Source organism: Syzygium oleosum, unplaced genomic scaffold (genome assembly GCF_021117445.2).
Source record: "Syzygium oleosum isolate NSW1041296 unplaced genomic scaffold, Sole_v2.1 Sole_v2.29, whole genome shotgun sequence".
Classification (NCBI taxonomy): Eukaryota; Viridiplantae; Streptophyta; class Magnoliopsida; order Myrtales; family Myrtaceae; genus Syzygium; species Syzygium oleosum.
The window spans coordinates 1,112,202-1,247,499 of NW_026607513.1; the positions used below are offsets into that span (position 1 = coordinate 1,112,202).

Genomic DNA, 135,298 nt, shown 5'->3' on the forward strand with positions numbered 1-135,298 from the left:
TTTTTTTACGATACTTGCTAATAATGTCAAAAACTTAGAAATCGCAGACAAGTTTCCTTCCTAATTAATGTGAAAGGCATTCATAAAATTAGTCCACCACGTGTTATGTTAGCTTGCTTGCGTGTACGACAACCTCTGCTTGATTTCCACTGATGGAACCTTCGGTTGGTCAACATAATATACTTTTCTTAACTTGACTTTGTCTTACTGATTGACTTGGACATTCCTTCTTTTTAGTCGGAGACTTGGACATTTCAATGTTAGATGAAGCCCAACTGATCTTTTCGATCGATATAATCCTTCCCTTTATTCAGCCTCCGCCACAATAACCAAGCTCAAACTTCTATTCTTTCGTCAAGTAGTGGGGAGATGATTAATTCTCTCGGATCCATGGTTTTGTACCGTGTATTTCTACTTGTATTGCAGGTTCTACTGCTAGGGGCGAGTTGCAATGCAAAGAACAATCACTCATGCGTTGCTTCATCTTGCGGCGAGGTCCGTAACATAAGCTTTCCCTTTCGATTGAAAGGCGATCCAAATAGCTGCGGCAACTCTAAGTATGAGTTAGCTTGTGAAGATAATCGCACTGTTCTATATCTACGTGCTGGCCGATATTATGTAAAGTCGATCAATTATAATTTCCATTGGGATGGAGAAAATAACTTCTATGGTACCATCACGGTGGCTAATGATGGACTGCAAAATGGTAATTGCTCGTCCCTCCCTCGTTACTCATTAGCACGTTCCAACTTCAGAGGCTCCTCCATTCCATATTATCCTTCTTATGAATCCTTACTAGCATCGGTGGTCTTCGTGAAGTGCTCACAACCCATTACTTCTGATTCATATATCAATACCAAACCATGTATTGATGGAGCATACTCTGCCGACATGCCCCCTAGTATTTCCCAAATGAAGGAGTACTCATATGCTGTACATAATGGCTCTGGTCTAAAGGTAGGTGATATCAAGGATTCTTGCACCATAACCATGATAGCATTGGCATCGGATATCTCGGGATGGAAAGGAGATCAATATAATGGGAGCTCAACATACAAGGACCTCCACAACATGATGTCCGAGGGATTCGATCTCACCTACAGTACATATTCAACTTCATCATTCACATGGTATTCGTTTTGCTTCATGGGTTTCAGATATGGAGGGACGGGGTGCCTATCCTGTAAGTGTCTTTCCATGAAACTTTTTTTTCTTACATATATAAAAGCTATTCTTGAATGATATTGCATATATTGATATATAGATCGTGTAGACCAAGTTCACTTGAACCATTAATTATATAGTTTCACAGTGAGAACCATATGATTATTGATTTGAACAATGTTCATTCACATAACTCGTAGACCATACAGTTCGGATTTTACATGATCCAACTTGGGTAAGAAGTCGATAGAGGTGTCAAAATGGGTCATGGACCCATTGTTTGACTTGTATTTTCAGGACCAGATTGTATATGGATTTTTTAAATATTAAAGGGTCATGTAAACGTATGTTTTTTTTTTTTGGTCGAATATGTAAACGTGTGTTAAAAAGTTGAAGTTTAATCAAATTGGGTCTTAATGAATTTCTGGAAAAGCCATTTTTGGGCCCATTTTTGTCCCTGACCAAGACGGCAAATGGGTCGGGCTTCAAAGAAGAAGGTCTTGATGTAACGCCCCTGTGTAGTCCACCGAAGTTTAATCTCGCTATTGTGATCGATTGCACGGTCCACTTTCTGCAACAATGACGAGTTGTGCCTACTAATAACGGTAAATTATGTGTAGCACCAATTATATGACTTCACATTCTGACGTGTGTCATACCTTAATGTCAATAAGTTTTCTACATTGAACACAACTTAAATAAAACAATATACTCATTTCCAATTAGAGTAATATGGAATTTTCATTTTGAAAAACATAATGATTTTCTAACATTTAAATACTTTTCTGTTAAAAGTCGTAAATTGGGAACAGAAGCCCCCAAACAACCTTTTAAGTCTATGCATATGAATCTATTATTGGTTCATTTCCTTTTCTTATATTATTGCTTGGCATTGTTTATTGGTGCCAATTTTTTGAATTTAATCCAATTTGTATTCCTTCCATTGTTAGTTTCTATTATTATCCATTGATTGGTCGTTCATTGTTCGGAAACTTTTAATGAATTTTCTTGTTTTTGTGCAGACAAATCTGTATGGGGCATCACCGTAAATGTTGCTTTAGAAACAATTGCAAATATCCTCTTTGTATTTGGTATGAATAATTATTTTCTGCTAGCAGTTTTCAATATCTCACTTGTACCACGCCAAACAAAAAAACCTTTTTAAATGTGCTTCACGTCAATAGAAAGACCTAAGAAAAGATTACTCTATGCTAATCTTTTGACAATTTTCTCTGCAGTTCACTTCATCGCCGCAAAATTTGTACTCGGAGCGCCATGTGTGTTGATATTTCTAATCTATAAGTGGAAGAGAAGGCACTATGCAATGGATGCAAACATTGAAGAATTTCTGCGAGCTCATAACAACTTTTTGCCTATAAGGTACTCTTACTCGGACATCAAGAAAATCACAAAAAATTTCAAACACAAACTAGGGGAAGGAGGATATGGTTCCGTGTACAGGGGAACACTTAGAAGTGGCAATGAAATTGCAGTTAAGATTTTGAACAAACCAAAATCTAATGGCCAAGACTTTATAAGCGAAGTGGCTACTATTGGAAGGATCCACCACGTCAATGTCGTGCAACTTGTTGGCTATTGTTTCGATGACTCCAAACAAGCTCTCGTGTACGATTTCATGCCGAACGGATCTTTGGATAAGCACATTTTTTCTAGAGATGACAATAGATTTCTTGATCATAAGAAATTATACGAGATCTCTCTTGGTGTGGCTAAAGGAATAGAATATCTACATCGGGGATGTGACATGCAAATTCTACATTTTGACATCAAACATCACAATATTCTTTTAGACCAAAATTTCACTCCAAAAGTTTCTGACTTCGGGCTTGCAAGACTTTATCCCGCAAACCACAACATAGTATCATTGACTACTGCAAGAGGAACCTTGGGATATATGGCTCCTAAGCTATTCTACAAGGACATTGGTGGCGTCTCTCATAAAGTTGATGTTTATAGTTTTGGGATGTTGCTAATGGAAATGGCCGGTAGGAGGAGAAACGTAAATGCAAATATTGAGCGTTCAAGCCAAATTTATTTCCCTTTGTGGGTTTATGATCAACTCGGCAAAGAAAAGGAGGTTGAAATGGAAGAAGTAGAAGAGGAAAGAGAGATATCTAGAAAGATGGTAATAGTTGCTCTTTGGTGTATACAGTTAATGCCCGATGATCGGCCATCAATGAGCAGGGTCCTAGACATGCTTGAAGGAGATATTAATAAATTGCGACTGCCCCCAAAACCGCTTTTATATCCGTCCGAGAAGCCAGTTGATGACGTCGACATTGAAATAGAACTTGAGTCATTCTCAACCTCATCAAGTGCCCCAACAACTTCTGACGGGTACCAATTTCGGAATAACAATGAAATTACGGATTCATGCATTGTTTAATTTTCTTTTCTCCATGTGGGAATGAAATGCAAAATGGACATAGTTGCATCAGAAGCATAATTGACATGTAATTGGTGAACCTAGATGATTTCAGGGTTTGTTAATTCCTGTGTTTTGTAGAAGAATTGCCTCATGGCTATCTATTTACGCTTCTTGTTTCCTAAGTGCTTTTGATCTAATAGACCAAGCTCGTCTTGTATGAAGTAATGAGTCTTTCTCTCTTCTCTCCACCGTCCAATATCAAGCAGATTCAAGTCTCTCCCCTTCTCGCCAAAACCTCTCACCCTCGATCCTCGACTGCCACCCGATCACCCACCTCGATGGCGGCCACCTCCACAGAGCAATCTCCTGCCTCGACCTCATGTCCCGTGATGGGTCCCATCCGAACTCCTCCCCTTCTCTCTCCTCCTCAACTCCTGCATTCGCTCCCATACGTTTGCACTCGGGAGGCGTGTCCACCGCGCTTGCTTAGTCCCAACTCAAGCCCGACTCGACGATTCTCAACTGAGCTCATCAATCTCTACTCAAAATCCAATGACTGGGCTGAGGCGGAGAGGATTTTCATGGACATGGGTTGTAAGAGGGATTTGGTTTCAACTCGCATGGTATTCGAGAAAATGCTGGAGAGGAATGTGGTTGCTTGGACTTTGAAATCATAGAAAAATAATTATTTTTATTTCTTTTAGTTTTTTTTTTGGAATTATCTTTTTGCTGGAAGATGAGTCTTGTGACCTGAACTCGTAATTTTTAAGTATAAATATAACTTTTGCCAAAATAAAACTCGTAACTTTTGCCAAGCGTTTATATTTAGTCGTGTTTTGAAAAGTTATTTTTTAATTTTCAAAAGAGGAAATCATTTTCATGAATCTAATAATAGCATTTCCATTGATTATGAAATTTTTTTCCGTTAACTCATTTTCCTAACAGATCCTAAAGTCGGAAAATGTTTTCCGACAGAAAATTTTCCGCGAATCAATTAAAAAGCTAGCCATCTTCTTTGAAAATGACTTTCACAGAAAATATTTCCTTCTACGAAGAAATTTTTCGCGAAACAACCGAAATATTAATGCCGTTGGTTCTGATATTGGAAGTCTAATCTTGGAAGGACAATGAATTGACCCAAGTGAATGCAAACAAGAAAATGCGGACGTGTTGAATAAGCAATAAGAAGAGTATACATAATCATATTAGAAATGTGTAGTAAATTTAATGAACCAAGAAATTTCAGGGCATAGATATTGGACTTTTACGCTCCGTTCATTTCGCAAAATATGTGACGTTTTTGGAAAATATTTTCCATAAAGTTATTTTCAAGGAAGATAACAATATTTTTCGATATTTTGCTAAAACTTGAAAAATAAACTGGAACATATTGTCCGTCTTTCGGTATGGAAAATCTAATTTCATTTTCCTCCTTGCATTCCTTTTAAAAAAATTCGAATTTTTAATTATTTTTATTTTTGAATAATTTTCTATATTTCTTTTCTTTTCTCCTTTTTTTTTCTTATCTTTCTTCCTTTGCAAGCCATGGCGATGGTCGGCGACCAGCTATAGGCAAGGGACGAGCTCACCCAAGGCCGACGACGCCGGCCTCGCCTCCCCTGTCCTCACCTTTGAAGGAATGTGAAGGAGTGTAGAGAGAAAAAGAGTACAAAAAATATTTTCTTCACTTTTAAAGGTGTTCCTTCGCTCGAGCTTGACTAGTTTATTTTCCGTGAACCCAGCCCGTGGCGGAATATCCCGAAAACATTTTCCTTGCATTTGCGTGTTCTATTACCGGTCAAAGTCAACAGTCAAGCCAGTGGGACAGAAGTCAAAGTCGTCGCTGATTGGTTCAAATCGCTGCGCGTTCCCGCACCGAATCCCCTCCCCCTCTCTTTCTCTCTCCGACAGAACTGAAACTCAAGAAAGCTTTCCGATGAGGAGCGCTCCCCCGCACGTCGTCTTCCTTCTCCTCCCACTCTTCGCTCTCGCCACCTCCGTCCATGGCGCCGACCCTCTGAACCAATTCTGCGGGCGCACCGGCAACTTCACCGCCAACGGCACCTACGAGGCCAGCCTCAGCACCCTCCTCGCCTCTGTTGCAGCCGCCGCCAATTCCGCTGCCGACGACTATGGCTTCTACAACCTCTCCGCCGGCCGGAGCCCCGACGCCGCCAACGTCGTCTCCCTCTGCTGGGGCGACGTCGGGGCCACAGACTGCCGGAGCTGCCTGAACGACTCCGCCGCCGAGATCGCCCGCCGGTGCCCGGCGCAGAAGCAGGCGATCCTCTGGTACGACAACTGCATGCTCCGGTACTCGAACCGATCCATTTTTGGGGCCAAGGAGGATATGCCTGACTTCTCCATCTCAAACCCCAACAATGTCACCAACAATGTCGATCAGTTCAATCAGGTTCGTAAACGGAAAGTTATTTTTTACGTGCTTATGATCAGCTGTTCCTGATTTTATACATTGCATTGCATTTCGTTTGTTTCCATGAAAGCAGAGTGCATGCTTCTTGACGTGTTGACTTCGTTGACTTTCATCGAAACTTTCCAAAGTTCTCGACGTAGTAACCATGAGAATCCTCATCTCCGTTTGACAATGTGCCCGACAATGTGGATCAGTTGGATCAGGTTGCTTCACGAGTCTAATTCCATCCTGGTTAGATGCACTTTGTAATGCTTTACCCTCTCTTTTAATATCACCCATTACTTGTACGGTTAAGGGGATAATCCGACCATAGCACTCGTCATTAGGATTGCTTTTCTTGTTTTCTTGACTGGTTGAGTGTGGACCAACCAATAGCCCATTTTGAAGTGCTAGACAGTTTCCTACAGAGCACATGGTTAATCATGGTGCTAACTATGTTTTTGGTTTCTTGTTGCTTTTTTTCATTGTCTCTGCAACTTGTTCTCAAAGAATGTGTCTTTTCCCTTTCGTCTTGAATTCTTATACATTATGTTTCCGTAAGCCATTGGGATTGGCACATAGCTTTTCAGGGTAGTATGAGCTCACAGGCGCATTTGATTTTAGGTATCGTTCTTGGATAGCAGCTAACAATTCATATTGCATTAAGATTGAGTAGGATTTTATGGTTTGGGTCGTGACAAAGTACTAGTTCTTGTTTTCTTCTCCTGACAGTAGCTTCTAGTTTTGTTCTATTTTCTAGGTTTTGAGAAATCTGATGGATGGTTTGAGAGACCGAGCTGCAAGTGGCAATTCGACGAGGAAATTTGCCGTCGGAAACATGACAGCTCCAAACTCCCAAACTCTGTTTGGACTTGTGCAGTGCACTCCAGACTTGTTGCGGCAACAATGCAACAATTGTTTGGTGACAGCTATTGGACGTATTCCTCAGTGTTGTAATCAGAAAGAAGGAGGGAGGCTTTTTAGTCCCAGTTGCAATATCAGGTTTGAGTTATACCGCTTTTTTGATACTCCGGCTGATGAGTCGCCACCATCACCACCACTGGCACCACAGTCGCCAGTTTCTCCTGCACCTACTCCAACGAATAACACATCCACTAAAGGTACTTCCTTTTAATGTACAGTTACCTGTGCCAGAGGATTCTATTTGTGTTTTCAATTGTCTGTAGGATAAACATGATAATAAATGTGAGCAAGCATGCTTTTAATTTCAATGAGCTCCTCCTACAAACAAGGGACTAGGGGTTGTATGTCTCCTTCCCCTGCTCCTCCTCCTTTGAGTATGGTCGCATTAAGTGGATTTTAAAGCATGATGTAATTCAACTTTTGATTCCGAGTGTAATAAGTTCCTGAGACACTTATGTTTCCTGTTGAATGAGGTATAACTAGCAGATGAGAAATTCATGAGATTTCTGATGCATCATGAGTCTTTCTTTCTTTCTTTCAATTTAAGTATCACTGTCTGAATAACACCAAGGACTGCTTTAAATGTGCAACCCCCCCTAAAAACTATTTTGGGTAATTGGGTCTGAACACTGATGTCTATGAGTTTATCGTCTAACATAAGAGCTCTTCCTTTTTCAGGAAAGGATACTAACTCAGGTCATATTGCCCTCATTATCACAATCCCAGCTGTTGGATTATCTCTTTTAATTGCTAGAATGTTATGCATTTGTTTGAGGTCAAGAATATTGAAAGAAAATTACGAAGGTAAGTTCTGATTACTTCTGCATGACTGATTTTCATAGAGTACTGGGTGAATACGATATATGTGAAATATATCAGCAGCCAATAGGTTCAGCCATGATGTGCAAAAGCTAGTAACTTTTCAAAAACTCAGAGGCTGGAGATTTCTGACTAAACGAGGACAGATTCACTATGGGCGATAGTTATCAAAGTTTCCTCATTGCTCTGGAAAACCTTTTATTTGCTACCATCATCCAGAGGAGCAATTTTTCTTCGATTGGATTAACTGTTAAATAAGAATGAAGTATTGTTAACTGTTAAACCAGCAGACAGGCTTACCGATTATGTGGAATTAGACAATAAGCAACTTTACATTTTCTACTTTGTAGCTGTACCCGTAGATGAAATTAGAAATGCAGAATCCCTGCAGTATGATTTGAATACCATCAGGGCAGCAACAAATGACTTCTCTGATGCAAATAATTTGGGAGAAGGTGGATTTGGCATAGTTTACAAGGTAATCATTGCAAATTGTTTGTTCATAAAATAACGAGAGAATTTGAAACATTCATATGTATATGGCTGCCTTTTGCATTCTTTTTCAGGGAACATTGGCCAATGGACAAGTTATAGCAGTAAAAAGGCTGTCTGTAGATTTGGGACAAGGTGATCGAGAATTTAAGAATGAGGTCCTCTTGGTTGCGAGGCTTCAACACCGGAATTTGGTTAGGCTCTTAGGTTTTTGCCTGGAGGGGAGAGAAAGGCTTCTTTTATATGAATTCGTACCAAACTCAAGCTTGGATCACTTTATCTTTGGTATGTTCATGCCATTCTGTTCCAGCATCGTCCGATTCAAGAGTTACTGAAGTGCATGTCGCCAATCTGCATTTAGAAAGTCACCTTGCATTAGTTACATAAGCTATAACCTATCGTCAATTTTCTATGCAGATCCTGTTAGGCGTAGGCAGCTAGATTGGGAAAGGCGTCAAAAGATAATAGGAGGCATTGCTCGTGGGCTTCTTTATCTTCATGAGGATTCTCGACTCCGAATCATTCATCGGGATCTTAAAGCGAGCAATATTTTGCTAGACGCGGAGATGACCCCTAAACTTTCAGATTTGGTACAACAAGGCTATTTGTGGTGGATCAAACTCAAGACGCCACAAGCAGGGTTGTTGGCACTTAGTAAGTAACAGCTAGTAGAATATCTTGAAATAAATCCGGTTAATTCCTATACCATTCTCCATATAATCTGAATAGCTAGCAAATACAGAGGCACAGAATAACAATTGGAACTGTGTTGAAAGTGCTCATTATTTTGGTGATGCAGTGGGTACATGGCTCCAGAGTATGTGATGCATGGATTGTTCTCAGTCAAGTCAGATGTCTTTAGTTTTGGGGTGTTGCTACTAGAGATTATTAGTGGTAAAAAAAGTAGCCGCTTCTGCAATGGGGATACCACGGAGGATCTTCTTAGCTATGTAAGAAAATATCTTTCAATCACTCTCCTTCCCCTAAAGAATCGCCGGAAAAGAGTGGTGGACCCTAACTTGAATGAGTCGAGCAACTGTCCTTACCATACTGAGTTTGTGTTTGTGATTCAGGCATGGAGGAATTGGAGGGAAGGGACCCCCTCAAATCTCATAGATCCTAATTTGGCCAATGGTTCGAGGACTGAAATGTTGAGGTGCATTCATGTTGGATTGCTGTGTGTTCAAGAAATTGAGGCCAACAGACCAACCATGGGTGCGGTGGTTTTGATGCTCAATAGTTACTCCACCACCTTGCCACTACCATCACGACCTGCATTCGTTATGCACAGTATCCCTGAATCTAACACGACGTTGCGAACCGAAAACAGACTAATCCAAGAATCAGTGAACGAGGCTTCCATCACCGAGTTGTATCCTCGATGATCACAGATTGGAGTCTAAATTTGTGTTAAATCACTACATCATTTGATATTGCATATTTTCATGTGTTGAATGGGTCGATTCAATGTGCAGTACGGATTTTGGAATTTGGGATGATTATGTGCCACAGTGGTAAAAAAAATGGGTGAAGTATGTTGCTTATATCACTGACTATAGACTGTATATACTCTGAAAATATTACTTCAATTGCATATTAATGTTACTTTGCATTATAGAAATGTTATTAATCACGTATGTTTGTTGAATTTAGATATATCAAGAGTTAGTTTCTTATGAGAAAACTTACTGATTCACATGAATAATTACTATCCATATTAAAACCCTTGTCTACCAATCTGGCTCTAAACTTCTTAATCTTTCCTTTGGAGTCCCTTTTAGTTTTGCACTTCCATTTGCAGTCGATAAGCTTGTGACCTTCAAGCAATTCAACAAGCTCTCAAATACCATTCTATTTCATAGATTACATCTCGTTTTTCATTGCGTCCAACCACATATCTAATTGAGGACAAGAAACAACATTTGTATAAGTCACTGGATCAATTACACAGCAGATATCGTAGTCATGCTCTTCTAAATAGACTATATAGTGTGGTGGTATAGCTGATCATCTGCACCTGATTACAACATCATGCTGCACCTAAGAGGTTTGAACAACTTTATTAGGAACTGTCTTGGTAACATGATCCTGGGCGTCAACATGCTCAATTTGTGGTGTAAGAGACTCCACAATTGTCTATATAGGTAGAGAAATAGATACAGCAGTTCCTACCGTACTATTATCCTTAATAGTCTATGAGTAGCTACACTCTTTGGCCATGTCAAATTTCAAAAACTTCGTTGTTTGTGATTCCACAATTCTTGTGCTTCCTTTGGGATTATAAAATTGATATCCTTTCGATTGATCTAGGTAAGATACGAAGTAACACTGAGTGGTTTTAGAATCCAACTTGCTTAATGTTGGATTATATTACCTTACTACCGTAGGACATCCCCAAACTTTAAGATGATTCAAGCTAGATTTACATTTAGTCCATAACTCAAAATGAGTCAATGGAACAGCCTTGGTGGGAACACGATTTAAAACGTAGAGAGTTGTTTTCAAAACTTCGCTCCACATAAAACCAGGTAAGTTGATCGTACTAGTCATACTCCTCATCATATCTATAAAGGTGCGATTGTGCCTTTCGACCACACCATTTTGTTCAGGACTCCCAAGCATAGTAAATTGAGTTCCTATCCTAGAATCATCTAAGTATTTGGCAAATGACCCATTAAGCTGTTCAGCATCACCATGCCTGCCTAAATGCTCTCCACCACGGTCAGATTTAATAACCTTTATAAATTTTCCCAACTGTATCTTGAGTTCAGTTCGAAAAATGTTAAATTTATCAAGAGACTTAGACTTTTCTTTATTCAAGTACAGATAAGCACATCGGAATAGTCGTCAATAAATGTGACGAAATAAAAATTTCTACACAAGGTTGTTATACAGGGTCCATTAATATAAGTATGAATGACCTCCAACAAGTAAGAATTACGGACTATATTTTTCTTCTTTATCTTAGCCATCTTACTTCTATAATAGTCTACACAAGTCTGTAGGTCACTTTTGAGAGCAAGTAAGATGTCGGCCTTTATCAGTCAATCCACTCTTTCCCTAGAGATGTGACCAAAATGTTTATGCCACAATAAGACTATTCCTTAGGCAGAGGTCTTTTGGAAACAACTATTTCAACTGTATAAGCGACATACATATCATTGGGAGTTAAACACAATCCATATAATCCATTGGACATATTGCAGCACCCAACCTTATTTAAATAAAAAAATATTATTTTTTTATTTCAAAAGAGTAGCCACATATGTCTAGACATGATATGGAAACTAAGTTCCTTTAAAGGAAGGTACATAAAAATTGTTTCTTAATATCAAATTAAAACCAGTATTTGGAATTGAAATGACATATTCCCGAACTTGATGTCGACTTTATTGTTGTTTCCTATGGTAAGCTTTGATTCATCTTCATTTGGCTTCCTCCTATTTATGAATCCCGTATGGTAAACGCAACATTATTTGTTACACCATTATCTAGCCACCATGAACTGGATGAGGCTTTTGATAAGTTGGGTTCATAAACAAATACCAAAAAATCATTACCTGCACGCTCATCCTTGGACAACCAAATTTTATATTTATCGTAATTTCTCTTTATGTGACCTTTCATTGTACAAAAGAAGGGCGGTTACTATCCTTCTTTAAGGATGCTTTCTTATGACCCAGATAGTTAGAATAATCGGTGGCTTCATAAGTTCCTTTATGAGTATGATTTATGGACCTCTTACTCTTATTGTCCCTAACCTCAGCAGAACCATCATACTTCGTGTTGAAGAGTCCCTGCATATGTGTTCCAATCTCAGCATTAGACGAGACACAGTTCCAAGTTACCAAGGCTTTCATCATTTGTTTAGCAGTGCAATTAGCTGGTAAACTACTCTTCAAGTGTTCTTAAATGGATTGCTTCATTGATAACAAACAAATCCAATTGCTCTTTTCTCACGCAGAAAAGTGTGCTTTCTCCGATCCGTACCGATGGCAGTAAGATCTGCTGTCTTTTCCTTAGTAAGAGCAATAGAAACATCCGCCAGCTCTATTCCAAACAGAAAATCCTTTTCCAATTTCTTAAAGTCTGAACTAGAAAGAACCTCAATCCTAATAGAGTTGCCATTTTCAGATAAGGTGACTAATTTGTAAGCAATGTATACAATTAGTATTATATGTGAGTACTATGTAACTTAAAACCGTATAAGTACACATCCCGAGAGTTACATATATCATCATACAAACATCTTTGGATAGAATATATGACATGTAGTTGTATACTCTCCACATGATAGCGGCCATAAGAATATATTCCAACTTTCATGAATTCACCACCTTTGGGTGTATGAACCACCACTAGAATCAGTCACTCCTCAAGCATATGCTGTACATGTATCCCTCCATAAACTAATACATAATTACCACCTTTGGAAGTATGACCATGCATTAGAATATAAGACATCCCACCATAATATGAGATCGATATTTCTCAAACCCAATCAAGTGTGCCACTTTGACGGTCACAAACAAAAGAATCCTTGAAACTCCCTCTTATCGGGGATACAAACTTTATGTCTCACATTGACCATATACATGTGATTTTAGATTTGAAGACATGGGTAATTTGTCACTAAAATCACATGCCATGCCAATTACATTACTCTGTTCATTGATAGACAATGAATTAGACTCTACACATTTTTTATGTGAACTTCCATTTGTTTTTATAAATCATAGAGAAATACAAGAAAATAAGCAAAAATACCATAAAAATACATTTATATAGGGTTTTATATGTATTTTCACAACCTTAAAAGCCTAAAAAATGTAAAATAAATACACCATCATGTAGAGCATCTCAATACAAGCGTGGTGGTACCAAGAATGTTCCAAACAGACGTCGTACACGTCCTCACGCGCTGCCAGAGTGCACGGCGCGTGTGGGGCGCGTTCAACCAGTCAAATCGGTCTAAATCGCCAGTCCAACCGATTGACTGGTCCAGTCAACTAGGTCGGGTCAAAATTGACTCGAATCCGAATCCGGTCAACCAATCAATGGGTTGGATCCTGAATCGGGTCAGGCATCCGGGTCGACCCACATCGCGGGTGGCTAACGTCAGCCCTAGCGCAAGGGCGCTTGACGGCGCGTGCTCAATGCACACCGCCGCCCAGCAGAGCATGGCCCCGTGTGGGGGCACGTGCGGCCTCCCCTGGTGGTGCACCGCCACTCAAAATGATCTTCTCATCGATAACATTCCGTTTATGTAATAACAAATAATTTTTGACAAACAAAAACTCACGAAAAAATGGGCCAAATCCTTATTTTCGAGTTCTAGGCTATGGCTGCTCTAATACCACATGTTGATTGCGAAAAACGACATCAAATATTTCCATAGCTAGAATCTAGAACACATTAATCGAGTAAAAGGGATTTGCACACCTGATTTGAAATCCATCATTCTTGATGCAGAATAGTGACGATCCTCAGCGCAAGTCTTCTCCCCTATTAACCTCTATATCACTGACTCAATGAGATTGCCTCTCACAATTAGCGTTTGCTCCTTATGTGAGATAATTTGTGCATTAGGGTTAGAGAAGGGACTTAAGCACTATTTATAGAGTTTTAAGCCTGGTCCTCTCATCACGAGTTGGACCTTACTCGGTTCTACTAGCTAATTCCATATTAGACTAATTAAGAAACTTTATATCTTACTTTATTAGATCAAATCTGTAAAACGGTTAAACATGCAGAAAGGAAAGCTATAATAGAAATGTATATTAAATTTAATGAACCAAGAAATATTAGGGCTTAGATATTGGACTTTACGTATAATAAAAGACCAAAGTTGACTGTTTGTCGATTTGCGCTCTCTCTCTCTCTCTCTCTCTCTCTCTCTCTCTCTCTCTCTCTCTCTCTCTCTCGTTCTGACTCCTTATCGAGTCCCGTCACCACCAAAGTTGACCCTTTGCCTTCGCGCACCAGGCAAGCTCTAACAGCCCTTAAACAAATATATATTGTATAGCACTAGACATGGCCACGGGCCGGTTTTGGCCCGGAACCGGCCCGGTCCGAACCGGCCCGTGGCCTATGGGCCCGGTTCCGGTTCCAAATTATTTTTAAAAAAAATAATAATAATGAAATTTTTAAAAAAAAATCATTATTTAATTTTTTTTATAAAACAATTTGAACTCTAATTGCCATGCATTGTAAGTGCATTGATCTCTAATTACAATGCTTGGCTTGGGTGTATTGAACTTTAATTACAAGGCTTGGCTTGAGTTTTATACATAATGATTCTAATGCCTCTTCGTTCCTATTCGATGTGGGACTCTCGGCTTGCCTTGAACACTTTCAATGTGAGACTCTTGGCTTGTCTTTATGCAAATGCCAAGAGTCCCACATCGAATGGGAATGAAGAGACCATCAAAGGGGTTGTATATAAAATCCAAGCAAAGCCATGAGCATGTGAAGTTGTATGCCTTTTGTGGCTACGATCCTTTGCTAGTTAAGAGCAAAAGGTTCCATTGGACCGCCTAGAACCGGACCGGATCAATGGTCCGGTTCCCGGTTCTATGATTTGCCGGTCCGGTTCCTAATTCTAAAATTAAGGGACCGGTCTTACCGGTTTGGTTCCCGGTTCCGAGCGGAACCGGACCAAACCCGGAACCAATCACCCCTACAATTTACATTTTGATTACAATTTATATTGAATAATTCATTATTTCATAATTTTATAATTCATTATTTTTTATTTCATAATTTATTTTTTTAATTTTTAAATTACGAACCGGAACCGCCCCTAGCGGTTCCGGTTCTGGTTCACACATGGCCGCGAACCGGAACCGGCCGGTTCCAAACCGTGGCCATGCCAGCACTGCCAGAGGAGTCTGACTGAAATTTGTAAAATAGTAAATTGCTGTGCCCAAGACGAAGTCAAAGTTGGACTTTCAATTCTTTAGTGCAACTCCAACGCACATTAAGAAAGTTAATTTCCGTATATTTCCTTCTTCCAGTTTTGCTTGAAATCCTTGTCCAACTTGGACTCTAACACCAGAAAAAGAAATCCGAATTTCCATGGCACATATTTGGGCATACACAAATAATAATGATTTATCTTGAGTCAAGTTTTATCCATGGACTCACATTCGATACATATTTTAACACTTTGAGATGATAAACACATCTAAATTAGGGTAAAGGGGCCTTGCGCGGTAAAATAATGCAGGGTGCGGTAAATGCTTCATGAAAAAGTCCATCATTCGCATTGATTTGCCTAATAATACATTAAATGTGGATGAAACAAAGATATCCATGGAATAATAAATACATGAAAAGAATCGCATGACATTTTTAGTTTGACTTCCACTTAGAAGGATTAACGCAAAGGACAAGGGCTTATTAATTGGTTGTATGCATAATGTTAAGCACGCAAATCGATACAACTTAGGTTACTATGAATTAACGCAAAAGAAAAGAGCTTATCATATAATTTACTGATTATGCAACAAGCATACTCGACGAGAAACACATTTGGGATGTATTACCAATTTGCCACCTTTTATTCCGACGAAGGGTCTTCGAAATAGCAACAGATGGTTAGGCAAAAATACATTCTTTAAATAACAATAATTCTGAAAGAAAAAAACGTGATATCGGTGCAAATTACGTACAATATCTCCGGATTTATTGATCCATAGGTAATAAAACAGACAAAGGATGATAAAGTGTCTCACTCAAGTTTTTGGATTGGACTTTTTAATGGTGAAAATACTAAATTTTTTTTTGTGGTCAAAAGGTGAAAATACTAATTTAGAATGTGCTTTTATTCAATTTTATGATGACATTTCTTTTTTTTTCCTTTTTTTAATCATTGGCATTTTCTATATTTTGGCCATCTTCTTTTTTGGGTTGCTTTAATTAGGCAATAAGAAAAAGTTTAAGATCTATTCATATATTGGTAATATCTTAAATAAGGAGTTAGAGGACATCTCAGTATTTTATATCGGGAATTAAATCTTATTATAACCGAGAGAACAATTTGTTGATATAAATACCGAAATGTTTTTTCGGTCTCGCTCGTAAGTACACCCTCCAAGCAATTAAAAAGCCAGCCATTTTTAATAATCAAAGATTCCTTCGTCAAGAAGTTTTCTCGCAAAATAAACGCAACCCTAATTTCGTTCGTCTAATATTTGGGAGGGCAAAAAATTGACCCCATGAATGCAAAAAAGAAGAATGCGGACGTGCTGAACAAGCAAAATAGAAAAACTACAATAGAAATGTATATTAAATTAAGGATTAATACCACAAAAAAATCATAAATTAGTATATTTATGATAAATTTATCCAAAACTAATTTTTTTACTACCCAAAATCTCAAATTGGTATACCTATGATAAATTTACCCTTCGTTAGTTTATGTTAAATTTTACAGTCAAATTACTGTGTTGGATAACACATGGCAGTTGACAGGTGAACCGATTTGAGGTTTTACCCTTCGTTTGTCACATGTATACCAGTTTGTGATTTTTCGTTGTATTAATCTAATATAACGAAAACTAACAGATGGTAAATTATCACATGTATACCAGTGTTGGGTTTTTAATGGTAAAAAAATTAGTTTAGGGTAAATTTATCACATATGTACCAATTTACGATTTTCGATGATCAAAAAATTAATTTGGAGTAAATTTGTCACAAATATATCAGTTTAGGGTTTTTTTATGGTATTAACTCTAAATTTAATGCATAGACCAAAGTTGATTGTTTGTCGATTTGCCATTTCTCTTGAGTATCATCATAATCGTTGTAGCGTTTCCTCTTACTAAGGTTTTCTTATTGGGTTAATATCACAAAAAACCTTAAATTAGTATATTTGTGATAAATTTACCCCAAACTAATTTTTTGATTACAAAAAATACACTTGTGACAAATTTACCCTCCGTTAAATTATATTAATATCACGAAAAACTACAAACCGATATACTTGTAACACAAATTGGTACACCCGTCAACTGCCACATGTCATCAAACTCGGCAATTTGATGGTAAAATTTAAAGAAAATTAACGAAAGATAAATTTATCATAGGTGTACCAGTTTGGGATTTTTTATGATAAAAAAATTAGTTTGAGATAAATTTGTCATAAATGTACCAATTTGGAGTTTTTTTAATATTAATCTTTTTTTACCGGTCAAAGTCAACAGTGAAGTCCACGTGCTCCCACTTGAGAGGCCCAGACCACTTAATATTTTCTCGAGATCGGTGTGCCTTCGCGCATCAAATCCCCTCTCTCTCTCTCTCTCTCTCTCTCTCTCTCTCTCTCTCGCGCTCTCTCTCTCTCTGTGAGTAACGGAACTGAAAGGAAGGCTTCTCGATGATCGCTCCGCCGCATTTCGTCTTCCTTCTCCTCCCACTCTTCGTTCTCGCCACCTCCGTCCATGGCGCCGACCCTCTGTACCACTTCTGCGGGAGCACCGGCAACTTCACCGCCGACAGCACCTACGACGCCAACCTCAACGCCGTCCTCACCTCCTTCGTCGCCACCGCAAACGCCACCGTCGGTAACGGCTTCTACAACCTCTCCGCCGGCCAGAGCCCCGACGCCATCAACGCCATCACTCTCTGCCGAGGCGACGTCGGGGCTGCCGATTGCCTGAGCTGCCTGAACGACTCCACTGCCGAGATCGCTCGCCGGTGTCCGGTGCAGAAGGAGGCGATCCTCTGGGACGACTATTGCATGCTTCGGTACTCGAACCGGTCCATTATTGGGGTGATGGAGGCTTCGCCTGTCTTCCACCAGGCGAACTCCAAGACTGTCTCCAACAATGTCGATCAGTTCAATCAGGTTCGAGCAAGATGTTTTCAGTAAATTTAGGAGTTCTTGTCGCTTTTATCTATATATCTACATGTAACGGCTCTTGTTCCTGATTAATACATTGCGTTGCATTGCATTTGATTTCATTCCATGAAAGCACAGTGCATGCTTCTTCACGTCTTGACTCCGTTTACTTTATCGAAACTTTCCAAAGCGTCGTCATAATAACCATGAAAATCCTCATCTCCACTTTACAGTGTGTCCAACGTTGTGGATCAGTTCGATCATGTTTATATTTTTAGTCTAATTAATCCTGATTTAAGTGCACTTTGTAATGCTTTACCTCTACCCAATACTTTTTGTTTGGTTAATGAGATAATCTAACCGTAGCTGGTGTTGTGATTATGTTTGTTTTTCTTGTTTTCTTGACTTGTTGAGTGTGTACCAACCAATAGCCCATTTTCATATGCAAGACAGTTTCCTACATAGCTCACGTTATATCATGGTGCAAATTATGTTCTTTTTTAGTTTTTCCCTTATTTTTTGTTGTCTCTGCGACTTGTTCTCGAGTTTCCTGTAAGCCATTAGAGATTAGCACATACCTTTTGTAGGAATTGTGAGCTCACAGGAGCATTTGATATTCGGTACCAATATTGGAGAGCAGCTAAATTGCATAACGCTTAAGATCGTTGTTTCTGGATTTTATGGTTTGGGTTGTGAAAAGTACTAATTCTTGTTTTCTTCTCCTGACAATTTATAGTTTTGGTTCTGTTTTACAGGTTTTGAGAGATCTGATGGATAATTTGAGAGACCGAGCTACAAATGGCAATTCGACAACGAATTTTGCCTTAAAAAATGCAACGGCTCCAAACTTCAAAACTCTGTATGGACTTGTGCAATGCACTCCAGACTTATCGCAGCTACAATGCAACGATTGTTTGGTGGGAGCTATTGGAGAGATTCCTCGGTGTTGTAATCAGGCAGAAGGAGGGAGGGTTGTTAGGCCCAATTGCAATATCAGGTTTGAAATATACCGTTTTTTTTATGCTTCGGCGTATGACCCGCCGCTGTCAGCACCACTGGCACCACAATCACCAGTTTCTCCTCCGCCTCCTCCAACAAATAACCCATCCACCAAAGGTACTTCCTTTTGATGTACAGTTACCTATGCCAGAGCATTCTATCTGTGTTTCACACACATGATAAAACATGTGAGCGAGCATGCTTTTAAGTTCAATGGACTCCGACGATAGGGGTTGTTGTTCTCGTTCCCCTCCTCCCCCTGCTCCTCCTCCTCTGAGTATGGTCGCGTTAAGTGGATTTTGGAGCATGGTGAAATTCAACTTGTGATTTTGAGTGTAATGAGTTCCCGAGACTGAAAGATTTTTGCATACTACATATAGGTTTCCTCTTGAATGAGGTCTAAGTATGAAATAACTAGCAGATGAAAAATTAATGACACTTCCAATGGCATGTTTAGTCTTTCTTTGTTTTGATTGAAATACCACCGTCTGAAATAATTTCATCTGGAGTCTGATGGAATAATGTGCAACCCCTCCTAAAATTATTTTTGGTAATTGGGTCTGAACACTGATGTCTATGAGTTTATAGTCTAACGTAAAAACTCTTCCTTTTCCAGGAAAGATTACTAACTCAGGTCGTGTTGCCCTCATTATCACAATCCCAGCTGTTGGATTATCTCTTTTAATTGCTGGAATGTTAAGCATCTGTTTGAGGTCAAGAAGATTGAAGAAAAATTTCGAAGGTAAGTTCTGATTACTTCCGCATGACTGATTTTCATAGAATGCTGGGTGAATACGATCTATGTGAAACATGTCAGCAGGCAATAGGTTCAGTCATGATGTGAAAAAGCTAGCAACATCTCAGAAATTCAGAGGTCAAAGATTTCTGACTAAACGAGGACAGATTTTGGGCGATAGATATCAAAGTTCCTTGATTGCTCTGGAAAACCTTTTATTTGCTACCATCACCCAGAGGAGAAATTTCTTCCATTGGATTAACTGTTAAAAAAGAATGAAGTACTATTAACTGTTAAACCAGCAGACGGGCTTACCGATTATGTGGAATTAGACAATAAGCAACTTCTGATTTTCCACTTTGTAGCTGTACCTGTAGATGAAATAAAAAATGCAGAACCCCTGCAGTACGACTTGAATACCATCAGAGCAGCAACAAATGACTTCACTGACGCAAATAAGTTGGGACAAGGTGGATTTGGCGCAGTTTACAAGGTAATCTTTGCAAATTGTTCATTCATAAAATAACGAGTGAATTTGAAACATTTTACATGTAGATGGCTGCTTTTTGCATTCTTTTGCAGGGAACACTAGCCAATGGACAAGTTGTACAGTGAAAAGGCTGTCTGTAGATTTGGGACAAGGCCATCAAGAATTTAAGAACGAGGTCCTCTTGGTTGCAAGGCTTCATCATCGGAATTTGGTTAGGCTTTTAGGTTTTTCCTAGAGGGGAGAGAGAAAGGCTTCTTATATATGAATTCATACCAAACTCAAGCCTGGACCACTTTATATATGGTATGGTCATGCAATTCTATTCCAGCATCATCCGATTCAAGAGTTATTGAAGTGCATTTTGCTAATTTGCATTTAGAAAGTCACCTTGCGTTAGTTCCATTAGCTATAACCTATCGCAAATATGCTATGCAGATCCCGTTAGGCATAGGTAGCTGGATTGCGAAAGGCATCAAAAGATAATAGGAGGCATTGCTCGTGGGCTTCTTTATCTTCATGAGGATTCTCGGCTCCGAATCATTCATCGGGATCATAAAGCGAGCAATATTTTGCTAGAGGCAGAGATGACCCCCAAAATTTCAGATTTTGGTACAAGAAGGCTATTTATGGTGGATCAAACTCAAGACGCCACAAGCAGGATTGTCGGCACTTAGGAAGTAACAGATAGCATAATATCTTAAATAAATCTGGTTAATTCCTATACTACTCTCCATATAATCTGAACAGATTGCAGATAAGGCACGGCATAATTATTGGAATTGTGTTGAAAGTGCTCATTATTCCTGTGATGCAGTGGGTACATGGCTCTAGAGTATGTGATGCATGGATCGTTCTCAGTCAAGTCAGATGTCTTTAGTTTTGGGGTGTTGCTACTAGAGATTATTAGTGGTAAAAAAAGTAGCCGCTTTTGCAATGGGGATACCACGGAGGACCTTCTTAGCTATGTAAGAAAATATCTTTCAATCACTCTCCTTCCCCCAAAGAATCACTGGAAAAGAGTGGTGGACCCTAACTTGAATAAGTCGAGCAACTGTTTTTACCATACCGAGTTTGCGTTTGTGATTCATTGCAGGCATGGAGGAGTTGGAGGGAAGGGACCCCCTCAAATCTCATACATCCTAATTTGGCCAATGGTTCGAGGACCGAAATGTTGAGGTGCATTCATGTTGGATTGCTGTGTGTGCAAGAAATCGAGGCCGACAGACCAACCATGGGTGCGGTGGTTTTGATACTCAATAGTTACTCCACCACCATGCCACTACCATCATGACCTGCATTCATTATGCACAGTATCCCTGAATCTGACACAGCGTCGCGAGTGACGGCGGCAACTCATTTGAGTCAATCCGAAAACGGATAAATCCAAGAATTAGGGAACGAGGCTTCCATCACCGAGTTATATCCTCGATGATCACGGGTTGGAGTCTAAATTTGTGTGAGTCTTCTGTTCCATTTGTGTGAGTCTTTTGCTAGGAGATGAGATGTATATGAAACTTCCCACGAGTCAACTACATTGTGATATCATGTATCTTAAGTTATTCTCTACCTTTAAACTATCTGAACCTGGAAGGAGACTGTATGGAATGACAAGCAATGTGTCATATCACTACATAATTTGATATTGCATATTTTTCATGTGTTGAATGGGTCGATTCATCCTGTTGCATGGATGTTGGAATTTGGGATGATTATATGCCCCAATGTTCTTAAAAATGGGTGAAGTCCGTCGCTTATATTACTGGCTATAGATGGTATTTACTCTGAAAAAGTTACTTCAATTGCTTATTATACTAATCAAAAAGATATTTGAAAGTTACTATGCATTATAGAAATGTATTAGTCACTTATGGATGTTGAATTTAGAGATATCAATAGTTAGTTTCTTATGAGAAAACTACTGATTCTCTTGAATAATTACTGTACTTTCCCACTTTAAATTTTTTGACTAATTAGAGAAATTACTAGCTACTGAAATGTTTAAACTTACTTTTATATGTGTTGATGCAACTTACAGATTAATTTTTTGACTGATGTACATATCCGGAGCTCAGCGGACAACTGCATTGGTCAGCACGTTACAAGGTCATGGTAGGGGTATCGTGCGGATTGCTATACCTTCATGAAGATTCTCGGCTTCAAATTATTCATCATTATCTCAAAGCCGGCAACATTCTGCTAGATGCTGACATGAACCCAAAAATCTCAGATTTTGGTGCAGCCCGGATCTTCAGTACTGATCAGACTCAAGCAAGCACTAATAGAATTGTTGGAACATAGTAAGTTCAACATCGGCTAATTTGACTTGTTATTGGCGATGAACAATGTGCCATTGGCATTGAACTTGGAGCATTGTCTTGATAAGCAAAAAAAGCAGACTCGTCCTAATTTGTTTCAGGCAATTTATATCCATAATTAAACATTCTCTCATTTCTGTGTTAACATATTGTGCTCAATGTAGTGGCTACATGTCTACTGAGTATCTGATGTTTGGACACTTCTCCGTAAAATCTGACGTCTTCAGCTACGGTGTGTTAATGCTGGAGATTATAACTGGCAAAAAGAGCAGCCAATTCTTCGCATTGGACTGCGATGAGGACCTGCTAGGCTATGTGAGTATCTTAATAAAGCCCTTTTTTCGGCTAACATCACTTTTAATAGAAGTACAATAGTAATTTGAACAAAAATTACTAATGTAACTATTCATTTAGGTTTGGAAGCAGTGGAACGACAGAATGCCGTTGGAAGTAGTGGACCCAGCTTTAAGTAGTGCTTATTCCGCGAATGAAGTGATCAGATGCATGCACATTGGCTTGCTCTGTGTCCAAGACGACATGGAAGACCGACCTACCATGGATTCAGTTATTCTGATGTTAAACAGCGATTCTATTAGCATCCCGGTGCCTCAAAGACCTTCGTTCTTCTTTCCTGGTAAGAAGGACAAACAGGCACCTTGTGTTCTGAACTCAGATCAAACTAACAGCAAGGTGGACCAATCTATTAGCAAGACAATGTCGCCGCGGTCTCTGACTGATAGTGATCTTGCTGATCCAGGTCCATGGTAACCGAGATTTTGAGGCTATCATTTAGATCGATTCATTGTTTAGATTACCAGATAAATCGTCTGTGTACACTTCACAGTACATCTTCATTTCAAGGATTGTTTTAGAGGATTGGAGTAGTGGATACCTTTGATGTAAAGTGGATATCACTTTTGCAAATACCGTTAATGGTGGTAGCCTATAAAAGGTTTCAAGACCAATCAGTGAACTTTGATATCTATTGCCCATACTGAATCTGTCTTCATTTAGTCAGAGATCACCAACCTCTGAGTTTCTGAAAATTTTAGTAGCTTTTGCACATCATGGCATTATCATATTGAGCTTTCTCAGTAATTTCTCAAGAAGTCTGCCTGAACCTATTGGCTGCTAATATGTTTCACATAGGATTTTATTCACCCTCAGAATGAAGTATTCTATGACAATCAATCACGCAGAAGTAATCAGAACTTGCTTTCAACATCTTCCTTCAATCTTCTCCGCCTCAAAACAGAGGCATAATATTCCAGCAATCAAAAGAGATAATCCCAATACGACTGGTGTTAGTATTCTTTCCTGAAAAAGGAAGAGCTCTTATGTTAGACTATAAACTCGTCGACATCAGTGTTGAGACCCAATTACCGAAACTAGTTTTTAGGAGGGGTTGCACATTTAAAGCAGTCCTTGGTGTAATTTAATCGGTTTCTGGATGAAATTACTTCAGATGATGGTATTTCAATCAAAAGAGAGAAAGACTCATCATGCCATTTGAAATGTCATTAATTTGTCATATGCCAGTTATTTCATACTTGTAACTCATTCAAGAGGAATCATAAGTGTAGTACTCGAAGATCCTTCGTCTCGGGGACTAAATACACTCAAAATCAAAAGTTGAACTACATCATGCTTTAAAATCCATTTAATGCGACCATACTCAAAGGAGGAGGAGCAGGGGAGGAGGGGAAGGAGAACCACAACCCTCAGTCTCTATACTCTGCTTTTGGCTTATTCAACACGGCCTCATTCTCCTTGTTTGCATTCACTGGGGTCAATTCCTTCAAGATTAAACTTCAAATTTCAAAACCCATGATATTAAGGTTAATTGTTGTGTTTGTTTAGCGAAAAACTCCAAATGTTTTCCATGAGAATTATTTTCAAGAAAAATTGCCTGCATTCAGTAATTCTCTCTCGTTAAGACTCAAAAGCTCCAAACGTTAAAATTAAGATGGAAAAAACTTTTCGATATTAGATCTTACTTTCAAAAGTTATTCTCTCTCATCGCTCATAATAGTAAGGTGAGAATGGTCCTTCATTCTAAAAAAGTAATCAAAAAGTGGTACCACACTTAGCATCCAAATCGGACGAAAAAGGAGAGAAGAAAGAAATGTCATCATAGAATTTAAGAAAAAAAAATCCTAAATAGGCATTTCCACAATATGAGTCACCTAGCATTCGGATAAGCAGAAATGTAATAGTCTATCGAGACAAGATCTAAATGGTAGTACTCTCTATGAACAAATATAAGATTAACACATTCACATATTTTCAACATCTCACTCAAAAGAAGGAATCAACCTTCAAAGCATGTTCTTCTTTATCCGAATAGAAAGAACTTATTAAGTATTCACTATCTAAAAATTAGGGAACATGACACAAATGGTCCATGAAATGTGGTCCAATGTGCAATGTGTTTCTTAAACTTTTAATTTATAATAGTCTATCGAGACAAGATCTGAGTGATAGTACTCTCTATGAATGAATATAAGATTAACACATTCACATAATTTCAACATCTTATTTAAAAGAAGGAATGAACCTTCAAAGCATGTTCTTCATTATCCAGATAGAAAGAAGTTACTAAGTATTCACTGTCTAAAAATTAGGGAAAATGATTCATGAACTTTGGTCCAATATGCGATGTCATCCCTAAATTTTAAATTTGTTTAATGTAGTCGCTGAACTTTTGGTACATGTTCATTTTAGTCTCTAGACTATATAAAAATTGTCATTCCATCAATTCAAGTTCAAGGACAATATTAAACATTTCCATATGGTTCAAGGACTAGATTGAACATAAACTAAAAGTTTAGGGATCATATTGAACAAATTAAAAGTCGAGGAACGACATTGCACGTTGAAATAAAATTCATGGACAACATTGCACATTGAGTTAAAGTTCAAGAATCATTTGTGTCATTCTCTAAAAACTCTTTAATTTAGATGATAAAAAATAGGATAAATTACAAAAAAAATCCCATGGTCTATTGACAATTGTTAATGTGCTGAGGCCCCTATGCAATTTTGGTTAGTGCGGATTACTTTGACAGATTTGATTTTTGAACTCATGTTTAGTCCCAATTGTATGACTGTCTCTTGTGAGTACATATCCACTTTTCAATTCACTTTTTCGTGCATGTCTTAACCCAGACTATCTAATATTTCCTCTTGAAGCATGATCGAGGTAGCTTACTAAACCCACGAGGGGGAAACAAAATTAACAATACATCGCTACTTAAAGTTTGTCATTCAGATGTGTAGTACCCAAGACACCATTTTCCGAGGTGGTAAGCACATCTAAAATAGGGTAAAAATTGGTCTTTGCATTGGTAAAACAACATAAAATATGGTAAATGTTACATTAAAAAGACCATCATTCACATTGATTTGCCGAATAATACGTCAAATATGGATAAGATGCAGATGTCAATACATATGTAAAATATATCCTTGCAATAATAAATATATGAATAGAATTTCATGACATGTTTAGTTCAAATTCTATTTAGTTTGATGCAAAAGAAAAGAGCTTATTAATTGGTTGTATCAACATACTTATTGATCTTGATGTCAAAAGACTAAGCAAAACCACCACCTATCAAACTAAAATATAAATTTTGCGCAGGTGGATATGCAAATCTCACGTGACAAGGATTACTATGAGCCAATAGTTGAACATCTCTAGTCCTTTCACTCTCTTCTCTCCTTTAGTTTCTATAGAGATTTTGTTCAGTCAAAGTCTTTGCTCAGGAAATCTTCCAGTGCTGTTGCTTTCTTTAATCAATTTTCCTGACATAACAGTTGAACATCTCTCGGCCTTTCATTCTCTTCTCTCCTTTTGTTTTTATAGAGATTTTGTTCAGTCAAAGTCTTTGCTCGTGAAATCGTGTCCAGTGCTGTTGCCTTCTTTGCTCTATTTTCGGGTCATATCAGTTGAACATTCTTCTAACTCCTAACTTGATATGACCGGCAATCACATTCGTCAAACAATAGCGGCGATGATTGAAGAGAGAGGGAGAGAGAGGATAACAGACATGATGAAATTGTTGTTGGGTGAGTGGAAGAGGCAAGGGGGGATTTATGATAATTTAGGTTCGTTTACCATAATATCTTTCATTTACAAAATGGATATTTTATGGAATTTCGTGCGCAAATTTCAGTAACCAAAACTGCCCCCTTTTTTTCTCTATATAAAGGAAAGACGATGGAAGATGGTGAGATGAATCCTTAGAAAAATCGTCGGTATAAACTTTTCTTCGCGATTGAGATCTAGACATATCTTTACTTTTATATTAAGAGTCACGTTAACAAGTGCCTTCGGAACATTTCATTAAGCATATATTATATGGAATAACTTCTATTTTCAAAACTTTACATAACACGAGAAAGCATTTCGAAACTGCAAAATTTTTCTAATTATTAGTTGTTTAATAAGTGTTCTGGAAATTCAGTGAAGAAGTTCAGATGTTAGACTTCATAGCCTTTTCCAGATTGGGCTTGAGATTGTTACTTTTATAGTCAAAGTCTGATTTCAAATACTTAAACCTAATGTTCAAATAAAAGACGAATAGCAACCGACATAGTAAAATGTACATGTTACTCATTCGAATTATTGTTAAGTCCACTATTCATGTAGAAAAATTCTTACACAATCACCATTGGATGAGTTGCACTTGTGTTTGGAGTTTCTTTGTAATCGAATTATTCTACACATGGCCAGTCACCGGCCATTGCAAAAATCTTAAAAAATTGGTCAAAATGAGAAGTTTAGGACCGAATTGCTAGTCGTGCAATGGGTTTAGGATTTTTTGGACAATTATATCAATAAAACCCAGTGTAAGCAGACTAATTTGCCAGATGAACGGAAATTGAGCATGTGAAGACTTTTAGGTCGGACTGAGATGAAAAACCAAAGTATACGGTGTTGACTGAGCAAAGAAATAACAAGGCAATGACTGAGAAAACCATGAAAGTACAGACGGCAAGTTGGAATAAGCCCAAAAGCAGAGATCATGATAGTGGATCTGAATGGGGAATATATGTTACAATCAGTAATATTAGTTATTTTAAAACTAGTTTACAATATTAGTGTATTAAGTTAGTAAGATGCTTATTGATATAGAAAAATGATGAGTGAAAGACAGGTTAGACAAAATTAATATTGAATAGTTGATGCCGAGATATATAACTTTTAACATCCGAAAATGAGCAGGGAGCATAGTATCGAGAACAGATAGAATGGAGACTAGTTCTCGTGAATAATGAACTATTGTGCTTTCCATTCAATTTAAAGCACAATAGTTCATTTTTTTACGATACTTGCTAAAAATGTTGAACTTAGAAATCGCAGACAAGTTTCCTTCCTACTTAACGTGTAAGGTATTCATGAATTAATCCACCACACGTTATGTTAACTTTATTGCGTGTACGACAACCGCTGCATAATTTCCACTGATGGAACCTTGGGTTGGTCAACACAATATACTTTTCTTAACTTGACTTCGTCTTGCCGATTGACTTGAACATTTCAATGACAGATTAAACCCAACTGATCTTTTCGATCGATATAAATCCATCCCTTTATTCAGCCTCCACCACAATAACCAAGCTAAAACTTCTATTCTTTCATCAAGAAGTGGAGAGATGATTAATTCTCTCATATCCATGGTTTTGTACCATGTATTTCTGCTTACATCGCAGGTTCTACTGCTAGGGACGAGTTGTGATGCGAAGAACGATCACTTATGCGTTGCTTCATCTTGCGGCGAGGTCCGTAACATAAGCTTTCCCTTTCGATTGAAGGACGATCCAAAAAGCTGCGGCAATTCTAAGTATGAGCTAGCTTGTGAAAATAATCGCACTGTCATATATCTATATGCCGGCCGATATTATGTAAAGTCGATTAGTTATAATCTCGATCATGATGGTTACGTCTTTGGTGCCATCAAGGTGGTTGATGATGGACTGCAAAAGGGTAATTGCTCGTCCCTCCCTCATTACTCAATAGCGAACTCCAACTTTAGTCTGTCCTCCAATCAATACCATCTTCCTTATGCATCCTTACCGATGATCTTCATGAAGTGCTCACAACCCGTTACTTCAGCTTTGTATATCAATACCAAACCATGTATTGATGGAGCATACTCTGCCGACACGCCCCCTAGTATTTCCCAAATGAAGGAGTACTCGTATGCTGTACAGAGTGGCTCTGATCTAAAGGTAGGTGATATCAAGGATTCTTGCACCATAACCATGATAGCGTTGGCATCGGATATCTCAGGATGGAAAGGAGATCAATATAATGGGAGCTCACGATACAAGGACGTCCACAACATGATGTCCCAGGGATTCGATCTCACCTACTATACAGATCCATCTTCATTCTTGGATTATTCGTTTTGCCTCGTGGGTTTCAGCTTTGGAGGGATGTTCTGCCAACTCCGTAAGTGTCTTTCCATGAAACTTTTCTTTCTTACATTTATAAAAGCTATCCTTGAATGATATTGCATATATTCATATATATATATATATATAGACCGTGTAGACCAAGTTTACTTGAACAATTTATTGTATAGTTTCACAATGAGACCCATATGATTATTGATTTGGATGATGTTCATTCAAATAACTCGTAGACCATACAGTTCGGATTTTACATGATCCAACTCAAGTAAGAAATCGATTGAGGTGTCAAAATGGGTCATGGACCCGTTGTTTGACTTGTATATGGATTTTTTAAACATTAAAGGGTCACGTAAACGTGTGTTAAAAAAGTTGAAGTTTAATCAAATTGGGTCTTCATGAATTTCTGGAAAAGCCATTTTTGGGCCCATTTTTATCCCTGACCAAGAAGGCAAATGGCTCGGGCTTCAAAGAAGCAGGCCTTCATGTAACGCCCCTGTGTAGTCCACCGAAGTTTAATCTCGCTGTTGCGATCGATTGCACGGTCCACCTTCTGCAACTATTGTCATACCTTAGGCTCCGTTCGTTTGGCGGAAAATATTCTCCCGGAAAATATTTTCCGGGTTTTCCAGTGTTCGGGAGGCGGAAAACGTTTTCCGTGGGAAAATATTTTTCTTCCCCCCTTCACAAAATAGCCTAAGTCTATGGAAAATGACTTCCGCTTCTTAAAAAACGGAAATCATTTTCCGGAGCTTCTTCTTCTTCTTCTTCACTAAGGTCGCCGGCCGCCGCCATGTTGCCGCCCGCCGCCGGTCGCCGGCCGCCGCCCAGTCGCCGGTTGGCGGCCCGCCGGTCGCCGGCCCCGCCCGGTCGCCCGGTCGGCGGCCGCCGCGGTCGCCCGGTCGGCGGCCGCCGCCGGTCGCCGGCCGCCGCCGATCGTCGGCCGCCGCCGCCAGTCGCCGTCCGCCGGTCATGGCCGCCGCCGCCGCCGCCGGCGAAAAATATTTTCCGAAACTTTTTCATATTGATCACCGAACACCGAAAAATTATGTTCCGGGAAAATATTTTCCAGGAAAATGACTTCCGGGAAAATATTTTCCAAAAGGAGAATATTTTCCGCCAAACGAACGGAGCCTTAATGTCAATAAGTTTTCTACATTGAACACAACTTAAATAAAACAATATAATCATTTCCAATTAGAGTAATATTGAATTTTTCATTTTGAAAAACATAATGATTTTCTAACATTTAAATACTTTTATCAAAAGTCGTAAATTGGGAACAGAAGCCCCCAGACAACCCTTCAAGTCTATGCATATGAATCTATTATTGGTTCATTTCCTGTTCTTATATTATTGCTTGGCGTTGTTTATTGGTGCCAATTTTTTGAATTTAATCCAATTTGTATTCCTTCCATTGTTAGTTTATATTATTATTCATTGATTGGTCGTTCATTGTTTGGAAACTTTTAATGAATTTTCTTGTTTTTCTGCAGTCAAACCTGTACGGGTCACCACCGTAACTGTTGCTGTACAAACAATTGTAAATATCCCCTTTGTCTTTGGTATGAATGATTCTTTTCTGCTCGCAGTTTTTCAATATCTTACTTGTACCACGCCAAACAGAAAAACCTCTTTAAATGTGCTTCACATCATTAGAAAGACCTAAGAAAAGATTACTCTATGCTAATCTTTTGACAATTTTCTCTGCAGTTCAGTTCATCGCGGCAAAATTTGTACTCGGAGCTCCATGTGTGTTGATATTTCTAATCTACAAGTGGAAGAGAAGACACCGTGCAATGGATGCAAACATCGAAGAATTTCTTCAAGCTCATAAGAACTTTTGGCCTATAAGGTACTCTTACTCAGACATCAAGAAAATCACAAAAAATTTCAAACACAAACTAGGGGAAGGAGGATATGGTTCCGTGTACAGAGGAACACTTAGAAGTGGCAATGAAATTGCAATTAAGATTTTGAACAAACCAAAATCTAATGGTCAAGACTTTATAAGCGAAGTGGCTACTATTGGAAGGATCCACCACGTCAATGTTGTGCAACTTGTTGGCTATTGTTTCGATGACTCCAAACAAGCTCTCATGTACGATTTCATGCCGAACGGATCTTTGGATAAGCACGTTTTTTCTAGAGATGACAATAGATTTCTTGATCATAAGAAATTATACGAGATCTCTCTTGGTGTGGCTAAAGGAATAGAGTATTTACATCGGGGATGTGACATGCAAATTCTACATTTTGACATCAAGCCTCATAATATTCTTTTAGACCAAAATTTCACTCCGAAAATTTCTGACTTCGGGCTTGCAAGACTTTATCCTGCGAACCACAGCATAGTATCGTTGACTGCTGCAAGAGGAACCTTGGGATATATGGCTCCCGAGCTATTCTACAAGGACATCGGTGGCGTCTCTCATAAAGCTGATGTTTATAGTTTTGGGATGTTGCTGATGGAAATGGCCGGTAGGAGGAGAAATGTAAATGCAAATATTGAGCGTTCAAGCCAAATTTATTTCCCTTTGTGGATTTATGATCAACTCAGCAAAGAAAAGGAGGTTGAAATGGAAGAAGTAGAAGAGGAAAGAGAGATAACTAGAAAGATGGTAATAGTTGCTCTTTGGTGTATACAATTAATGCCCAATGATCGGCCATCAATAAGCATGGTCCTAGACATGCTTGAAGGAGATATTGATAGACTGCGACTGCCCCCGAAACCGCTTTTGTATCCGTCCGAGAAGCCAATTGACGATGTCGACATTGAAATAGAACTTGAATCATTCTCAACCTCATCAAGTGCCCCACCAACTTCTTACGGGTACCAATTTCGGAATAACAATGAAATTACGGAATCATGCATTGTTTAATTTTCTTTTCTCCATGTGGGAATGAAATGCAAAATGGACATAGTTGCATCAGAAGCATAATTGACATGTAATTGGTGAACCTAGATGATTTCAGCGTTTGTTAATTCCTGTGTTTTGTAGAAGAATTGCCTCATGGCTATCTATTTACACTTCTTGTTTCCTGAATGCTCTTGATATGATTGACCAAGCCCGTCTTGTATGAAGTAATGAGTCTTTCTCTCTTCTCTCCACCGTCCAATATCAAGCAGATTCAAGCTCTCCCCTTCCCGCCAAAACCTCTCACCCTCGACCCTCGACTGCCACCCGATCACCCACCTCGATGGCGGCCACCTCCACAGAGCAATCTCCCGCCTCGACCTCATGTCCCGTGATGGGTCCCATCCCGACCTCCTCCCCTTCTCTCTCCTCCTCAACTCTTGCATTTGCTCCCATGTGTTTGCGCTCGGGAGGCGTGTCCACTGCGCTTGCTTAGTCCCAGCTCGAGCCCGACTCGGCAATTCTCAACTTGGCTCATCAATCTCTACTCAAAATCCAATGACTGGGCTGAGGCGGAGAGGATTTTCAGGGACATGGGTTATAAGAGGAGTTTCTTGGAGTTCCATGGTCTCTTGTTTTGCCAATAGTCTCATGGAGCTTGAAGCGGTTGAAACTTTCGTTCATATGCTTGAAGATGGTTTTTTCCCTAGTGATTATTGTTTCGCAGCAGATATCCAGGCGTGTTCGGCTCCGAAGAATGAATCAACTGTCTTGATTCCGATGTGTGTATTGGGTGTGCATTGCTTGACATGTTTGCAAAGGGTAGTACTGATTTGGTTTCAGCTAGCAAGGTATTTGAGAATATGCTGGAGAGGAATGTGGTTGCTTGGACTTTGAAATCATAGAAAAATAATTATTTTTATTTCTTTTAGTTTAATTTTTTTGTGGAATTGTCTTTTTGCTGGAAGATGAGTCTTGAGACCCGAACTCACAATTTTTTAAGCATGAAAATGACTTTTGCGAAAATAAAACTCAAGTTATCGAAGGGTAAAATTAAATAGCTAATGAAATACCTAATCCTAGAAGCACCGTTTGTGTCTTCACTCCTTTCCTCTTTTGTGCCCATGTCCCAACGGCCATGCACCGGTACCCGGCTCTCATGCCCAAGTCAATGTTGCCTAGCCCAAGCGCCGAGGCCTTTGATTTTTTTTTTTTTTGGTCATAAAGCTCTTGTAATTTCATTTACTTAGAAGATAGTTCGTTACAAGAGATCATGATATCCGAACAAAGTATTGATAAAAGGAAAGAAGGGGGGTGCAAGAGCCAGTTCGGTTTGAGAAGGCCTTTTTGATGGGCTCGGGCTAGGCAATCGGCAGCTTGATTCTTTTCTCGGCCGCAAAAAGAGATTGATCCGTGCGGTAATTGGACTAATAAGCTTTGGCAGTCTTGGACGACCGATTGGATTGACCATGGGCTAATTTCAAGGCCCATTATCCACTTAATACATGTGGAACACCTAGGCCTTTGATTCAAGTGCCGATATTTAGTCGTATTTCGGAAAATTATCTTTTATTTTTCAAAAGAGAAATTATTTTCCTGTATCTAATAATAGTTTTTCTATTGACTATGAATTTTTTCTATTGACTCGTTTTCCTAACCGATCCAAAAGTCAGAAAATGTTTTCCGACATAAAATTTTCTGCGAATCAATATTAAAAAGCTAGCCATCTTTTTTTGAAAATGACTTTCACGTAAAATATTTCCCTCCACGAAGAAATTTTTCGCGAAACAAACAAGAAATTAATATCGTTGGTTCTGATATTGGAAGTCTAATCTTGGAAGGACAATCAATTGACCCCAGTGAACGCAAACAAGAAAATGCGGACGTGTTCAATAAGCAATAACAAGAGTATGGATAATTATATTAGAAATGTATAGTAAATTTAATGAACCAGGAAATTTCAGGGCGTAGATATTGGACTTTTAGGCTTTGTTCATTCCACGAAAAATGTGACGTTTTTTAAAAATGTTTTTGGGAAAGTGATTTTTCAGGAAAATGATAATCATTTTCGGTATTTAGCTGGAACTTGAAAATGCATTGGAAAATATTTTTCGTTTTTCACTATGAAAATCTAATTTCATTTTCCTCATTAAACTCCTTTTAATAATTTTTTATTTTTATTTTTTAAAAAATTCGAATATTTAATTTTTTAATTTTTGAATAATTTTTTATATTTCTTTTCTTGTTCTTCTATTTTTTTTATTTTCTTTCTTCCTTTGCCGGCCACGGCGATGCCCAACGACTTGCCACAGGCAAGGGAAGAGCTCACCCAAGGCCGACCTCCCTGGCCTGCGCCTCCCCGGTCTCGAGCAAGGCCTTACCTCACCACCGAAGAAATGTGAAGGAGCATAGAGAGGAAAAGAGTAGGAAAAAAAATATTTTCCCCACTTTTGAAGGTGTTTCTTCCTTTGAGCTTGACTAGTTTATTTTCTTTGAACCGAACGCGCCGAGATATCCGGAAAACATTTTCCTGAATTTGCGTGTTCTTTTACCGGTCAAAGTCAATAGTCAACCCGTGGAACAGAAGTCAAAGTCGTCGCTGGTTGGTTCAAATCGCTGTGCGTTCCCGCACCGAATCCCCTCCCCCTCTCTTTCTCTCTCCGACAGAACTGAAACTCAAGAAAGCTTTCCGATGGTCGCTCCGCCGCGTTTCCTCCTCGTCCTCCTCCCGCTCCTCGCTCTCGCCACCTCCGTCCATAGCGCCGACCCTCTGTACCAATTCTGCGGGGGCACCGGCAACTTCACCGCCAACGGCACCTACGCGGCCAGCCTCAGCACCCTCCTCGCCTCCGTCGCAGCTGCCACCGCCAATGCCGCCGCCGACTACGGCTTCTACAACCTCTCTGCCGGCCGGAACCCCAATGCCGCCAACGCTGTCACCCTCTGCCGGGGCAATGTAGGGGCCGCCGACTGCGGGAGCTGCCTGAACGACTCCGCCGCCGAGATCGCCCGCCGGTGCCCGGCGCAGAAGCAGGCGATCCTCTGGTACTACAACTGCATGCTCCGGTACTCGAACCGATACATTTTTGGGGCCATGGAGGATATGCCTGCCTTCTTCATGTCGAACCCCAACAATGTCACCAACAATGTCGATCAGTTCAATCAGGTTCGAAAACGGGAAGTTATTTTTTTACGTGCTTATGATTTCCTGATCGTATACATTGCATTGCATTTCGTTTGTTTCCATGAAAGCGGAGTGCATACTTCTTGACGTGTTGACTTCGTTGACTTTCATCGAAACTTTCCAAAGTTTTCGACATAGTAACCATGAGAATCCTCATCTCCGTTTGACAATGTGCCCGACGATGTGGATCAGTTGGATCAGGTTACTTTGTAATGCTTTACCCTCTCTTTTATTATCACCCATTACTTGTACCGTTGTACGGTTAAAGGGATAATCCGACCACAGCACTTGTCATCAGGATTGCTTTTCTTGTTTTCTTGACTGGTTGGGTGTGGACCAACCAATAACCCATTTCGAAGTGCTAGACAGTTTCCTACAGAGCACATGGTTAATCATGGTGCTAACAATGTTTTTGTTTTCTTGTTGCGTTTTTTATTGTCTCTGCGACTTGTTCTCAAAGAATGTGTTTTTTCCCTTTCGTCTTGAATTCTTGAACTTTATGTTTCCTGTAAGCCATTGGGATTGGCACATAGCTTTTCAGGGTAGTATGAGCTCACAGGCGCATTTGATGTTAGGTATCGTTCTTGGATAGCAGCTAACAATTCATATTGCATTCAGATTGAGTAGGAGTTTATGGTTTGGGTAATGACAAAGTACTAATTCTTGTGTTCTTCTCCTGACGGTAGCTTATAGTTTTGGTTCTATATTCTAGGTTTTGAGAGATCTGATGGATGGTTTGAGAGACCGAGCTGCAAGTGGCAATTCGACGAGGAAATTTGCCGTTGGAAATGCGACAGCTCCAAACTTCCAAACTCTGTTTGGACTTGTGCAGTGCACTCCAGACTTGTCGCAGCAACAATGCGACGATTGTTTGGTGAAATCCATTGGACAAATTCCAGCGTTGTAATCAGAAACAAGGAGGGAGGTTTGTTGGTCCCAGTTGCAATATCAGGTTTGAAGTATACCGCTTTTTTTATCCTTGGGCTTATGAGCCGCCACCATCACCACCACTGGCACCACAATCACCAGTTTGTCCTCCGCCTCCTCCAATGAATAACCCATCCACTAAAGGTACTTCCTTTTAACGTACAATTACCTGGTCCAGAGCATGCTTTTAACTTCAATGAGCTCCTCCTACAAACAAGGGACTAGGGGTTGTAAGTCTCCTTCCCCTGCTCCTCCTCCTTTGAGTATGGTTGCATTAAGTGGATTTTAAAGCATGATGTAATTCGATCAACTTTTGATTCTGAGTGTAATAAGTTCCCTAGACACTTATGTTTCCTCTTGAATGAGGTATAAGCATGAAATAACTAGCAGATGAGAAATTAATAGATCTCTGATGCATCACGAGTCTTTCATTCTTTCAATTTAAGTATCACTGTCTCAAGTAATTTCATATGAAAACTGATAGACTAACACCAAGGACTGCTTTAAATGTGCAACCCCCCCTAAAAACCATTTTTGGTAATTGGGTCTGAACACTGATGTCTATGAGTTTATTGTCTAACATAAGAGCTCTTCCTTTTTTTAGGAAAGGGTGCTAACTCAGGTCATATTGCCCTCATTATCACAATCCTAGCTGTTGGATTATTTCTTTTAATTGCTGGAATGTTATGCATCTGTTTGAGGTCAAGAAGATTGAAAGAAAATTTTGACGGTAAGTTCTGATTACTTCTGCATAACTGATTTTCATAGAGTACTAGGTGAACACGATCTATTTGAAATATATCGGCAGCCAATATGTTCAGCCACGATGTACAAAAGCTAGTAACTTTTCGGAAACTCAGAGGCCGGTGATTTCTGACTAAACAAGAACAGATTCAGTATGGGCAATAGATATCAAAGTTCCCTAATTGCTCTGGAAAACCTTCTATTTGCTACCATCATCCAGAGGAGAAATTTTTCTTCGATTGGCTTAACTGTTAAATAAGAATGAAGTACTATTAACTGTTAAACCAGCAGAGAGGCTTACCGATTATATGGAATTAGACAATAAGCAACTTTGCATTTTCCACTTTGTAGCTGTACCTGTAGATGAAATCAGAAATGCAGAATCCCTGCAATACAATTTGAATACCATCAGGGCAGCAACAAATGACTTCTCTGATGCAAATAAGTTGGGACAAGGTGGATTTGGCACAGTTTACAAGGTAATCGTTGCACATTGTTCATTCATAAAATAACGAGAGAATTTGAAACATTCAAATGTATATGGCTGCTTTTTGCATTCTTTTTCAGGGAACATTGGCCAATGGACAAGTTATAGCAGTAGAAAGGCTGTGTGTAGATTTGGGACAAGGTGATCAAGAATTTAAGAATGAGGTCCTCTTGGTTGCAAGGCTTCAACACCGGAATTTGGTTAGGCTCTTAGGTTTTTGCCTAGAAGGGAGAGAAAGGCTTCTTTTATATGAATTCGTACCAAACTCAAGCCTGGACTACTTTATATTTGGTATGGTCATGCCATTCTGTTCCAGCATCATCCAATTCAAGAGTTATTGAAGTGCATGTTGCCAATCTGCATTTAGAAAGTCACCTTGCATTAGTTACATCAGCTATAACCTATCATCAATATGCTATGCCGATCCTGTCAGGCGTAGGCAGCTGGATTGGGAAAAGCGTCAAAAGATAATAGGAGGCATTGCTCGTGGGCTTCTTTAGCTTCATGAGGATTCTCGACTCCGAATCATTCATCGGGATCTTAAAGCGAGCAATATTTTGTTAGACGCAGAGATGACCCCTAAAATTTCAGATTTTGGTACCGCAAGGCTATTTGTGGTGGATCAAACTCAAGACGCCACAAGCAGGGTTGTTGGCACTTAGTAAGTAACAGAGACTAGAATATCTTGAAATAAATCCGGTTAATTCCTGTATTGTTCTCGATATAATCTGAATAGCTAGCAGATACAAAGGCTTAGCATAATAATTGGAATTGTGTTGAAAGTGTTCATTATTTTTGTGATGCAGTGGATACATGGCTCCAGAGTATGCGATGCATGGATTGTTCTTAGTCAAGTTTGATGTCTTTAGTTTTGGGGTGTTGCTACTAGAGATTATAAGTGGTCAAAAAAGTAACCGCTTCTGCAATGAGGATACCACGGAAGACCTTCTTAGCTATGTAAGAAAAAATCCCTCAATCATTGTTCTTCCCTTAGAGAATGGCCGGAAAAGAGTGGTGCACCTGAACTTGAATGAGTCAAGCAACTGTCCTGACCATATTGAGTTTGCATATGTGATTCATTGCAGGCCTAGAGGAGTTGGAGGGAAGGGACCCCATCAAATCTCATAGATCCTAGTTTGGCCGATGGTTCGAGGACCGAAATGTTGAGATGCATTCATGTTGGATAGCTGTGTGTTCAGGAAACTGAGGTCGATAGACCGACCATGGGTTCGGTGGTTTTGATGCTCAACAGTTACTCCACCACCTTGCCACTACCATCACGTCTTGCATTCGTTTTGCACTGTATACTTGACCCGTGACTGATAATAAATCGAGTCATGTGCAAGTTCATTCAGTTCGTGACGACTTCAGTTGTTATGTAATCGCGAGGTTCGATCACTAGTTCCGTCGGGCACGATCGTTCGGCATAGGTTCTGGCTCATTTGTCAATTCATTTCGTGGTCCAGCGGAATTACCAGCGATCCACTACTATGACAGTGGCGAACTGACCCCTGGCTATCCTTGGATCGGCCTACAATAGCTCAAAATGTCACCTCGACGATTTTATGGTCGAAAATCAATTCACGATCGAATTTTCTTTAGTCGCACGAATTTAAATCCCTAACTAGCCTTTACCTAATGGTTAATATCCCAGGAATGTTCAGTTCCGGGCGAGAACTAACTTCGAGTACATTAATAAAACCAAGCATTTCATAAATCCCAAACGGGCAAATTTCAGGATGTCACATTTTTACTACAAAAAAATCCTAAACTGGTACACCTGTGACAAATTTACCCCTAACTAATTTTTTGACCATAAAAAATCCTAAACCGGTATAGTTGTGATAAATTTATCCTCCGTTAAATTGGATTAATACCACAAAAAATCACAAACTGGTAAAATTGTGACAAAATGAGGGGTAAAACCCTAAATCGGTACATCCATCAACTGTCACGCATCATTCAACTTAGCAATTTGACAATAAAATTTAACGAAAATTAATTGATGATAAATTTATCATATATGTAAAGGTTTAAGGTTTTTCGTTATATTAATCCTTATTTTTATAGAGATTTTGGTCGGTCGAAGACTTTGCTCGTGATATCTTCCAGTGCTGTTGCTTTCTTTGCTCTATTTTCCTGACGTGACACTTGAACATCTCTCGTCCTCTCCCTCTCTTCTCTCCTTTTGTTTTTGTAGAGATTTTGTTCAGTCAAAGTCTTTGCTCATAAAAACATCCAGTGCTGTTGCTTTCTTTGCTCTATTTTCCTGACGTGACACTTGAACATCTCTCGTCCTCTCCCTCTCTTCTCTCCTTTTGTTTTTGTAGAGATTTTGTTCAGTTAAAGTCTTTGCTCATAAAAACATCCAGTGCTGTTGCTTTCTTACTCCCAACTTGTGTAAGGGGCATTCACACTCGTCAAACAATAGTGGGGATGATTGAAAAGAGAGAGAGAGAGAGAGAGAGAGAGAGAGAGAGAGAGAGAGAGAGAGAGAGAGAGGATAACAGACATGATGAAATTGTTGTTGGGTGAGTGGAAGAGGCAAGGTGGGATTTATGATAATTTAGGTTCGTTTACCATAATATCTTTCATTTACAAAATAAATCATTTACGGAATTTCGTGTGCAAATTTCAGGAATCAAAACCGCTGCTTTTTTTCTCAATATAAAGGAAAGATAACAGAAGGCTGTGAGACGAATCCTTAGAAACATCGCCAGTATAAACTTTTTTTGACAGTTGAGATCTAGATATATCTTTATTTTTATATTAAGAGTCATGTTAACGAGTTTATTAAGCATATTTTATATGGAATAACTTCTATTTTCAAAACTTTACATAACACGAGAAAGCATTTCGAAACTGCAAAATTTCTCTAATTAGTAGTTGTTCAATAAGTGTCCTGGAAATTCTGTGAAGAAGTTCAAATGTCAGACTTCATAGCCTTTTGCAGATTGGGCTTGAGATTGTTACTTTTATAGTCAAAGTCTGATTTCAAATACTTAAACCTAATCTTCAAATAAAAGATGGATAGCAACCGACATATTCATATACTTAAATGTGAACGGAAATTTGTGAAGTGCATGATTTAGAAAAGCTAGTGGATTCACAATTTGTTCCTTCTTAAACTACCACTTAGTAAAATGTACGTACATGTTACTCATTCGAACTATTGTTGCGTCCACTATTCCTGTAGAAAAATTCTTACACAATCATTGTTGGATGAGCAGCGCTTGTGTTTGGAGTTACTTTGTAATTGAATTATTTTACCCATGGCCGATCGCGGGCCATTAATTGTTGAGCTGGCTACAAGCGAAAAGGAAAAGGAAAAAAAAAAGAAAAAGAAAAAAAAACATAAGAAAGAAAATAGAAAAGGAAAAAATAAAAAATGATAATAAAAGAAATTCAGAAAATTTAAATAAAAAATATACAAAATCTTCTACGACAGTGCCAGCTGTGTCATGTAAGATAGCCGGCGCCTACATGAGCGATTTCTGATCAAAATTGGCCAGAAGAATTAAATTGGTAAATCGTCAAAAAGTTTAAGACTAAATTGGCCAAAATAAAAAGTTTAGGATTGAATTGTCCGTTGCACAATAGGTTTAGGATTTTTTGAATAATTATCTCGATGAAAAACAATGTAAGCCGACTATTTTGCCAAATGAACGGAAATTGAGCATGTGAAGAATTTTGGGTCGGACTGAGACAAAAAAACCAAAGTATACGGTGTTGACTGAACAGAGAAATAACGAGGCATTGACTGAGACAACCATGAAAATACAGAGCGCAAGTTGGAATTAGCCCAAGAGCAGAGATGATGATAATGGATTTGAATGGGGAATATATGTTACAATTAGTAATGTTAGTTATATTAAAACTAGTTTACAATATTATTGCATTAAGTTAGTAAGATGCCTATTGATAGAGAAAAATAATGAGTGAAAGACAAGATTAGACAAGATTAATATCGAACAGTTGGTACTAAGATAAATAACTTTTAAAATCCGAAAATAAGTAGGGAGCATTGTATCGAGAGCAGATAGAAATGCTTAGGATGGAGACTAGTTCTCGTGAATAATGAACTGTTATGCTTTCAATTCAATCTAAAGCACAATGGTTCATTTTTTTTTACGATACTCGCTAAAAATGTCAAAAACTTAGAAATTGCAGACAAGTTTCGTTCCTAATTAATGTGAAAGGTATTCATAAAGGACCTTTCTAGCGTAACGGAGCCGTCATTTTCTTCTAGTAACGGTGCGAGGATAGTCGCACGTTTCATCTTGCAAGGGGTGGGCAACCGGAGAAAACAGCCATGGAAGAGCATAGTTCCAACGGATGTTATATTGAGAAAACAAATTTAGTGATGTCCTCCTAGGAAATAATCTATGAGAATCTGAACAGCAAATTTTAACTTGAAAATATTAAAAAAAATTATATATCATTATCAACGCAAGGAGGAAAGTAAATATTCACGACACAAATAATATATTCTATGGATTTATAATTTTCTTTTTTTGGTGCATTAACATATACAACAACAACAAAATTCTATTATTTACGCTACGAAATAAAATTTAATATCTCTCTATAGGGGAAAAAAAAAGACTTACCAATTCTCTTAATTTTATCGAGCTCTTCTGCCTTTGACTGCAAACTGACAAGCATTACTTGATAAATCCAATAGTCATCAATCTATATATTTATGAACTATTACGTGCAATTTTCCATTGCATTCGTTAAAGGCGCAAGATTAAAAAAGCTTCAGTTAAATCATTTCTGTTGTCCAAAAATGGTGAGAATTGTTCTACCTGAGTCTTAGAAATCCAAAATAACAAAATGTTTAGAGTATTGGTGCCATTAGTTAATCAATTTTCTATAAGAATTAAATCAACTAAATATCGTTTCGATATTGTGATTATTTAAATTTTGGTCGTTGATAATTTTCGTTTTTTTTCCTTTTAAACTTACTTTTTGTTACTTATGGGAACCAAATCCCACGGAGTGGGATTTTGATTTCCCTAGGAAACCGGACAAAAAAGTCATCCGGTTTCTTTGGGAAATTGTGAGGTGCAGAGAGTCAGCTAAGCATTTTCTTTGCTCAATTTTCCCGACATGACAGTTGAACATCTCTCGTCCTTTCATTCTCTTCTCTCCTTTTGTTTTTATAGAGATTTTGTTCAGTCAAAGTCTTTGCTCGTGGAATCTTCCAGTGCTGATGCTTTCTTTGCTCAATTTTCCTGACATAACACTTGAACATCTCTCGTCCATTCGCTCTCTTCTCTCCTTTTGTTTTTATAGAGCTTTTGTTCAGTCAAAGTCTTTGCTCATGAAATCTTCCAATGCTGTTGCTTTCTTTGCTCTATTTTCCGGTCATATCAGTTGAAGATTCTTCTTACTCCTAACTTGTATGACGGGCATTCACATACGTCAAACAATAGCCGCGATGATTGAAGAGAGAGAGAGGATAACAGACATGACGAAATTGTTATCGGGTGATTGGAAGAGGCAAAGTGGGATTTATGATAATTTAGGTTCGTTTACCATAATATCTTTCATTTACAAAATGGATAATTTACGGAATTTCGGTTGCAAATTTCAGGAATCAAAACCGCAGCCTTTTTTTTTAATATAAAGGAAAGACAACAGAAGATTGTGAGATGAATCCTTAGAAACATCGCTAGTATAAACTTTTCTTGACTATTAAGATCTAGATATATCTTTATTTTTATATTAAGAGCCATGTTAACGAGTGCCTTCGAAACATTCTATTAAGCATATTTTATATGGAATAACTTCTATTTTTCAAAACTTTATATAACATGAGAAAGCATTTCGAAACTACAAAATTTCTCTAATTATTAGTGTCCTGGAAATTCTGTGAAGAAGTTCAAATGTTAGACTTCATAGCCTTCTGCAGATTTGGCTTGAGATTGTTACTTTTATAGTCAAAGTCTGATTTCAAATACTTAAACCTAATTTTCAAATAAAAGATGAATAGCAACCGACATATTCATGTACTTAAATGTGAACGGAAATTTGTGAAGTGCATGATTTAGAAAAAGCTACAGGATTGACAATTTGTTCCTTCTTAAACTACCACTTAGGAAAATATACATGTTACTCATTCGAATTATTGTTACGTCCACTATTCTTGTAGAAAAATTCTTACACAATCACCATTGGATGAGTGGCACTTGTGTTTGTAGTTACTATGTAATCGAATTATTCTACCCGTGGCCAATCACCAGCCATTGTAAAAATCTTTAAAAATTTTAATAAAAAATTGCAAAAATCTTCTACGACAATGCTGACCGTGCCACGTAAGATAGACAATGCCTACGGGATCGATTTTCGATCAAAATTGGCCAGAAGAATTAAATTAGTAAATCATCAAAAGATTTAGGACTAAATTGTCGTGCAATCGATTTAGGATTTTTTGGACAATTATATCGATAAAAAACAGTGTAAGCCGACTAATTTGCCGAATGAACGAAAATTGAGCATGTGAAGAATTTTGGGTCGGACTGTGACAGAAAACCAAAGTATATGGTGTTGACTGATCAAAGAAATAACAAGGCATTGATTGAGAAAACCATGAAAGTACAGACGGCAAATTGGAATTAGCCCAAAAGCAGAGATCATGATAGTGGATCTGAACGGGGAATATATGTTACAATCAGTAATATTTGTTATATTAAAAGTAGTTTACAATATTAGTGTATTAAGTTAGTAAGATGCTTATTGATAAAGAAAAATGATGAGTGAAAGACAGGTTAGACAAGATTAATATTGAACAGTTGATACCGAGATAAATAACTTTTAAAATCCGAAAATAAGTAGGGAGCACGGTATTGAGAACAGATAGAAATGCTTGGGATGGAGACTAGTTCTCGTGAATAATGAACTATCATGCTCTCAATTCAATTTAAAGCACAACAGTTCATTTTTTTACTATACTTGCTAAAACTGTCAAAAACTTAGAAATCACTGACAAGTTTCCTTCCTAATTAAAATTAAAGGTATTCATGAATTAATCCACCAAGTGCCATGTTAACTTTAGGGATATGTGCACTAGAAGTCCTAAAACTTGTTTCTAAAGTGCAATTGAGTTTTAAAATTTGTAAAAAATGCAATCAAGCGTAAAACTTGTCAACTTGATTCAATTGAGTTCTAAAGTTAATACTGTCAATTTTTCTAACAGAAAATGCTGACGTGGCATACTTAAAACAAATTCTCTCTCATGCATGGCATTTATTATTATTTTTTCATTCAAATATCATTTAAATTAAATAAAAACACCAAAAAAAGCTAATTTTTTATTTAAAAAACAATAAAGAAAAAAAAACAAGAAAGAGGAGGCCTTGCTGGTAGTGCACTACCACTGTCGCCCATTGCCGAAGTGGTCGACGACCTTCGCTGGCCCTAGGCGAGGGCGGTTGGCACTTGTCGGCCCCAGGTAAGGCCTCATTGACCCCGGGCGAAGGTCGACGACCCTCGCTAGGGCCGAGCGAGGCTTGCCCAAATCTGGGCGAATCTGACCGTCACTCGGGCCAATGAGGCCTAGCGAGCTTCGCCAGTCCTCACCTGGGCTTGCGAGGCCTAGTGAGCTTCACCAGCCCTCGCCTAGGGCGACGAGGCCTCGCCCCAAGCTAGCGAGGCCTCGCCCCGGGCTAGCGAGGCTCGCCAGGCCCTCACTTGGGGTCGGCGAGACCTCGCTTGAGGCAGGCGTTGGTTGCCAACCATGAGGGCCAGCGTTGCCCAGCTCTAGGCACCTTAACTCAGATCTGGGCGAGCCTCGCCGGCCACCCTCACTCAAGGCCGACGATGGGCGGTGCTGGCAACCTCAAATGATGGGCGGCAGTGGCAACACCCTACTAGCGAGGCATCCTTTCTTTTTTTCCATTATTTTTTTTTTAAATAAAATTTTAGATTTCTTTACTTTTTTTAATCTAGTTTAAATAATATTATAATAATAATAATAATAATAATAATAATAATAATAATAATAATAATAATAAATGCAATGTAAGATAGAGAAATTGATTTAAATATGCCACGTCAGCATTTTCTGCTAAAAAAATTGACGATGTTAACTTTAAGACTCAATTGAACAAAATTGACAAGTTTGAGGATTTGATTACACTTTTTGCAAGTTTTAAAACTTAATTGTACTTTGGCGACAATTTTTCGGACTTCTAGTGCACATGTCCTTTAACTTTACTGCGTGTACGACAACGTCTGCATAATTTCCACCTATGTAGCACCGACACCGACACGCAACACGACACAATACAACACGCCGACACGTTATTTCTCAAAAAGTAGAGAATTTGAACACGTTGCGACACGTTGTATATTAAATATATATTTTTATATATACATGGTAAATTATTATTTTTACAATTATTTCAATCAAATTAATTTGATAAATTATTCATGACATATTTTATTATGTCGTGTGATATTTTAAAAGTTCCTTTGTTTGGTCATGTATATTTTTCTCATGGAGTACCCATTTTGGTTTTTTCCCTCCAAGTCGTGCTATAACTGTAAGGGGGGCTCCTTTCTGCCCACATGCCACAAAAGATTACCTTTTCTTTCCTCTCTCTCTCACCCTCCCGCAATTAGACGAAATCGCAAATTCCCTCTTCTCCGATCAGATCTCCGGCAGCGGCAGCTCTCGCCGTGGAAACTCTGATTCGCTCAGCTCCTTCATCCATGACACTTGGCTCGGGAGGATAGGGGGTCGTCGGTGAGTTCTCAAAACCCTTCCCGACCTAGATTTCCAGATCCACAGTTGGATCCTACGGTTGGTCAACACAATATACTTTTCTTAACTTGACTTTGTCTTACCAATTGACTTGGACATTTCAATGACAGATGAAACCCAACTGATCTTTTCGATCGATATAATCCATCCCTTTATTGAGCCTCCACCACAATAGCCAAGCTAAAGCTTCCATTCTTTCATCAGACAGTGGAGAGATGATTAATTCTCTCGGATCCATGGTTTTGTACCGTGTGTTTATGCTCATATCGCATGTTCTACTGCTAGGGACGGGTTGCGAGGCGAAGAAGAATCACTTGTGCGCTGCTTCATCTTGTGGCGAGATCCGTAACATAAGCTATCCATTTCGATTGAAGAGCGACCCCAAAAGCTGTGGCAAGTCTGAGTTTGAGCTAGTTTGTGAAGATAACCGTACTGTCCTATATCTGTATGCCGGCCGATATTATGTGAAGTCGATCAATTATAATTACTATTGGGACAAAGGTCACTTCCGTGGTAATATCACGGTGGTTGATGATGGACTGCAAAAGGGTAATTGCTCGTCCCTCCCTCGTTACTCATTAGCAAGTTCCAACATCAATATAGACTCCTCCATTCCATACTACATGGATCTTGATTCCTTATCAGCAGTGGTCTTCGTAAAGAGCTCACAACCCGTTACTTTTGATTCGTATGTCAATACCAAACCTTGTATCGATGGAGCATACTCTGCCAACACGGGCCCTGGTATTTCCCAAATGAAGGAGTACTCATATGCTGTACAGAATGGCTCTGGTCTAAAGGTAGGTGATATCAAGGATTCTTGCACAATAACCATGATAGCATTTGCATCGGATATCTCGCCATGGAAAGGAGATCAATATAATGGGAGCTCACGATACAAGGACCTCCACAACATGATGTCCGAGGGATTCGATCTCTCCTACGCGGAATATTCATCTTCAGTTCATCAGGTCACACCGTTTTGCTTCATGGGTGTCAGCTCTGGAGGGAAGTGGTGCCATTACTGTAAGTGTCTTTCCATGAAACTTTTCTTTCTTACATTTATAAAAGCTATCCTTGAATGATATTGCGTGTATTCATATATATATATATATATATATATATATATATATATATATGGACCATGTAGACCAAGTTCACTTGAACCATTGATTATATAGTTTCACAGTGAGACCCATATGATTATTGATTTGGATGATGCTCATTCACATAACTCGTAGACCATACAGTTCGGATTTTGCATGATCCAACTCAAGTAAGAAGTCGATAGAGGTGTCAAAATGGGTCATGTACCTGTTGTTTGACTTGTATTTCAGGACCAGATTGTTTATGGATTTTATAAACATAAAAGGGTCATGTAAACGCGTGTTAAAAAGTTGAAGTTTAATCAAATTGGGTCTTAATGAATTTCTGGAAAAGCCATTTTTGGGCCCATTTTTGTCCCTGACCAAGAAGGCAAATGGCTCGGGCTTCAAAGAACCAGGTCTTGATGTAACACCCTCCACCGAAGTTTAATCTCGCTATTGCGATCAATTCCACGGTCCACCTTCTGCAACTATGACGAGTTGCGCCTACTAATAACGGTAAATTATGTGTAGAACCAATTATATGACTTCACATTCTGACGTGTGTCATACCTTAATGTCAATAAGTTTTCTACATTGAACACAACTTAAATAAAACAATATAATCATTCCAATTAGAGTAACATGAAATTTTTCTTTTTGAAAAACATAATGATTTTCTAACATTTAAATACTTTTCTGTCAAAAGTCGTAAATTGGGAACAGAAGCCCCCAAACAACCTTCTAAGTCTATGCATATGAATCTATTATTGGTTCATTTCCTTTTCTTATATTATTGCTTGGCGTTGTTTATTGGTGCGAATTTTTGAATTTAATCCAATTTGTATTCCTTCCTTTGTTAGTTTCTATTATTGTTCATTGATTGGTCGTTCATTGGTCGGAAACTTTTAATGAATTTTCTTGTTTTTCTGCAGACCGATCTGTATGGGGCATCACCGCAGATGTTGCTTTAAATGGAATTTTAGATAGCCTCGTTGTATTTGGTATGAACGATTCTTTTCTGCTGGCAGTTTTCAATATCTCACTTGTACCACGGCAAACAGAAAAACATCTTTAAAATGTGCTTCACATCAATAGAAAGACCTAAGAAAAGATTACTCTATGCTAATCATTTGACAATTTTCTCTGCAGCTCTGTTCAGCGCCGCAAAATTTGTACTCGGAGCTCCATGTGTGTTGATATTTCTAATCTATAAGTGGATGAGAAGGCACCGTGCAATGGATGCAAACATCGAAGACTTTCTTCAAGCTCATAACAACTTTCTGCCTATAAGGTACTCTTACTCGGACATCAAGAAAATCACAAAAAATTTCAAACACAAATTAGGGGAAGGAGGATATGGTTCCGTGTACAGAGGAACACTTAGAAGTGGCAATGAAATTGCAGTTAAGATTTTGAACAAAGCAGAATCTAATGGCCAAGACTTTATAAACGAAGTGGCTACTATTGGAAGGATCCACCACGTCAATGTCGTGCAACTTGTTGGCTATTGTTTCGATGACTCCAAACAAGCTCTCGTATACGATTTCATGCCGAATGGATCTTTGGATAAGCACATTTTTTCTAGAGATGACAATAGATTTCTTGATCAGAAGAAATTATACGAGATCTCTCTTGGTGTGGCTAAAGGAATAGAATATCTACATCGAGGATGTGACATGCAAATTCTACATTTTGACATCAAGCCTCACAATATTCTTTTAGACCAAAGTTTCACTCCGAAAGTTTCTGACTTTGGGCTTGCAAGACTTTATCCCGCAAACCACAACATAGTATCATTGACTGCTGCAAGAGGAACCTTGGGATATATGGCTCCTGAGCTATTCTACAAGGACATTGGTAGTGTCTCTCATAAATCTGATGTTTATAGTTTTGGGATGTTGCTAATGGAAATGGCCGGTAGGAGGAGAAACGTAAATGCAAATCTTGAGCGTTCAAGCCAAATTTATTTCCCTTTGTGGGTTTATGATCAGCTCGGCAAAGAAAAGGAGGTTGAAATGGAAGAAGTAGAAAAGGAAAGAGAGATATCTAGAAAGATGGTAATAGTTGCTCTTTGGTGTATACAGTTAATGCCCAATGATCGGCCATCAATGAGCAAGGTCCTAGACATGCTTGAAGGAGATATTAATAAATTGCGAGTGCCCCCAAAACCGCTTTTATATCCGTCCGAGAAGCCACTTGATGACGTCGACATTGAAATAGAACTTGAGTCATTCTCAACCTCATCAAGTGCCCCAACAACTTCTGACGGGTATCAATTTCGGAATAACAATGAAATTACGGATTCCTGCATTGTTTAATTTTCTTTTCTTCATGTGGGAATGAAATGCAAAATGGACATAGTTGCATCAGAAGCATAATTGACATGTAATTGGTGAATCTAGATGATTTCAGGGTTTGTTAATTCCTGTGTTTTGTAGAAGAATTGCCTCATGGCTGTCTATTTTCACTTCTTGTTTCTTGAGTGTTTTTGATATGATAGACCAAGCTCGTCTTGTATGAAGTAACGAGTCTTTCTCTCTTCTCTCCACCGTCCAATATCAAGCAGATTCAAGCTCTCCCCTTCTCGCCAAAACCTCTCACCCTCGACCCTCGACCGCCACACGATCACCCACCTCGATGGCGGCCACCTCCACAGAGCAATCTCCCGCCTCGACCTCATGTCCCGTGATGGGTCCCATCCGACCTCCTCCCCTTCTCTCTCCTCCTCAACTCCTGCATTCGCTCCCATGCGTTTGCGCTCGGGAGGCGCGTCCACCGCGCTTGCTTAGTCCCAACTCGAGCCCGACTCGGCGATTCTCAACTCAGCTCATCAATCTCTACTCAAAATCCAATGACTGGGCTGAGGCGGAGAGGATTTTCATGGACATGGGTTGTAAGAGGGACTTGGTTTCTTGGAGTTCCATGATCACTTGTTTTGCCAATAGACTCATGGAGTTTGAAGTGGTTGATACTTTCGTTCATATGCTTGAAGATCATTTTTTCCCTAGTGATTATTGTTTCGAAGCAGATATCCGGGCGTGGTCGGCTCCGGAGAATGCATCGACTGTCTTGATTCCGATGCGTGTGTTGGGTGTGCATTGATTGACATGTTTGCAAAGGGTAGTACTGATTTGGTTTCAACTCGCAAGGTATTCGAGAAAATGCTGGAGAGGAATGTGGTTGCTTGGACTTTGAAATCATAGAAAAATAATTATTTTTATTTCTTTTAGTTTTTTTTTGGTGGAATTATCTTTTTGCTGGAGGATGAGTCTTGTGACCCGAACTCGCAATTTTTTAAGTATAAATATAACTTTTGCCAAAATAAAACTCAAGTTATCGAGGGGTAAAATTAAATAGCTCATGAAATACCTAATCCTAGAAACACCGTTTGCGTCTTCACTCCTTTCCTCTTTTGTGCCCATGTCCCAACGGCCATGCCAGGGTACCTGACTCTCGCGCCCAATTCAATGTTGCCTAACCCAAGCGCCGAGGCCTTTGATTCAAGCATCGATATTTAGTCATATTTTGAAAAATTATTTTTTATTTTTCAAAAGAGAAATTATTTTCCTGAATCTAATAATAGCTTTTCCATTGACTGAATTTTTTTTCTATTGACTCGTTTTCCTAACCGATCCAAAAGTCGGAAAATGTTTTCCGACATAAAATTTTCTGCGAATCAATATTAAAAAGCTAGCCATCTTTTTTTAAAATGACTTTCACAAAAAATATTTCCCTCCACAAAGAAACTTTTCGTGAAACAAACGAGAAATTAATATCGTTGGTTCTGATGTTGGAAGTCTAATCTTGGAAGGACAATCAATTGACCCCAGTGAATGCAAACAAGAAAATGCGGACGTGTTCAATAAGCAATAAGAAGAGTATGCATAATTATATTAGAAATGTATAGTAAATTTAATGAACCAGGAAATTTCAGGGCGTAGATATTGGACTTTTAGGCTTTGTTCGTTCCACGAAAAATGTGACGTTTTTTAAAAAAAATTTTGGAAAAGTGATTTTTCAAGAAAATGTCAATATTTTTCGATATTTGGCTGAAACTTGAAAATGAATTGGAAAATATTTTCCGTCTTTCGCTATGAAAAATCTAATTTCATTTTCCTCCTTGCACTCCTTTTAACAATTTTCTATTTTTATTTTTTAAAAAATTCGAATTTTAATTTTTTTTTATTTTTGAATAATTTTTTATATTTCTTTTCTTTTTCTTTTTCTTTTTTTTTTTGCTTTTCTTTTTCTCCTTTTTTCCCTTTTCTTTCTTCCTTTGCTGGCCGCATTGATGGCCAGCGATCGACCACAGGTAAGGGAAGAGCTTGCCCAAGGCTGGCCTCGCTCGACAGCGCCTTCCCTGGTCTCGAGCAAGGCCTTACCTCACCATTGAAGGAATGTTGAGGAGTGTAGAGAGGAAAAGAGTATGGGAAATCTTTACAAAAAAAAAAGAGTATGGAAAAAATGTTTTCCCCACTTTTGAAGTCTTGAAGGTGTTTCTTCCTTTGAGCTTGACTAGTTTATTTCCGAGAACCGAGCGCCCACCGGAATATCCGGAAAACATTTTCCTGAATTTGCGTGCTCCTTTACCGGTCAAAGTCAACAGTCAACCCGTCGGACAGAAGTCAAAGTCGTCGCTGATTGGTTCAAATCGCTGTGCGTTCCCGCACCGAATCCCCTCTCTCTCTCTCTCCGACAGAACTGAAACTCAAAGAAAGCTTTCCGATGGTCGCTCCGCCGCGTTTCGTCTTCCTCCTTCTCCCGCTCCTCGCTCTCGCCGCCTCCGTTCATGGCGTCGACCCTCTGTACCAATTCTGCGGGGGCACCGGCAACTTCACCGCCAACGGCACCTACGCGGCCAGCCTCAGCACCCTCCTCGGCTCCGTCGCCGCCAACGCCGCCGCCAACGACTACAGCTTCTACAACCTCTCCGTCGGCCGGAGCCCCGACGCCGTCAACGCCATCGCCCTCTGCCGGGGCGACGTTGGGGCCGCCGACTGCCGGAGCTGCCTGAATGACTCCGCCGCCAAGATCACCCGCCGGTGCCCGGCGCAGAAGCAGGCAGTCCTCTGGTACGACAACTGCATGCTCCGGTACTCGAACCGATCCATTTTTGGGGCCATGGAGGATATGCCTGCCTTCTTCATCTCGAACCCCAACAATGTCACCAACAATGTGGATAAGTTCAATCAGGTTCGAAAACGGGAAGTTATTTTTTTACGTGCTTATGATCAGTTGTTCCTGATTTTGTACGTTGCATTGCATTTCGTTTGTTTCCATGAAAGCAGGGTGCATGCTTCTTGACGTGTTGACCTCGTCGACTTTCATCGAAACTTTCCAAAGTTCTCGACGTAGTAACCCTGAGAATCCTCATCTCCGTTTGACGATGTGCCCGACATGTGGATCAGTTGGATCCGGTTGCTTCACGAGTCTAATTCCATCCTGGTTTAGATGCACTCTGTAATGCTTTACCTCTCTTTTATTATCACCCATTACTTGTACGGTTAAGGGGATAATCCGACCATTGCACTTGTCATCAGGATTGTTTTCTTGTTTTCTTAACTGGTTAAGTGTGGACCAACCACTAGCCCATTTTGAAGTGCAAGACAGTTTCCTATAGAGCACATGGTTAATCATAGTGCTAACTATGTTTTTGTTTTCTTGTTGCTTTTTTTCGTTGTCTCTGCGACTTGTTCTCAAAGAATGTGTTTTCCCCTTTCGTCTTGAATTCTTGAACTTTACGTTTCCTGTAAGCCATTGGGATTGGCACATTGCTTTTCAGGGTAGTATGAGCTCACATGCGCATTTGATTTTAGGTATCGTTCTTGGATAGCAGCTAACAATTCATATTGCATTCAGATTGAGTAGGATTTTATGGTTTGGGTCGTGACACAGTACTAGTTCTTGTTTTCTTCTCCTGACAGTAGCTTATAGTTTTGGTTCTATTTCTAGGTTTTGAGAAATCTGATGGATGGTTTAAGAGACCGAGCTGCAAGTGGCAATTCGACGAGGAAATTTGCCGTCGGAAACATGACAGCTCGAGGCTTCCAAACTCTGTTTGGACTTGTGCAGTGCCCTCCAGACTTGTTGCGGCAACAATGCGATGATTGTTTGGTGAAAGCTATTGGACGTATTCCTCAGTGTTGTAATCAGAAAGGAGGAGGGAGGCTTTTTAGTCCCAGTTGCATATCAGGTTTGAGTTATACCGCTTTTTTTATCCTTCAGCTTATGAGCAGCCACCATCACCACCACTGGCACCACAATCGCCAGTTTCTCGTCCGCCTCCTCCAATGAATAACCCATCCACTAAAGGTACTTCCTTTTAATGTACAGTTACCTATGCCAGAGCAAGCATGCTTTTAACTTCAATGAGCTCCTCCTACAAAGAAGGGACTAGGGGTTGTATGTCTCCTTCCCCTGCTCCTCCTCCTTTGAGTATGGTCACATTAAGTGGATTTTAAAGCATGATGTAATTCAACTTTTGATTCCGAGTGTCATAAGTTCCTGAGACACTTATGTTTCCTCATGAATGAGGTATAAGCATGAAATAACTAGCAGATGAGAAATTAATGAGATTTCTGATGCATCATGAGTCTTTCTTCTTTCTTTCAATTTAAGTATCACTGTCTGAAGTAATTTCATCTGGAAACTAATAGAATAACACCAAGGACTGCTTTAAATGTGCAACCCCCCTAAAAACTATTTTTGGTAATTGGGTTTGAACACTGATGTCTATGAGTTTATAGTCTAACATAAGAGCTCTTCCTTTTTTCAGGAAAGGATACTAACTCAGGTCATATTGCCCTCGTTATCACAATCCCAGCTGTTGGATTATCTCTTTTACTTGCTGGAATGTTATGCATCTGTTTGAGGTCAACAAGATTGAAAGAAAATTTCGAAGGTCAGTTCTGATTACTTCTGCATGACTGATTTTCATAGAGTACTGGGTGAATACGATCTATGTGAAATATATCAGCAGCCAATAGGTTCAGCCATGATGTGCAAAAGCTAGTAACTTTTCCGAAACTCAGACGCCGGAGATTTCTAACTAAACGAGGACAGATTCAGTATGGGCGATAGTTATCAAAGTTCCCTCATTGCTCTGGAAAACCTTTTATTTGCTACCATCATCCAGAGGAGAAATTTTTTCTTCGAATGGATTAACTATAAAATAAGAATGAAGTACTATTAACTGTTAAACCAGCAGACAGGCTTACCGATTATGTGGAATTAGACAATAAGCAACTTTGCATTTTCCACTTTGTAGCTGTACCGGGAAAATTACCAAAAAAGTCCTAAACCTTTTGCAGTTGTACCAATTCAGTCATAAACCTTTTTTTTTTTGCCAATTCAGTCCTAAACCTTTTGCAAACCAGGCAATTCAGTCCTTTTAGCAGGCCGGCGCTGACGTGGCCGCCGGGCGGCGTCCGCGTGGCAATATTTTAATATTTTTTTATTATTTTCGAATTTTTTTTTTCCTTTTCCTTCTCCCCCCTGGCATGTCCGGCCAGGGGGGAGGCTCGCCGGAGCTGGGCGAGCACCGCCCTCGCCGCCGCTGGGCGAGCCTCGCCCAGCTCCGGTGAGGCGAAGCTCGCCATGGCTGGGCGAGCTCCGCCTCGCCAGATCTGGGCGAGGGCGGAGCTCGCCCAACCAAGGCGAGCTCCGCCTCGCCCGGATCCGGCGAGGCGGAGCTCGCCATGGCGTGGCGAGCTTCGCCCTCGCCCGGATCCGGCGAGGCGGGCTCGCCATGGCAGGCGAGCTCCGCCTCGCCGGAGCCGGGCGAGGTTCGCCTAGTGGCGGCGAGGGCCCACTCACCATGGCTGGGCGAGCTGGGCCCTCGCCGCCGCCGGGCAAGCTTGCCTGACTCCGGCGAGGCGGAGCTCGCCTTGGCCGGGCGAGCTACGCCTCGCCCGGCGGCGGCGAGGGCCCGGCTCGCCTCGCACGGAGCTGGGCCCTCTCCGGTGAGCCTCCCCCCTGGCCTGTTCGGCCAGGGGGGAGAAGGAAAAGGAAAAAAAAATTCGAAAATAATAATAAAAAATATTAAAATATTACCACGTGGACGCCGGCCGGCGCCACGTCAGCCGGCCGGTGGCCACGTCAGCCCCGGCCGGCCAAAAGGACTGAATTGGCTGGTTTACAAAAGGTTTAGGACTAAATTGGCAAAAAAAAAAGGTTTAGGACCGAATTGGCACAACTGCAAAAGATTTGGGACTTTTTTGGTAATTTTCCCTAGCTGTACCTGTAGATGAAATTAGAAACGCAGAATCCCTGCAGTACGATTTGAATACCATCAGGGCAGCAACAAATGACTTCTCTGATGCAAATAAGTTGGGACAAGGTGGATTTGGCATAGTTTACAAGGTAATCATTGTAAATTGTTCATTCATAAAATAACGAGAGAATTTGAAACATTCATATGTGTATGGCTGCTTTTTGCATTCTTCTTCGGGGAACATTGGCCAATGGACAAGTTATAGCAGTAAAAAGGCTGTTGTAGATTTGGGACAAGGTGATCGAGAATTTAAGAACGAGGTCCTCTTGGTTGCAAGGCTTCAACATCGGAATTTGGTTAGGCTCTTAGGTTTTTGCCTGGAGGGGAGAGAAAGGCTTCTTTTATATGAATTCGTACCAAACTCAAGCCTAGATCACTTTATATTTGGTATGGTCATGCCATTCTGTTCCAGCATCATCCAATTCAAGAGTTACTGAAGTGCATGTCCCCAATCTGCATTTAGAAAGTCACCTTGCATTAGTTACATCAGCTATAACCTATCGTCAATTTGTTATGCAGATCCTGTTAGGCGTAGGCAGCTGGATTGGGAAAGGCGTCAAAAGATAATAGGAGGCATTGCTCGTGGGCTTCTTTATCTTCATGAGGATTCTCGACTCCGAATCATTCATCGGGATCTTAAAGCGAGCAATGTTTTGCTAGACGTAGAGATGACCCCTAAAATTTTAGATTTTGGTACAGCAAGGCTATTTGTGGTGGATCAAACTCAAGACGCCACAAGCAGGGTTGTTGGCACTTAGTAAGTAACAGATAGCAGAATATCTTGAAATAAATGCGATTAATTCCTGTACCATTCCCCATATAATCTGAATAGCTAGCAAATACAAAGGCACAACATAATAGTTGGAACTGTGTTGAAAGTGCTCATTTTTTTTGTGATGCAGTGGGTACATGGCTCCAGAGTATGCGATGCATGGATTATTCTCAGTCAAGTCAGATGTCTTTAGCTTTGGGGTGTTGCTACTAGAGATTATAAGTGGTCAAAAAAGTAGCCGCTTCCACAATGGGGATACCACGGAGGACCTTCTTAGCTATGTAAGAAATAATCCCTCAATCATTCTTCTTCCCTTAGAGAATGGCCGGAAAAGAGTGGTGGACCTGAATTTGAATGAGTCGAGCAACTGTCCTTACCATACTAAGTTTGCATTTGTGATTCATTGCAGGCCTGGAGGAGTTGGAGGGAAGGGATCCCCTCAAATCTCATAGATCCTAGTTTGGCGGATGGTTCGAGGACCGAAATGTCGAGATGCATTCATGTTGGATTGCTATGTGTTCAGGAAACTGAGACTAACAGACCGACCATGGGTTCGGTGGTTTTGATGCTCAACAGTTACTCCACCACCTTGCCACTACCATCACATCCTGCATTCGTTTTGCATAGTATACCTGAATCTGATACGGCATCGCAGGTGACAGTAACTCATTCCAATCGATCTGAGAGCAAAAAAATTCAAGTATCAGTGAACGAGGCTTCAATCACCGAGTTATATCCTCGATGATCACAGATTGGAGCCTAAACCCGTGTGCTTCTTCTGTTTGTTTGTGTTAAATTCATTTTTCCTTTTGCTAGGAGATGAGATGCATAGGAAACGTTCCACGAGTCAACTACATTGTGATATCATGTATCTTAAGTTACGTTCTACATCTAAACTTTTTAGCTTGTTTTTCAAATTTAATTTAAATAAATTTTTTAATAAAAATCAGATTTAGATCAAAATGAGGTTATTTTAGCCACGTCATCACTACATAGGATAGAGAAGATTTTTAAGATAATCTTAAGGAAACTTTTCATGTAGAAAAAAGAGAATACTTTGCTTGTTCGAGTTCACACTAATTTTTCTCATTACTTTGCATTTGAAAATCCTGTAAACTTAATGACACTAATAATTTCTAGCAGCAAACTAGCTTATCAAGAGAGATGAAATAAATCATCAATGATCAAAAAGAAAAATGAATTGAGCTAATAATTTGATGAGAAAAAAAGTAGGGATATGTGCACCGGAAGTCCTACAACTTGTCATGAAAGTGTAATTGAATCATAAAACTTGCAAAAAGTGCAATCAAGTCTTAAAACTTGTCAAATTGGTTCAATTGAATCCTTTCTTTAACTCCGTCCAATTTGGCTAAAGAAAAATGCTGACGTGGCTTTTTTATTATTATTTTTTCTATTCTACATGGCGATAACATGGCCAAAATGACGTAATTTTAGTCCAAATCTGATTTTTAATTAAAAAAATATTTAAATTAAATTAAATTTGAAAAATAAGCTAAATATTCAAAAAAAATAATAGAGTAGCAACAAACCAGTGGTGAGGGTTACAAGCCCTCGACTGGCCGGGGCCTAGCGACCCCCACCGGCCCTTCCCGGCGATGGTGGGGCAGCGGCGGCAAGGGCTTGCAGCCCTCCCCGCTTGGTTTGTCCCCCTTTTTTTTTATAATATTTAGTTTGATTTTCAAATTTAATTTAAATAATTTTTTTAATAAAAATCATATTTAGATCAAAATGACGTTATTTTAGCCACGTCATCACTACATATGATAGAAAACATAATAAAAAAAAATCACATCAGCATTTTTCGTTAGCCAAATTGGACGGAGTTAACGAATGGACTCGCTTGAATCAATTTGACAAATTTTAGGACTTGATTGCGCTTTTTGCAAGTTTTAGGACTCAATTGCACTTTATTAACAAGTTTTAGAACTTCAAATGCACTTGACCCAAAACAGTATTTGCTAGAAGCTCAACCGGTGAATGATCACAAAGAAGACACCAAATTGTGGGGACGACGCCTGCATGACATGCCTCGAAGGATGATGATGACAACCAAGAGAAAACAAAATCTCACAATGGGACGAGAGAAAGTAGAAGCCGAAGAGGACGAAGGAGGAGAAGAAACAAAAGATTGTGGGTCAAAGTCGTGATTGGTAGAGCTTAATTTAACGAGTCTTTGTTCAAGAAATTCCAGTGCTGTCACTTTCTGGGCAAAGTTCCATGCATTTCTCATTTGAATTCAATTATTTGCATCGACATCTTTGACCTCCCCATTCGATATCTCAATTATATGAACTATCCATCTTTATAAGATAGAATAAATCTACATCCTAATTATATGTTACACTAGCGATGGACCCAAATGAACCGAATAAACATAAATCAATTTTAACTACTAGAAATAGTTGCCTAGCAATATCCGACACATAATATAATGTCCCACCTTCAAATATATATATATTCAAAATTAGGATAAAATTGCAAAAACATACCGTGTTCTATTGTTAATGTGCTCTGGTCCTTGTGCAAATTTGGTTCGTGCAGCTTGTTTTGACAGATTTGATTTTTCGAACTAATATTCAGTACCAATTTTAGGACTTTCTCCCCTAAAATCATGTCCACTTTCCAATACACTTTTTTTCGGGCATATTTCAACCTGTGCTATCAAATATGTCCTTTTAAAGCATGATCAACAATACATCGCTGCTTACAGCTTGTCATGCACATCCATAGTACCCAAAATACAATTCTTCATGTTGCGAAAACAAATAATAAAATAGACAAAATACGGAAACATATCGAACACCGGATTTACATGGTTCGATCGAGATGACCCACATCCACGGTGGGAGTACTAAAGAATATCACTATAGATCAAATAATACAACGGATATTATAATCATACTAGAGTAATTCAAACATTCATATTATTTTCAAAGCTCCAATTACATGCATTAACCTCATACAGTGTTTAGCCTCATAATGTCTCACTAAATAATCTTCAAATCTCACAGAAAAACTAACAAATCTTATCACAAGATTTAATCGGCTCGACACTTGAATAATTAATGTAAAGCTCTATGTGCCCGAACTTCATGGTGTCACTTGCAAAACACAAAGCTCCCCACTCCGAAACAAGCCCTTAAACAAGTACATATGGTATAGCACCGCCGGAGGAGTCTGACTCCAATTTGTAAAATAGTAAATTGCCGTACCCAAGACAAAGTCAAAGTTGAACTTTCAATTCTTGAGTGCAACAGCAATGCACACTAGGAAAGGTAATTTCCGGGTATTTTCTTTATCCTGTTTTGCTTGATATCCTCGTCCAACTTGGACTTTAACACCAAAAAAAAGATATCTGAATTTCCATGGCACATATTTGGGCATCCACAAATAATAATAATTTATCTTGAGTCGGGTTTTGTTCACAAGCTCAAATTCGAGACATTATTTAACACATTGAGGTGGTAAAAGGGCCTTGCACCTGTGGTAAAATAATGTAGGGTACCGTAAATACTTCATGAAAAAGTCCATTATTCGCATTGAATAGCCTAATGATACATTGAATGTGGATGAATGTGGAGGTGAAACTGTACCAAAAATATATATCCCTGGAATAATAAATACATGAAAAGAATCACATGATATTTTTAGTTCAAGTTCTACTTAGACAGATTAACGCAAAGGAATAGCGCTTATTAATTGGGTTGTATGAATAATGTTAAGTACGTGAATCGATACAACTTAGGTTACTATGAATTAACGTAAAAGAAAAGAGCTTATCACATAATTTATAGATTATGCAATAACCATACTCGACGATGATTACTAATGAGAGACTTCAACCTGTGTTATGTTCCTATGCTATTGTAGTACTGATTTGCAGTACAATTTGCAACATGATTCGTATATTGAAGGGTATAGTATTGACTTGTCCTTGTTTAATACAACTCCACATTCCCTTAAATAGGTAAAGACTAACGAAAAGAGCCTGAATTTGTATGTTCTAATATTTTGGAGTAACATATTTTGGACGTTTTACCAATTTACCACCTTTTATTCCGACGAAGGGCCTCCAACAATAGCAACAGATACATTCTTTAAATAACAATAATTTTGAAAAAACACGTGATATCAGTGCAAATTACGTACAAATTCTCCGGATTTATTGATCCTTTGTTTAGGTAATAAATCTACATCAAAGGCATCCAGGGCTCCGAATCGGGTTGCCTGAATATGCTCCCCCCTAGAAGATCGAAAGAAAGGAAAAGTGCGAACAGGTTAATAATTCTCCTAATCTTTAGTTGAAAATTTACTTACGTCTGCTAAATTTCATGTGACAAAAGTTTATTTGTTTATTTTTTTTTTCATGCGACAAAAGTTTATTAGAAGTCCATTAATGTGAGGGTGAGACCCAAATCAGAAGTATAGTTGACCCTAATCAAATTTCACGTATTTTTCCTATTCTGGATTGCACATGAGAAGGGTGTTAAAGTATTTCACTTGTCTAGCTCTTTATATAACGTGGTCTCTCAAGTTTTTGGATTGGACTTAATACCGGTGAAAAATACTGATTTAAAATGTGCTTTTATTCAATTCTATGATGATAGTTTTTTTTTTCAAAAGTCCATTATTCGCATTGATTTGCCTAATAATACATTGAATATGGATGAAATGTAGATGTGAATCCGTACATAAAAGATATTCTTGGAATAATAAATACATGAAAATAATCGCATGACACTTTTAGTTCAAGTTCTACTTAGATGGATTAACGCAAAGGAAAAGGGCTTATTAATACTAATGCTCAGATGATTGTTGATGAACTATTTTTCAATATGTAACTAGTTGTTTATCAATTATGTACTTTACGTAAAAGTCAATAGCAGTAAATATGTACCCTAAAACATAATTTTATTCACATGAAAGCGCTGATATCATTTCAAAATAACATACCATACTTACAATAAAAAAAATGAACATTGGTTGAAAATATGACGGCTGGAAAATTTCTCTTTTGTACGCGCTAAGTTGATGTAAAGGATTGTAGCTTTAAGATTGCTCGGGATAGGTGAACTACTTGAGATGCACAGAAACTGTCCGAAACACTGTCTAATCACTAAATCAAATAGAAAAATTAAATAGACGCGAATAAAAGAATTAAACTAAGAGTTACTTCAAGAATAAGGCTTGTTTGTTGAATTAGATAAATGCAATTGCTTTCTACCAATGGATGAGATTATCGACATTTGTACATAAAAATGTCTAGTGGCCAAGACTGGCCTTTCTCACTCACGTGCGAAAGCCAAGGAATCAAAGGTTATTTTAATCTCTTCCCTCTTCACCACTCCTATGCATCCACCTTATATTATTTTTACTTACATCGACTGTCGTGCATTTAGTTGCAGGCCCCATGTGTAAAGGGTCGAAAGGTCTTTCTTAATTCATACACTTGCATCTTTCCATTTATATTTACTTCTTTATTTTCATTGCTCTTCTGCACACATAATTTATTTATTACTCTCTCTCTCTCTCTCTCTCTCTCTCTCTCTCTCTGTGGCCGATGAGCTGTTCTTGGGTCGTTCCTTTTGTTTTATAAAGAAGTGTTTCATGAGTCAAGGTCGTGCCCGGTGAGAAACTCGAAGTCTTTGGTCATGAAATTTGGAGACTACTGCTATTTTCTAAGCAAACAGTTACAGTTCTCTTGCAATCGTGGTATTCAATTCCTCGCAACTTGCCAAGGAAGAAGAGAAACGAGGGAGTGGGTGGTTGAAGATTGATTCTTTCTTTTGAATAAGCTATTGAAAATATGTGTTGTCAAGCATACATAGTAACTTCGTAGGGTACTATCACTCGCAACTTATCTCAATAGACTATTGGATTTCTATTTATCCGACTGCCACGTGACTCATATTTTTGAAGGATCGTTTGGAAGGTATTTGTTTTAAAGTATCTCGCATCATTTGTCTATAAGGTTTATATACTATTTATATACAAATGTTCTCCCTTCACCTGTTATTAGGTTGGATCTTCTAACATAATATTAGAGCCACATTTTATTCCATTTATTTTGTGTGTGCGGCCCTATTTGTCAAATTTCACTTGTTGCTCCTAGCTTCTTATATATACGTAGTCTCTCAAGTTTTTGGATAGAGTGTTTTGATGGTGAAAATACTAATTTGGAATGTAATTTTAATCAATTCTATGATGATATTTCTTTTTCTTTTTTTTGCTTATTTTCAAATGCTAACTATGGTATTACTCTTTGATTTTTTTTTTTCGAATGAATAACCATTCTCGCGTGAAGTGCTATAAGCACTGAGAGACTAAGTTTGTTAATCATTGGCATTTTCTACATTTCGGCCTTGTACTTTTTTGGGTTGCTTTAATTTGGTAATAAAAAAAACTTAAGAATTATTCATATATTGGTAATATCTTAGAGAAGGAGTTCGATTACCTTATACCGGGAATTAAATATTATCATAACTAAGGAGTTCGATAACATCTCACAAGAATGGTAACGTGCTGAACAAGCGGAAAAAAAAACTATAATAGAAATGTATATTAAATTTTAATGAACCAAGAAATATTGGGACTTAGATATTGGACTCTTTACCTATAGTAAAAGAACAAAGTTGACTGTTTGTCGATTTGCGCTCTCGCTCTCTAGCTCTCTCGTTCTAACTCCTTGCCGAGTCCCGTCTCAACCAATAGATATTGTGTAACACTGCCCGAGGAGATGACTCCAATTCGTAAAATAAGAAACCGCCGTACCGACGACGAAGTCAAAGTAGGACTTTCAATTCTTGAGTGCAACTCCAGAGCACGTTAACACTCCGTTCGTTTCATTGAAACAACTTTCAAGAAAATATTTTTCAGATTTTTTGAAATTTCGTTTCACAGAAAATAAACTATCAATGAAAAAAATACTTTCAAAAGTGAGAAAAACGTTTTTCACTTTTCAGAAAGCAGAAAACATTTTTTAATTTTTTCTTTCACCTTATTTTCTTTCAAATAACACATTTTCCTTTTATATTTGTTTTTATTTTTTATTTTTAAAAAATCGAGTTTTTAATTATTTTTTGTTTTTATTTTTTTTCCTTTTCTTTCTTTCTGTTTTTTTGCTTCTTCCTCGGCCGGTCATAGGCGAGCTCGAGCCTCGCCATAGGCCGGCGAGCTCGAGTTCACCCAAGGCCGGTGAGCTCGAGTCTTGCCCGAGGTCGCCAAAGCTTTGCCGATTTCTAGCAAACTTTGCCTGTGGCCGATTGCCGGCGGTTGCCATGGCCAGTGACTGGCCAAGGAAGAAGAAAAAAAAAGAAAAAGAAACGAAGAAAAATAATTAAAAAAATAATTTAAAGTTTTGAATTCTTTAATAATTTTCCCTAGAAAATCAAATTGGATACAAAACGGAAGAAAATATTTTTCAGTTCATTTTCAGACCTCAACTGAATACTAGAAAATATTTTCATTCTCCTGAAAAATGACTTTTTAAAAAATATTTTCCTGAAATGTCACATTTTCCATGCATTGAACGGAGCTCAAGAAAGTTAATTTCCGTAAATTTCCTTCTTCCTGTTTTGCTTGAAATCCTTGTCGAACTTGGACTCTAACACCAGAAAACGAAATCTGAATTTCCATGGCACATATTTGGGTGTACACAAAAAATAATGATTTATCTTGAGTCGGGTCTTGTTCACGATCACAAACCCAAGACATAATTAACATTTGCCACTTTTCTCGGGTTTGATGGGTAAAAAATTAATTTGGGATAAATATTTCATAAATGTACCATGATCAAAAAATTAATTCAAAATAAATTTAATTCAAAATATATCCGTTTAAGATTTTTCGTCGTATTAATTATGTAATAAAAGGCCAAAGTTGACTGGTTGTCGATTTGCGCTCTCTCTCTCTCGATCGTTATCGAGTGAAGTCCACGTGCTCCCACTTGCAGAGGTCCGAGTACCTAGTATTTTCTCGTAATTGGTGTGCCTTCGCGCGCCCCAAATCCTTTGTCTCTGTGTGACGGAACTGAAACTCAGAAAGCTTTCGATGATCTCTCCCCCGCATTTCGTCTTCCTTCTCCTCCAACTCCTCGCTCTCGCCACCTCCGTTCATGGCCCCGACCCTCTGTTCAACTTCTGCGGGATTACCGGCAACTTCACCGCCAACAGCACCTACGAGGCCAACCGCAACACCCTCCTCGCCTCTGTCGTCTCCGCTGCAAAAGCCTCTGTCGGTAACGGCTTCTACAACCTCTCTGCCGGCCAGAGCCCCGATGCCGTCAACGCCATCGCTCTCTGCCGAGGCGACATCGGGGCCGCCGATTGCCTGAGCTGCCTGACCGACTCCGCCGCCCAGATCGCCCTCCAGTGCCCGGTGCAGAAGGAGGCGTACCTCGTGTACGAATATTGCATGCTTCGGTACTCGAATCAATCCATTTTTGGGGTCATGGAGGAGCGGCCTCGCTTCTGGAATCGGTACGCCAACAATGTCACCAGCAATGTCGTTCAGTTCAGTCAGGTTCGAAAACGGAAAGTTCTTTTTTACATGCTTATGATTGGCATCTTTCATTTAAATATTTACATGAATCAGTTGTTGTTCCTGATTCAAACATTACTTTGCATTTCATTTGTTTCCATGAAAGCAGAGGGTATGCTTCATGACGTGTTGACTTTGTTTACTTCATCGAAACTTTCCGAAGTTTTCGACATAGTAACCATGAAAATCCTCATCTCCGCTTGACAATGTGCCCAACAATGTGGATCAGTTCGATCAGGTCGCTATACGAGTCTAATTCATCCGGGTCTAGATGCACTTTGTAATGCTTTTCTTGTCGTCTTGACTCGTCGAGAGTGGACCAACCACTAGCCCATTTTGAAGTGCTAGACAGTTTCCTATAGAGCACATGGTTATATCATGGTGCTAATTATTTTATGGTTTTCTTGTTCCTTTTTTAATTGTCTCTGCGACTTGTTCTCAAAGAATGTGTTTTCTTTCCTTCCGTCTTGAATTCTTGAACTTTAAGATTCCTGTAAGCCATTGGGATTGGCACATAGCTTTTCAGGGTAGTATGAGCTCACAGGCGCATTTGATTTTGGGTATGGTTTTATGGTTTGGGTCGTGCCAATGTACCAATTCTTGTTTTCTCTCCTGACAGTAGCTTATAGTTTTGGTTCTATTTTCTAGGTTTTGACAAATCTGATGGATGGTTTGAGAGACCAAGCTGCTAGTGGCAATTCGACGAGGAAATTTGCTGTCAAAAACGCGACGGCTCCAAACTCGACAACTCTGTTTGGCCTTGCGCAGTGCACTCCAGACTTGTCACTGCTACAATGCAGAGATTGTTTGCAGAATGATATTACAGAAGTTCTTTCGTGTTGTAATCAGAAAATAGGAGGGAGGGTTTATCGTCCCAGTTGCAATGTCAGGTTTGACGTAAACCTCTTTTTTGATCCATCGGCTTATGATCCGCCACCGTCACCACCATTGGCACCACCAGTTTCTCCTCCGCCTCCTCCAACTCATAACCCATCCACTAAAGGTATTTCTTTTTAATGTACAGTTACCTATGCCAGAGCATTCTATCTGTGTTTTCAATTGTCTGTAGGACAAACATGATAATAAATGTGAGCAAGCATGCTTTTAACTTCAACGAGCTCCTACCACAAACAAGAGCCTAGGGGTTGCAATTCTCCTTCCCCTCCTTGCCCTGCTCCTCCTTTTTTGAGTATGGTTGCATTAAGTTGATTTTAAAGCATGATGTAATTCAACTTTTGATTCTGAGTGTAATAACTTCCTGAGACACTTATGTTTCCTCTTGGATGAGGTATAAGCATGAAATAACCAGAAGATGAGAAATTAATGAGATTTTTTATGGCATCATGAGTCTTTCTTTTTTTCGATTTAAATATCACCGTCTCAAGTAATTTCATCAAGAAACTGATAGAATAACACCAAGGATTGCTTTAAATGTGCAACCCCTTCTAAAAACTATTTTTGTTAATTGGGTCTAAACACTGTCTTCTGTGAGTTTCTTGTCTGACATAAGAGCTCTTCTTTTTCAGAAAAGGATACTAACTCAAGTCGTACTACTCTCATTATCGCAATCCCAGCTGTTGGATTATCTCTTTTAAGTGCTGGAATATTATGCATCTGTTTGAGGTCAAGAAGATTGAAGAAAAATTTTGAAAGTAAGTTCTGATTACTTTCGCGTGACTGATTTTCATAAAATACTGGGTGAATACAACCTATCTGAAACAGATTAGCAGCCAATAAGTTCAGCCTTGATGTGCAAAAGCTAGTAACTTTTCAGAAATTCAGAGATCGGTGATTTCTGACTAAGCGAGGACAGATTTAGTGTGGGCTATAGACATCAAAGTTCCCTGATTGCTCTGAAAAACCTTTTATTTGCTACCATCACCCAGAGGACAAATTTTTCTTTGAATGGATTACCTGTGAAATAAAAATGATTTACTATTAACTGTTAATCAGCGTACTGATAATGTGGAATCAGAAGATAAGCAACTTCGGATATTCCACTTTGTAGCTTTACCTGTAGATGAAATCAGAACTGCAGAATCCCTGCAGTACGACTTGAGTACCATCAGAGCGGCAACAAATGACTTCTCTGACGCAAATAAGTTGGGACAAGGTGGATTTGGCACAGTTTACAAGGTAATCTCTGCAAATTGTTCATTCATAAAATAACGAGAGAATTTGAAACATTCACATGTCTATGGCTGCTTTTCGCATTCTTTTTCAGGGAACTTTGACCGATGGAAAAGTTATAGCAGTAAAAAGGCCGTCTACAGCCATTGGACAAGGTGATCAAGAATTTAAGAATGAGGTCCTCTTGGTTGCAAGGCTTCAACACCGGAATTTGGTTAGGCTCTTAGGTTTTTGCCTGGAGGGGAAAGAAAGGCTTCTTATATATGAATTCGTACCAAACTCAAGCCTGGATCGCTCTTTATATGGTATGATCATGCCATTTTTGTTCCAGCATCATCCGATTGAAGAATAATTGAAGTGCATGTACTTGCCAATCTGCATATAGAAAGTCACCTTGCGTTAGTCACATCCACCATAACCTTTTGTCAATATGCTATGCAGATCCTGTTAGGCGTAGGCAGCTGGATTGGGAAACGCGTCAAAAGATAATAGGAGGCATTGCTCGTGGGCTTCTTTATCTTCATGAGGATTCTCGACTTCGAATCGTTCATCGGGATCTTAAAGCGGGAAATATTTTGCTTGACGTAGATATGACCCCTAAAATTTCAGATTTTGGTACGGCAAGGCTATTTATGATGGATCAAACTCGAGATGCCACAAACAGGGTTGTTGGCACTTTGTAAGTAATAGACAATAGAGTATCTTATGATAAATCCGGTTATATTTCCCATGCTCTTCTTCATATAATCTGAATAGCTAGCAGATATAAAGGCACGGCATAATAAATGGAATTGTGTTGAAAGTGCTCATTCTTCCTGTGATGCAGTGGGTACATGGCTCCAGAGTACGCAATGCATGGATTGTTCTCAGTCAAGTCAGATGTCTTTAGTTTTGGGGTGTTGCTACTGGAGATTATTAGTGGTCAAAGATGTAGCCACTTTTGCAATGGGGATACCATGGAACACTTTCTTAGCTATGTAAGAAAATATCCCTAATACACTCTCCTTCCTCTAGAGAATCGTCAGAAAAGAGTGCTGTGGACCCGAACGTGAATGAGTCGAACAACTGTCCTTACCATACTGAGTTTGCGTTTATGATCCATTGCAGGCATGGAGGAGTTGGGCGGAAGGGACACCCTCAAATCTCATAGATCCAAGTTTGACCAGTGGTTCGAGGACCAAATTGTTGACGTGCATTCATGTTGGATTGTTGTGTGTTCAAGAAATTGAGGCTGATAGGCCAACCATGGGTGCGGTGGTTTTGATGCTCAATAGTTACTCCACCACCTTGCCAGTACCATCACGACCAGCATTCACGTTGCACAATATTCCTGAATCTGATGCAGTGTTGCGATCCGGAAACAGACTAATCCAAGAATCAGTGAATGAAGCTTCCATCACCGAGTTGTATCCTCGATGATCACAAATTCGACTCTAAATTTGCGTTAAATCACTACATCATTTGATATTGCATATTTTCATATGTTGAATGGGTCGATTCAACGTACAGTACGGATTTTGGAATTTGGGATGATTATGTGGCGCAGTGGTCTTAAAAATGGGTGAAGTATGTTGCTTATATCACTGACTATAGACTGTATTTACTCTGAAAAAGTTACTTCAATTGCATATTAAAGTTACTTTGCATTATAGAATTGTTATTAATCACGTATGTTTGTTGAATTTAGATATATCAATAGTTAGTTTCTTATGAGAAAACTTACTGATTCACATGAATAATTACTATCCATATTAAAACTTGTACTTTTCCACATTAAACTTTTTTGACTAATTAGAAAAAATTACTAGCTACTGAAATGTTTAAACTTACTTTTGCATGTATGAAGTTACTATAAACAATGAGAAGTAGCTATTATCAACATGTCAAGAAAAAGGTCGTAAATGAGTCAAATAAAGTTGGTAATTACATATAATTCAATAAAAGTTGGTAAGTTAATTAAGAATATTTCGTTATTTAAGCGATCTAACCATTGTCGTTAAGTAGTTCAAATAAGAGTAGGTCATCTAAAATTAGTTTGTAATTTCAAAGTTTGTACGAAATTGGTAAATTATTAGAAAATTTTGGTAATTTAGTGTTTGACCAAATAAACATAGGTGAGTATTTCACATAAGAGTTGGTAACATAAAATTAGTTGGAAATCTTATCGAAGATAAATTGGTGTTCCACTTAAATTCGGATAGGTAAATTTGTGTTCGTAACTTTAACGCTTTGGTAAGTTATTCTAGTACTAGTTGATAATTTATTAGTGTTGCACATTCCCTCCACTGAACTACCCAAGGGTTGGCTCATGGATTGCTTAGTTTAAACCTAGCTCGGGCTATTCCAAGCATATACTAATTTGCAACTTAGTTTAAATTCTTAACATACAAATCATTTTCATTCAGGAGTCTCTTCTAATATATTTTTGGTTGGTCAATTCGAAGTAAAGTATTAGAAGATTTATTTTACTTCTACAAACTAGAGATTAAATGGATTCGAGAACTTGATTACATTAGATTACTCTAACGCTCTTTCGGAACATTGTTTCTTTTATTAAAAAAATGTTTGGAAGGCAGCTTTGATTGATTTTAAACTATTTTTATTTTCATTCCCGAGGAAGTGCATATGTTACCTGAATCTTCTTCGATAATGGTATGGAACAATAGTCTGATTGAAGTAGATACACGAATCGCTTTATATACAAGAAGCTGAGTGGGCGGATTAGTCCAAGTAGAGAGAAAAAAAAAAGGATTGAACTGAAAATCTTTTCTAGAGATATCCAGTTTCCTGGAGAGACAAATAAGATATCCCGACACAGTGGCATCTTGATACCCCTAAGGAACTAGAAAAACAAATTCAAGAATCCAAAAAATTGAAAAACTGGATCTATGTCCAATGGATCACACCTACTAGGAAAAAGTATTTTGTTTTAGGTCGACCAGTAATGACATATGAAATGTTGGACAGTATAAATTTAGCAACACTCTTCCCCTAAGATATGTTCAACAAAGGGATAATATGCAACTTTGAGTGGTCAATTATATTGTTTACAGAAATGACAAACGAATTTGGGGAATTTCTGATACAGGTATTCAATTAGTTCAGACTTGTTTAATTTTGAATTGGGACCAAGATAAAAAAAAGTTCTTCTATCAAAGAGGCTCATACTTCCTTTGTTGAAGTAAGTACAAATGGTTTGATTTGAGATTTCTTTAGACAAAGACTCCGAAAAGAGGAAAAAACAAAGTCTTTGTCTAAAGAAATGGGTTGAGAAAGGATAGATGTATAGAACCTTTCAACGAGATAGTGCTTTGTCAACTCTCTCAAAATGGAATATATTCCAAACATATATGTCATGGTTCTTTACCTCGACAGGGTAAAAATATCTAAATTGGATATTCTTATATGCTTTTTCGGACCTATTGCTGATACTAAGTAGCAGTAAAAAATTTGTATCCATTTTTTGTGATATTATGCATGGCCTAGATATATCGTGGTAAATTCTTCAGAAAAATCATGTCTTCCACAATGAAATCTTATAAGTGAGATTTTGAGTAAGTGTTTACATAATCTTCTTCTGTCCAAAGAAATGATTCATCGAAATAACGAGTCACCATTAATATCGACCCATTTGAGATCGCCAAATGTTTGGGAGTTCCTCTATTCAATCCTTTTCCTTCTTGTTGTTGCTACATATATCGTTCGTACACTTCTCTTTGTTTCCCGAGCCTATAGTGAGCTACAAATAGAGTTTGAAAAGGTCAAATCTTGGATGATTCCATCATATATGTTGGAGTTGTGAAAACTTCCGAATATGTACCCTACATCTGAACTGAATTCTTTCTGGTTAAAGAAGATTAGGAGATTCTCGAGAAGAAATACGGGGTTCTGCCAACATGCTATGGGGTGGTGGTCCTGCTTATGGGGTCAAATCAATACATTCTAAGAAGAAATATTTAAATATTAATCTCATCGATATCCTATCAAATCCCATCCATCGAATCACTTTTTCGAAAAAGACGGGACATCTAAGTAATACATGTGAGGTGATCATATCGGTGTGCAACTATTAATAAAACACCCAATAGTCAAAGTAATGATAAATTGCTAGGATAAGGGAGGAATTTACTTACTTCGAAGCAAGACAAGCAACCTACTACAAATGTTAATAAAAAAAAACACATATTCGACCTAAATATGGTTTCTAATTATCACACAATTCCAATCAACTCCTTTTTTTTGTTTTCTTTTATTTAAATGAAAACTAAGTTATATACAATGCATGTAATGTAAGCTTAGTCTAAATGCAATGAAGTAGAAAATAACATAGTAACAATTATCGAAATGGCCTAATTCTTATGATTGGTAATAATTGATATGCAACTACTCTAAAATGACATGCGATTTGCAATTAAATGAACCTTGGCATGCAACCACTAAATGACATGGAATTGATGACATGGCATGGCACGATGACATGGCGATGATGTGGCGCACACAATGACATAGCGTAAATGACGTGGCACGATGACATGACATTTAATGATGACGTAGCAACATGGCATGGCATGTGACGTGGCATGGCATGGAATATATGCACCCAATTCTATATGACAAGCACATGATATTTTTGGTATTTTCATTAAAATTCGAAATTAAAAATTAATGAAAATTATTTCCTAGATTAAGATATTATCCAACTCATTTTAGGAGCCAAATCCTAATTTAAATGGAATCTTATCTAAACTAGATAAACCAAATCCTAGCATGCAATCTTTCTAGAAAGCTATCCATACTATATCCTATTTGATTTTTTTTAGATTCATTTAAACATGCAATCCAGTTTAAAAATGCAACATTATCTACAAAAATCTACCCAAATCCTATCCACTATCTATTCTAATTCTATCTAATCTTTTTTTGTTGTTGATATTTTCTAGATAGGAATCAATCAAATCAAATCATGCAAATCAAATAAAGATAACACCGAATCATCAGAGTACATCAGATCAATTTAAATTTGGTGACAAATAAACCGACGATCATATCCAAATAATTATACAGGATTGGCCGATTTTCCATGCAATTGTGAATTGTTTCTTGGGCATGATTTCGAACGGTTGATTATACGCACATTGCAGATTAGGAAATTTTCCTAATTTAAAGGTTACCTGCAAAATCTTATAGATGTGCATTAGATAACAATTTCATTCGAATTAGGAAATAAATTTGAAAATTCGATTCAAATAATATCTCACCTAATTCAAAGATAATGTTTCCGAATTTGAGCGATGGACGGCTCATGGATCGTGTTGGTGGTGCGGTGGTTCACGGTGAGTCCGGTGTGGCTCGCCGACGGACTCATGGCTGGAGGTGACTGGCGCCACTGGCTTGCGGATCACGGCCAGGGACAATATGGTGCTTGGCTGTGTGAAGTGCTGCTCGTCGATGTGGTGGTTCACAACCAACGATTGCTCGTCAGTATGGTCTAAATCTGCAAAATATTAAAGTTCGGGATTTTAGAAGGAACGCCCGCGGTGGTGGATTAGATTGTGAAGGGAGCTAGTCTCGATCGCAATGCAAACTAGCTCACGGTAACCGGATGGGGCAGGAGGTTGGTGGATCGGAGAGCTTTACACGGTGGTCAACAGGAACCTACAAAACAGAAACCAGATTCATTGTCATGGATCCTCGATGCAGAGCAAAAGTGGCTCGTCGTCGGGGGTGCAAGGCTCGTCGTCAACGGTCATGCCTTGGCTCGCAGCTTGTCGGCAAGGAACAAGGATCAATAGCTTTGTTGTCTCATGGCTCGGCGTAGGAGCATGTCACACCGGTGCAGGGCTAGGCCCAAGAACACAACGCAGCTGTTGTAGGGCTCCGTCATGCTAGTGCAGGGCTCGGCACGGTGCTCGGTGCAAGGGCAATTCATGACCAGTGTCGGGCTCGGCCATGGAGGCTCTCATTGAGACCTCTTCCTTTCCCTCTATTCTTTCTTGTGTTTTCTCTCTAGTGCTCTCAATTCTAAGGAAAAATTCCAAATAAATATGTGAAGTGGAATCCGTTTCTCAAAAAAGGATCAAGAGTGCACAATGTGTCAAATAAGGGTATGAAGTGGTCAAATTAGTCTCAAATAAGAATCCGGCGAGCACATGCATCTCACATGCCACTTTCTAAGGGGGCATTTTCGTCCTGGGGAAATTTTTTTATTTTTCTTGTTTTCTTTCTTTTCTCTGTTCATCTGGGTCTTGTTCTTCTTCATCCTTATGCACCAATGCCGAGCAGCTTCTGGTGCCTGATCTCGCTCGTGCTTTTGGTTTTTTTTTTTTGTGTAATCAAAAAAGCTTTTTTGGTTTAGGCCATGTCGTGTTTCTTTTTCTACGAGTTATTGATTCATTTTTTTATTGGTCACAAACAGTTACAAGCTGGACTTTTCTGCCACGGAAGATGCTTTGCAAGCAAGATTGGAAGACTTCACGATAATGAATCAAATGATTAAGTGTCATGGTTTTCTAAAGGTTTGACAAAAGAATATGTCTGATGTGCTTTTCATCTGTTTGTTTGTTGATGCAGAGTATTCGAATGTATCTAGATTTGAAAATTTTAAGAAAGTCCAAGAAATTCAATCCTCTTCTGAAAAGGTTCGGCGAATCCTAATAAATGAAAACGCCATCAATGCCATTTAACCCTTTACGCTATCGCTTATCTGCATTTGTTACTATGTCATCATTGATGACCACTCCCGCAGATGTGAACACCTAATACCTCCTCTCAATTCCTTCGTCACAGAGAAACCACGCCCCACGATCCTGCACACACGACACTGCTCAAACACGGACAGATCGATGAGCCCAGTGGGCATGCCACAATGGTTCTGTCAAAGTGGAGCAGCTCGTTTCCGTCGGCAAGGTACTACGAGTGCTTCCTTGGAACCATAGCCACTCTCCCATCACTGTCGCCTGGTTTTGAATCATCGCCGAAATCAAGCCCTAGGGCTCAGTTTTGAACGAGTGTGGAAGGAAGGAAGAACAAGAAGGAAGAAGATGAACACTAAATTAAGAAAAAAAAAGAATTAGAAAAAGAATGAAAACAAAAAAATTGCCTCCGGACGAAAATGCCCTCAACATGGCTTAGAAAGTGGCAAGTGCGATGCATGTGCTCCCCAGGCCTTATTTGAGACAAATTTGACGACTTCAGGCTTTTATTTAACACATTCTGCACTCTAGACCCTTTTTTGAGAAAAAAAATCCCACTTTGGATCCTTATTTAGAATTTTTCCCAATTCTAATTGCCGGCCTCTGATTTTTTTAGGCATAATAATCTTTATATAGTGTTAATCTAGGTCCAATTGCAGGCTTAAATTAGGCCTTTTACCAAGTGATGGACTTTAAAATCTGAGGCCTAATTCTTGATTAATTTCAATGGGCTAAATTATATTCAATTAAGCTCAATAAGGCACCCCTCACCCTATGAATTTCGGCCACTATGCTCTCTTTGGGCAGGCCGAATTTTGCTCCTCACTTCATGGGCTAAGTCTGTTCAATTTAAGCTTAGAACCATCCATAGTCAGTCTAATTAAATGCAATTAATTGAAATATGCTCCTAGAACTAAATGTTATTCAGTTAATTATTTTTGTTTAGGGGCTAAAGATTAGTCCCTAATTTCCATGCAACTAATTCTAAACAGTTAGCCAAAATTTAGATGTCGAAAGTTGCCCATTTTCAAAGATGAGGTTGAAGAGGTTGCATTCAAAGACAAATTGATACATATGTTTTTCCCATGCGAATGCAATAAAATTTATTTTTGTCTGAACCACGAATCCCATTTCAAAATGAAATAAAATGTGATGCTAGTGCAAATGGTAAAGAACATACCTTAAGCTACCTACCTTGAGGGAGCAGTAGAGGGAGCTCAAGGTATGGATCACCTATTTAGTATCTGGATTTCACTTCTTATTCGTAACAATGCATAATGACTTCTGGAAAGGTTGCCTGTTTAGTATATGAATCTTACTTCGGACGTATGACTGTGCGATATGAGAGTGGCTTATTTAGTATCCGAGCTTCACCTTGGACGCGCGACTAGGCAATGCAAAAGTTAACTTGTTTAGTACTCGGATTTTACTCCGGACGCATGACAGTATAGTATGAAAATGTGGCCTGTTTAGTATCCGAATCTTACCGCAGACGCATGACAGGGCGATACAAAAGTTAACGAATCTTACCTTGGATGCATGACTGGACAGTATGAAAGCCAACCTATTTGGTACCCAGATTTTATCCCGGACGCACGACAGGGCAATGGAAAGGGGTCTGTTTTGTACCCGGATCTTGTCCCGAACGCATGACAGGATAGAATGAAAAGGTAGCCTGTTTAGTACCTAGCTTTTACTCCGGACGCATGACAGGGCAACAAAACTTCTTGGGGGAATACTTCGATATACACTCAGACTATTCCGGGGTTAGAAAACTGTTGGAGACAACTCAAACGAGTCGACTGTTAGTGTAAGAGTAGAGAATGCCTGGATGATCACAGGTACTCAATGGGACTAAAATACTTAGAAGATCGCAGGTACTCAGAATATTAGAATACCTGGATGATTACAGGTACTCAAAGTGTTAGAATTCTTGTTTGACCACAAGTACTCAAAAGGGTAAAATACTTGGATTATTACAAGTACACAAGGAGATATAATACTTGGACGATCACAAGTACTCACAATATTAGAATACGTGAATGATCACAGGTACTCAAAGTGTTAGAATACTTGGAAGATCACAAGTACTCAAAGAGGTAAAACACTTGAATAATCACAGGTACTCACTTTTGAACTAAGTCCAGGTAAAGACATACTTACCGATCATTAGGGATTTAATGCAGAGTAGCCAACTACGACCATGGAGCCGGACTCGATATTGGTTTCTCTTGATGATTGATGAACTTGGAGCTTGGTACTTCCTAAACCAATGTTTTTATTCTTATTGTGAATTTACTTTTCTATATTTTTCATTAGGGATTTAGTGATTGTTGTCTTCTTCATTTCTCACTTGCAGGTTCACTTTAGTTGAGCAAAGGTTGACCTTACTGGCAGCTGCTGATATGGGACACTTCGAGGTTGTAATTTTGCTCGACTTTGTGCCACGGATTGATACTTATGTTAATATTTTGACAAGAATGCAGCTTGAAATTCTGTCAATGGGACTTTTTGGGGTCTTACACTTTCTCTGTTCATCTCAATTATGTGGGAGGCCTCGTTTGTGTGGTCTGGAATCTGGCATTACATTATTGCTATTATTATCATTTGCCTTAAAAGATATGCTTGCTAATTCTCATATGAATATGGGTTTCGCCAGAAATTACATAGGAAACTGCGGTTGGTTTCGTTTTTGGGACGGATTTGTGAGAGCGAGAGAGCAGAAAGAACTGTGATCTCCTCAGCTGCTTAATTTGGTTTAGCCACAGTGATAGCCATGGCATGGTATTGATAATCTTATCCAGCTTTGGTTAGCTTAGCCCATTAAGATAACTGTAGCTGGTGGGAGCCAAAACTAGTATCGAAGTAATAACGAAACGTCAGATGATGGCGGCGGCGTTGATGGGGACGGACTTTCATTGTATCAGATCGTCTGTGCTCTGACTTCGGTGGGCTGGTGTCGCAGGTATCGAATACGTTGAAAGCATGTATGGCATCATCTTCTGTTCCGTTGGCTTCACATTGTATGATGTCTGATGCTTAGAACCATAAACGACTCGGCAAAAATGTTCACCTTAACCTAAAAAAAAATGAACGAAAACCAAAAACCTGACCCAGATTTTCAGTTCGGGTCTTATGCGATTTGGGTCGGAGAAGCACACAAATCTCACCCATTGACACCCCTATTTGACAGCAACCTCTCTCTTTGTACTCTATAGTGCTTTTCGATATAGAAAATCGATATCTGATATCAAGCGAAACCATGCGCTCATTCATGGTTTAGAGCAAATTTCCACGTTCTTGAACTAGGGGAGAAACTGAAAGAGAAGGCATGTGGGGCTAGGGTTGTCGAAATATATAAGACGATCTGTTCATACAATAAAAATGCGGCGAGAGACAATAAGAAATATATGGATAAAATCCGAATACAACACGAAATAAAACGATAAGCTTACCCAGTAATTTATTTGACTTGTCATGTAAAAGTTATGATATATTTCTGTTAACGGGAATCGATACGATCATGCATACGAGTATAACAGATAATTGACAATTTGGCAGCCCTGATAAGGTAGGGCTTAGGCGGTCCTAACGTAGTGGAGAAATGGTTATGGTGGCACGACACCCTCCGTTCGAAGTTCGAACAAAGGATCTCCTACGACGGCAATCGACAACCATTTTGGTCGCCTGATTTAGGTAGTAAACTTACATCATTAGCATCCTGGGCTCCCATGGGGGTCGCGTCCACCAGCTGGACCTGCAAGCTCAGAAAGGCAAAAAATAAAAAAAATAAAAATTGAAAAAATTGGAAAGAAGTCAACAGTCCTGCCACATACATCTCTTGTAGAATGTAACAATTAATTACCTGATGTAAATCTCATGTTGGTGACCATTGATTGAAAGCCAATAAGCGTGAGCTCAACCTCAAAAAAGTCTTTGGTCATGAAAATTTGGTAGTGCTAGCAATATCGGGCAACCAAAATAATGTCCAAACTTTTTTATTTAGATAATAAAAATTAGGATAAATTACAAAAAAAAAAAAATCCATGGTCTATTGTTAATGTGCTAAGGCCCTATGCAATTTTGGTTCGTGCTGGTTATTTTGACAGATTTGATTTTTGAAGCCCCCTGTTCCAGCCATATGTTTGTCTTCCTTGAGAGAAAGGAATACACATCTATACTTTACATCCCGAGGGTTCGGATGAAGCATTTTAAGGACATTCTTAGATCCAAAAAGCATTTTCATTTTTCAATACACTTTTTCTTGCATGTCTTAACCCATACTATCTAATATTTCCTCTTGAAGCATGATGAAGGTAGGGGGAAACAAGATTAATTATACGTCGCTACTTATAGTTTGTCATGCAGATCTATAGTACCCATGATACAATTCTCCGAGGTGGTAAGCACATCCAAAATAGGGTACAAACTGGTCTTTGTATTGGTAAAACAACATAAAAAATGGTAAATGTTTTATAAAAAAGTCCATCATTCACATTGATTTGCCAAATAATACGTCGAATATGGATAAGATGTAGATGTCAACACGCACGTAAAAGATATATTTGTAATAATCAGTATATGAATAGAATCGCATGATATCTTTAGTTCAAATTCTATTTAGATTGATGCAAAAGAAAAGAGCTTATTAATTGGTTGTATCGACGTACTTATTGATTTCGATGTCAAAAGACTGAGCAATACCACCACCTATCAAACTAAAATATAAATTTTGCACAGGTGGATATGCAAATCTCACGTGACAAGGATTAATTGTTTTTTTCTTTTTTGGTCGAAGACAAGGATTAATTGAACAAGCCAATAAGTGAGAGGGACCCAAATCTATGTTACTCAGCTTTGAAATCCATCTAGTTTTCTAAACGGATGAAGATGCAAAGAGCACGCACCTCTTGCTGGAGTAAGTCCAACACCAAATTTGCATGATGTGACTTGCAGGATTATCACAACCAAGAGAAGACTACAAAGTCTCGCTACGGAATAACATGAACTGAAAGATGAAGAGGAAGAGGAAGAAGAAGAGGAAGAAGAAGAGGAAGAAGAAGCCCTCTGTGCCATCTTTGCTCTCGTCCTTGCACTCTCTTCTCTGCTTTTCTTTTATAGAGATTTTGTTCAGTCAAAGTCTTTGCTCATTCAATTTCATTGTGCTCTTGGGTACTATGGATGCGCATGACAAGCTACAATATTTTAATGCTTTTTTCGATTTATTTATTTATTCTTTCCTTTTTCCTTTTATTTCCTTTTCTTTTCTTTTTCTTCTTTTCTTCCTCTAGTCGGTTGCCGAGCCTAGGCGATGGCTGATGACCGGCTAGAGGCAAGGACCGGCAAGCTGGCCACTGGCGAGGTTAACCTCGCCAGCCCGGCAATGGCAAACCTTACTAGTGGCTAGGAGAGGCTAGCCCTCACCGGATTTGGCAAGGGTCGAGCTTCCCAAGGGCAGGCGAGCTTTGCCAGAGGTCGGCAAGGTCGACCTCACCGGAATTCGCCTCTGGCTAGTCGTCAGCCATCACCGAGACCCCGTGACCGGTTAGAGGAAGAAAGGAAAAAAATAAATAAATAAATCGAAAAAAGTATTAAAATATTATAGCTTGTCATGCACATCCATAGTACCCAATATACCATTCTTCAAGGTGCTAAACACATCTAAACTAGGGTAAAAGGGCCTTGCATTGTTAACGTAATGCGGTAAATACTTCATGAGAAAGTCCATTATTCGCATCGGTTTGCCTAATAATACATTGAATGGGGATGAAATGTAGATGTGAAACTGCACCTAAAATATATCCTTGGAATAATAAATACATGAAAAGAATCCCATGATATTTTTAGTTCAAGTTCTACTTAGACAGATTAACGCAAAGTAAAAGGGCTTTTAATAAGTTGTGTGCATAATATTAGGGAGAAGAACACCAGAAGTGCCAAAAGTTATGTACGGTACTCATTTTATTGATTATGCATCAACCATACTCGACGAGGATTAAGGAAAATTATCAAAAAAGCCATAAACACATTGCAATTGTGCTTCGACCAAAACAAAATATTGCAATTGTTCCAATTCAGTCGTAAACATTTTTTTGTGCCAATTAAGTTCTGAACATTTTGCATTTGTGCCAATTCAGTCAATCCTTCTAATTTTGACCGATTGGCACTGACATGGACAATGGTCAGTGCCAGTCATCTCGCCGGTGCAACAATTCTTTAATATTTTTTTCGAATTTTTATTAATATTTTATTTTCTTTCTTATTTTTATTTTTCCTTTTCTTCCTCATTGTGGGGCAAGGCCATGGCGACACGGGCGAAGGTGACCATGGCCTCGGCCAGATCTAGGTGAGACCACCTCACACGCGGCCCCCAGGCCTCGCGCCTAGATCGCGTTGCAAGGGTCTCGCTACACCCGCAGGCGAAGGCGGCATGGCCTTGCTAGTAGAGGTGAGCATGGTCCGGGTGGGTAGTTCCCACCCTAAAATCGGGAATCGCTCACTAAGGACCGGTTTCGAAAAATTTGAATCGGGAACCGCCCATTGGTTCTATGGACTCATCCGGGAGCCGGACCAGACCAGCGGTTCGGTTCCTGGGTGGGTCCATAGAATCGATCCCATCAAGTTTTCCGGAAAAATCAGAAAATGCGTCAGTCTAATCCTTGCCTGTTGGTGGGTATGCTACTTCCACTTCGATCTTAATGCACGTGTATGATGTATCTTCAGTGTACAGAATTGTCCATTGGCATTTGATTGCACCATTTCTTTCTCTTGTCTAAGTGACAAGTGAGCCTTCCATCTAAAATGGTATGATGCAGAAGTCATGGTAAAAATGCCCCTTCAAGATTTTCTCTGCCATCACCCCTTTATTCCTAGTAACCTGCCAGTACGTACAACCCTCTGAATAAGATGCCTAACTACATATCCTCTTCCAATGTTCGACGGGATCACTCCGTCCGAGATGAGATATACAATTGCCCGCATATGGTCCCCTATGATTTGCGAAATAACCACATGTATGAGGATCATCAACACTCCTAAAGATGATCACCATCCTGATAATTAATTCAAAAGATTGAATGGCACTTAAAAATTGCTACCGATACAAACTTTGAGCTTCAAGTATTGAGCGTCTCGTGCGTTTAGGGTATTAGGATTTCTCTCTTTTTTTATAAATAAAAATTAAATAAATATAATATATAATTATATTACCGGTCCAGTCTGGATAGGCGGGTAGGCGGTTCCACACCTGAAACTGGAAACCGAACCGGTACCCATTAGTTCAATTAAATTGGAACCAGGAACCGGACCAATTCCCTTAGGAACCACTGGTCTGGTTCAGTTCCGAGCAGTTCCCGATTTTTTTGCACACCCCTACTCGCTAGCCGTGGGCGAGGCCGACTTCACCCATGGCCGGCAAGGGCTTTGTGGCCCTCGTTGGCCATTATGGGGAAGAAAAGAAAAAAGAAAAATAAAAATTAATAACTAATAAAAAAATATTCGAAAAAATATTAAAAAATTGCCACATTTACGTCGGCTAGACGGCCGGTGCTGGCCGACGTCCATGTTAGCGCCCGTCAGCCAAAATTGGCCAGATAGATTAAATTGACACAAATGAAAAATATTTAGGATTAAATTGGCGCAAAACAAAGGCTTATAACTGAATTGGCACAATTGCAATATATTTAGAACTTTTTTGGTAGATTCTCACAAGGATTATTAATTAGATACGTCAGCCTATGTTATGTTCCTATGCTATAACAGTACTGATTTGTAGTACAATTTGCGACATGATTCGTATATTGAAGGGTATGGTATTGAATTGTCCATGTTTAAGACAACACGTTCCCTTAACTAGGGAAAGACTAACGAAACGAGCCTGATTTTTTATGTTCTAATGTTTTGGAGTAACATATTTAGGATGTCTTACCGATTTACGACCTTTTATTACGACAAGGTGTCACGCCCCGAACCCCATCGAGCCAGTGACTTCCCTCTACCTCAGTCGAATCAGTGCGACGTCCCAGGAACACGTCGCCGACCCAAAGTTCCCATCAGAGTTGATTCGCGGCGGAAACAATTATAAAATCCCAGACAATAAAATTGGACACTACCAGGAATAACTAGATCGCAGACCCGCCAACATATATATATATATACATTACACTTCCAAAGATTTACAATATTCATCATAATTTACAAGCACACCGAACCAGTAACTATTAACTTCCAAAATACAAAAAGGATCAGCATCCTAGATCAGCATTATCGAAAAAAAATGGGGCACTCTCAAACTATTGCCTCGCTCTCAGAACTAGTCCCTACGCCCTCTCGGAGGCGTCCACTCTGACTCACTGTCCTCGGCATCACCACCCGAATCCTCATCAGCTGTCTGTTCACCCAATGGCTCCAAGTCGGCCTCAATATGTTCATGGCTCAAGCGGGGGCTCTGAAATGGTTTGGTTGAAACAACCACGAGACACTTCTCAATAAGTCACAAACTAAACCCTACCTAGGCTACCACGTATTCCAGACATATCCAGACACAACCAAGCAATAAACACAAACATCGTCATCCACACGATCACACTAACCTGGACTCTTGGCATAAACAGCCTGCACATTAATCCGCAATCATAACAAACAATTCTCACACGCATCTCAACCACACGCACTACAAATCACTCACATTCTCATGCCCACATACACATCGAACACACCACATTTCCAATTCCACATTCCACGTTCGGTCACGCACCAATCACATCATTTTCGTTAATTGCCATCGCGACCCGCATAAACACGCCTCAGGCCGGATCTCACTTTCCTCGGCCCGCATAAACATGCCTCAGGCCCACACGATCGCGCCCCGAGCATCACATGCCTCGGTCCGATCCCATTTCCTCGGCCCGCGTAAACACGCCTCAGGCCCAAACGATCGCGCCCCGAGCATCACACGCCTCGGCCCGATCCTGCTTTCCTCAGCCCGCGCCAAATGCGACAGGCCTACGTGACCGAAACCCGAGCTTACCATGCCTCGATCCGATCCCGGTCTCACCCGAGCTGATCATGCCTCGAACCGATTTCCACTTTCTTCAGCCCGCGCCAAATGCGACAGGCCTACGTGATCGCGACCCGAGCTTATAATACTCGACCTGATCCCACAGTCGTATCACGACCCGCGTAAACAAGCCTCAGGCCGGTTCAGTTCCCCGCGTAAACATGCCTCAGGGATTTAGTGATCACACGCACGTCGCACATCACAAGTCTCACACGTGCACACACTCGAGCATCAAATACGCGCTCTCAAACGCGCCCAAATCAATCAATCCTATTCAGTCACATTACAACATACAACCAACACACAAATTGGCATTTTTCGCACTCAAAACGACCATATCTCAATCCCGGCCCTTCACGACACTTTCATGAAATTCCGAGCCGGATCTAATGGCGTAAACCACACGCCAAACAGCCCATCACAGCACTTCAAACCACACATCACAGCCATCAATTTGCCATTTTCACACCCAAAATCACAATATTTCATTCTCGTCTCTTCACGACACTTCCATCAAATTACGAGCCGGTCCTAATGGTACTAACCGCATACCAAACAGCCCATCACAGCACTTCAAACCACACATCACAGTCATCAATCGACTTCTAAAGTTCCACAAAAAATTCCCGATTTCACACCTAAGGTCCGCTAATCCAATTAATTCCTAATTTCCACCAAATCGCATCTAAACGGGCCCGAAATAACCCGATATACTAGGCGAGGTTTAGATCGTGACTTACCAAGCTCTAAACTAACACGGTTAGAGCGAAAGCGGCGGCAAAACCAAGCTCTAACGGCGGCTTGCGGCGGCGGTGACGATCGGCGGTGATCGGGAGGAACGGCGGGCGACGGTGGCTTGGGCGGCGGCCGGTGGGACTTACGGCCAAGAGAGGGAGACCGAGAGGGAGAGAGACAGTCACGGTGGCGACGACTCGGCGTGAGGGCGGCGAACGGGCGGTGCGGCGGCGGACGGTGGCCGGACGGCCAAGGGGCGGCGAACGGCGGGAGGGGGAGGCTCACGGGGAGAGAGAGAGAGAGTTCGGGAGGGAGAGAGAGATGGAGCCGTGAGGGTGAGAGAGAGAATGGGTCAAGGCTTTTTGTCCAAGTTTTGACCAAAATTGGCAATTTACCAAAATGCCCTTCTCTAATCTTTTCATCCGACCGCCCAGATTCGATCTTATCTTGAAACCGACGACCGAGATTGAATCTTTCCAAAAATATCCGAGGGCAATCTTGTAATTTCTCAAAAAGTTCAAGGGTAAAATTGTCTTTTCCAAATTTGAGGGCAAAATTACCAAAATGCCCTTGCCCTTTATAACTAGCCCTTTAGAAATCCTTAAGGGTAAAATGGTCACTTTCTCATTTTCTTGCCCAAATTGAATTTTTCTGAAGGATTCGGGCACACCCAAAAATCACACGTTACACCCACAACGTCATCCTAACGTTCTGCCGTGACTTCCTAATTTTTCGATGCCCAATTTGGTCTAAATTTAATAATTAAATTCTATATAATGTAACTCGTGTATATCTCTGACTAACGGGCAGCTTTCCGGGAAATTCGCAGAATCGACCCGTGACTGATACTAAATCGAGTCACGTGCAATTTATTCAGACCGTAACGACTTCGGTTGTCAATAAAATCGCGAGGATCGATCACTAGTTCCGATGAATACAATCGTTTGGAATAGGTTCTGCATCGTTCGTCAATTCATTTCGGGGTCAAACGGAATCACCCGTGATCCACGTGTATGACAATAACGAATCGGCCTATCACTATCCTAAGATCGGCCTACACTGGCTCAAAATGTCACCTCGACGATTTTATGGTCGAAAGTCAGTTCGCGATCGAATTCCTCTAGTCGTACGAATTTAAATTCCCCATTAGCCTTTCCCTAATGGTTAGTATCCCAGGAATGATCAGTTCCGGGCGAGACGGCCTTCAAGTACATTAATAAAATCGGCTATTTCATAATTCTCAATTGGGCGAAATTTCGGAATGTCACAATCTTCCCCCCTTACAAAAATTTCGTCATTGAAATTTATAATCCAACTAACTAACAAACAATTGGGGGTAATGACGTTGCATCAACTCTTCGCTTTCCCAAGTTGTGCTCTCAGTCCCATGACGTTCCAATACCACTTTGACAATCGGGATCGTCTTGTTCCTCAAAACTCGTTCTTTCCGATCCTTGATCCTGATTGGTCTTTCAACGCACGACATTCTGTCATCAACTTCTATCTCTTCGTAGTTCAGCACATGTGTTGGGTCCGGTTCGTACTTCCTCAGCATCGATACGTGGAACATATTATGCACTTGCGACATATTTGGCGGTAACGCAAGGTGATACGCTAAATCTCCAATCCTTTCCAACACCTCAAACGGTCCTACGTATCTCGGACTTAACTTGCCTTTCTTACCGAACCAAGATAATCCCCTCATGGGTGACACCTTCAGAAATACGTGATCTCCTACTTGAAACTTCAAAGGTCTCCGCCTTCTGTCTGCATAACTCTTTTGACGGCTCTGCTGTTTTCAGCCTTTCGCGTATAATATTAACTGCCTCAACCGACTGTTGGACTAACTCTGGCCCGGTGATAGTCCTTTCTCCCACTTCGTTCCAACACACGGGCGTCCTACATGTCCTGCCATACAACGCTTTAAACGGCGCCATTCCGATACTCTGCTGAAAACTATTATTATATGCGAATTCCACTAAAGGCAATTGTTCTTCCCACTTGCCTTGAAAATCCAGCACGCATGCCCGAAGCATGTCCTCTAAAGTCTGAATCGTCCTTTCAGACTGACCGTTCGTTTGAGGATGATAAGCAGTACTAAACTGCAGCTTCGACCCCAATGCCGTCTGTAGACTTTTTCCAAAAATTGGCAGTAAACCTGGGATCACGGTCCGACGTAATTGTCACAGACACCCCATGCAATCTAACAATCTGTTGCACATACAAATCAGCATATCGATCTAGTGCGAAATCCTTTCGCACAGCCAAGAAATGTGCCGATTTAGTCACTCTATCGACAATCACCCAAATGGAATCGTGACCTTTTTAGCTCCTTGGCAATCCCATCACAAAATCCATTGTGATATGTTCCCACTTCCATTCTGGAATTTCCAAAGGTCGTAACAGTCCTCCTGGCTTACAGTGTTACGCTTTCACTTGCTGGCAAGTCAGACATCTAGCCACATGTCTGGCTATGTCTACCTTCATGCCATTCCACCAGTAATACTGCCTTAAGTTTTGATACATTTTCGTGCTACCAGGGTGGATACTATAGCTACTACGATGCGCTTCCGACAAAATTTCCTCCTTCAGTTTCGCATCGTCTGGCACACATACTCATCCTCGGAACTTCAATATCCCATCCTCGGATACTTGGAAGTCTGGTTTCCTCTCAGTAGAGTTCATCGCAAGAATTTTCTGGGTCTCTTGATCTGTAGTCTGTGAAGCCCTAACCTTAGCCTGGATTTCTGGCTCAATCCTGAGCGTGGCTAACAGGCTTGCGACTTGACTCACCTCGAACTTAAACTCCGAGTCTCGTACTTTCTCTAATAAGGTCCATTCCTTGACCATCAAGTGCGCGATACTTGATTTCCGGCTCAACGCATCCTCTACCCGGTTAGCCCCTCCGGGGTGATATAGAATATCACAGTCATAGTCCTTCAGCAACTTCATCCAAAGTCGCTGCCTCATTCGCTGCCTCATATTCAGCTTTTTCTGGGAAAATAAATACTTGAGGCTTTGATGGTCAGTATAAATCTGAAATCTCTCTTCGCATAGATAATGTCGCCAAATCTTCAGGGCGAACACTATTGCGGCTAACTCCAGGTCATACGTCAGATAATTTAACTCATGCGGCCTCAACTACCTTGATGCATAGGTTACTACTCGCACATGTTGCATCAGAACACATCCCACCCCTTTCAACGACGCATCACTATATATCTCGTATCCTCTAAGTCCCGACGAAATAGTCAACACCAGTGCCGTCGTCAGTCGATGCTTCAACTCTTGGAAACTCCTTTCACACTTGTCTGTCCATTCAAACCTCGCTTCCTTTTTCAACAAATGTGTCAGCGGTGTTGCTATCGCCGAAAACCCTTCCACGAAGCGTCTATAATATCCGGCTAAACCCGAAAAGCTTCGAACTTCCGTTACTGCTGTTGGTCTCGGTCATTCCATTACGGCCTCAATCTTTGTCGGATCTACCGAAATTCCATCTCCTGAGATCACATGTCCGAGAAAAGCAACTCGATTAAGCCAGAACTCGCACTTGCTAAACTTAGCCTACAGTGCATTCTCTCTTTAAGGTCTGCAAAACCTTGCTCATATGGAATTTATGCTCCTCAGGACTCTTCGAATACACCAATATATCGTCTATAAAGACTATCACAAACTGGTCTAAGAATTCCTTGAACACTCTATTCATTAAATCCATAAACGCAGCAGGGGCATTCGTCAACCCAAATGGCATTACTGTAAACTCGTAATGACCACACCTCGTCTTAAATGCCGTTTTCAGTATATCCTCTTTTCTAATCTTCAACTGGTGGTATCCTGTTCTTAGATCAATCTTAGAGAACGCCGAAGCCCCTTACCGCTGATCAAACAGATCATCGATCCTTGGCAGAGGGTATTTATTTTTAATCGTCACCTGATTCAACTGTCAATAATTTATGCACAGCCTCAGTGACCCATCCTTCTTTCTCACAAACAAAATTGGCGCTCCCCATGGAGACGCACTTGGACGGATAAATCCTCTGTCCAATAACTCCTGCATCTGCACCTTTAATTCCTTCAATTCCGATAACGACATCTTATAAGGTGCTTTCGAGATTGGCTCCGTACCAAATGCCAACTCGATCACAAACTCCACTTCCCGTTCTAGTGGTAATCCCGGCAATTCTTGAGGAAAGACATCGGGACAATCGCGCACCATGGCTATATCCTCTAGCCTCGGCTCCTCAGCCATCGAATCAACTACAGCCGCTAGAAAGCCTTCACATCCTTTGTCCAACAATTTCGTCATTTCTAGCGACGAAATCCCAGGAATCGAGGTCCCTTCTCGACTTCCTACAAATTTAAATTCCGGATGTCCAACAGGATTAAATTAGATCACCCTATTACCACAATCCGTCACTGCCCTCTGCTTAACTAGCCAGTCCATACCTACTATCACATCGAAGTCATACATCGCTAGGACTGCTAAATCAATTCTTTCTTCTCTATCACCAATCACGATTTTACAATCCGGGCACCCCAACGAAACTAGAATCTTATCATTCAAGGGGTTAGTTACACACAATATCACATCAAGCAGTTGCGGTTCCATACCAGTCAACTCAACAAATTGCGCAGATACAAATGATTGTGACGTCACAGGGTCAAATAAAGCGTACGCAGCATGATCACAGAGAGAGACCGTACTTGTGACCACGCCTGGCGTATTCGCCGCTTCCCTTCTGGCCATTGCATACACTCGTCCTTGAGCCGACAGCCTATTTTGGTTCGGAGGTACAGGTGGTCCAGCCTGGTTTCCAACTCTAGGCGGCGGCGGTAAAGCTGGTGGTCTCGCCTTTCTGTTGTTGGAACAATTCTTCACCCGGTGGCCCTCTCCGCCACATCTATAACATACCATATTCCTACTGGGACACGGTCCAGTCCCATGCCTTCCTCCACATACCCGACATGGATCATTTTGAAAACGGACTGGTTTCCTTATATTTCTTCTAGCAGGAGGGACAAAGCGTCGGTTATCCATCATCGGCCTCTTTACCAAACGACGATTGTCCCTACCTGGGACAAACCTCGACCCCAAAGTGTTAGCCTTATCCGCCATATCCTGGTCAATCGCTTGGGCTCGTTCATAAATTTCATTATAGTCCCTCAAATTCAGAGAAATCATCTGACTACGAAGGTCTGATCTCAAACCATCTCCGAACTTCCGAGCCCTATCCAACGGATTCTCCACCATTCTCGGGGCAAACTTAGCCAGCCGAGTGAAATCAGCCTCATACTATTCCACTGTTCTCTGCCCCTGACGAAGTCTCATAAACTCCGCCAACTTCTGCTCCTGGGCACTCTCAGAAGAACATTTACTATTGAAGGTCTCCACAAACATTGCCCAGTTCGGTGCAATACTAGCCAGGGATATTCGTTCTCTGGTGGCCTTCCACCAATCACTTGAATTTTCTTGTAGCTGGTATACTGCTAAAATCCCATTTTTCCTCATCCACGCATCTCAATACCTCCAAAGTCTTTTCCGATTCCTCTACCGAAGGTGACGCAACCTCATGGTTACCCTTTTTCCATTAGACTTAAGAGCTTCAATCTCAGAAACTGTTCAATCAACTAATACATCTGTCTATTCGCATTTCCTTAACCTTAATCAGGACTTTCATTATTACCAATAGTAGCATCTGCAGCGGCCTCAACAGCCTGAGCTTTAGTGGCAGCTCGCTCTTGAGCCTGCCTACCTATAAGATTACCACACTTTCCCAAGTGTTCTCACGACACCATCCATTCGCGGGTCCATTGCTGCTTGGCCCTCAGAACTTGGTTGGCCCCTTATACCCTTACCTCTCAAGCTCATCCTTACAAGTTTCTATCACCACACACCCACCTGCTATAATTTCACTCGAGAATTAGAGACTTAAACCAAGCTAAACCGGTCTAAGGTTCTAGGCAGGTAACTAGCACAACTGCAATCAACCAGTCAGAATGCGGCTCATCACAAACAACACAAGACCTCAATCAAGGAGGTATGCATACTTACCTCAGGTCCTTCCGCACCTGCACTTCATTCATCACAACCATCAATTCACTCAATCAATAAATCACCACAAACAATCTGGAAATACGTGTAGCACTAGGCACATCTATGGCTCACTAAGGTTTTCCTAGCCAGCTACAACTATCCTGGGTCTCCTCTCCTTATCACTCCAGGCTTCGACCGAATTAAATCGAGCCGTCCTTGCTTTGATACCAATTAAACCGGGTTGTCACGCCCCGAACTCCATCGAGCCCGTGACTTCCCTCTACCTCGGTCGAATCAGTGCGACGTCCCAGGAACACGTCGCCGACCCAAAGTTCCCATCAGAGTTGATTCGCGGCGAAAACAATTATAAAATCCCAGACAATAAAATTGGAGACTACCAGGAATAACTAGATCGCAGACCCGCCAACATATATATATACATTACACTTCCAAAGATTTACAATATTCATCATAATTTACAAGCACACCGAACCGGTAACTATTAACTTCCAAAATACAAAAAGGATCAGCATCCTAGATCAGCATTATCCAAAAAAAAATGGGGCACTCTCAAACTATTGCCTCGCTCCCAGAACTAGTCCCTACGCCTTCTCGGAGGCGTCCACTCTGACTCACTGTCCTCGGCATCACCACCTGAATCCTCATCAGCTGTCTGTTCACCCAACGGCTCCAAGTCGGCCTCAATATGTTCATGGCTCAAGCGGGGGCTCTGAAATGGTTTGGTTGAAACAACCATGAGACACTTCTCAATAAGTCACAAACTAAACCCTACGTAGGCTACCACGTATTCCAGACATATCCAGACACAACCAAGCAATAAACACAAACATCGTCATCCACACGATCACACTAACCTGGACTCTTGGCATAAACAGCCTGCACATTAGTCCGCAATCATAACAAACAATTCTCACACGCATCTCAACCACATTTACTACAAATCACTCACATTCTCATGCCCACATACACATCGAACACACCACATTTCCAATTCCACATTCCACGCTCGGTCACGCACCAATCACATCATTTTCGTTAATTGCCATCGCGACCCGCGTAAACACGCCTCAGGCCCACACGATCGCGCCCCGAGCATCACACGCCTCGGTCCGATCCCATTTCCTCGGCCCGCGTAAACACGCCTCAGGCCCAAACGATCGCGCCCCGAGCATCACACGCCTCGGTCCGATCCTGCTTTCCTCAGCCCGCGCCAAATGTGACAGGCCTATGTGACCGAAACCCGAGCTTACCATGCCTCGGTCCGATCCCGGTCTCACCCAAGCTGATCATGCCTCGGACCGATTTCCACTTTCTTCAGCCCACGCCAAATGCGACAGGCCTACGTGATCGCGACCCGAGCTTAAAATACTCGGCCCGATCCCACAGTCGTATCACGACCCGCGTAAACACGCCTCAGGCAGGTTCAGTTCCCCGCGTAAACACGCCTCAGGGATTTAGTGATCACACGCACGTCGCACATCACAAGTCTCACACGTGCACACACTCGAGCATCAAATACGCGCTCTCAGACGCGCCTAAATCAATCAATTCTATTCAGTCACATCACAACATACAACCAACACACAAATTGGCATTTTTCGCACTCAAAACGACCATATCTCAATCCCGGCCCTTCACGACACTTTCATGAAATTCCGAGCCGGATCTAATGGCGCAAACCACACGCCAAACAGCCCATCACAGCACTTCAAACCACACATCACAGCCATCAATTTGCCATTTTCACACCCAAAATCACAATATTTCATTCTCGGCTCTTCACGACACTTCCATCAAATTACGAGCCGGTCCTAATGGTACTAACCGCATACCAAACAGCCCATCACAGCACTTCAAACCACATATCACAGTCATCAATCGACTTCTAAAGTTCCACAAAAAATTCCCGATTTCACACCTAAGGTCCGCTAATCCAATTAATTCCTAATTTCCACTAAATCGCATCTAAACGGGCCCGAAATAACCCGATATACTAGGCGAGGTTTAGATCGCGACTTACCAAGCTCTAAACTAACACGGTTAGAGCGAAAGCGGCGGCAAAACCAAGCTCTAACGGCGGCTTGTGGCGGCGGTGACGATCAGCGGTGATCGGGAGGAACGGCGGGCGACGGTGGCTTGGGCGGCGGCCAGTGGGACTCACAGCCAAGAGATGGAGACCGAGAGGGAGAGAGAGAGAGTCACGGTGGCGACGGCTCGGCGTGAGGGCGGCGAACGGGCGGTGCGGCGGCGGACGGTGGCCGGACGGCCAAGGGGCGGCGAACGGCGAGAGGGGGAGGCTCACGGGGAGAGAGAGAGAGAGTTCGGGAGGGAGAGAGAGATGGAACCGTGAGGGTGAGAGAGAGAATGGGTCAAGGCTTTTTGTCCAAGTTTTGACCCATAATCGGCAATTTACCAAAATGCCCTTCTCTAATCTTTTCATCCGACGGCCGAGATTCGATCTTATCTTGAAACCGACGGCCGAGATCGAATCTTTCCAAAAATATCCAAGGGCAATCTTGTAATTTCTCAAAAAGTTCAAGGGCAAAATTGTCTTTTCCAAATTTTAGGGCGAAATTACCAAAATGTCCTTGCCCTTTATAACTAGCCCTTTAGAAATCCTTAGGGGTAAAATGGTCACTTTCTCATTTTCTTACCCAAATTGAATTTTTTTGAAGGATTCGGGCACACCCAAAAATCGCACGTTACACCCGCAACGTCGTCCTAACGTTCTGCCGTGACTTCCTAATTTTTCGATGCCCAATTTGGTCTAAATTTAATAATTAAATTCTATATAATGTAACTCGTGCATATCTCTGACTAACGAGCGGCTTTCCGGGAAATCCGCAGAATTGACCCGTGACTGATACTAAATCGAATCATGTGCAATTTATTCAGACCGTAACGACTTCGGTTGTCAATAAAATCGCGAGGATCGATCACTAGTTCCGATGAGTACAATCGTTTGGAATAGGTTTTGGATCATTCGTCAATTCATTTCGGGGTCAAACGGAATCACCCGTGATCCACGTGTATGACAATAACGAATAGGCCCATCACTATCCTAAGATCGGCCTACACTGGCTCAAAATGTCACCTCGACGATTTTATGGTCGAAAGTCAGTTCGCGATCGAATTCCTCTATTCGTACGAATTTAAATCCCCCATTAACCTTTCCCTAATGATTAGTATCCCAGGAATGATCAGTTCCGGGCGAGACTACCTTCAAGTACATTAATAAAATCGGCTATTTCATAATTCTCAATTGGGCGAAATTTCGGAATGTCACACAAGGGGCCTCCGACAATAGCAACAGATACATTCTATAAATAACAATGATTCTGAAAAAAATAAAAATAAACATGATATCGGCGCAAATATAAATATCGATCCTTTGTTTAGGTAATAAAACTTACATCAACGGCATCTAAGGCTCGAAACCGGATCGCCTGGACTTGCTCCCCCTGAAAACTCGCATATGCTAAATCTAATATGGAAAAAAAGCTAATTAGAAGTCCATAAATGTGAGGATGAGACCCAAATTGAGATGTGTAGTTGACCCTAATCAAGACACACACACATATACATAACTTGTCGTAGTAGACCCTCTTGTTTTGCATGGCATGGCTCGAAGGATCAAAACCAAGAGAAGCAAACCAAGTTTCAAAACCAACTCATAGAAACTGAGAGCGGAAGAAGAAACACAAGTTTTCCTCGCCCTTCTTGTGCAATTAGCTTTGACACTACTTTCTCTCTCGCTTGCTCACTCTGATGAGCTGTTTCTAGAAAGAAGGGGTTCATTGGTCGAGGTCGTGCCGGGCGAAAAATTCAAAGTGTTTGGTCATGAAATTTGGACACTCCAGCCATTTTTCCAAGCAAACAATTTAAATCGTCTGGCAATCATGGTATTCAATTCCTCGCAACTTGCCAAGGAAGAAGAGAAACGAGGGAGTGGGTGTTGAAGATTGATTCCTAGTTTTGAATAACATATTGAAAATATGAGTTGTCGAGCATACATAACAAAATTAATTATACGTCGCTACTTATAGGTTGTCATGTAGATCTATAGTACCCACGATACAATTCTCCGAGGTAGTAAACACATCCAAAATAGGGTAAAAACTGGTCTTTGCATTGGTAAAACAACATAAAATATGGTAAATGTTTTATAAAAAAGTCCATCATTCCCATTGATTTGCCAAATAATACGTTGAATATGGATAAGATGTAGATGTCAACACGTACGTAAAATATATCCTTGTAATAATCAATAGATGAATATAATTGCATGATATCTTTAGTTCAAATTCTATTTAGATTGACGCAAAAGAAAAGAGCTTATTAATTGGTTATATCGACATACTTATTGATTTCGATGTCAAAAGACTGAGCAATACCACCACCTATCAAACTAAAATATAAATTTTGCACAGGTGGATATGCAAATCTCACGTGACAAGGATTAATTGAACAAGCCAATAAGTGAGAGAGAGACCCAAATCTAAGTTACTCAGTTAAAGCTTTGAAATCCACCTAGTTTTCTAAACGGATGAAGATGCAAAGAGCACACGCCTCTTGCTGGAGTAAGTCCAACACCAAATTTGCATGATGCGACTTGCATGATTAACACGACCAAGAGAAGACTACAAAATCTCGCAACGGAATAACATGAACTGAAAGAGGAAGAGGAAGAGGAAGAAGGAAGAAGAAGCCCCCTGTGCCATCTTTGCTCTCGTCTTTGCACTCTCTTCTCTGCTTTTCTTTTATAGAGATTTTGTTCGGTCAAAGACTTTGCTCATTCAATTTCATTGTGCTCTTGGGTACAATGGATGCGCATGACAAGCTACAATATTTTAATATTTTTTTTCGATTTATTGATTTATTATTTCCTTTTCTTTTCTTTTTCTTCCCTTCTTCCTCTAGTCGGTTGCCAAGCCTAGGTGATGGCCGGCGAGCTGGCCACTAGCGAGGTCGACCTCGCCAGCTTGGCAATGGCAAGCCTTGCTAGTGGCTAGGCGAGGCTAGCCCTCATTGGATTTAGCAAGGGCCGAGCCTCGCCAGGGGTAGGCAAGCTTTGCCAGAGATCGGCAAGGTCGACCTTGCCGGCATTCGCCTCTGGCTAGTCATCGGCCATCGCCGAGGCTCCGCAACCAGTTAGAGGAAGAAAGGAAAATAAATAATTAAATAAATCGAAAAAAGTATTAAAATATTATAGCTTGTCATGCACATCCATAGTACCCAGGATACCATTCTTCAAGGTGGTAAACACATCTAAACTAGGGTAAAAGGGCCTTGCATTGTTAACATAATACGGTGAATACTTCAAGAGAAAGTCCATTATTCGCGTTGGTTTGCCATATAATACATTGAATGGGGATGAATTGTAGATGTGAAACTGTATCTAAAATATGTCCTTGGAATAATAAATACATGAAAAGAATCCCATAAGATTTTTAGTTCAAGTTCTACTTAGATGGATTAACGCAAAGGAAAAGGGCTTTTAATAAGTTGTATGCGTAATGTTAAGTAAGTGAATAGATACAACTTAGGTTACTATGAATTAATGCTAAAGAAAAGAGATTATCTATAATTTACTGATTATGCAACAACCATACTCGATGAGGATTAGGGAAAATTACAAAAAAAGTCCTAAACATATTGCCATTGTGCTTCGACAAAAAAAAAATTACAATTGTGTCAATTCACTCGTAAACCTTTTTTTGTGCCAATTTAGTTCTAAATATTTTGCTATCGTGCTAATGTAGCCAATCCTTCTACTTTTGGCCGGTTGGTGCTGACATGGACGCCGATTCAGTCGACGCGGCAATTTTTTAACTTTTTTTTGAATTTTTTTATTTTTCTTTTTATTTTTCTATTTCCTTTTCTTCCTCATAGTGGCCAACGAGGCTCAGGCAACGCTCGTCGGCCACTAGGTGAGGCCATGGTGATGCAGGCGAAGGTGACCATGGCCTCACGCATCTAGGCGAGGCCACCTTGCATGCAGCCCCCAAGCCTTGCGCCCAGATCACATCGCTAGGGTCTCGCCACAGGCGTGAGCGAGGCTGACTTCGCCCACGGCCGGCAAGGGCTTCACGGCCCTTGCCAGCCACTATGGGGAAGAAAATGAAAAGGAAAATATAAAAAATTGATAAAAATATCGAAAAAAATATTAAAAAATTGTCGGCCGACCAAAATTGGCCGGATGCACTGAATTGGTACAAATGCAAAATGTTGAGGATTAAATTGGCACAAAAAAATGGCTTAGAATTGAATTTGCTTAGTTGCAAAATATTTAGGACTGTTTTGGTAAATTCTCGCAAGGATTATCAATTAGATACTTAGATCAGCCTGTGTTATGTTCCTATGCTATAATAAAACTGATTTGTAGTACAATTTGCGACATGATTCGTATATTGAACGGTATAGTATTGACTTGTCCATGTTTAAGACAACTCCACGTTCCCTTAACTAGGGAAAGACTGACTAAAAGAGCCTGAATTTTTAAGTTCTAATGTTTTGGAGTAACATATTTAGGATGTCTTACCGATTTACCACCTTTTATTCCGACGAAGGGCCTCCACCAATAGCGATAGATACATTCTCTAAATAAAAATAATGCTGAAAAAAAAAGTGATATCGACGCAAATATGAATATTGATCCTTTGTTTAGGTAATAAAACTTACATCAAAGGCATCTAAGGCTCGAAACCGGATCGCCTGGACCTGCTCCCCCTAAAACCTCGCATATGCTAAATCTAATTTGAAAAGAAAGCTAATTAGAAGTCGATAAATGTGAGGATGAGACCCAAATGAGATGTGTGGTTGACCCTAATCAAGACACACACACACACATATACATAACTTGTCGTAGTAGACCCTCTTGTTTTGCATGGCATGGCATGGCTCGAAGGATCAAAACCAAGAGAAGAAAATCAAGTTTCAAAACGAACTCATGGAAACTGAGAGCGGAAGAAGAAACACAAGCTCTCCTTGCCCTTCTTGTGCGATTAGCTTTGACACTACTTTCTCTCTCGCTTTCGCTCTCGCTCTCGCTTTAATGAGCTATTTCTAGAAAGAAGTGGTTCATCGGTCGAGGTCGTGCTGGGCGAAAAATTCAAAGTGTTTGGTCGTGAAATTGGGACACTCCTGCCATTTTTCCAAGCAAACAATTTCAATTGTCTGGCAATCATGGTATTAAATTCCTCGCAACTTGCCAAGGAAGAAGAGAAACGAGGGAGTTTGATTAACACATTGAAAATATAAGTTTTCACAGATACATAACAGTACCTTCATAAAGTACCATCACTCGGGATCTTATCTCAATAGACTATTGGATTTCTACTTATCCGAGCTATGTGCGACTTGTACTTTTGGAGGATAGTATGGAAGGTACTTGTGTTAAAGTCTCTCACCCCACTTGTCAATGAGATTTACATGCTCTTTATATACGTATGTTCCTTATTCACATATTTTCAAGTTGAACCTTCTGACATAACTCCGGAGCCACATTCTATTCCTTTTATTTCATCTATGTGGCCCCTATTTGTCAAATTTTTCTCGCGAAACAAACCCAGCCCTAATTCCATCGGGTTTCGAAATTTTCGAAGTCTAATCTTCTAGGAAGAGCAAATAATTGACCCCAGTAGGATGCAAACAAGAAGAACGCGTACGATTCTGTCTCTTTGATTTCTATTATCGAGTCCCGTCGCAATCGTCGTGGTGTCAGAATCGTAATTTCCCATGTTATTTCGGGCTTTCTCTTTGCCGGTTGGAGTCAATGGTCAGATATCAACGGTCAGCGCTAGTCGGTTTCAAAGCCGTGTGCCTTTCCGCACCGAATCACAACCCCCCCTCTCTCTCTCTCTTCAAATTATAAAAATTCATAGAAAAAAACAGTGATATCCATGCAAAATACGTACAAATTTCACAGATACTTACATCAACGACATCCAGGGCTCTCCACCGGGTCATTTGGAACTGCTGGCCCCCTCCCTAAAAACTTGAAGAGAAAGAAAAAGCCCGAAAAGTTAATAATTCTCCTGATCTTTGTTAGAAATGTTTAGGACAAAATTGGCAAATCGTAAAAGGTTAAGACTTAATTTGCACAATTGAAAAGTTTATGACTAAATTGTAAATCATCGAAAGGTTTAGGACTAAATCAACACAATTAAAAGGTTTAGGATTAAATTGGCACAATTAAAAATTTTAGAACTAAATTGGCTTATGTACAATAGGTTTAAGATTTTTTGGACAATTTTCCCAGTAACATTTGTTAAGTTGCTATGAATTGGAATTTGCTATTCAGGGAAAAAGAAAACTACAAGTATTATAATTTTAGTATGGCGTTTATTTTGTTCCATAACTTTTCAATTCATCATTTGAGTATCATAGCTTTTAAAAAGTATTTACTTGAGTGACTCCGGTAACATATTTCTAACTCTTCACCCGACTTGGAACATGTCCGATGTGTTTCTTTTCCGTCAGATTTAAGCCCAAATGGCCTTCGTCACCATCTATGTGCCATAATTCAACATGATTAGAACACCACATGTGCCATACATCGGTGGTGTCCTTGATTTCACGGAGCCAGCATCATCAGCAACCTCTCTCCTTGCACTCTATAGTGCTTTTCGATATAGACAATTGATATTTGATATCAAGCGAAACGATGCGATTATTCATGGTTTAGAGCAAATTCCTCGTTCCTGAACTTGGGTAAAAACTAAAAGAGAAGGCATGTGAGGGCAGGGCTGTCAAAATATATAAGACGATCTGTTCAGTTAGTAAAAATGCGGCAAGAGACAATAAGAAGTATATGGAGAAAATCTGAATACAACACAAAATGAAGCCATAAGCTTAACCAGTAATTTATTTGACTTGTCATGTAAAAGTTACAATATATTGATGCTGACATGACATGAATTGATACGATCATAGGTACGAGTATAACAGATAGATGACGATTTGGCGGCCCTAATATGGGGTTTATGCAGTTTTAATGTAGTGGAGAAAGGGTTGCGGCGGCACGACACCCTCCGTTCGAACAAACGATCTCCTACAACAACAATAACCATTTCAGTAGCCTGATTTACCAATCAATAACTGGCTGTAAATCTCATGTTGATGACCATTGATTGATAGCCAATAAGCGTGAGACCCAAATAGTAAGTACCAGTTCAGATATGCATGTATGCATGTATAAATCATTCTCAGTCGAAGTCGTGCTTGGTAGAGCTCAATTCCAAAAGTCTCTGGTCACGAAAATTCATCTAAGGTTGAGATAGAAAAGATCCTCATCCCAATCATTTGTTACACTAACAATCAACCCGAATGAACCGAATAGCAATATTGGACACCCAAAAAATAATGTCCAAACTTTTAAATTTGGATCGTAAAAATAAGGATATATTAAAAAAAAAATTCATGTTCTATTGTTAATGTGCTATGGTCCTTGTCCAATTTCGGTTTGTGCAGTTTATTCTGACACATTTTATTTTTGAACTTAAATTCAGTCCCAATTTTCAGACCGTCTCTCATAAAATCATTTCCACTTTCCAATACACACTTTTCGTGCATATCTTAACCCATACTATCTAATATTTTCTCATAAAGCATGATCAAGATAGTTCACAAAATCTATGACGAGCAAACAAAAGTAGCGATATATCACTGCTTATAGTTTGTCGTGCGCATTTATAGAACCCAAGTTACCATTCTCCGACATGATAAACACATCTAACATAGGGTATAATGGTCTTTGCATTGGTAAAATGATGTAAAATATGGTAGATGTTTCATAGAAAAGTCCATAAATCGCATTTATTTGCCTCATAATACATTGAATAGGGATGAAACGTAGGTGCGAATACGAATGTAAAATATATCCTTGTAATAATGATTTCACATAATATCTTAAGTTCAAATTCTACTTAGATGGATTAACGCAAAAGAAGAGAGCTAATTAATGGGTTGTATATATAATGGTCAGTATGTGGATGTACACGGCTTAACTATGAACCAACATATGTTATAAAATATGCCATTGCTATGATGGTTTTTAGTACAATTTGCGACTTGATCCATATAGTATGCACTTGTCCATGTTTAAGACAAGTCTTCATTCCCTTAACGAAGGAAAGACTAAGGAAAAGAGCCTGAATCTTTATGTTCTGGTTTTTTGGAGTAACATATGAATGGTGTATTACCAATTTTATTATTTTTGGTCGAATGTATTACCAATTTACCACCTTTTATTCGAAGGAAGGGCCTCCGACATTAGCAACAAATGGTTAGGCAAAATACGTTCTCCAAATTATAATAATTCTAAGAATAAAACAGTGATATCCATGCAAAATACGTACAAATTTCACAGATACTTACATCAACGACATCCAGGGCTCTTCACCGGGTCGTTTGGAACTACTGGCCCCTTCCCTAAAAACTCGAAAAGAAAGCAAAAGCCAGAAAGGTTAATAATTCTCCTGATCTTTGTTAGAAAATTGACTTACGTATGCTAAATCAGATGTGCAGCTGACACTAATCAATACACACACATATACATTTACATACCACTTTTGCATGAGAGGCCTTTTTGAAGGATCAGAAGCAAGAGAAGAAAACAAAATTTCGAAAACAGATCATAAAAACTGAAAGAGGAAGAAGAAGAACGAGCTCTCTCTGCCATTTTTCTGCAATCAGTTTCGACGCTATTCTCTTCTCCCCTCTCCCCCCCCTCTCTCTCTCTCTCTCTCTCTCGTCAGATAAGCTGTTTTGGGTCGTTCCCTATTTATAAACAAGTGGTTCATCAGTCAAGGTCCCGCCCTCTCAAAATTCAAAGTCTTTGGTCTTAAAGTTTCCATAGTCCTGCCATTAAAGTAGGTGGCGAAGGTTGATTCCTTCTTTTGAATAAAAATGTTGAAAACATTGAATTTAACAAGCATGAATAGCTCCTTCGTATAGTACTATCACTCAGATCTTGTCTCGGTAGACTATTACATTTATGCTTGTCCGAACGGTGTGTAACTCATACTTTTGAAAGATGGTATTCGAGGTGTTTGTGGAAATGCCAATTTAGGGTGTTCGTTCCTTCAATTCTATGATGCTGACTGCGGCATCACTCTTTAGTTACATTTTTAGAATGAGGAACCATTCTCACATGAAATTTTATGAGTACTGAGTGGTTAAAATTTGTTAATTATTTCTATTTTTTTATTTTTTTGGCAACCTTTTATTTGGGTTGTTCTATTTTGATAATGCAAAAACTTAAAATTTACACTTCATACATGAGTAATACCTTTTTGACCAAAAACAATATTGTATTAGTAATACATTAATAGGGATTTAGATAACATCTCGATATCTTATATTTGGAACAAAATATAATGATAACGGAGAGAATTTTTCCTGACGAAAAGTTTTTTCCTACTCACTTTTAAGTACACCATCTCTGACAACTAAAAACCACTCGTTTTTCTTGGAATGACTCTCATGGAATATATAACCCCGTGAAAGTTGATATAATCGTGTTTCACAAAGAAGTGGTTCGGTTAAAGTTGTGTTTATTGGGTAAAAGTCAAAGTTTTTGCTCGTGGAACTTTAACGGTCTCATCAATTTTTATTTTTTATTTTTTTTTTATAAGTGGCCAATGCTGCGATGCCCTTCTCATCGTGGGGTTCTGACCAAGGAAGAAGGAGTTTGAGTTAGAATATATGCATGAGTTTACCATGAAGGTTTATATTTGTATGCTTCCGAATAATAGAGGTGTTTAAGTATCTGACAGAAAGTTTAATTCCAGCTCCTAGAAATTTAAAGTGAAATAAAAGGCCTTTATCTCATCATCTTCAATTCCCAACTTGAACTAATGCGTAGATGACGGAAGCCATCACTATACATAGACATGATCCATGGGCGCGTTTGGACATTAGGGGTCGAATACCAGGCCTAAAAGTCTTTGCTCGAGCTTATACATTACGTATTATTCATAAAGTGATCGAGTCTGAGCGGACCCAAGCAAGCCAATATGGACATACTCAAATCTAACTCAAACCTTAAAAGAAAATTGCTTGTTCAGGTTCGGTAATATCGTACTATAGACCTTTGACGGCTCAAGTGAGCTCAAGTAGGGGAACCAGCAAGCCAACAGGTCCACGATGAAGTGTCATAGGACATTATAGTTTTTAGATAGTGATTACTTAATAACTTCTTTCTTCTATTTTACGGGAAAAAAGTAGAAGAAAAAGAACATGCTTTGCGTGTGAAAAAAAAAAGTATAAATTTTCAAGGAAAGTTGGAGATCTGTTTCATTATTTGGGAAAAGAATGAGGATTTAACTTCCCAAAAGTTAGAGATTTCAGAAATCGTGATTGCATGTGTTGGAAATTTAATTTACTTTTAAATTACAATTTTCCTCTCATTTAATAAATTGTATTATTCGCTGAACATAGTACACCGGGTCATGGAATTTGTTGCTGAAAGTTTGAGGTTGAAACTATTATTTAGGTTTAACTTCTTCACATACAAAGATATTATTTTTCTCAAACATTGAATCTAGCAAAGCCTAAAAGCCCTTGGGCTCTCTCCCTCTCCCTACTCAGCCCACAGCCCTCGTCGCGGCCAGCGCCGCTAGCGAAACCCCAACCACATTTATTTTGAAAGAGAGATATATATGGAAATCCATTGGGGGTCCAGTTGCTGTCCTAACTAAGGGGAGCATCGTCGATTCTTTATACTTGCAAGCAAGTTCAAGAAAGTTTTCTTTGAAAGCTGGGTTAGAGAGCGAATGAGGAGGGAGCGAGACACGGGTAGCATGTGACGACGACATTATCCTAGTCCAACAAGTGGTGGCGTTAGTGTGCAGAGTTGAATTTCGATTCATTGTTGATTAATGTACGAAGTATTAATTTCGATTTGCAAAAATTTTCCATCTGCAATAAGAAGATATATATTGGACATCCAACAAACCTTTGATGGATAATAGCAAATCCAATGTTCATTTTACAGTACAGGGCCCAAATGCAGAGGTCCAGCTATCTAGAGGCCCATGAAGGAACCTACAAACCCATGAGCCGATCTAGGGGAGGTTTTCAGTCCGTACAAGTGACCCTATACTAAAGCAGTTTGTATGCAATTGATGGGATTTGAATAGGTGACCTCTAATTTCCAAATTATAAATCTACTAATGCCACAATCAATTGCACCAGCCCTAAATGTAGTGTTTGCTGTAAGTGAAGCAGTAAAGATAGTTAAGACGATTACCATGATGATCATGATAATCATATGCCAATTTCCAACATTTTTTCACACATCTCTTTATTCATTTCCTTACTGTCACCCATTTTTCTTTTGTTTGACAGTTTTTAACGTTCTTTTTTTTTTTTTTTGCTTTTCTGTTCTTATGAGTACACATCCTCCTTTTTTTGTATGTTCTTTTGATTAATCATTTTCCATCTTATTTTGTTTTTGCTTTGTTGCTATGTGAAAACATGTCTCTACTTCAAGGTCAAATTGGGAAAATTTTCAAATTCATCTTAATTGTATTCATATTAAAATATTATAGACCTATTGGACATAATTTAGATTGTGATTTGGATGCAAACCGTCCATATGAATATACAAGAACAAGCTCTTTCTTAAAGATTGCCTCTAAGAATGACATTTAAGATTCTAATTTGCAAGGGACTAATGATTCTCCTTACAAAAGAGTTTTTTTCTTGCACTCTCCACTCATTTTGTTTCTAACTAGGATGTGTGCTTGCTTTATTCAATACCATGAGTTTTGTTTAACCGAAAAAATGAACATTAGCTACAATGAATTTTAATGATATTCTTATTTTTTTGTAACTCTTTCCATTAAATATTTCCTTGGAAGATTTTTACTATCGTCTCTTAATTTTACAATAATATCGTTGATTACATATAAGATTTCAAAATGTTATATAACAACGACAATTTGGGACATTTCTAACTCTAGTCGAGTCCCTACATTTATTTCCACCTTTATTTTGTTCAAAAGATAAATATTTACATGAAATATGATATAATTAATGAATAATTATACCAACAAACATATTCTAATTTTACACAACTTAAAAAAAAAAAATTACGCCTGGGCAATGCATGGGTATGCTACTACTTTAATTGGATCGATTTACAATAGAAAGGACAATACTAGATCTCTTGCTGTTCCATTTAATAGACTTATTATATACTATTCATTTTGCAAGTGATACTCATCTGTGTACATGCCTAATCTTTCTCATTTTAGCTTTTGTCCCTTCATTTTCATTGCAATTATCCATGACCATCAAAGAAACAAAAATTGAATTATACAAAAAAGTTGGAATATGCAATGGAATGACCTAATATTGTCACGAAAGTGCAATTAAGTCCTAAAACTTTTAAAAAGTGCAATTAAGTCCCAAAACTTGTCAAATTGGTACAATCAAGTCCTTCTGTTAATTCCATCCAATTTGGGTAACGAAAAATGCTGATGTGATTTTTTTTTATTTTACCTCTCCTACATGGCAATGACGTGGTTAAAATATGAAACATAAGACTAAAATGACGTCGTTTTGATCAAAATCTGATTTTTTTAATACAAATTTTATTTAAATTATATTAAAGATAAGAAAATTAAAATAATAAAAGAGGAAAACCAAGGCCAGGGCTTGCAGCCCTCACTGCCGGTCCCCGGCTTGGGGCCAGAAACCCTTACCTACGTTTTCCTTTTTTTGTACTTTTTAAGTTTGCTTTTTTTATATAACTTAAAAACAATTTTGTATTTTTTTTTGGTTGGGAAATAAAGTCATTTTGATCCAAATATGATTTTTGAAATTTTGTATCAAAAAATCATATTTGGACCAAAATGACATCGTTTTAGCCACGTCAGTGACACGTACAATAGAGGAAATAATAAAAAAAGCCATATCAATATCTTTTATTAGCCAAATTGGACGAAGTTAACAGAATGGCTTGATTGCACCAATTTGACAATTTTATGACTTAATTGCATTTTTTGAAAGTTTTAATACTCAATTGAATTTTCTTGACAAGTTTTATAACTTCTAGTGCACTTATCCCAAAAATTTTCAATATTATCTTAAGGAACCTTTTCATGTAGAAAAAAGAGAATGGCATCTTCAATTTGCTTGTTCGAGTTCACACTAATTTTTCTCGTTACTTTGGAAAATCCTGTCAACTTAATGACACTATTCATTTCTAGCAGCATACTAGCTTATTAAGAGATGAAAAAATTATCAATGATCAAAAATTAAAATGAATTGAGCTAAGCATTTGATATAAAAAATTATGCATATGTGCACTGGAAGTCCTAAAACTTGTCATGAAAGTGCAATTAAGTCCTAGAACTTGTAAAAAATGCAATTAAGTATTAAAACTTGTCAAATTTGTTCAATCGAGTTCTTCCATGGGAAAATACCATAAAAAATCCAAAATTATGCCACTTGTGACAAATTTACCTTGAAATTTTTTTATGACACGAAAAACCTCAAATTATACCCATTGTGACACATTTAGGGTCTACATAGCAACGTTTCTGTTCCCAGAAACAATTTTTTATCGAAAATAGTTTTTTCTATTTCTACTTCTTGGAACAGTTTCTGAGCAAAAAATAGCGTTTAGTAACTGCACAAAATTTCTATTCCTGGAATAGAAAAAGAAAAAGAATAGAAACGTGTTTAGGGCGCGAATGATCCATTTCTATTCCATGGAGGAGTTTCTCTTTTCTGGGCTACCGGCAGAGGACGGCGGGTGGCGGTGGGGGGCGGAGGACGGTGGTCGGCGGCGGCAGAGTATGGCGGCCGGCGGTGGGAGGCAATGGAGCATGGCGGTCAGCGGCGGAGCACGGTGGCATTGGGCGGCGGTGACGGCAGCGGGGGGCGGCGGCGGGAGGTGGCTGGCGGCGAAGGGTGGCCATCGTTGGTCGATGGAGCACGGCGGCCGGTGGCAAAGGATGGCGGTCGATGGTGGGTGACCGGCGGCATCGGGTGGCTAGAGGCGGGAGGTGGCCCGGCCGGCCGAGGCGGCCGGGCCGGGTGGTGGCCGACGTCGGGCGGTGGAGCACCATGGCCGGCGGCGGAGGATGGCGGCCGGTGGTGGGTGGCGGTGGCGACGGAGGATGGCGGCGGTGGTGGGTGATCGCCGCGTCGGGTGGTTGGCGGGGAGGCGGCCGGCGCCGGGTGGCGGCCGCGCGTCGGGCGATGGAGCACGGCGGCCAACGGTGGAGACGGCGGGCGAGTGGCAGTGGCGACAAGCGTCGAGCGGCGGAGAACGTGATCGACGACAAGAGGCAGCCAGCGGGCGGGAGGCGGCCGGCGAGCGTTGGCCGGCGGGCGGCGGCGGCGGAAGGCGGGCGGTAGGTGGCGGCGAAGGATGGCAAGAGGTAGCGGTGGGCGGGTTGCGACCGATGGATTGTTTCTTATTTTTGGAGAATTCTAGAAAAAAAATCGTTTCTTTTTTCTTGTTCCAGAAATAATAAGCATATTTTTTTGGCTTCTTGTTTATGTTCCAAATCTATTTCTGGAACAATTTTTTGTTCCAGAAACAAAAAAATAGATTTTTTTTACTAAACGGATTTCTGTTCTTTTTCTGTTCCGGGGAACAAAAGAACAGAAAAACAAAAAAACAGAAACGTTACTAAACAGACCCTTACCCCACAACACTTTGGCCCAAGGGCATTTTCGTCTTTTTCCTTTTTCTATTTTTTTTTTTTTTTTTCTTTCTTCTCTCTTCCCTCCGCCGGCCATGGCGGAGGGAAGCAGGCGAGGGCGGCCCTCGCCCGACGCCAGCGAGGGTCGCCCAACACCGGCGAGGGCTGCTCTTGCTGGCTTCCCTCCACCATGGCCGGTGGAGGGAAGAGAGAAGAAAGAAAAAAAAAAGGAAAAAATATTAGAAAATGGAAAAAGACGAAAATGCCTTTGGACTAAAGTGTTGTGAGGTAAATATGTCACAATAGGCATAGTTTGGGGTTTTTCGTGTAACAAAAAAAATTGAGGATAAATTTATCACAAGTAGCATAGTTTGGGGTTTTTGGTGATATTTACCCTTCTTCCATTAATTTCGTCGAATTTGGCTAACGGAAAATGCTGATGTGGCTTTTTATTATTATTATTTTATCTATCTTACGTGGCAATAACGTAGCTAGAACAATGTCATTTTGGTTCAAATATGATTTTAAATAAAAAATTAATTAAATTGTATAAAATTTTAAAATAAGATAAGTATTTTTTTAAAAAATAGAGAAGCAACAAACTAGCAGCGAGGGCTACAAACTCTCGTCGCCATCGCCCCACCATCGCTGGGAAGGGCCATTGTGGGTCGCCAAGCCCTGGCCAATGGTCGACAACCCTCGCTGACTCGCCGACCCTTCCCAACGAGGGTGGGGCGGCGGCGGGGAGGGCTGCAAGCGAGGGCTTGCGGCCCTCCCCGCCTGGTTTGTCCCTTTTTTTTTTTTAATATTTAGCTTATTTTTCAAATTCAATTTAAATAATTTTTTAACAAAAATCACATTTGGGTAAAAAAAAAAACGACGTCATTTTAATCATGTCATCACCACGTAGGATAGAAAAAAAAAAAAAGCCACATTGGCATTTTCCATTAACTAAATTGGATGGAATTAACGGAAGAACTCGATTGAATCAATTTGATAAGTTTTGGGATTTGATTGCACTTTTTGCAAGCTTTTATGACTCAATTGTACTTTTGTGACAAGTTTTAGAACTTCCAATGCACTTATCCCAAAAGATTATTTGACTATAAGCTCAACCAGTGAATGATCACAAAGAAGACACCAAATTATGGGGGACGACGTGGGCGCGACATGCCTTGAAGGATGATGACAACCAAGAGAAGACAACAAAATCTCACAAATGGACGAGAGAAAGTAGAAGCCAAAGAGGAAGAAGGAAAAGAAAGAGAAACACTCTGTGGCATCTTTTCTCTTTGGGTTGTTGGAGCTAGCAATATAACCTAAATGGGGTGAATAAGTGATTTTAACTAATCTTGACAAATTTAAAGCGGAAGTAAAGTAGTCAAAATTAGAATCTGAACAACAACAATAATGGTTTGATGATATTGATCAATGCGTAAATGTCAAAGTCTAAATATCAACAAAAGTTTAATGCAATTTATCAGTGTGCAAAGATATATCAAGAATAATTAGTAAGAATTATGGGATGAGAGAATTTGCACACAGAATTTATAATGATTCGGCTTAGATTGAGCCTCCGTTCACTCTTCCACACTAACAGTTTACTGGCTGAATTTCACTAGATAATCAATGAGAGATTAGAGTCAAGTTGTGACACTTATATCAAAGTGCTTCTACCCAAAGCTGGTGCTGCTTATACTCAAGCTGATAGATCTCACTATCTCATACCTAAGCACACACTTATGACATCGTTCACACCTCTCAAAGGATTACAATTGTAAGCTCACGGAAGACAAGTTTGTAATATCGAAGTACTCTCAAACTTTGAAATTTTTTTATTCTGGACCTCTCTATTCTCTTTGGTACTTTAGTTTCCTTTTATATTCCTTCACTTTTAATCTACCATTACCATTGACTCTCCAATCAACCCATTGGACTGGATTACGGGAAAAGTGTCAAAAAAATCATAAACCTTTTTTTTGTGCTAATTGAGTTCTAAACCTTTTGTTTTTGTGTCAATTTGGTCTTTTCGGCTAATTTTGGTTGGATTTTACTGATGTGGACGCCGGTCAACCGTCGATGCTGACATGTACAATTTTTAATAATATTTTTTTTGAATTTCGAATTTTATTTTTATTTTTTTCCCTCGCCAGCCTCTGGCGAGCCACGCTGGCCACTGGCGAGGCTCACCCTCTCCAGCGACGACAAAGGTGAGCCTTGCCATGGCTGAGCGAGGCTCGCCCAACCCTCACCAGAGGCTGCGAAGGCACAACCTTTGCCCCCGCAGCCTCTGGTGAGGGTTGGAGCCTTGCTGGCGGCTGGGCAAGGCTCACCCAGCCCTCGCCAGTGGCTGCGTGAGTCATGACCTCACCGGATCTAGTGAGGTCGGGCCTCACCCATGGCCAGCGAGATCGGGTCTCGTCTATGGCTAGGGAGGCTCGACCTTCGCCGAATTCAGCGAGGGCGAGCCTCGCCACGCCGGTCTCTGGCCTCTGGCCCATCGCTGGTATGGCGACTGGCTGGAGGAAGATGGAGGGGAGGAAAAAAAAGAAAAAGAAAAGAAAAAAAGAAAAAATAATTAAAAATTCAAAAAAATATTAAAATATTATTAAAAGTTATACACATTAGCGTTGGCGGCTGGCCGGCATCCATGTCAGCAAAATCTAGCCAAAATTAGCCGAAATGATTGAATTGACATAAAAATAAAATGTTTAGTACTCAATTGGCACCAAAAAAAGGTTTATGATTCAATTGGCACCAATATAAAAGGTTTATGATTTTTTGGACACTTTTCCCACGAGATTATGTAAATAAAATTGAGTAGCCGTTGAGAGATAACATCTGAATGTGATAACCCATACAAGCAAATCTGTAGTTTCCATAAATAAAGTTCTTCAATTGGGAAAGCAACTTGTCCATTGTCAATCAATCAAAGATTTCTTGCCTGAAAGATTTTGTTACAAACAATCTTTAAGATCGAAGATCAATCAACACTTTCTATATAAAAAAATTCGAGTCAAATCACTAGCTGTTGCGATATACAACACATTGTATTTTGAGTCTGAATAGACTTCACATAGAGTCTGAAGATGCCAAGTGTCTTGACAATATCCACGCGCAAGCGTTGAGGATGGGACCCATCACGGGATGTGATGGGTATTTGAAAAACAAAAGATTGTTGGTCAAAGTCGCGATCGGTAGAGCTTAATTTAACAAGTCTTTGTTCAAGAAATTCCAGTGCTGTCACCTTCTGGGCAAGTTCCATGCATTTCTCATTTGAATTCAATTATTTGCATCGACATCTTTGACCTCCCCAATCGATATCTCAATTATATGAACTATCCATCTATATAAGATAGAATAAATCTACATCTTAATTATATGTTACACTAGCGATGGACCCAAATGAACCAAATAAACATAAATTAATTTTAACTACTAGAAATAGTTGCCTAGCGATATCGGACACATAAAATAATGTCCAAGCTTCAAATCTAGTTATTCAAAATTAGGATAAAATTACAAAAAACATACCATGTTCTATTGTTAATGTGCTATGGTCCTTGTGCAAATTTGGTTCGTGCAGCTTGTTTTGACAGATTTGATTTCCGAACTAATAATATTCAGTACCAATTTTAGGACTTTCTCCCATAAAATCATGTCCACTTTCCAATACACTTTTTTTCGGGTATATTTTAACCTATACTTTCAAATATGTCCTTTTAAAGCATGATCAATAATACATCGCTACTTACAGCTTGTTTTGCACATCCATAGTACCCAAAATACCATTTTTCATATTGCGGAAACAAGCAATCAAACAATAAAATGACAAAACACGAAAATAGATCGAACACCAAATTTACGCGGTTCGGTTAAGGTGATCCACGTCCACGAAGAGAGCAGAAAAAAAATTCCACTATAGATTAAGCGATACAACGAATATTATAATCACGCTCGAGTCACTAAAACACTATCGATATTTCCCAGGCTCCAATAATTAAACGAATTAATCTCACACTGTGTTTAGCTCCATAATCTCTTACTTAATCTCACAAGGAAATTAACAAATCTCACCACAAAATTTAATCGGCTTCGATGCTTAAATACTTAATGTAAAGCTCTTTGTGCACGAACTTCCCGAAACTCACTCTGCATTGTTCACGGTGTCACTTGCAAAACACACGCAAGCTCCACACTCCGAAACAAGCCCTCAAACAAATATATATGGAATAGCACCGCCAGAGCAACTCTGACGCACATTAGGAAAGTTATTTTCCGTATATTTCCTTTTTCCTGTTTTGCTGGACATCCTTGTCCAACTTGGACTCTAACACCAGAAAAAGAAATCTGAATTTCCATGGCACATATTTGGGCATCCACAAATAATAATAATTTATCTGAAGTCGGGTTTTGTTCACGAGCTCAAACTCGATATATATTTTAACACTTCGAGGTGTTAAATACATCTAAGCTAGGGTAAAAGGGCCTTGCACCGGTAAATAATGTAGGGCGCGGTAAATGCTTTATGAAAAAGTCCATTATTCGTATTGATTTGCCGAATAATACATTGAATGTGGACGAAATGTAGAGGTGAAACCGTACCAAAAATATATCCTTGGAACAATAAATAAATGAAAAGAATCATGTGATATAGTTCAAGTTCTACTTAGACGGATTAACGCAAAGTAAAGGGCTTATTAATTGGTTGTATGGATAATTCAGACATAACATTGAAGTCACATTTTATTCCTTTTGTTTCGTCTGTGCGGCCCCTGTTTGTCAAATTTTTCTCTCGAAACAAACCCAGCCCTAATTCCATCGGGTTTCGGAATTTTCTAAGTCTAATCTTCTAGGAAGTGCAAATAATTGACCCCAGTGGACGCAAACAAGAAGAACGCGTACGATTCTCTCTTATATCGAGTCCCGTCGCAATCGCCGTGGTGTCACAATCGTAATTTCCCCTGCTATTTCGGGCTTTCTCTTTGCCGGTCGGAGTCAACGGTCAGATGTCAACGGTCAGCGCTAATCGGTTTCAAAGCCGTGTGCCTTTCCGCACCGAATCACAACCCCCCCTCTCTCTCTCTCCGACGGAACTGGAACACTCCGACGAGCTTTCCAATGGTCGCTCCGCCTCGTTTCGTCGTCGCCATTGCCGTCATCCTCCCGCTCCTCGCGCTCGCCGCCTCCGTCCACGGCGCCGACCCTCTGGTCGTCGCCTGCGGGAGCACCGGCAACTTCACCGCCAACGGCACCTACGCGGCCAGCCTCAGCGCCCTCCTCACCTCCGTCGCCGCCGACGCAAACGCGAACGACGCCGACTACGGCTTCTACAACCTCTCCGCCAGCCGGAGCCCCGACACCGCCAACGCCATCGCCCTCTGCCGGGGCGACGTCGGGCCCGCCGATTGCCGGAGCTGCCTGAACGATTCCGCCGCCGAGATCGCCCGCCAGTGCCCGGTGCAGAAGGAGGCGGTCCTCTGGTACGACTACTGCATGCTCCGGTACTCGAACCAATCCATTTTCGGAGTCGTGGACCGTTCACCTACCTACTACCTGTCGAACGTCAACAACGTCACCGGCAATGTCGATCAGTTCAATCAGGTTCGAGAACGGGAAGCTAATTCTTACATGCTTATGATCAACATGTTTCATTGAAAAAGACTTGCATGAATCAGTTGTTGTTCCATGAAAGCAGAGGGCATGCTGCTTGAATTCTTGAACTTTGTGTTTCCGGTAAGCCATTGGGATTGGCACATAGCTTTTCAGGGTAGTATGAGCTCACGGGAGCATTTGGTTTTAGGTATCATTCTTGGGTAGCAGCTGACAATTCATATTGCATTAAAGATTGAGTAGGATTTTACGGTTCGGATGGTGACAAAGTACTGAGTCTTGTTTTCTTGTCCTGACAGTAGTAGCTTGTAGTTTTGGATTTATTATCTAGGTTTTGAGAAATCTGATGGATGGTTTGAGAGACCGAGCTGCGAGTGGCAATTCGATGAGGAAATTTGCCGTTGGAAATGCGACGGCTCCAAACTTCCAAACTCTGTATGGACTTGTGCAGTGCACTCCAGACTTGTCACAGCAACAATGCGACGATTGTTTGGTGAACATTATTCGACAAATTCCTCAGTGTTGTAATCAGAAAGAAGGAGGGAGGGTTATTATTCCCAGTTGCAATATCAGGTTTGAAGTAGGCCGCTTTTTTGATCCTTCGGCTTATGAGCCGCCACCATCACCACCACTGGCACCACAGTCGCCCGTTTCTCCTACACCTACTCCAACGAATAACACATCCTCTAAAGGTACTTCCTTTTAATGTACAGTTACCTATGCCAAAGCATATTATTTGTGCTTTCAATTGTCTGTAGGACAAACATGATAATAATTGTGAGCAAGTTTAACTTCATTGAGCTCCTTCTAGAAACAAGAGACTAGGGGTTGTAAGTCTCCTTCCCCTCCTTCCCCTGCTCCTCCTCTCTGAGTATGGTTGCATTAAGTGGATTTTAAAGCATGATGTAATTCAACTTTTGATTCGGAGTGTAATAAATAACCGAGACACTTATGTTTCCTCTTGAATGAGATATAAGCATGAAAGAACTAGCAGACAAGAAATTAATGAGATTTCTGATGCATCATGAGTCTTTCTTTCTTTCGATTTAAGTATGACCGCGTAAAGTAATTTCATCAGGAAACTGATAGAATAACACCAAGGACTGCTTCAAATGTGCAAGCCCTTGTAAAAACTATTTCCGGTTATTGGGTCTACACACTATCTACCGTGAGTTTCTTGTCTAACATAAGAGCTCTTCCTTTTTCAGGAAAGGATACTAACTCAGGTCGTATTGCCCTCATTATCATAATCCCAGCTATTGGATTATCTCTTTTAATTGCTGGAATATTATGCATCTGTTTGAGGTCGAGAAGATTGAAGAAAAAATTTGAACGTAAGTTCTAATTACTTTCGCGTGACTGATTTTCTTAAAATACTGGGTGAATATGTGAAACAGATTAGCAGCCAATAGGTTCAGTCTTGATGTGCAAAAGCTAGTAACTTTCCAGGAATTCAGAGGTCGGTGATTTCTGACTAAACAAGGACAGATTCAATGTGGGCTATAGATATCAAAGTTCCCTGATTGCTCTGGAAAACCTTTTATCTGCTACCATCACCCAGAGGACAAATTTTTCTTTGAATGGATTAACTGTTAAATAAAAATAATTTACTATTAACTGTTAAATCAGCATACTGATAATGTCAAATTAGACAATAAGCAACTTTGGATTTTCCACTTTGTAGCTGTACCTGTAGATGAAATCAGAACTGCAGAATCCCTGCAGTATGACTTGAATACTATCAGAGCGGCAACAAATGACTTCTCTAATGCAAATAAGTTGGGACAAGGTGGATTTGGCATAGTTTACAAGGTAATCACTGCAATTGTTTATTCGTAAAATAACGAGAGAATTTGAAACATTCACATGCATATGGCTGCTTTTCGCATTCTTTTTCAGGGAACGTTGGCCGATGGAAAAGTTGTAGCAGTAAAAAGGCTGTCTGTAGATTTGGGACAAGGTGATCAATAATTTAAGAACGAGGTCCTCTTGGTTGCAAGGCTTCAACATCGGAATTTGGTTAGGCTCTTAGGTTTTTGCTTGGAGGGGAGAGAAAGGCTCCTTATATATGAATTCGTACCAAACTCAAGCCTCGATCACTTTATATATGGTATGATCAATGCCATTTTGTTACCAGCATCATCCAATTTAAGAGTAATTGAAGTGCATGTTCTTACCAATCTGCATTTGGAAAGTCACCTCGTGTTAGTCACATCCACTATAACCTTGTTCTCTAAATTAGCAACGCAAGTGTACGTATCGAACAAGTAATAAAGTGATGAATTAAAGTATCGTTCCCACAGAGATTGTAGACAAATCAATCAAATTACTTACTAAAGGTGAACAATTCTCAACTTTATCTAACCAATTAAAGATTTAATAAAACAATCGAAATTCTAGAGAAAACTAAATTAACCTATTACGATTGAAATTTCCGAAAGCTAAATTAACCAAGGCAGCAAACCAAAATCGAAAATAGAAATTCACAAACTAAACCTAGAAATTTCGAACATAAAGAAGCAAGAAGCAAAAGACTTTGATCAAGAATTAAAAACGTTAGAGCATCCGATTTCACTTAACCAATCAAGATTAATGAACCAAGCTCGTCATGCAATCAAATTGAAATCATAGTGTGATGGTAGAACTTCCTCATTTAAATTACTATCCTTGGTCCGGTATAACAACCCTACTTAGATTTAGCAACCCACACTTGGTCCATGTGAATTTAAGTAAACCTAAGTGCATTAAAATCTATGAATGTTTCCGGATTCAATAAACCACCCTTGATTTACTTACTACCGAAACCACACAAACAACCTAGTATATCTCTATCTAAGTTAAATTCATGGCTATATATCATAAAGCACTCGCATAGAATCTCCTTTCGGTTTCATCATGCAATAAAAATCATTCAAGTGGTGATCAAGCACTTCAAAACATTAAGAACATGGTATATAACTCACACATACGAGATCTAGAATTGCATAAACAAGTCTTGAAAATTAATCAATCATAGTTAAGCTACATCGTAGCTCTAACAACAAGTAGTCTAGAACATAATGAACAATAAACTAAAAACAATAACTAAACTAAACATGATGAAGAACTAGAACAGATTCACCAAGAATAATCCAATGCTTGATTTTTTTGTTGCCTTCTCCTCCTTCTTCTTCTTCTTTTTTTCTCCCTCCTAAATCACGTGTAATGTCTTTTTTTTTTATAGACCTCCTCTTGCTTTCCAAGAAACCTTAATCACAATAGGATTGCAATTAAAGGTTCTTCCAAATTAGGACTCCTCCAAAAAATAAAATTCCTTTTTTAGCTTGGACTTTGATTTTCTTCCCAAAATAGGCTTGATTCTTCTTGATTGCAGATTTGCATGGCTTTGATCTCCAATTTGGGAAGCTTCTACACGATTTAGGAACAATTGGATTGTTTCGGATACTTTTGCGCGTGGAAAGCCGGCAAATTACAGAATTAGTCCCCAAGCTCCCTTTAACTTCAATTACCTACAAAAATTAATTAAAATAAATAAATTAGACATCAAATTCAATTAAAACTAAGCAAATATTAAGTCTAAAATAATAAATAAACTCTATATAAAATAAAGTTATCAAACCTTTCGTCAATATGCTATGCAGATCCTGTTAGACGTAAGCAGCTGGATTGGGAAAGGCATCAAAAGATAATAGGAGACATTGCTCGTGGGCTTCTTTATCTTCACGAGGATTCTCAACTTCGAATCATCCATCGGGATCTTAAAGCAAGCAATATTTTGCTTGATGCGGAGATGACCCCTAAAATTTCAGATTTTGGTACGGCAAAGCTATTTGTGGTGGATCAAACTCAAGGCGCCACAAGTAGGGTTGTTGGCACTTAGTAAGTAATAGATAGCAGAGTATCTTAAGATAAATCCGGTTATATTTCCCGTGCTCTTCTCCATATAATCTGAATAGCTAGCAGATATAAAGGCACGACATATTAAATGGAATTGTGTTGAAAGTGCTCATTATTCCCGTGATGCAATGGGTACATGGCTCCAGAGTATTCAATGCATGGATTGTTCTCAGTCAAGTCAGATGTCTTTAGTTTTGGGGTGTTGCTACTAGAGATTATTATTGGTAAAAAAAGCAGCCGCTTCTGCATTGGGGATACCACAGAGGACCTTCTTAGCTATGTAAGAAAATATCTTTCAATCACTCTCCTTCCCCCAAAGAATCATCGGAAAAGAGTGGTGGACCGGAACTTGAATGAGTCGAGCAACTGTTTTTACCATACTGAGTTTGCGTTTGTGATTCATTGCAGGCATGGAGGAGTTGGAGGGAAGGGATCCCCTCAAATCTCATAGATCCTAATTTGGCCAATGGTTCAAGGACCGAAATGTTGAGGTGCATTCATGTTGGATTGCTGTGTGTTCAAGAAATTGAGGCCGAGAGACCAATCATGGGTGCGGTGGTTTTGATGCTCAATAGTTACTCCACCACCTTGCCACTACCATCACGACCCGCATTCATTATGCACAGCATCCCTGAATCTGACACAGCGTCGCGGGGGATGGCAACTCATTCGGATCAATCCGAGAACAGACTAATCCAAGGATCAGTGAATGAGGCTTCCATCACCGAGTTATATCCTCGATGATCACAGATTGGAATCTAAATTTGTGTGAGCCTTCTGTTCCAGTGTTAAATTTATTTTCTTTATGTATATGAAACTTCTCACAAGTCAACTACATTGTGATAGCATGTATCTTAAGTTATTCTCTACCATTGAACTATCTGAACCTGGAAGGAGACTGGATGGAACGACAGGCAATGTGTTATATCACTACATATATTGATATTGCATATTTTCATGTGTTGAATGGGTCGATTCATCCTGTAGTATGGATATTAGAATTACTGGCTATAGACAGTATTTACCTTGAAAAAGTTACTTCAATTGCATATCATACTAATCGAAAAGATATTTGAAAGTTACTTTACATTATGGAAATGTTATTAGTCACTTTTGGATGTTGACTTTAGATATATCTATAGTTAGTTATTTATGAGAAAACTACTGATTCTCATTAATAATTACTGCACTTTCCCCACATTAAGTATTTTTGACTAATTAGAGATATTACTAGCTACTGAAATTGTTGTGAAATCGGACGAAGTGGCGAAAGCGGATCGCAACTTTGCAATTAAGTCGGGAGCCGTAGAAATTTGATAGAGAAATAAACGAGGAACAATAAAGGGACACGAGAAATTTACGTGGTTCAATCCAAATGTCGGAACCTACGTCCACGGGGAGAACCGGCAAATAATCCACTAATAAATTGGAGAATTACAAGATTACAATCACTTACGCTCAAGTATTTTTCAGCCCTAGTATATACCCAGTATCCACAATGTTTAACAACTCAACTTGATGGACTCGACTTTTACACACAAATCTCGCACAGCTCAAGCCTCTCACTCTTTGAAGCTCTCTCTCGTCTCTCGGCTATTTCTCTCTTGAGCTTGCTTCTGTTCGTCCGCGGTTCTCCTCTTATAGGAGAACAAATGGCGCCATCTTCAGAAGTCCATGCAATTAATGATGGTGTGTATGCATGACCATCATGCACCGCCAATGAGAAAATGAGCATAGCTTCTGCCTTCTTTCTTCCTTCATTTAGCAACAAGAGGATAAAGAAAGCCCACAAAAATTGACCCGAAGGGAGGAAGAGAAGTTCGGTGCCCACGTTCTTCTATGTGCATGCATTTATGAGGAAGCAGAAAATGGACGCAGCTCCATTGACAAGCATAAAAGTAATGAGAGCAAAGTCAAGTCATGGGCTCATTTAATTAATAGAAGACAAATATGGCCAAAATTTCTTTTATGCGCAGAGAACATCCAGAATTGCTTCTTCCTCTTTCTCTGCTCATCATTGCGTTTTGTACGACTTTCAACAATAAATTCTTGGCTCAAATTAGAGACATAATTTAACAGAAATGTTTAGACTTACTTTTGTATATGTGAAGTTACTATCGACAGTGAGAAGTGGCTACTGCCAACATGTCATATAAAAAGTTGGTAGATGAGTAGGACGAGGTTGGTGATTTCATATAATTCAATAAAAGTTGATAAGTTATTCTGAATCATTCGTTATTTAAGCCCTCTCATCAATGTCGATAAGTGGTTCAAATAAGAGTTGGTCACCTAATATTAATTTGTAATTTCAAAGCTAGTAAGAAATTGATCAATTATTAGAAAAGTTGGTAATTTAGAGTTTGACCAAATAAACAAAGGTGAGCATCACAAATAAGAATTGGTAACCTAAAATTAATGGGAAATTTTGTTGAAGAAAAATCAGTATTTCACCTAGGGTGTGTTTGTTTCAATAAAAGTGTCTTTTGGAAATTAATTTTTCAATCTTTTATCCGTTTGATTCGCCGAAAATGACTAGTAAACCGAAAACACTTTTCGGTTAACGAAAATATTCATTTTAAAGTTAGAAAAGTGAATTCCTAAATTTGAAAAGGTGAAAGCACCTTCCAAAATTGCCTTTCTCTTTCCCGAATCGACTAGTCCCTCTCTCTCTTCTCTCTCTGTGCTCGCACCATGGCTGCAGATCTCTCTCTTCTCTCTGTGCTTGCGCCATGGCGGTTGGGCATTATTCGAGCACAGCAAGCATTGAAGCCATGGACATTGCGCCTCCGATATCGTCCTTCGAAGCTGCACCCGAAGCTTCACCGCCATCCCCTCCTGCCTCGAGCGCCCAACCTTGCCTCATCGGCCGGGTGCAACCTAGTCCCCAAGCCGCGACTATAGTTGACATCCTCAAAATTTCGTTCCTAGAGCCCTAATGTTTTAGCCAAGAGTGCTGGCTTCTGTGGATTCCCTCGTGTTAGGTAGCTGGTTTTCGATGGTACCTTGAAAACGTGGGTGACTGTACTAGCAACAGCGATTTTTCCTTGCAAAATCAAGAGCATGGTTGGTTTCCATCCTGCTCTATGTGTGCAGATGAGGTTCGACGTCTATTAGTTGCTTTAGATGTATTTACATATACCAGTTGTTGGGTTTTTCTTACTTTTTTCAATTCTCTATTGAGCTCAATTTCTGACATATCTGTCGAATTCAAGAACCATGGAATTGAAGAAAGGGTTCTTTTGGGCTAAGAAGAAGGGAAGAAAACAGAGACGAAGAAGAAGAGAGGAGGGACAGACATGATGTGACGGGAATGAGGTCTCTGCTTTATTTATTATTATTATTATTATTTTCTTTCTTTTTTCTTTTTCTTTTTTTTTTCTATTAAGTCCGGCGCGGGTTAGTGACCCTCAGCAACCACAGGCGACGGTCGGTGACCCTCTTTAGTCACTTGGTGAGGGCTTTGCGGCCCTTGCGAGGTCTAGGCGAGGGTTACGACCCTCGCCTGCATCCGGCGAAGGCTTTGTGACCCTCACCTAGACACGACTGGTGAGGGCTTCATGGCCCTCGCCGGTTGCGGGCAAGGGTTGTGGTGAGGGCCTCACGGCCCTCACCCAATGGTTGGTGAGGGTCGTCGGCCCTCGCCTGTGACCGGCGACCCTCACCGAGCTTGGAAGAAGAAAAAGAAAAAAAAAGAAAGAAAAAAAATATTTAAAAATTCAAAAAAATATTAAAATTATCCACGTCTGCATCGCCTATGTCACGTAGGATGTTCGGTGTCCACATTAGCAATTTCTAGCTAAAATTGACCGAATGTATTCAATTGGTAAAACGTGAAAATGTTCATGACTGAATTGATAAAAGTGAAATGTTTATGACTGAATTGGCAAAAGTGCAATAGGTTCATAATTTTTTGGATAATTTTCCCCTTTTTTTTGCATGGCATGGCTCGAAGGATCAATACCAAGAGAAGAAAACTAAGTTTCAGAAACAAATCATAAAAACTGAGAGCGGAAGAAGAAACACAAGCTCTCTTTGCCATTTTTGTGCAATTAGCTTTGACACCACTCTCTCTCTCGTCTGATGAGCTGTTTTTAGAAAGAAGTGGTTCATCGGTCAAAGGTCGTGCCCGGAGAAAAATCCAAAGTCTTCGGTCATGAAATTTGGACACTCCTGCCAATTTCCAAGCAAACAGTTTCAATTCTCTCGCAATCATGGCATCCAATTCCTCGCAACTTGCCAAGGAAGAAGAGAAACGAGGGAGTAGGCCGGGAAGATTGATTACTTCTTTTGAATAAGACAATGAAAATATGAGTTGTCAAGCATACATCATAGTACCTTCCTAGAATATCATCACTCGGATCTTATCTCGATAGACTATTAGATTTCTACTTATCCGAACGCTGTGCGACTCGTACTTTTGGAGGACAATATGGAAGGTACTCATGTTAAAGTATCTCACGCCGCTTGTCTACGAGATTTATATGCTATTCACATACGTATGTTCTCTCTTCATCTGTTTTTTGGTTGGATCTTCTGACATAACATTGGGATCACATTCTATTTCGTTTATTTTGTTTTTGCGGCATCCTATTTGTCAAATTTTTCTCGCGAAATAAACACAACCCTAATTTTGTCGGGTTCGGAATTTTCGAAGTCTAATCTTCTTGGGAGCGCAAATAATTGACCCGAGTGGGATGCAAACAAGAAGAACGCGTACGATTCTCTCTCTCTGACTTCTATATCGAGTCCCGTCGCAATCGTCGTGGTGTCGCAATCGTAATTCCCCCTGTTATTTCGGGCTTTGTCTTTACCGGTCGAAGTCAACAGTCGGAGGTCAACGGTGAGCGCTAATTGGTTTCAAAGCCGTGTGCCTTCCCGCACCGCATCACAACCCCCCTCTCTCTCTCTCTCTCCCCGAAAGAACTGGAACACTCCGACAAGCTTTCCGATGGTAGCTCCGCCGCGTTTTGTCGTCGTCATCGTCGGCCTCCTCCCGCTCCTCGCGCTCGCCGCCTCCGTCCACGGCGCCAACCCTCTGCACGGCTCCTGCGGGAGCAACAGCAACTTCACCGCCAACGGTACCTACGCGGCCAGCCTCAGCGACCTCCTCGCCTCCGTCGTCGCGAACGCTTCGAACGCCAACGCCGCATCCGCGGACTACGGCTTCTACAACCTCTTCGTCGGCCGGAGCCCCGACGTCGCCAACGCCATCGCCCTCTGCCGGGGCGACGTCGGGGCCGCCGACTGCCGGAGTTGCCTGAACGACTCCGCCGCCGAGATCGTTCGCCAATGCCCGGTGCAGAAGGAGGCGGTCCTCTGGTACGACTACTGTATGCTCCGATACTCGAACCGCTCCATTTTTGGGGCCGTGGAGGGTTCGCCTACCTTCTACTTGTGGAACCCCTACAATGTCACCAGCAACGTCGATCAGTTCAATCAGGTTCGAAAACGGAAAGTTAATGTTTACATGCTTGTGATCGACATCTTTCATTAATAAAAACCTTACATGAATCAGTTGTTGTTCCTGGTCAAAACATTGCATTGCATGTCATTTGTTTCCATGAAAGCAGAGGGCATGCTTCTTGAATTCTCGAACTTTATGTTTCCTGTAAGCCATTGGGATTGGCACATAGCTTTTCAGGGTAGGATGAGCTCACAGGAGCATTGGTTTTAGGTATCATTCTTGGGTAGCAGCTGACAATTCATATTGCATTAAAGATTGAGTAGGATTTTACGGTTCGGATGGTGACAAAGTACTGAGTCTTGTTTTCTTGTCCTGACAGTAGTAGCTTGTAGTTTTGGATTTATTATCTAGGTTTTGAGAAATCTGATGGATGGCTTGAGAGACCGAGCTGCGAGTGGCAATTCGACGAGGAAATTTGCCGTTGGAAATGCGACGGCTCCAAACTTCCAAACTCTGTATGGACTTGTGCAGTGCACTCCAGACCTGTTGCAGCAACAATGTGATGATTGTTTGGTGAACGCTATTGGACAAATTCCTCAGTGTTGTAATCAGAAACAAGGAGGGAGAGTTGTTACTCCCAGTTGCAATATCAGGTTTGAAGTGTACCTCTTTTTTTATCCTTCGGCTTATGAGTCACCACCATCACCACCATTGGCACCACAGTCCCCAGTTTCTCCTACACCTACTCCAACGAATAACACATCCTCTAAAGGTACTTCCTTTTAATGTACAGTTACCTATGCCAGAGCATTCTATTTGTGTTTTCAATTGTCTGTAGGACAAAAATGATAATAATTGTGAGCAAGTTAGCTCCTCCTAGAAACAAGAGACTAGGGGTTGTAAGTCTGCTTCCCCTCCTTCCCCTGCTCCTCCTCCCTGAGTATGGTCGCATTAAGTGGATTTTAAAGCAAGATGTAATTCAACTTTTGATTGCGAGTGTAAAAAGTTCCTGAGACACTTATGTTTCCTCTTGAATGAGATATAAGCATGAACTAACTAGCAGACGAGAAATTAATGAGATTTCTGATGCATCATGAGTCTTTCTTTCTTTCGATTTAAGTATCAACTTCTAAAGTAATTTCATCAGGAATCTGATAGAATAACATCAACGATTGCTTCAAATGTGCAACCCCTCGTAAAAACTATTTTTGATAATTGGGTCTAGACACTGTCCTCTGTGAGTTTCTTGTCTAACATAAGAGCTCTTCCTCTCAAGTCGTATTGCCCTCATTATCACAATCCCAGCTGTTGGATTATCTCTTTTAATTGCTGGAATATTATGCATCTGTTTGAGGTCAAGAAGATTGAAGAAAAATTTTGAACGTAAGTTCTGATTACTTTCACGTGACTGATTTTCATAAAATACTGGGTGAATACAACCTATTTGAAACAGATTAGCAGCTAATAGGTTCAGCCTTGATGTGTAAAAGCTAGTAACTTTTTAGAAATTCAGAGGTTGGTGATTTCTGACTAAGCGAGGACAGATTCAGTGCGGGCTATAGATATCAAAGTTCCTTGATTGCTCTGGAAAACCTTTTATTTGCTACCATCACCCAGAGGACAAATTTTTCTTCGAATGGATTAACTGTTAAATAAGAATGAATTACTATTAACTGCTAAATCAATGTACTGATAATGTCGAATTAGACAATAAGCAACTTCGGATTTTCCACTTCGTAGCTGTACCTGTAGATGAAATCAGAAATGCAGAATCCCTGCAGTACGACTTGAATACTATTAGAGCGGCAACAAATGACTTCTCTGACACAAATAAGTTGGGACAAGGTGGATTTGGCACAGTTTACAAGGTAATCACTGCAAATTGTTTATTCCTAAAATAAAGAGAGAAATTGAGACATTCACATGTATATGGCTGCTTTTCGCATTCTTTTTCAGGGAACATTGGCCAATGGACAAGTTATAGCAGTAAAAAGGCTGTCTGTAGATTTGGGACAAGGTGATCAAGAATTTAAGAACGAGGTCCTCTTGGTTGCAAGGCTTCAACACCGGAATTTGGTTAGGCTCTTAGGTTTTTGCCTGGAGGGGAGAGAAAGGCTTCTTATATATGAATTCGTACCAAACTCAAACCTGGATCACTTTATATATGGTATGATCATGCCATTTTTGTTCCAGCATCATCCGATTGAAGAATAATTGAAGTGCATGTACTTGCTAATCTGCATTTAGAAAGTCACCTCGCATTAGTCACATCCACTAAAACCTTTTTTCAAAATGCTATGCAGATCCTGTTAGGCGTAAGCAGCTGGATTGGGAAAGGCGTCAAAAGATAATAGGAGGCATTGCTCGTGGGCTTCTTTATCTTCATGAGGATTCTCAACTTCGAATCATTCATTGGGATCTTAAAGCAAGCAATATTTTGCTTGACGCGTAGATGACCACTAAAATTTCAGATTTTGGTACAGCAAGGCTATTTGTGGTGGATCAAACTCAAGGCGACACAAGCAGGGTTGTTGGCACTTAGTAAGTGATAGATAGCAGCGTATCTTAAAACAAATCCGGTTATATTTCCCGTGCTCTTCTCCATATAATCTGAATAACTTGCAGATATAAAGGCACGGCATATTAAATGGAATTGTGTTGAAAGTCCTCATTATTCCTGTGATGCAATGGGTACATGGCTCCAGAGTATGCAATGCATGGATTGTTCTCAGTCAAGTCAGATGTCTTTAGTTTTGGGGTGTTGCTACTGGAGATTATTAGTGGTCAAAAAAGTAGCCGCTTCTGCAACGGGGATACCACAGAGGACCTTCTTAGCTATGTAAGAAAATTTCTTCAAATCACTGTCCTTCCCCCAAAGAATCACTGGAAAAGAGTGGTGGACCCGAACTTGCATGAGTCAAGCAACTGTTTTTACCATCTGAGTTTGCTTTTGTGATTCATTGCAGGCATGGAGGAGTTGGAGGGAAGGGACCCCCTCAAATCTCAATGATCCTAATTTGGCCGATGGCTCGAGGACCGAAATGTTGAGGTGCATTCATGTTGGATTGCTATGTGTTCAAGAAATTGAGGCCGAGAGACCAACCATGGGTGCGGTGGTTTTGATGCTCAATAGTTACTCCACCACCATGCCACTACCGTCGCGACCTGCATTCATTATGCACAGCATCCCTAAATCTGACACAGCGTCGCGGGTGACGGCAACTCATTCGAGTCAATCTGAAAACGGACAAATCCAAGAATCAGTGAACGAGGCTTCAATCACCGAGTTATATCCTCGATGATCACAGATTGGAGTCTAAATTTGTCTGAGTCTTCTGTTCCGTTGTGTTGAATTCATTTTCTTTCCTTTTGCTAGGAGATGAGATGTATATGAAACTTCCCACGAGTCAACTACATTGTGATATCTTGTATCTTAAGTTATTCTCTACCTTTAAACTATCTGAACCTGGAAGGAGACTGGATGGAACGACAGGCAATGTGTTATATCACTACATAATTTGACATTTGCATATTTTCATGTGTTGAATGGGTCGATTCATCCCGTAGTATGGATATTGGAATTACTGGCTATATATGGTATTTACTTTGAAAATACTTCAATTGCATATGATTTTAATCGAAAAGATATTTGAAAGTTACTTTGCATTATACAAATGTTATTAGTCACTTTCGGATGTTGAATTTAGATATATCAATATTTAGTTATTTATGAGAAAACTACTGATTCTCATGAATAATTACTGTACTTTCCCAAATTAAATTTTTTAACTTATTAGAGAAATTACTAGCTACTGAAATGTTTAAACTTTTGGATGTGTGAAGTTACTATCGACAATGAGAAGTAGCTACTACCGACATGTCATATAAAAATTGGCAAATGAAAATGAGTAGGATAAAGTTGGTAATTTCATATAATTCAATAAAAGTTGGTAAGTTATTCAGAATCATTCGTTATTTAAGCGATCTAATCAATGTGGATAAGTGGTTCAAATAAGAGTTGGTCACCTAAAACTAGTTTGTAATTTGAAAGCTAGCGAGAAATTAGTAAATTATTAGAAAAGTTTATCATTTAGAGTTTGACCAAATAAACATAGGTGAGCATCACAAATAAGAGTTGGTAACCCAAAATTAATGGGGAATTTTATCGAAGAAAAATTGGTATTTCACTTAAATTAAGATTGGTAAATTTGTAAACTAGTTGGTAACTTTAATGCTTTGTCAAGTTATGCTAGTACTCGTTGATAATTTGTTGGCAGTATCGGCGATTGTGAACAATAGATGAACAAATGAATATGGGTAAAATTTACTTTGTTTGTTTCGCATAAAACATTTTCCTGTAAATTTTTTTTTTCATTTTTCGCTGTTTTGATCACTTAGAAAATGAGTCAACGGAATATATTTTCCTAGTCAATGGGAAAGATTTTCCTACCAAAGCTTAAAATTCTGGAAAATGATTTTCTCCTCAAAATATGACTAGATATTTGCGTTTAGACTGCACTTGGGAACGAGAACCCCAACACTCGTTCTTGGGCCCTTGGCAATGGGCCGGGTCCCCGGTGCCTGGGCTTGGGTCCATTGAGGCCGGGTCCAAGACTCTGACGCCGTGACCCGAGTCCATCTAGGTCGCACCCGAGATCCTAGCCTCCACGCTCAAGTCCATTGAGGCTGGGTCTAGGACACTGATGCCCGTGCCCGAGACGTTAGACCCGGTAATATCGAGGCTGAGCCTAGGTCCTTGACATCCATGCTTGGGTTCATCCAGAAATTTTTTTTTAAAAACTTTCAAATTTTTAATATATTTTATTTTATTTTTTCTATCTTTTTTTTATTTTTATTTTTCTTTCTTTCTATGCTAGTCGTCGAGCCTCAGCGACTGCCGGCGTCAGGCATGGGCCGGCCTCGGGCAAGGCTTGAGGTCGACCAGGTGAGGCTCGAGCTCGCCACTAGCAAGGTCAAGCCTAGCAAAGGCGAGCCTTGCCAGTGGCCAGGCACGGCTAGCCCTCGTTGGATCTAGCAAGGGTCAAGCCTCGCTAGGGGTGGCGAGCCTCGCCAGGGGTCGGCAAGGTCAATCTCACTGGCGCTTGCCTCTGGCTAGTCGACGTCCATCGCTAAGGCCCAGCGACTGGCTAAGGAAGAAGGGAAGGAAAAATAAATAAATAAATCGAAAAAAGTATTAAAATATTATAACTTGTCATGCACATCGATAGTACCCAAGATGCCATTTTTCAAGGTGGTAAACAAATCTGAACTAGGGTAAAAGGGCCTTGCATTGGTAAAATAATACGGTAAATACTTCATGAAAAAGTCCATTATTCGCATCAATTTGCCTAATAATACATTGAATTGGGGATGAAATGTAGATGTGAAACTGTACCTAAAATATATCCTTGGAATAATAATTACATGAAACGAATCACAAAATATTTTTAGTTCAAGTTCTACTTAGCCGGATTAACGCAAAGGGAAAGGGCTTATTGATTGGTTGTATGCATAATGTTAAGTACGTGAATTGATACAACTTAAGTTACTACGATATAACCCAAAAGAAAAGAGCTTATCATATAATTTACTAATTATGCAACAGCCATACTCCACAAGGATTAGGGAAAATCACCAAAAAAGTCCTAAACATATTATAATTGTGTTTCAACCAAAAAAAAAATATTGCAATTGTGTCAATTCAGTCATAAACCATTTTTGCGCCAATTCAGTTCTAAACCTTTTGCATTTATGTCAATTCAGTTAATCCTTCCAATTTTGGCCGGTTGGTGCTAATGTGGATGCCAGTCAATGCCAGCCGTCTGACTGACCGATAATATTTTAATATTTTTTTCTAATTTTTATTAATTTTTTATTTTTATTTTTCCTTTTCTTCCTCATAGTGGCCGTCGAGGGCGAGGCCATGGCAACGCAGGCAAAGGTGACCATTGCCTCACCAGATCTGGGCGAGGCCACCTCGCATGCGGCCCCAAGCCTTGTGCTTAGATCGCGTCGCTAGGGTCTCGTCACGATCGCGGGCAAAGGCTGCTATGGCCTTGCAAGCCGTGGGCGAGGCCGACTTCGCCCATGGCTGACAAGGGCTTTGCAGCCCTCGTCGGCCACTATGGGGAAGAAAAGGAAAAAGGAAAAAATAAAAATAAAAGAAAAGAAAGTGTAAAAAAATTAATATTATTATTATAAAAAAATATACAAAATTGCCACGTTTGTGTCGGCCGGATGGCGTCCACGCTAGCGCCACCCACCGAAAATTGGCTGGATAGACTGAATTAGGACAAATGCAAAATGTTTAAGATTAAATTGACACAAAAGAAAAAGGCTTAGGACTAAATTAGCACAATTGCAATATATTTAAGACTTTTTTGATAATTTCTCACGAGGATTATTAATTAGATGCTTCAGCCTGTGTTATGTTCTTATGCTATAATAGTACTGATTTGTAGTACAATTTGCGACATGATTCGTATATTGAAGGGTATAGTATTGACTTGTCCATGTTTAAGACAACTCCACGTTCCCTTAACTAGGGAAAGACTAACGAAACGAGCCTTAATTTTTATGTTCTAATGTTTTGGAGTAACATATTTAGGATGTATTACCAATTTACCTCCTTTTATTCCAAAGAAAGGCCTCCGACAATAGCAACATATACATTCTTTAAATAACAATAATTCTGCAAAAAAGAAAAGAAAACGTGATATCGGTGCAAATAATGTACATTTTCTCCAGATTTATTGATCCTTTGTTTAGGTAATAAAACTTACATTAATGGCTAAATCTTTAGTAGAAAATTTACTCACATATGCTAAATCTCATATGAAAAAAAGCTAATTAGAAGTCCATAAATGTGAGGGTGAGACCCAAATCAGATATATAGTTGACCCTAATCGAGACACACATATACATACCTTGTCGTAGATCTTCTTTTGGAGGAAAAATTATCCAAAAAGTCATAAACTTTTATTGTATTTTTTGTCAATTCAGTCCTAAACCTTTCAATTTTGTTAATTGAGTCGTAAGCCTTTTTGCATTTTGTCAATTGAGTCCATCCGATCAATTTTAACTTGAAATCGTTGACGTGGACGCCGGTAGTGCCATGTAAGACGGTCAGCGCTAACGTTGACAAATTTTTATAATTTTTAAAAAAATGTATTATCTTTTTCTTTTTTCTTTTTCTTTCTTTCTTTTCATTTTTTTTTCTATTAAGTCCAGTGAGGGTCGGTGACCCTTGGCGGCCACAAGCGAGGGTCGGCGACCCTCTTCGGCCACTGGGTGAGGGCTTTACAGCCCTTGCAAGGTTGGGCGAGGGTTGCGATCCTAGTCTGCTTCAGGCGAAGGCTTTGTGGCCCTCACCAAATCTGGGTGAGGGCAGCGACTGGTGAGGGCTTCATGGCCCTCGCCGGTCGCGGGCAAGGGTCGTGGCAAGGGCCTCACAGCGCTCACCTAGTGGCCAGCGGGAGTCGTCGGGCCTCGCCTGTGACCGGCAACCCTCATTGGACTTGGAAAAAGAGAATTTTCAAAAAAAGAAAAGAAAAAAGAAGAAAAAAATTTCAAAAATTAATTAAAAATTCGACAAAATATTAAAATTATCCACGTCCGTGCTGTGCGTGCCATGTAGAACGCTTGGCATCCACATCAGTGATTCCCGGTTAAAAGTGGCCGGATGAACTCAATTGGTAAAACGTAAAAATATTTAGAACTGAATTGACAAAAATATAATAGGTTCATGACTTTTTGGACAATTTTCCCCTTTTTTTTGCATGGCATGGCTCAAAGGATCAATACCAAGAGAAGAAAACTAAGTTTCAAAAACAACTCATAGAAACTGAGAGCGGAAGAAGAAACACAAGCTCTCTTTGCCATTTTGTGCAATTAGCTTTGACGCTACTCTCTCTCTCTCTCTCTCTCTCTCTCTCTCTCGTGTCTGATGAGCTGGTTTTAGAAAGAAGTGGTTTCATCGGTCAAGGTCGTGCTCGGTGAAAAATTCAAAGTCTTCGGTCATGAAATTTGGAGACTCTTACCATTTTCCAAGCAAACAGTTTCAATTCTCTCGCAATCATGGCATTCAATTCCTCGCAACTTGCCAAGGAAGAAGAGAAACGAGGGAGTAGGCCGCGAAGATTGATTACTTCTTTTGAATAAGACATTGAAAATATGAGTTGTCAAGCATACATCACAGTACCTTCCTGGAGTACCAGTGCTCGGATCTTATCTCGATAGACTATTAGATTTATGCTTATCCAACGCTGTGCGACTCGTACTTTTGGAGGACAGTATGGAAGATACTTGTGATAAAGTATTTCACACCGCTTGTCTACGAGGTTTATATGCTATTCACATACGTATGTTCTCCCTTCACTTGTTTTTTGATTGGATCTTCTGACGTAACATTGGGATCACATTCTATTTCATTTATTTTGTTTTTGCGGCACCCTATTTGTCAAATTTTTCTCGCAAAATAAACACAACCCTAATTTTGTCGGTTTCGGAATTTTCGAAGTCTAATCTTCTTGGGAGCGCAAATAATTGACCGCAGTGGATGCAACAAGAAGAACGCGTACCTCTCTCTCTCTCTCTTGACTTCTAAATCGAGTCCCGTTACAATCGTCGTGGTGTCACAATCGTAATTCCCCCTGTTATTTTGGGCATTCTTTTTATCGGTCGAAGTCAACAGTCAGAGGTCAACGGTCAGCGCTAATTGGTTTCAAAGCCGCGTGCCTTCCCGCACCGAATCACAACCCCCCTCTCTCTCTCTCCGAAGGAACTGGAACACTCCGACGAGCTTTCCGATGGTAGCGCCGCCGCGTTTCGTTGTCGTCGTCGTCGTCCTCCTCCTCCCACTCCTCGCGCTCGCCGCCTCCGTCCACGGCGCCGACCCTCTGTACGGCTCCTGCGGGAGCAACAACTTCACCGCCAACGGCACCTACGCGGCCAGCCTCAGCTCCCTCCTCGCCTCCGTCGTCGCCGCCGCCGCGAACGCCTCGAACGCCAACGCCGCCGTCGCCGACTACGGCTTCTACAACCTCTCCGCCGGCCGGAGCCCTGACGCCGCCAACGCCATCGCACTCTGCCGGGGCGACGTCGCGGCCGCCGACTGCCGGAGCTGCCTGAACGACTCCGCCGCCGAGATCGTTCGCCAATGCCCGGTGCAGAAGGAGGCGGTCCTCTGGTACGACTACTGTATGCTCCGGTACTCAAACCGATCCATTTTCGGGACCATGGAGAGTTTTCCTGCCTTCTACATGTGGAACCTCAACAATGTCACCGGCAACGTCGATCAGTTCAATCAGGTTCGAAAACGGAAAAGTTAATTCTTACATGCTTGTGATCGACATCATTCATTTAGAAAACATTTGCATGAATCAGTTGTTGTTCCTGGTTAAAACATTGCATTGCATTTCATTTGTTTCCATGAAAGCAGAGGGCGTGCTTCTTGAATTCTTGAACTTTATGTTTCCTGTAAGCCATTGGAATTGGCAAATAGCTTTTCAGGGTAGGATGAGCTCACCGGAGCATTTGGTTTTAGGTATCATTCTTGGGTAGCAGCTGACAATTCATATTGCATTGAAGATTGAGTAGGATTTTAGAGTTCGGGTCGTGAGAATGTACTGAGTCTTGTTTTCTTGTCCTGACAGTAGTAGCTTATAGTTTTGGATTTATTATCTAGGTTTTGAGAAATCTGATGGATGGTTTGAGAGACCGAGCTGCGAGTGGCAATTCGATGAGGAAATTTGCCGTTGGAAATGCGACGGCTCCAAACTTCCAAACTCTGTATGGACTTGTGCAGTGCACTCCAGACTTGTCGCAGCAACAATGCTATGATTGTTTGGTGAACATTATTGGACAAATTCCACAGTGTTGTAATCAGAAACAAGGAGGGAGGGTTATTATTCCCAGTTGCAATTTCAGGTTTGAAGTAGGCCGCTTTTTTGATCCTTCGGCTTATGAGTCGCCACCATCACCACCATTGGCACCACAGTCGCCAGTTTCTCCTACACCTACTCCAACGAATAACACATCCTCTAAAGGTACTTCCTTTTAATGTACAGTTACCTATGCCAGAGCATTCTATTTGTGTTTTCAATTGTCTGTAGGACAAACATGATAATAATTGTGAGCAAGTTTAACTTCATTGAGCTCCTCCTAGAAACAAGAGACTAGGGGTTGTAAGTCTGCTTCCCCTCCTTCCCCTGCTCCATCTCCCTGAGTATGGTTGCATTAAGTGGATTTTAAAGCATGATGTAATTCAACTTTTGATTTGGAGTGTAATAAGTTCCTGAGACACTTATGTTTCCTCTCGAATGAGATATAAGCATTAAATAACTAGCAGACAAGAAATTAACTTTTCGGTTAATACCACAGACTGCTTTGAATGTGCAAACCCTCATAAAAACTATTTTCGGTTATTGGGTCTACACACTGTCTACCATGAGTTTCTTGTCTAACATAAGAGCTCTTCCTTTTTCAGGAAAGGAAACTAACTCAGGTCGTATTGCCCTCATTATCACAATCCCAGCTGTTGGATTATCTCTTTTAATTGCTGGAATATTATGCATCTGTTTGAGGTCAAGAAGATTAAAGAAAAAATTTGAACGTAAGTTCTAATTACTTTCGCGTGACTGATTTTCATAAAATACTGGGTGAATATGTGAAACAGATTAGCAGCCAATAGGTTCAGTCTTGATGTGCAAAAGCTAGTAACTTTCCAGGAATTCAGAGGTCGGTGATTTCTGACTAAACGAGGACAGATTCAATGTGGGCTATAGATATCAAAGTTCCCCGATTGCTCTGGAAAACCTTTTATTTGCTACCATCACCCAGAGGACAAATTTTTCTTTGAATGGATCAACTGTTAAATAAAAATGATTTACTATTAACTGTTAAATCAGCGTACTGATAATGTCGAATTAGACAATAACCAACTTTGGATTTTCCACTTTGTAGCTTTACCTGTAGATGAAATCAGAACTGCAGAATCCCTGCAGTACGACTTGAATACCATCAGAGAGGCAACAAATGACTTCTCTGATGCAAATAAGTTGGGACAAGGTGGATTTGGCACGGTTTACAAGGTAATCACTGCAAATTGTTTATTCCTAAAATAACTAGAGAATTTTAAACATTCACATGTATATGGCTGCCTTTCGCATTCTTTTTCAGGGAACATTGGCCAATGGAAAAGTTATAGCAGTAAAAAGGTTGTCTGTAGATTTGGCACAAGGTGGTCAAGAATTTAAGAACGAGGTCCTCTTGGTTGCAAGGCTTCAACACCGGAATTTGGTCAGGCTCTTAGGTTTTTGCCTGGAGGGGAGAGAAAGGCTTCTTATATATGAATTCGTACCAAACTCAAGCCTGGATCACTTTATATATGGTATGATCATGCCATTTTGTTACCAGCATCATCCGATTCAAGAGTAATTGAAGTGCATGTTCTTACCAATCTGCATTTAGAAAGTCACCTCGCATTAGTCACATGCACTATAACCTTTCATCAATATGCTATGCAGATCCTGTTAGGCGTAGGCAGCTGGATTGGGAAAGGCGTCAAAAGATAATAGGAGGCATTGCTCGTGGGCTTCTTTATCTTCATGAGGATTCTCAACTTCGAATCATTCATCGGGATCTTAAAGCAAGCAATATTTTGCTTGACGCGGAGATGAACCCTAAAATTTCAGATTTTGGTACAGCAAGGCTATTTGTGGTGGATCAAACTCAAGACGCCACAAGCAGGGTTGTTGGCACTTAGTCAGTAAAAGATAGCAGAGTATCTTAAGATAAATCTGGTTATATTTCCCGTGCTCTTCTCCATATAATCTGAATAGCTAGCAAATTTAAAGGCACAACATATTAAATGGAATTGTGTTGAAAGTTCTCATTATTCCTGTGATGCAGTGGGTACATGGCTCCAGAGTATGCAATGCATGGATTGTTCTCAGTCAAGTCAGATGTCTTTAGTTTTGGGGTGTTGCTACTCGAGATTATTAGTGGTCAAAAAAGTAGCCGCTTCTGCAACGGGGATACCACAGAGGACCTTCTTAGCTATGTAAGAAAATATCTTCAAATCACTCTCCTTCCCCCAAAGAATCACCCGAAAGGAGTGGTGGACCCGAACTTGAATGAGTCGAGCAACTATTTTTACCATCCGAGTTTGTGTTTGTGATTCATTGCAGGCATGGAGGAGTTGGAGGGAAGGGACCCCCTCAAATCTCACAGATCCTAATTTGGCTGATGGTTTGAGGACCGAAATGGTGAGGTGCATTCATGTTGGATTGCTGTGTGTTCAAGAAATTGAGGCCGAGAGACCAACCATGGGTGCAGTGGTTTTGATGCTCAATAGTTACTCCACCACCATGCCAGTACCATCACGACCTGCATTCATTATGCACAGTATCCCTGAATCTGACACAGCGTCGCGGGGGACGGCAACTCATTCGGATCAATCCGGAAACAGACAAATCCAACAATCTGTGAACGAGGCTTCCATCACCAAGTTATATCCTCGATGATCACAGATTGGAGCCTAAACATGTGTGCTTCTTCTGTTCCATTGTGTTAAATTCATTTTCTTTATGTATATGAAACTTCCCACGAGTCAACTACGTGGTGATATCATGTATCTTAAGTTATGCTCTACCTTTAGACTGTCCGAACCTAGAAGGGGACTGGATGGAACGACAGGCAATGTGTTATATCACTACATAATTTGATATTTGCATATTTTCATGTGTTGAATGGGTCGAGTCATCCTGTAATATGGATATTGGAATTACTGGCTATACATGGTATCTACTCTGAAAAAAGTTACTTCAATTGAATATTATACTAATAGAAAGATATTTGGAAGTTACTATGCATTATAGAAATGTTGTTAGTCACATTTGGATGTTGAATTTAGATATATCTATAGTTAGTTTCTTATGAGAGAACTACTGATTCTCATGAATAATTACTGTACTTTCCCCACATTAAATACTTTTGACTCATTGGAGAAATTACTAGCTACTGAATTGTTTAAACTTACTTTTGTATGTGTGAAGTTACTATCGACAATGGGAAGTAGCTACTACTGACATGTCATATATAAAGTTGGTAGATGAGTAGGACAAAGTTGGTGATTTCATATAATTCAATAAAAGTTGGTAAGTTATTCGGAATCATTCGTTATTTAAGCCCTCTTATCAATGTCGATAAGTGGTTCAAATAAGAGTTGGCCACCTAAAATTAATTTGTAATTTCAAAGCTAGTAAGAAATTGGTCAATTATTTAAAAAGTTGGTAATTTAGAGTTTGACCAAATAAATATAGGTGAGCATCACAAATAAGAGTTGGTAACCTAAAATTAATGGGAAATTTTATTGAAGAAAAATCAGTATTTCACTTAGGGTGTGTTTGTTTCAATGCAAGTGTCTTTCAGAAATTAATTCTCTTAACTTTTACTCATTTGGTTCGCCGAAAATAACTAGTTAACCGAAAACACTTTCCGATTAACGAAAATTTTCATGTTTAAAGTTAGGAAAGTGAATTTCCAAATTTAAAAAGGTGAAAATACTTTCCAAAATTGCCCTTCCCTCTCCTGAATCGACCGGTCCCTCTCTCTCTTCTCTCTCTGTGCTCGCGCCATGGCCGCAGATCTCTCTCTTCTCTCTATGCTTGCACCATGGTGGTTGCGCATTTTTCGAGTGCAGCAAGCATCAAAGCCATGGACGCGGTGCCTCCGATATCGTCCTTCGAAGCTGCACCCGAAGCCTCGCCGTCATCGCCTCCTGCCTCCGGCGCTCAGCCTTGCCTCAGCGGCCGCGCGCAACCTAGTCCCCGAGCCGCGACCATAGTTGACACCCTCAAAATTTCGTTCTTAGAACCCTAATGTTTTGGCCAAGAGTGCTGGCTTCTGTGGATTCCCTGGTGTTAGGTAGCTGGTTTTCGATGGAACCATGAAAACGCGGGTGATTGTACTAGCAATAGTGATTTGTCCTTACAAAATCAGGAGCATGGTTGGTTTCCATCCTGTTCTATGTATGCAGATGAGGTTCGACGTCTATTAGTTGCTTTAGATGAAGTTACATATACCAGTTGTTGGGTTTTTCTTTCCTTTTTCAATTCTCTATTGAGCTCAATTTCCGATATATCTGTCGAATTCAAGAACCATGGAATTGAAGAAAGGGTTCTTTTGGCCTAAGAAGAAGGGAAGAAAACACAGACGAAGAAGAAGAGAGGAGGGAGAGCAATGATGTGACGGGAGCAAGGTCACTCAGATAAGGCCGTGAGATTAAAATCATTTTCCACGTGAGATCCAAATACCAAGAAATATTTTCGGTCACATATTACCAAACAAAAACAAACTAATCATTTTCCTGAAAAATGATTTCC

The 135,298-nt window shown here is 39.9% G+C and overlaps 6 protein-coding genes and 6 pseudogenes across 6 annotated transcripts; all 12 read left to right on the forward strand.

The window, feature by feature from the left end:
• Positions 1–305: 305 nt before the first annotated feature.
• Positions 306–3,745, forward strand: LOC115664377 (LEAF RUST 10 DISEASE-RESISTANCE LOCUS RECEPTOR-LIKE PROTEIN KINASE-like 2.5). Its single transcript, XM_056303746.1, has 3 exons — positions 306–1,227; positions 2,180–2,255; positions 2,403–3,745. Exons 1-3 carry the CDS (start codon positions 370–372, stop codon positions 3,569–3,571), a joined length of 2,103 nt encoding a protein of 700 aa, XP_056159721.1. The 5' UTR covers positions 306–369; the 3' UTR covers positions 3,572–3,745.
• Positions 3,746–5,389: 1,644 nt separating this feature from the next.
• Positions 5,390–9,586, forward strand: LOC115693796 (cysteine-rich receptor-like protein kinase 44; annotated as a pseudogene).
• A 7,994-nt stretch (positions 9,587–17,580) lies between these two features.
• On the forward strand, positions 17,581–21,702 carry LOC115663559 (cysteine-rich receptor-like protein kinase 44; annotated as a pseudogene).
• A 638-nt stretch (positions 21,703–22,340) lies between these two features.
• On the forward strand, positions 22,341–23,566 carry LOC115663558 (cysteine-rich receptor-like protein kinase 25). The gene is made up of 3 exons (XM_030585552.2): positions 22,341–22,567; positions 22,750–22,900; positions 23,000–23,566. The coding sequence occupies exons 1-3, from the start codon at positions 22,377–22,379 to the stop codon at positions 23,351–23,353; spliced, it is 696 nt and encodes a 231-aa protein (XP_030441412.2). The 5' UTR covers positions 22,341–22,376; the 3' UTR covers positions 23,354–23,566.
• A 4,650-nt stretch (positions 23,567–28,216) lies between these two features.
• Positions 28,217–32,090, forward strand: LOC115663560 (LEAF RUST 10 DISEASE-RESISTANCE LOCUS RECEPTOR-LIKE PROTEIN KINASE-like 2.1). Its single transcript, XM_056303828.1, has 3 exons — positions 28,217–29,045; positions 30,502–30,570; positions 30,719–32,090. Exons 1-3 carry the CDS (start codon positions 28,247–28,249, stop codon positions 31,885–31,887), a joined length of 2,037 nt encoding a protein of 678 aa, XP_056159803.1. The 5' UTR covers positions 28,217–28,246; the 3' UTR covers positions 31,888–32,090.
• Positions 32,091–34,523: 2,433 nt separating this feature from the next.
• LOC115693799 (cysteine-rich receptor-like protein kinase 25) lies at positions 34,524–38,296 on the forward strand (annotated as a pseudogene).
• Positions 38,297–45,791: 7,495 nt separating this feature from the next.
• LOC115666727 (rust resistance kinase Lr10-like) lies at positions 45,792–49,396 on the forward strand. The gene is made up of 4 exons (XM_056303827.1): positions 45,792–45,957; positions 46,086–47,001; positions 47,996–48,064; positions 48,213–49,396. The coding sequence occupies exons 2-4, from the start codon at positions 46,191–46,193 to the stop codon at positions 49,379–49,381; spliced, it is 2,049 nt and encodes a 682-aa protein (XP_056159802.1). The 5' UTR covers positions 45,792–45,957; positions 46,086–46,190; the 3' UTR covers positions 49,382–49,396.
• Positions 49,397–51,744: 2,348 nt separating this feature from the next.
• Positions 51,745–57,047, forward strand: LOC115677774 (cysteine-rich receptor-like protein kinase 44; annotated as a pseudogene).
• A 7,130-nt stretch (positions 57,048–64,177) lies between these two features.
• LOC115677768 (cysteine-rich receptor-like protein kinase 44) lies at positions 64,178–68,215 on the forward strand. Its single transcript, XM_030600992.2, has 8 exons — positions 64,178–64,648; positions 65,315–65,669; positions 66,193–66,318; positions 66,675–66,802; positions 66,891–67,101; positions 67,238–67,475; positions 67,623–67,773; positions 67,904–68,215. Exons 1-8 carry the CDS (start codon positions 64,178–64,180, stop codon positions 68,213–68,215), a joined length of 1,992 nt encoding a protein of 663 aa, XP_030456852.2.
• Positions 68,216–111,154: 42,939 nt separating this feature from the next.
• On the forward strand, positions 111,155–116,464 carry LOC115677773 (cysteine-rich receptor-like protein kinase 44; annotated as a pseudogene).
• A 3,953-nt stretch (positions 116,465–120,417) lies between these two features.
• Positions 120,418–133,670, forward strand: LOC115665585 (cysteine-rich receptor-like protein kinase 10; annotated as a pseudogene).
• Positions 123,384–124,450, forward strand: LOC115665588 (cysteine-rich receptor-like protein kinase 29). The gene is made up of 2 exons (XM_030587447.2): positions 123,384–123,753; positions 123,881–124,450. The coding sequence occupies exons 1-2, from the start codon at positions 123,610–123,612 to the stop codon at positions 124,214–124,216; spliced, it is 480 nt and encodes a 159-aa protein (XP_030443307.2). The 5' UTR covers positions 123,384–123,609; the 3' UTR covers positions 124,217–124,450.
• Positions 133,671–135,298: the final 1,628 nt, after the last annotated feature.

Coding starts and splice junctions, on each gene's coding strand:
- LOC115666727 (XM_056303827.1), top strand. CDS start 46,191: ATGATTAATTCTCTCGGATCCATGGTTTTGTACCGTGTGTTTATGCTC. Junction 47,002..47,995: donor AGGGAAGTGGTGCCATTACT/GTAAGTGTCTTT, acceptor GTTTTTCTGCAG/ACCGATCTGTATGGGGCATC. Junction 48,065..48,212: donor AGATAGCCTCGTTGTATTTG/GTATGAACGATT, acceptor TTTTCTCTGCAG/CTCTGTTCAGCGCCGCAAAA.
- LOC115663558 (XM_030585552.2), top strand. CDS start 22,377: ATGGTAGGGGTATCGTGCGGATTGCTATACCTTCATGAAGATTCTCGG. Junction 22,568..22,749: donor AATAGAATTGTTGGAACATA/GTAAGTTCAACA, acceptor TGCTCAATGTAG/TGGCTACATGTCTACTGAGT. Junction 22,901..22,999: donor ATGAGGACCTGCTAGGCTAT/GTGAGTATCTTA, acceptor CTATTCATTTAG/GTTTGGAAGCAGTGGAACGA.
- LOC115665588 (XM_030587447.2), top strand. CDS start 123,610: ATGGCTCCAGAGTATGCAATGCATGGATTGTTCTCAGTCAAGTCAGAT. Junction 123,754..123,880: donor CAGAGGACCTTCTTAGCTAT/GTAAGAAAATTT, acceptor GATTCATTGCAG/GCATGGAGGAGTTGGAGGGA.
- LOC115663560 (XM_056303828.1), top strand. CDS start 28,247: ATGATTAATTCTCTCATATCCATGGTTTTGTACCATGTATTTCTGCTT. Junction 29,046..30,501: donor AGGGATGTTCTGCCAACTCC/GTAAGTGTCTTT, acceptor GTTTTTCTGCAG/TCAAACCTGTACGGGTCACC. Junction 30,571..30,718: donor AAATATCCCCTTTGTCTTTG/GTATGAATGATT, acceptor TTTTCTCTGCAG/TTCAGTTCATCGCGGCAAAA.
- LOC115677768 (XM_030600992.2), top strand. CDS start 64,178: ATGATCTCTCCCCCGCATTTCGTCTTCCTTCTCCTCCAACTCCTCGCT. Junction 67,476..67,622: donor AACAGGGTTGTTGGCACTTT/GTAAGTAATAGA, acceptor CCTGTGATGCAG/TGGGTACATGGCTCCAGAGT. Junction 67,774..67,903: donor TGGAACACTTTCTTAGCTAT/GTAAGAAAATAT, acceptor GATCCATTGCAG/GCATGGAGGAGTTGGGCGGA.
- LOC115664377 (XM_056303746.1), top strand. CDS start 370: ATGATTAATTCTCTCGGATCCATGGTTTTGTACCGTGTATTTCTACTT. Junction 1,228..2,179: donor TTTTTCTTACATATATAAAA/GCTATTCTTGAA, acceptor TTTTCTTGTTTT/TGTGCAGACAAATCTGTATG. Junction 2,256..2,402: donor AAATATCCTCTTTGTATTTG/GTATGAATAATT, acceptor TTTTCTCTGCAG/TTCACTTCATCGCCGCAAAA.